This window comes from Cyrtonyx montezumae, unplaced genomic scaffold, assembly GCF_038088225.1.
Source record: "Cyrtonyx montezumae isolate F1298 unplaced genomic scaffold, pur_monq_1.0 scaffold_17, whole genome shotgun sequence".
NCBI classification, from domain to species: Eukaryota; Metazoa; Chordata; class Aves; order Galliformes; family Odontophoridae; genus Cyrtonyx; species Cyrtonyx montezumae.
The window spans coordinates 23,175,603-23,319,781 of record NW_027071903.1 but is presented as its reverse complement, the minus strand read 5'-3'; the positions used below and the strand labels follow the sequence as shown (position 1 = coordinate 23,319,781).

General features: G+C 39.8%; 2 protein-coding genes across 3 annotated transcripts; one reads left to right on the top strand and one right to left on the bottom strand.

The window, feature by feature from the left end:
• Window positions 1-55,664: 55,664 nt before the first annotated feature.
• ALDH1A2 (aldehyde dehydrogenase 1 family member A2) lies at window positions 55,665-108,034 on the bottom strand. Its single transcript, XM_065733803.1, has 13 exons — window positions 107,630-108,034; window positions 85,771-85,875; window positions 85,379-85,519; window positions 83,680-83,809; window positions 78,045-78,106; window positions 75,335-75,463; window positions 75,089-75,202; window positions 65,784-65,886; window positions 63,424-63,608; window positions 62,564-62,728; window positions 61,976-62,133; window positions 61,121-61,195; window positions 55,665-57,892 (listed from the first exon to the last, which is right to left on the bottom strand). Exons 1-13 carry the CDS (start codon window positions 107,744-107,746, stop codon window positions 57,820-57,822), a joined length of 1,557 nt encoding a protein of 518 aa, XP_065589875.1. The 5' UTR covers window positions 107,747-108,034; the 3' UTR covers window positions 55,665-57,819.
• Window positions 108,035-117,702: 9,668 nt separating this feature from the next.
• AQP9 (aquaporin 9) lies at window positions 117,703-142,816 on the top strand. Of its 2 annotated transcripts, none has more exons than XM_065733741.1 (6): window positions 117,703-118,001; window positions 130,837-130,963; window positions 134,518-134,655; window positions 136,257-136,375; window positions 138,062-138,279; window positions 141,774-142,816. In XM_065733741.1, the coding sequence occupies exons 1-6, from the start codon at window positions 117,900-117,902 to the stop codon at window positions 141,931-141,933; spliced, it is 864 nt and encodes a 287-aa protein (XP_065589813.1). In that variant the 5' UTR covers window positions 117,703-117,899; the 3' UTR covers window positions 141,934-142,816. The 2 variants fall into 2 exon arrangements, with proteins under 2 accessions (XP_065589813.1, XP_065589814.1); XM_065733742.1 differs by lacking the exon at window positions 117,703-118,001 and adding an exon at window positions 118,119-118,152.
• The last annotated feature ends 1,363 nt before the right edge of the window (window positions 142,817-144,179 follow it).

Below are 144,179 nucleotides of genomic sequence, written 5' to 3'. Positions count from 1 at the left end.
TCAGAAAAACAGTGCTGTTTAAAAGACAGCAATTAATGCAAATAAATGGATCTAAACTGGCTCTCAGGAAATTTGATCTGCTTTGTGGATTTCTAAATAACTGAAGAGCCAGACTCTCTAAGCATAGCAGGGTGCACTGAGATGAACTGGGTTTACTTGAGGAACTAGATCAGCTTATTGGGGGAATAAAACAGTGTGCTTTTCTGTGGTTTAGCTGATGGCAAAGTCCTATGGAGAAGCATTATAATTTCTGACCTCCTAAGATGTCTCTGTTCAGCACTTAAATGTCTGTTTCAGAAAATGTGTGGAAAATGCATGAGATTTTGATTTTGAGAATTTGTAAAGTATTAAGATAGTTTCACTGCAGTACATCAAATAGTAATGCTGCAGGGACAATTGTGCTTTCTAGAAGGCCACAAAGTTTAACAAATCCTTACCATTTTGGAAGTGAAGGCATTAGGTCAGCATCTGCCATCATCCTTCTGAAAGACTAAAAGAAGTGTGCAGAGCTAGAAGGTGCTCTACAGTGACAACTTTTATCATTTTCCATATTTCCACATACTTTGTTACCATTTATTTTTCATAACATTCATTTTTAACCAATTAACAGTATAAATAACGTGTCTATTCCACTTCATGCATTTAGAAACATAGAAACATTTACATCAACCAGGCATCTTAGCTTCCTAATAAGGAAAAATATTTCATGGTCTCAGTTCAATTGGTACTTAAAACTTAAAAAAAAAATACCTTTGCTGAAGCCTTTCCTTCTCTGAACACCCAGGAAAGGAAGGAGTCTTGACATCAGAACTATCTTTTCATTTTAAATGGACTTTATTAACTTTAAAGGAGCCAATAATAAGTTGACAAAATTGTCAGTGTGCTTGTAGTCTAATTGGAATGATGCTGTTTTCAAAGGAAAGTCTGTCATAAGTATTGCCCATTCATAAAATGGAATGCAGCATTGTATGGAAATAAATATGCTGTGTGGAAATCTCCACGGACACCAATTGGTGGTTTATATTTTCTGGTTAAGATGAGCTGTACCTTTGAAATCCTCTGAAAGCTGCTGTCGTGCTTCTATTTCAGAAGAAAAACAATTGTTCTGCTGGTGGGATCAAGTCCACGACAGCTTTTCTCCTTATATTTTCTCCTTTTGATGTGCATGTCACTATAGGTTCATATATGTAGGATTGTAAAGGCCCAGCAATGCCAAAACTCTTCTTCTTTCAGCCAGATGTTTCATTGTAGAAACATCTATTTCAATGAAAGTAACGTAGATTCAAACTTTTGAAAAGTGGATTACCATAAAATAAATATCCCAGAATAGCTACAATTGAAATTTAAGTTGTGACTGAAACAAAAAATGACACCAAAGGGGTTTGTAAATGGTGATTTGTGTGCTAATTGGCTAAAATTCTTTTTTTCATATGCTAACGTTTGTGCAGCTGTGTTTGTAATATATCCTAAAAAATTTTACATGCATTACTTAAGATATATTTCCTTGTGGTTTTGGGAGAGCTTCTCTTGAAAGAAGGGCTTTTGTTCAGGGAAGCTGCATGCTAATTACTCACAGGAAGGATGGTGATGTTTTTCTTAATGTTGTGTCTCCTAAAGTCTTGTAGAACTGCAGTCCCAAACTTTGCATGCTTTTTGACACAGTAATTGTTTTCCACGTGAAGCTTTTATTTTGTGTGACTTCTGTACTTGGGACAAATTCTAAGTTTTGAAAAAAAATGCTTTGTGTTCATACCAGTGTATGTTTCTTGAGATAATTATGTTCAGATCTTCCAAGTTACAGAAATATTGCTCTTTTACTTATGTGTTCCTGATCTATATAGAGTGCAGGTTAATGCTTTCCAACATTTCCACACTCTTCTCCTCTAGCATCATGACTTGTCTTCACAAATCCCAGATAGTCTGACCTCTGTGTGACTCTTGAAGTTTTTGGGATACGTCAAATAACATTTCCTTAATGAACGGTTTTATTAAAAAGTGTGTTTTTGTAAGTTCATCTAAATAAGAAGATAAATGCCTTACTGGATCCAATGAGCTCTGAGGCTCCAACAATTGCAGTGAGAGATGCTATTAAGGGAGTTTTATGAGCCTAGCCACTTTGTGGTGTTGTCTCCTCAGACTTCCCAGATCTGAGGTTGTTGTACTAGGGATATTAGAGTGTACAGACTACCAGTAAACTCAGAGTCACAACCATAGGGGTTGGAAGGGACATCTGGAGATTATCTAGTCCAACCTCTGCTAAAGCAGGTTCCCTAGAATAAATAGTCATAATCGTTGTATATGAATTTATGGATTTGTTGTCCATTAACTTGTCTAATGCCTCTCTGAACTTGCTGATGTATTCTGTCCTTGCCACCTTATGTAGCAGCAAGGTCCAGAAGTATACTGCCCACTGTGCTAAGTACTTCATCTGGTTTGTGTTACTTGTTCATTTAGTGCTTCCCGATAACCTGAAAATAGAAGGATTTCTGCAAGTAGAATTTCTGTGTTCATTCTTTCACATCTCCTACATTTTTATTCTGGGAATCCTCATTGTATTTCTCCGTGATTTTTCTCTCTGGACTGATGAATCCTAGTCTTTTTGGTTTCTGAATGTGTCTCGCTCCAGTTTACCATTAGGTTTTATTGTGCTCTGATCAAACAATGTGAGATTGGAGCATCAGCTTCTGGCGGTAGGAGACCAATTTCTGAGTTAGCGTTTCTGCTAGGTACTGTAAGACAGGACTACTTGTGATTCTTCTGGTTAAAAACCTTGTTATCCTGGTGGTAGATGGGTACATAAGAACTCAGTTCTGTGGTGATTTATCTGGGAGTGAGATTAGTGCTGTGCATCAGCTAAATTAACTTATCTCTGATTTGCTCATGTGGGCTGTGCGATCTGGTAGTTACAATCTGCTAAAGTACAGAGATTATTAATGGCAATATACTCAGTTTTGTTTCTGTTACTACCAAAACATCATTATTTATTTCAGTAGCTCTGTGGCGGTGCATTTCACAGGCAGTATGAAGAAATATTTCTTTCTCTTAATTATAACCTTAACTAAATGAAATTAATCTCTAAATGTGTGTATGCACCTCTTGGCCTTGTGTTCTAAAAAGAGGAGCAGGTCTTTTTTTTTTCTTCTTCTTCAAAAGATCTTTACTTGATTAAAAAGTTTTCATTGTTTAAGTTCTCCTAATCACATCACCCACATCAAAAATAAACAGTGTCTGATGAATAGAGGACAAGTTACAAGGCTAGGGTGGGGGTATTTGTCACCTACAGAGGAAAACAAAGATTTACTCTTGCTTTGTTCCTGTGTGCACTACGTTTCTTGTGGCCAAACTGAACTTCTGCTTTTAAACATGCAAGTCATGTAAATGCTTAATTTTACATTCATCTCATCACTTATGTTGAGTGCTTTTGTAAGACGTTCCTGAGTCAAAGTTTTGATCACACATGACTTCTTTTAAATCCTGAAGCACTTGGAACAATGATCCAGGCACAGCATCTTTGTGTTGGCCTCCTAATGCACTGGGGGCAGCATTTGAGAATGTTATTTTGCTTAAGAGATCTGAAAATAAATTAAATTAAAAGTTAAATGCTTTATATTGACAGGTATCTAGGTACATTTCAAATTAGGGTAAGCATCATCATTGTCCCTTTTATAGCTGGGGAAATGGAATAGTGTAGAGGTTGTGTCAGCAAAAATGTCAGATCCAGGGAAACGTAAGAATATCTTCTTAATTCATCTCACAATCCAGCCCAGACCCTTAGCTACAGGTTCAGACTATTTTGAAGCTGCTAAATGTACTCCAATATATTTTAATTATTTCCACTACATCAAATCAGATATAAGCACTGGAGGTACAGTCACATGTGTCTTGAAGACATAAGAAGGTGGTGTTCTCACAGTTGCTGTGGGTAAGACTCGAGCCTTCGGGTCCTGGAAGTTACGTATCACTGTTGTTTTCCTTGTTTCTGGTGTGGTCTGTTTCCCCAGAATTTGTATATGGACCTATAAAAGAAACATAACTGCTAATTAATATTTTGATTAGAGGAGGGTTTTTATCAGGTAGACAGACTCGCTGTTTCTTTGTGTGATGATATGGGATCACTTCTGTTTCTTCAATTGTAGAAAATGCTAACCATGCTTAGGGGCAAAAAAAATAGCTATTAATTTGATAGAAAAGTCTGCTTTTGTTGAATTAGAAAAAAAAGAAGGCTAGCAATGGAAATAAAAATATTCAGAAAGTTTGCTGGACCTATGTGTACTTGAATCATTCAGTTGAAAGGACTTGAAAGCCAGGCTGGTATTCCACTTGAGAGACAGTAGTGATAGAAAATGATTGCACTTCATTTAGGCATTTAGTCAAGTTACCCAAAGGCATAATATTTGTAACCCCCTGCTTAAATACCTGATGAAATTAATTTAATTGTAAGGAAGCTATTTCATATTGTTACAGCATCATATGTCTTCACTTTTGACAAGTACCAGCATTTAATCTTTTAATTGAAAATTACTTTGGGGATCCTGCCAGAAACTGCAAACTGAAAACACTGACCCCTATTACTGTGTCAAGTAATACAGTAGGTACAAAGTCAGATGTCCTTGACAGCCATACTCTGGGGCTGTGTGGGTGGGAAGTTCTCTGTTCTTCTCCAAGGGCAGATTATACTGTTTGAGGAGCTTTTCTTTATTTCTCTACGCAGGCGCTTTTAATAAAATAATCTTTCCCTCTCACAGGAGTGCTTTAGTTGCTACTTAAGGCAGAAGTGGTGTTTCAGTGGGTTAAAAGAAAGTTGTATCTTTTTTTAACGTTTGCATTATTGGAATACATGGATTTTATACAGTGAGAAAAATAAGTATTCTCTTACATCATTCAGAGGAACTGGAACCTTGATAAATGTTCTGAATGAGTGAAGCTCTCCAGTAGGGGTGTCTGTGCCCAGCAGTTGCTGAGAGGATGAGGAGTGCAGTTCCAGACCATGCCACAGAGACTGTGGAAGGGTTTTATTTAGCTCTGAGTGATTTCTAGTTAAAAGTCTCTTGGTGTTAGTATTTTCAGATGCATTTTCCAAACATGAACTTAAATTGATGAAGAGACCTGTCAGTGCTGGCGTTAAAGATGCGATTCCAGACTTTTGGAGTGTTTTGGCTGTTCTAAAAACCACATCTGTAAAAAGAAGAAGTGAAAGTTAAGAGTACATAAGACAGGGAGGTTTTACCTCACTAGTATAATTAATGGAGAAGTACCAGGGTTGTCCACTGCCAACTAAAGGTTTTTCAGCAGTGCCAACGAGAACTCATCACCTTGAGGAATGGGAAGACAGGCCCTGGGCCATATCTGAAGTAGGAATTTGAGGTCAGCTTGGGCAGCAGCGATCTGACAAAACAGATTTGCTGTTCTCTGGTGCTTTGGAGATGGTGACTGCAGTTGCTTCCTTGCAGGAGCTTCCTTTTAGAGGAAGAAGAAGGAACAAGGAATGAACAACAAATGAAAAGGATAGAGCATGTGATTGTGAAAAATTCCCCCCCTTATAAAACCAGCTGATGTTGAAGAAATGCTAGTTTTAGCTGGTTTGTTTGCAAGTTAGATCTTACAGCTTAGAGATATGCATTATTAAGAGCTCTCTTTCCAAGGGAATTCGATTTGTCAATAAACCAAATGGGAAGTAGAAGATATTGTGTAAAAACAGGGGGTTAATTTTTGCTTATAGGAATAGGAGGGAATACACAAAACTTGGTACAGTGTGTGCTGTTAATACCTCTGCCAAACTAACAATTTACTAACAATTTTGGTTTTGTGAAAGGTCAACACATGAATGTGTCTTGTAATGTTATACATAGCCTTTCCCTCAAAAAATTTCATGCACAAGGAAACTGACAAAACAGTTTATTTTGGAAAAATTAGTAAATCCAAATGATGGATACCATGTGTCAAAATAATACTTAGTGCACGTGCTTGCGTTTTCACATGGACAGTTTTGAAAATTGTTCTATGGAAACTAAATAGAGAACCAGTTCACCAGGGAGCAGGCTTTAAGTCTTTTTTTTTTTTTTGTACAGCCTGGAAGATGATGTGGTCTCTGTTACTGAACACAGCAACAAAATCAGTTCCATCTTTACTTTAACATATTGTTATTGTTCTCCAGAGGTGCCAGTGATCGAAAGGGCCAATTAGTGGAGTAAGGCAAAGGAGGATTAAGGCTGACATTTCAGAAGTAAAGATGTGAAAATAACTAAGTAGTCTTTAGGACTCTACACATCCCTTCAGTACTTTTTTTTTTAATTGGTTGAAGATAGTTCAATTATTGAGCCTGTGGATGCTGCCTCCAGGAGGAGATGATTTGGTGTTCATCCTGTGTATTCTAAAGGAAAGAAGTGATGGAGGATGTTGTAGCAAAAGTTCTCAGCATCTGAATTCTGAGAAGTATAGAACTGTTTAAACAAGTGTACAGTCTTTCTTTTATCTGCCTGATTTAAAACCTTTAATAAACCTCATATGAAACAGTTAATTACTTTTACCTTGGTCAAATGCAAATAGAGAATATCTTTGAAATACTGAGATCGTGCTGCCATGTTTGTTTACATTGCATTGATATGTTATGGACAGGCTTTTTTATTAATTTTTAATAGGCTAGATCCAAATATATAAGTAAGCTTTTCGTTGAACCTGTTCAGGGTGATACATAGCAAATCTTGAAGTGGAAGAATTACGTATGGTTCCTGAGCTACAGAATGCTGAACCAGTAAGGCTGTTACTTGGATATAGAAGGATATGAACTTATTTTGGCTACTTTCTTAGGTGTTTTGAATATAGTTAGTGGACGAACGTTAACAAGAATATATTATATATTACTGGAAGAGAGCTTGAAGTCTCTTTGGTAATCAAAATAAGGGAAAGGTATTATTCTGATTGTTTGCTCAGTGAGCTGGGGATGGGAGATCCACCTTTGAAAATATCATGTTAGTATCATTCTGGCAACAAAAAATCTCTTTTGTGGGGACTTAAATTTTCTCAAACACTTAAAAAAAAAATCTGGTAGAGTTTTTTTTTCAGTTATTAAAATTAAAACAGGCATACTTCTGTCAGTCTACACTGTTGCCATAAGAATGGTGTATTCCCTGCCATTTTGCTTCTTATAAACACTTCAAAAAAAAAAAAAAAATCCTGGGTCTGTAAAAATTAAAATAATAATAGTAATAAAACTGTTTTGTAATTTAGCTATAAGCAAGAGGAATATTTCAGTGGTCACAGTTCTGGAAATGGTTTAGCTTTTAAACGCTGACACCAAATAATAAGTAAAAGCTTGTGATTAATGTTTCCAGAAGGGACTATTAACATTATCCTACATCTGTTCATGATATAGACTCCAAATGAAAAACATTCACTTAAAAAAAATAATAATAATTAAGAAAACCCTGAAGAAGTATATTTTTAAGCAACAGTTCAGAGTGGAATTAACTCTAATGTGTGGACATCCATGGTAAGACTTAACCAATTAATTTTTCATCTGATCATTATTTAGTCAAATCTCCATGGTACTCCTGAGGTTGCTTAAATTTCATTGACAACGTTTCATTTGCTGAAAAATGTGGTCCTTTTAAAATTACACTGTATGGAAGAGTTTTTTTGCTTAGAGTAAAATTAACCATCGTATTCGATGAAAATAATTAATTGTAGACCAGACATAAAACTCTTTGAAGCATTATTCCTTAATTAGTTCTTGCTGATTTAAATATTTGAAATTGTATGGAGGGTTGCTTTTTATGGCTATGAAGAATTTGCAGGAGTCACAGCATGTTTTAGAAAACATTTAGGAGGACTGAATCAAAGTTTGTGGAACATATGGTAGCAACTCATTCGGAAAATAATTATTCTGAAAATAATTACCTGGTTAGGAATAGCTTGCCCATGTAAGGTAAGGCCCTGTTGAAATTGACATACCACCAGGATAGCTGTATTACTTTCAGTCTGTATGTCTTGATCTTCTGTTTTCTTTACTTCACGAATGTTTGTGTAATTCCATGTGTTCAGCAAAGCAGTGTGCTGAAAAGTCACCCTTTTTAATGTAAGATGGTGTTTTTGTTAGCATTCAACTAAAGATCTACTCTATTCCTAATACTTAATGAAATGTATGCATTGTCATTTCTAGTAGCTTTGTAGATGCCTGCTAAATAGTCATTTTCACTTCTTCTGAGTGCTATTTGCCATGAGCAAATGGCTTCCAGTTTTCTTGCTTCAGTTTGGGTAAGATATGGGTGAAAATGCACCAGTTACAGCCAGCAGTGCTTACTGGCCAGCTTTAGAATGTTTTGTTGATGTATCCTTTGGCTGATGCTGCTTCTTGATACCATACTTCAATTTCTTCAGAAATCTGTCATAGTTTGGTTGTGAGAATGAGACTGCAAAAGGAGGTGTGAATTGTGAGGCATGGAACACAGGACACCTGTTGCTGGGTGTCCTAGACAGATTTAATGGTTATATGTGGTAGAAATACTACAAGGTCATTGCAGGAGCTGAGTATCACCCATAAAAAAAAAAAAATTATCCTTGTTCTGCCTCTGTCATTCTTTTCAAAAGGTTGGTTAGCAAAACCCCCACTCAAGTTATCCTTGGCCTGTGGTGGCACGCATCAGGATAGTATGTACTTTTGTTAGAAGCTAAGCATAGTCCCTTTTAGAAGAAAGATTGCTTGGGTTGAAGGTTGTTCCATATGTGATGCTTTGCAGCACTGTTGTTCTAGCTTGTATGAGTAGGTCAAGATTTATTCTCGTTTTGGACAAGCAAAATCCAGACATTTCTGGATGCAAGGCTGTCCATCTCATGATGAGGAAATTACTTTTCATTGTGGTGACAATATTGCCATGATGAAATCTAAATGTTAAATCAGCCAATGATTTGTTTAACAAACTGCTCATGTAAGACACGCAGTTCTTTCTCTGTTTACAGGCCTACTTGTATATACTGTACAAATACAGTTCAATATGAAAAGATCAGTTTACTTATTCTCTGAAACAGGGTAATACGCTTAATGTCAATAAGAAAACAAAGTTTAAACACCAACTGAAATAAAGTATACTCCTTTGTTTTCACATAGTTTCTATCCTGTTATCAGACTAGAACAGAATGAAGACATTGCCATTTGGGGAAATATTTCTTCACATAGTAAAGCTTTGTAGTATTTTAATATGTTTACACAATAACATCTACACTCATTTGTTTTTTTTTATCAGTGAATAAACATCAATTATATTTGATCAGAGGAGGTGACATTCTAGTAATTTGCTTGTTCATGCCCGTGAAGCCAGAAGTGAAAGCTGTTTTCTGCATGTTCTGTTTAAAATGGTTGTGTTTGCAGTGAGTTTTTCAGCGCCTCATAGTGTGTTGCTCAGGAAGTTTGCATTCTGTTTTCATTGCCTCACTTACCTGTACTGTTTAGAAAAAATCTCAGGAGTTGTTTTTTTTTCTTTCCCTTATTTTTTTTTCTAAAACAAAGGAAATGAGTCAGAAGGATAGATTTTTAGGAAACATCTCTCTTATATAACTGCAACAGTGTTGCCTGTCATTTTCTGTTCAGTCATACAATCGTGTCTACTTGTTCCCACGTGTTTCTGCTCACCAGGGGCTTGTCTGCTGTGTCAGGTTGTAATATGTCGTGCTTTGTACAGTTTTTTTTGTCTTTCTTTGTTAAATGCATCTTTCCTGTCAACGTAAGTGGTTGGACATAACTGATGCCCTTCAGTTGTCTACTTATTCTGCTTTGATGTATTTTTCTGTGTTCATGGTCTCTGATGTGAGAAGTGTGACATTTACCTTACAGAAGTGGCCCTTTTCATCACTACTCACGTTGTCACATTAAACCTGTTTCTGAAAGCAGCGTGTCATTGAAATACAGGCAAAACAGTGTTCGTCATGTGCAACAGAAGTAACTGCCAAACTTCAGATGTGTGGTCGTGTCAGAATTCTTGGCCAGCAACACTGAAGCAGCTGTGTATGCAAGGCTTCTTAATACCCATGATTACTGAATGAAATTGGAAGGAGTGAGCTTGGGGATAGGATACTCTAGTGAGTATATATGACAAATTTTTTGGCTTGGTGGCTTTAACATCGATTCTAATGACTATCTCTCAACATGCTAAGGGCTTCATACATTCATTATAAACAGAACTTCATTAAAGCTTCTTTGTGGGAAAAGAGGAACGTTTCTGATGCGTCAATTGAATATTGCGATTTCCTACAAAATATTTAAGCTACCAAGGTGAAAACAGTGTTGATGCATTTTAAACAAAGATTGCATACATTATTTGAAGTTAAACTTCAGAAAGACTTAAGTAATGGATGCAGAAAAAAAAATCAGATTTTTTTCCCTCCCTCAAGTCAGCTTAAGTGAAGCTCAACAGATGTTTAAAAAAGCAGTAATAATTCATAGCTCTTTCTGCCAGTCTGGAGACAATGAAGACTTTTAAAGCCACAAGTGTAAGAAATTTTTTTTAATAGACAGAATTTGGAAATTAAGTTTGGGATGAAATGGAATCAAATGATTGATTAAAAAATGCATTTTTACATATAGATGCAACAGTGAAGTAGAGTTTCTGTGGTGATGGTGCACATCATAAAAATAAAGGAGGCAAGGTAAATGTAAGGAGACACTTCTGCCTATGATGACCTTGTGTGTATTAAAACAAATGCCATGTATCTTTTCAGAAATGTTGTATCCTACAAGAAATTGTCTGTCCCGTAAAGAAAGCTTGCTAACAGAAAAGTTGTTACCCTGCAACAAACTGATATTCTCTCTTGCTAGTAGGAAAGAAGAGGCATATTGTTGCCAGAGTGAGTGGTGAAGGCCCAGGATGGCTTTGTAAAGGATTGAATTTGGGTAGAAGCATTGGGTTTTGAACATAGCCTCACCTGCATCAGAACGGAATTAAAGATGAGTAATGTGCCTTTGCCTAGTAACTGTGGGCAGTAAAGGTTCATTTGTCATTTTCATGGGGTATGGATCGGTCAATCTAAATGATAGGTGTGGCTTTAACTGACAGATCTGACAACACCAGAGGATGTTGGAGAGCAAATTCTATGCAATGCAGACTAACTTCCTGATACATGTAAGGCTAGAGATATCATCATTATGCTCACAGTGTGATGCAAGAGAAATGACTCTTTTTATAAAAGATCTGTGGGATACAGCTACTCGTGTGATACACCCTATGCAGTGCAAATCTTTGAAGCATAGGTCCTACTCAATAAAAACTGGTATACAATTTTGCAGAGGAAGATATAAACTTGGATTTTTAGGTTGAGAAGTATTTCATGGTATGCATTTGATTCATATGGCTGGAGCAAAATTAGGAACAAATATGAAATGAATGCATGGGTAAGAAAGTTTTTAAAAGTGAAGCAGCTGGGCTGTAAAAGTGGCGAGTTCTTTGGTTTTTAGAAATTCTAAAAATGAGATTGAGAAAAACACTGGGAAATATGATTACATAGAAATGATCCTATAGAAGCCCTGAAAGAGATGTACTTGGGCAATCCAGTATGCCTTTTGAACTCTTCTTTTTTTCCAAGAACTTTCCTTGTATTTCACTGTCAGGATGGCCTTCATGGGTATAGTTACATTTTCTGTTGCTGTTGGTTGTTGCTGCTAGTGTTTGTAAAGTTCTGTAACTTCAAGGTGAAAGAACTGTCTTGTATTTGAAACCACTTGGTACATCTTAAAATCATAAACAGCACAGTGAAATCTGAATTTCTGCACACTTTATTTTGGAGAATCTATGTATACAACATTAGTGCATGAGAAGGAAAAAGATATCGTGGCATCTTCCAAGCAGGCTCTGAGCAAATATTCCGGAGAAAAGAAAAAATCTGCTTTCCACAGAGTGTCTGTTTTTCTCTCATATCTTATAGTAGTTTCTCTACATAATTCCTCTGAGTACTTGTACAGGTCCTTTGTTTCCATTGATACAATTCAACAACGGACTTTGGCTTTTCGTTCAGCAAGTTCAGTGTAAATCAGTGGAAACCTAGAACTGTGTTGGTGTTAGATGAATTTCTTCATGTTTACTTCAGAATAGTAAAAGTAAGTAGAGCCTGATGACTGATTTATACTTCTGTGATGTGGACTAATGGCCAATAAGGGTTAAGAGGATAGAACTCCCAAACTGTCCTTTACTTTTACCTTAGATAAATCTGAGCCCAGGCCTCCAGAGGTGAAAGGCTAGCACATTAACTAGGACCTTAAATGTATGCTTCAGCACACAAACCTGCAGTATCTTTTGAAATCTATGCAGGTTTCTCCTGCCTGCTGTGCGTAGTTTCAGAATATGCTGTCACCATTAAAGAAAAAAAACAAGTATGCTCTTTCATCTGTGCACCCCACAGCACTGATTGGGGGAATCAGTCCCCAGGCTCCCCTAAAATTTGTGATCTTTGGCTCCTGCTGTAAATTGATTCCGTGCTGTGCCTCCTGACATGTGAACTGGGTAAAATCCATTTTGAAGTCTTTTAAAACCTGGTATTAACCCTGCAGAATCCTCTTAAGTGCTGATGTCCTCTCATTATGTTATTTACTGGGAAGAACTTGCCTGTAAAACTCTTAACAGCATAGCACGCAAACTTGTTTAAATCTCTTTGTTAAAGATAGACCCGATATTCTGCTTTGAATTTCTCCTGAGAACTAATGTTGGGAAAAATGAGTTCAATTAGTCATGAGTGGGGTGAGTGCCTCACTACTGTGCAAATTGCTTTGGGACCATTTGGCCCATGTCTACTCACAGTCCTCCCCCCTCATAAATACGGATGTGTAAACTAGTCAATATTTTGTTTAAGCTTATCTTGGATATCTGAAACTTTTTTTTGTACTTCAGTAGCATGTAATAAAAATACATTTTTCAGATTTTCCCCCTTTAGTCTTTTACCTTGGAAATAGTAATGTCTTCTGTACACATTCTCTCCTTACATCCATTCCATGTGGCTTGGTTTGTCGCATCAAGTGTAAATGAATAACTGTTTGAAAACTGGGGATTTTTAAGTAGTCAGGGCAGTTTTAGGAAGAACGCGGATTTGGACAAAATAACACAAACAATAGAAATTCATTACATTTTAAGGCAGTACTGGCAGTAGAGTACTCTTGCACTACTGTAGAACATAAAATAACTTTTACCACAATAAAAGCAATTGAAAGTGGTGTTCCTACGTGCTGCTAGGTGCTGCTTGCTTTTGTATGAAGGGTTAATTGTGAAAAGGGCCTCACTGTTCTTTAAGCGCTTAAGTTATGTGTTTAAAGAGCAGAAATTCTCATCCCTTCAAGGAAGCCATGCTTGAACCAACAGACAGTAGAGTAAGATTTGGAGAACTTGCCAAAACAGTGTCTTCTCCATCTCCCCACTGCTATTAATGTAGATGTCTGGCATGTGGTTCAGTTGGTAGCAACTGATATGGCATAATACTGCTTGTTGTTGTATTCTAAGAGTGAGGTGAAACGATATTTCACTTTTCCTTTGAGAAAAAGGCTGGTAATACAGGGCTTGTCAGGACCCTTTCCTGTGTTTGATAGCTTTATCACAGCCCCGGCTCGAAAGGTTAAATGTTTTGGATTACACAGAATGTACATTATATGGAGGGCTTACTATAAATCAACAAGGCAGGTATGTTAAACACAGAAAAATATCTACAGCTGTTCTCTTACTCATCCTGCTTGTTATTTAACTCTGTCTCTACCCAAAGGAGTATTTTTAGTTGTACTGTAAACAGTTTCAAAACAAAGAAGCAACTACAACTGGCAAATGAGGAACCCAGCTGGTGCTGTGTTTAGGCTCCCAATGAATATACTCTAATCCTGACACCTGCAAGCTATTTAATCAGGATTTACAATTGAACATGAAGGATGAGAGGTCCAGAGGGCTGTGTTCTTTGTGTTTTGATTGCAAATGATGGAGAAAAACTTTGTTATCGGATGTTGTAGTTATTTGAAGTTTGGTGCCCTCTAACCCATGAGGGACCAAGAATCATTTATCACTTCACAGCAAAAGCAAAAAAAAAAAAAAAGCCACTATGGCTTACACACTAGCATTCGCCTTTAGCTTTTCCTGTAGTCCAGTGTAAACAAGCCTTGGATTTATGAACAATGAAAAACAATTTCCAGTAGGCACACGGAAAGGAGCGGTTAGGAGGAAGATGTGCATTATCAGTTTGGTGTCAAAATGAAAAGATCACTTTAAATTCCTCAACACCAATAATATATATAACAATAAAATGTACCTTAAAGATGTGCAGAAAGATTGTGAGGGAAGGTGAGTAAAAGTAGTAGGAAGAGTTTCAGGGTTTTTTTTATCATCTTCTGTTTTTGTTAAGAAAGACAACCTTCCATAGTAAAATTCTTGAATGTCAGTGTGGTGTTGCCAAGGGTGAGCAGCTCCCTCTGTAAAAGTCTTCGTTGCTCCTCCTTAATGTCCTATAGTTCCCCACATAACTTGCAGGGATTTAAAGTTTCACTGTACAGTCTGGGAACAAGCCCAGATGTGCCATTATGTTGCTGTGCTTGCTTATTTATTTACTGAAGGTTTCTAAGTACTCCTAGCTGAGTTCATGACAAATTAAGAGCTTTCTGGCAGTAGCATTGCTGTGTGTACATGTGGTGTGTATGTGGGGGGTACTGTGCTTTTCTCTTGCCGTGTTCTGCTGTCAACAACACAGTTATGAACAAGCAGGGTGTGGTGTAACTGACACCCTACAAAAGTGGTTAATCAGCTGTCTGAGGTTGTTAGGTAACAGTGGTGCTGCCTTTGGGTCTGATGGGATGATGTAATGCCTGTAAGTTATTTGCTGTGGGTTGAGGCTATTGTGTATAGCTCAGTATCCTGCAGAGACAGTTTGAATGGCTAGACTCAGAGAGTAACTCAGAATTTATTTGTAACTTAATTGTGCTGTCGTATTTTATTCTTAATTTAAAGGGAAGAAATATGTATTTTTTTTTTTTTAGGTTTCAAAGCAAACTGCTGCCCAGTAGGCAGCATTCTAGGCTTTAAGATTTTACTTCACAGTAATGACTGCACAGAAATTTATTCTATGATTAGCTCAGACTTTTAGTTATGGTGATAGAAACGCAAATGTTGGCAGAATGACAGAACTGTGCCTGCCTAGATCAGATCCTGCCTTCCCTTGCTGTGTAGGTGACATTGCTTCTGCAGTACTGATGATACAGGCTCTTCAGTACCTGCTGAACTGTTAAGCAAGTGTAGCACTGAAAAAATAATTATAATTGCTTGCTGCATGCTTCCTCAGCTTTCTTCGCTTCTTCAGGCTTTGTGGTTTCTTTATTCCCACATTTTTAAAAACAAGAGACTGCACCTTTAATCAGTATTCTTTCTCTCCACATCTTCCCTCTAGTCCAGGTGCTCAGACATCTGTGGCATTGACCAAAGCATTCTTGTGGTGAATGCCCTGATTAGAATAAATGCATCTCCCCTGAGGACAGCTTTGCGGTCTTGCACAAGGCTTGTCTTAGGGAACTGGCATCTGTGGCCAGCTCCATGCCAACTCAGTTCTCTCTGGAGAATCTCTGTTGCAGTTCCTCTGGTGCTCTTCGGTACCTATTACAGTTTGACATACCACTTGCTGATCTGTTATATCTACTTTCTTTGTGACAGACATTAAATGCACTATACTTTTCTGTTGGTCCCACAAATTAATTGCTCCCCCCAACTCTTGTTATATTAATGCAATACTGTCAAGAAACTTCTACAAATAACCTTTTTGTGCAGAGTTGCACATGTCATTGTTTGTGTGGACAAAGAAAACAATGCTTAGTACTGCCTAGGGAACCATCATGTGAAGATGTGATAAAGTCACACATTCTGTTCTGACTGTGGCTTTGCAGGGTGAACAGGTTACTGCCCAGGGGCTCTCTTCTGTTTCTTTTTTACTCTGCTTCCTACAGATCTGCCACAATAAATTCATGTACAAAATTATCTGAAAAAAAATATATTTGTAAAGTGTTTAAGGTAGCCTGGTCATTTTAATTGAACTAGATTGGTAAGCAATTAGGGGAACTGATTTCAGCAGTTCTGACAGGGCAGTGATCTTTGATATGCTGGGAAACAGCTGGGACCAGTAACCTCTTCGCTTGAATTGGCTGCAGCCAGAAGAAGACTGCTGACTTCTGTATCTCTTGGCAGTGAATTAGCAGCACTCAGGTTGACTTTTCACACCCTTGAACTCTCATCCTGTTCATCACATCTGTGCAATCAGATATAAAATGTCTCTCAAGGCCACTTCAGTAAAGAATTAGGGTTCTCAATCTGAAACATCAAAATGCATTTCCACAGTTGCATTGCCTCTCTGAAGGCTGAAAGCAGTGTTATTGTCTGGAGTTCTGGCTATGCAAGAAATGCCATTTGTGCCGATAAGATGCAGTAACAGCCTCTTCAGAACACAAAAACATTGAAATTACACAGAAAAAGATGAATGAAGAAATGGAATAAAGAATTAATCACATGGAAAACTTAGTTTGAATACTAGCAGTGCAGCGCATTATATGGATAAGAAGTCTAAATACCTTAACAATGCACAGCCTCTGCTGATAAGTGAAATTTTTCTTTCTTTGAAAGATTTGCCTTGGATACTTATGTGGTAAAATAGCAAATTTACTGACTTTTAGTTTCAGTGCATTCTCCTGAAATACGTTAGGGAGGCAGCAGATATCATCTCAATAGATGGACATACAAGCTTGTAATCTTGTCCATTTTTCCTGGCTCTACAGTTTCCTCTGCTAAAGGGTATCACTTCATTCTAGAAGTCTTTGTTCTCCATAGTTAACAGCTACATTACTGCTGGAGCATGAAAGGAGCATTACTACATCAACAGAATTGTAAGATCTTTTCCGGAGTTGCTAGAATATTCCAGTAGATATTAAACCTGAAAAAAGTGATTTGCAAATAATGTGTATTACCTCTTAGGCAAGAACATCTGAGCAAATGCAATTGCTTACAAAACAAAGCTTTTGGAAACTATCATAGTTCCCAGTGGTCTACCATGAGGGTGCTCAAATTTGAAGAAACAAGGACGTTATGCTGTTGCTACTGTAACACCCAGTAGTGAAGGGGAAGTCTTTGCTGTTTGATTTATTAAATGAGCTATGTATCAAATAAAGTGAATGCTGAGTTTATCATTTGTGTTCTGTGCTAATAGCTCTGATACTGATCTACCTTGGCATGTAGATATTCCTTCCCGGATTTTGTAGTGCATCCAATTTAAGAAAAACAAACAAGAACCTCCCACAAAATTGTTTTGATGCCAAGTTTCAGATTTAGCTTCATGGATAGATTCATCAGTTCAATGATTTAGCTGCTGTAAGAGATTGATAACTTAATGGTCAAGACAGGATCAAGCCTCTTTCTGTTTAACTAAGGGTTGTTAATTACTGCCTCTTTCAGCATATGAAAATGAACTTGGCTGTTTCTTTTGAACTGTGTCTTTAGAAGATCAGAGTGGGGAAGCATAGTGTTTATTCAAGAAGGCTGTGAATCTATGTACACAGCCAGATTATCACTTCGCAACATTGACAGATAGTTAACAAAACAAATGGCTTAGACAGTAATACATGAGTTGGGTTCTACAGTTTCTTCCCAACAACCAGACCTGTCCAATGACAGAGTTTTTCACTGTTGTGGAAGAAAAGCATCTGTCCTTCAGATTTTTTTTTTTTAATTCATAGTACTTATAGTCTAATATGGAATCAGAGAAATTTAATAAAGAATCAGAGAGATGCTCTACTTAACAGTTATCCACACTGACGTGTCTATCTGAACGGAATCCATTCTGTTTTCTATATATCTGAGAAAGACTTTGGAAGATCAGGTCTAAATTACTGATAGGAAAAGTAACCTTGCAATTATTTTCTTTTGCTACATCAGAAATTGTATCGTGAAGTTGCTCCTAGAGAAATCTCATGGCAGACAAAGCAGTGCTGCTGGGACAGTTTGAACACCTGAAGACTTGTGAGTAGCTTTTCTATAAAGGTTTTCTGTGTTTAAGTATTACTCAACAAATAGTTTCACAGTGTTGCTCAGGTCTCATATCTCACGACTGTTCTCAGTTGGCTTTACTTATTTTCTAATAGGAAGGGAGATGTTGTTGCAAGTTACTTTGGGCATAAAAATTTGCCAGGACATATTAAAGTTGCATGTGGGCAGCCAAGAAAGAAAAAGTTATATTTAAATTCTATACATATTTTGGAAGGTAGATTGCATAATGTGGAGGAAAGAGGTTGTTTGGCTCTTGTTAGTCTGTTCCAAAAGCTGACCGTCACAAACCAGGTAAAGATGGGTACCTGCTTAGTGGACTGCTCAAGTCAGGGCCGCTGGATATGATGATAGTTAAAACTGATAGTCATTGCCTTCACAAAGTGCTGCACTCTACACTGACAATCAAATAGACTTAGGCAGCACTTCTTTAGCTAGTAGGTATTGGGTTAAGGTTCAGTCTCCAGACAAATAGATTCATTAGTTACCTACATTATCTAAATCTTAAAGGATGAAAGAAGTAGTGTTTTGACTAGAAATTTTCCATCCTCAAATAGCTATATATAAAATGTAACTGCTGGGACAGATGTGTACATACCCCCCCCCTCGCTCATATGAACTGCACGTGTGTGTCTTCTCTTTGTAAAACAGTACCATCAGACAAAAGATTTCCCTCATTTTGTCATCCCTGCTTTTCCTTCTTTTCAAGAGAAAGTAGAAAGAAATATGAGTATGAAAACCAAATGTAGAATAATTTTAATATCCATTTGAAATGAATGGTTTTAAGCAAATGAAAAAATTTATTTTGACATCAAAATTGTTTTGGAATTTTCAAATCCATTTGAAGTATTTATGTTATTCAGTCAGTTCTTAAACTTATCTTTATATATGTCCTTTAAAACCTCTTGAAGTGACTAGAAAGAGTGTCAGGGAATTCTGTATTCTCTTACCATTTTACATCAGTTGAGATGAGTTATGATCAAGCCTTCAAGAAGGGATTATGGCTTTCTATGCTTCAGTACTTAAGTGATTCTTCCAAAATGTCTTTAATGGTACTGACTTTTCAAAAAATGTATAATTCATGAAGATTTGATCAGAACATCTTTAGTAGTGGAAGAGTTTCACTCTTGTTATTTCTTAGTATATTAGAAATGCTTGAAGATTATCCATACATTCCACTTAGAAGCCATGTAAATTGTATTCCTCTGATGATAGTTTTGATTAAAGGTTATTGTAGTTTAAAAGAACACTGGCAGATCCAAAGGGAGCATGCTTTCCAGACACTGATGCATGTAAAACCTTCCCGTAGCACAAAGGCCCTCAGACAGCCTCTGATTAATAACATGTGAATTCTTTGCAAACCAGTAGGTCTGAGTAGGATCATACAGAGTATTCAAAAGAAAAACAAAAGTTTCATAAAAAGCACTTAGTATATGTATGGATAGAATGTTTGCAGGTGCAGATACACAATGTTCAAAGACAGGATAGGTAAACACCGCTGTTTTGCCTGTAGCAGGTTGAGTACTGTATGCCACCTGCATTTTACATGGGTTTATTTTTCCTTTAAAATGTATGATAGTAGTGGATAACTTCTGCTACATGGAGAGCTAGTATTTTTATGGGCGAATGAGGAAAAATCTTAAGCAGGTTAATCTTTTCTACACTCCGTGAATACTGATCACGTATGAATATAAAACAGGAAAGAGAATCAATTGCACAACAGTGTGTTTCAGTAGTTATCTTCAATTAAAAGAATAGTACACTACCAGAAGATGACCTATTACATTTGGTTTTAACTTTTTTCTTATCACGATGATGTTTGTATGAAGTTTTCATATGTTGTTTGAGCACATTTTGGATGGTTGTTATGTAGTCCACTTTCTGAATTTTCGTTAAGACACCAGCTGTAATTAGATAAAGAAAAAATGTGGGCTGTATTCCAAAATTGCTCTTCCAGAGCACGTACCTTTTTAAGCATCTCTACACAAAACAACGTGCTGTGTTTTGATAGGATGCCTCTCAAATCAGCAGTCTCTGATCACTGGGTTGCAATATACTTACAAGTTTGAGATTATTTTTGACTTCTGTAAAGAATTACCTATTTGTTGAGCTATTAATACATGGAAAAAATGGGGCAAATAACCTAATTGTCAGTCATCTCAGTAGCATGAGAATTCAAACAAATGTTACATATGCTTGCAAGCAAATGGCCAGCTTCTGAACCATGTGTTTAGTTAGGGAACTTCTGCTTCTCTGGTGATATTCTTTCATGTCCTTGCTGAAGACATGACTGTGCCTGCATTTCTTCTAAAGATGTTAACTTAAAAGCAGCATGACACTGAAGAGAAGTTGTCAACCTTGAGATTACAACTATTCTTCATTGTTCCCATGACATTTAAAACAAAAGTAAATCACTTCTTTCATGAGAAGAATTGAAAGTGTTAGACCATATGGATAGGCATCACATACTTCGAGGCCTTGTTCACATGGTACCTGAGTTTGACAGAAATGTTGCTCAGTTGCATTTTAGCTTTGAAGAGAGCACACTGTGCTTTTAGTTTTACATTCTCTTATGAAACAAACACCAAGCTTTGAAAGAAGGGAGCCAACTTGTGGGAAAAGAATTGTGGAAGGACTGTAGAGATGGGTTTTGAAACACTTGGCTTTGATACTGACTGCAAGAAATGCTCCAGCCAGCAGGAGAGCTGTCACAACAGCTACTGTAATCCATTTTCTAGTGTGTCCTCCCTTGTCATTGTGGTCCCTTCAGAAAGGTAGGGGAAGTCCAGGATTTGGAATGTTATGCATAAGTAACAATTTATAGCTTCATTGCCCTGCTTCCCTGTCTGTCATGCAGTGTGTCATAGCCAATAGCATGAAATGAAAATTTCTGTTAGGCTTACAAAAGGCTGCCTAATGCCCTCACCTGCTATCAAGCTGATGGCCTGCTTTCTCACAGCTTCACTGCTTTTGTGCCAGATGTCTCTGATGGAAGTTGGTCTTGACGAGTTACCATGGACTGCAGTCATGCCTTGCTGTCATAGGGCAGATGTACTTCAGCTTTGTCAGTGTCGAAGATGTTACAAAAACATCTTGAAATCCGGCAGTGGCTGCATGAATACCTATGTGCCCTTTGATCTCAAACACTGCATCTAATAAATGGTACTAACAAACTGTTTCAAAGACTATGTAACTGGCAGAGTAGAGACCTTTCCACAGAGAAAAAAATTGCAGGTTTTGTGTTAAAAATGCTGAAAGTATTTGCTGAAGGATGTGAAATCCTGCACATCCCTATTCTTAAGGCTTCATCCTTCCAAACCTCTTGGGGTGCAGGTGACCAAAACTATAAATGTGGTGAAGACTGGGAAGCATGTCTGTGAAACTGGAAATTGTTGTCCGTGTGTGATATTCCAAATCCTGGACTTCCCCATTCCTTTCTGAAGAGACTTAAGGATAGAGTAAGAATTATGTATTTTTCTAAAAAGGACTCTTGAAAACTTATACAAACCCAGGAAATGACGAGCTGATTCTCATTTCTCCTTGTAGGTTTTGTATGTTTCTTGATGAATAGTTTATGGGTAGAGTATTATTAGTGTCAACTCTACAGGATAGCTGAAAAACAATGAACAATAAAGTGTAAGATATCCGTACTGTGTAGAAATTCTGTCATAAGGTTTTCTTTTTGGTGTTTATCTCAGAGAAGGAAATGCACTTGAAGGACAGTGCTGGGATGACGTGCTTAAGCTGCTGGCTATGCCATGCCAGAAAATTTGGCCCCACACCTCTATTCAGCATGTAGTCTGGAGGTGATGAGAAACTGCCAAGATCCCTGCTGAGGGGTAGAAGAGAGAAGCAACTTCTCCTTCACAGCTTTTATCTAAAAACAAGTTAATCAATATGCTAAACACTGATAGCAAAATACACGTAGGCTGGTGTTCTGAGAAGGTCTTGAAGGCACCATTTGTCTACAGCAATTGTCCACAGTAAACCTTTATCAGGGGAAAAATTATCTGAGGAAGGCTTGGAAAGAGTAAGAAGCTGGAAGTACATTTATATCTTTGCTTTAGGGATAGGGGATACAAAATTGTAATGACAGCAGAAAAGAATGTTCCCACTGACACTCCAAAGTGTCTGTACTTATTTCAGTAAAGTATTGAGTGAGGACAAGTAGACAAGAATAATGCAGTGCAAATATTACCACTTGCACTGAAATGAAGATTGAAATTGTTCTGCTTGGGAAGAACAATGTAATGAATCTACTCCTCAATACTACGGAATTGGTTTTTCACAATCACTTCTTGCTCTGAACGGTTTAGCAAACCCATGTTTTTATGGAGTCACTCTCACTTGGGGTAAAAGTGATAAAGAACACTTCGCCATGATTCTGTTTTCCTCAGGCTATAGCTTTGTTCCTAAACGAAGTGATTGAGCAGTTGGAAGTACAATTTTTTTACTAGCATGAGTAATTTCTGTTAGTTTGGAATGATTATTTATTTTTTCCACCATAATCTGATATCTTAACAATAAATTAGTGCACAGTCCTACCTTAATGTGTGTAACTAACAGGTAGATGACACGTTCTCAAGACTGTCCATCTAGGCAGCGCAGCTGATAATTCCTGATGTGTAACGATACTTTTTATTTTGTCCTGAGTTCTGTTCTGTTGATTATTACCAACCTATTTCCTTAAGTTCTTACTGAACGTTGAGTTGGTACGAGCTAGTGTTGAGGAACATTGGCTGATATGTCTATTTAGTGAGAGGAAGCTAATCCTGATTCTGTTGACTACTGTGTATTTTAAGGTTGATTTTAACTTTTCTGCATTTCTTTGCACGTAGCAGCACTGGATTTCTCCTGATATTTTGGCTGCTTAATCATTCAGTGCCATATTCTGAATGCTTTTTCAGCTCTTCATATTTGGTTTTTTTTGGTTTTTAATTTTGCTTAGTCTAAATTCTGTGATGTCGTTACTCTCTTTTTATCTTTCTCTTACAAAACAGCTATTTAATCCTCTCTTTTTGCTTTTTCTTTTTTAAAGGAAGGGATCTTCTCTTTTTATTCATGGCAGATGGGAGTCTTGAAGAGTCATTTCTAGTGTCTTGCAGAAAGTTTTTGGTTTGATTTCTATTTACAAGAGTTAACTTTGTCTTCCTCCTTTCATTTTTGATGGTGTATACCACTCTGTTCTTTCTCATGGTTTCAAATCCTTTGCTCAGTATGGAAGGATGTTTTGCTTGCAGGTAGCTATTCAGATTTATTTTCTACCTTTTTCAAGACTTAACCAGTAATGCCACTTTAGTCCTTGTTATGGCTGTCCATCATGCCTCTTTTCTGCAGGGGAATCTATGGGTATGTAAGGGTGACTTTCAACAGAGGTAAACAACAGTGGGATGAAGGTAGCTAAATGTGAAGGTATGTGACTGATCGTATGGAAAGTTGATTTCTGGGAACCCTTTTAATTGTTGGATCTGGTGTGTTCAGCTGAGTTTCATCTACTTAAAGCCATCCTAAATGTGTTAGTGATAGTGGTGACTTTTGAACTTAGCTTAGCAGCTGTGTTCATTAGGTTGAGACAACTTATTCATATTTACTTATATATACTTGTATATACAACTGTTTGCTGTCTATATTTGTATTTGTAAATGAGTTTATACATGGGAGTTACTAGTGAAAGAGAAGTTCAGTGACTGTCAGAAGTTCATACTTCAGGTCCCAGTAAGTGGGGCAAGAAATTGCCATTGCTGTTAGTTTCTGATCCTGAAATAATCATTGACTTTACAAAGTGGGTAGAAAATGACTTAATTTGCAGGACAAAGATCTGCATCCAGCTTTTTTTGTGTCCCAGCATTACAGAGCTACTTTTCACACAGAAACTTCAATTGTGACCTGATGTTTTTTTCAAGGTGGGAAGCTGATTTAAGTTACGTCCTGATAGCTCTGCATTTCCCTTCCTCCCTTTCCCCTTGGCAGCATGCTGCCTCCTCAGTTAGTCCTACTTGCATTTCTTATGGGCATGTGAAGCAGAAGCTGAAGGAAATGTCATGTGTGCGTGCCCATTGTTTACTAGTACTTCCCTGGGAGAAAGAAGTTCCTTCTACACGTTCCTGAGGCTCATTCCTTAGTAACAGTTTCCAGTTTTCTCCATAGTAGAGGCACTGAACAGGTGATGAGATGTGAGACAAAAATACTCTGCATGGATTGCTGTGCTGCAAATCAGTTTCAGACTTAATTGGGAGCTTTGTAGCATGGACTCAGCTCTGTACTTTCATGGCTTTGAAATGCATGGATGTGAACCTTAAAACTTTCATTTATATAGCAAATTATTTAAACATAAAGTCCTGATTGTTCTGCTGCTGCTTCCTTGCATTCATTTAAGATGCTCAAAGTAATTAGAAATCACAAAATTAAGTCTCTATAAATATTAAATATTTAAAAATAAAAAATAAAAACAAGACTGAAACAAGATATATCCTTATTAGAAATTTTAGACATTAGGGTGTATAATGGAAGTCAGCAGTTATCAACTCTACCTCAGCATTTCTGTGAGCTCACGATTTGCCTGCTGTCTATTGCATTTCCTAAGAAATAACTTAATTTGCCCTCTTGACTGCAGCAGTCTGATGAACGTAGACTGCATTTTCATTTATATGTTCGTGTTTCAAATACAGAATATGGAAGCAGCCAAACTTTGCAGTACATTTGTATCTCTGTGTCACAGTGTAGGAGAGGAATGTCCCTCCCCAGATGTGCATCTGGCTAGCCTGTTATGTATTTTAAGAACTCCTGAGTTCCCACCTATGGGGCACATGGCTTATTTACCCTTCCCGCACTGTTCCTTGGAACACCCACTGTGCTAATACATTTTCTTGACCAGGGCATTCACACACACTCAGATCTGGACAGCCTGGATGCTAACTGGGTGAGTCACTACAATAAGCGATCCTGCTGCGGTACCAACAGCTGCTAAGGAGTTAGGGATGTAATTTGAATAAAAGAATACACAGCCAAAGTGCATACAACCGTTGACTTTTTTTTACAGAAAGGGAAGACTTAAGGAAGAGAAAACCTTAGCAGTGTATCAGGAAAGCATTACAAGTTTCTTGAACTGTTGAATAGCTTCTCTAGAGAATCTGTAGATCTGTTTATTAAAGCTGTTTATTAAAGGTGGTTAAAGCTAGATTGCTAAACAGCTAGAAAGTTTGCTACTGGAGACAAACTTTTGGTGGCTGGCAGATAGATGCTGTGACCAAATAGATCTTGTTTCACTTTGTTCCTTGTCCACCAGCTTGTAAAAGGAGCAGTGTTTGTAATAGTTTGAATAGAAGCTAGGATTTTCCTTGTACCTCCAAGCATTTGTTCTTCACTTTCCTCTGTTGAACAAGATTGTCACGTGCAAATAGATGAAAAAAAAGTTAAGAACTCTCTGAAGATCTTAAAGTATATTCTTTGATTGGGCACCTTAAAATTGTTGTCCTTTTGTGCTAAAATTATTAGAACACTTATCAGAGAATAGAGGAATGCAGCTGAGGGGGTTTAGTTTGCCCTATTACTATGGATACACCATCTGTGTGTCATAGAACCACTTGAGTGGTGAATACTTGCTCTTAGCAAGGAAAGAATACTAAGAAACTCTGATTATAAGACCACCACAATCTAATCTGTCTCCTTTCCCTAAGTTTGTGGTTAAAATCTGTTGGCATACGGCCCACAACATATTGCCTCTCTTACAGCAGAGCTAAAGTATGCAGAAGTATTTCCTCTAACAATCAAAGCTTCAGTGCAAAAGTAGTGACCCAAATTAACTGTTTGGAAGAAAAAGGTTAAAGGTGTTTTAAAAAAGCATTCCTGACCAAATTGAAATAAATCAGCAAACTTCCCCCACACATCCTCTAAACCTGCAATCAGCAATAATTTCATAGAAATAAAACAAATGGATTGCCACATTCCTTCATGTCTATTACACTTCTGTCTTCATTGCAGAAATTACTCAGAAATGAAAAGTTGGAAAGAAACTTGGCTGTTGGTAATAGCTTTATCACTTGTACCTACAGCAAATGTACTCGCTGCAGAAGTCTCTAGGTTGTAATGTTTCTGGTTCTAATAAGTGTTCCGAAACTCTTCATATGAAAGCTCTAGCACTGTTTTTGTACACAATAGAAATGAATTAGGCCTTTGTAAAAGAATAGTGTATTAGATCTATAGTGCAGTTATGCCTAACAAATTTTAACTCCCCTCCAGGAAAGCAGCCTGTTCTTAAAGAGAAGCCCTGTAGCATGCTTGTAAACTGCATTTTACATAAGGTTAAAATACTTTCTGAAACTGAGGCTTACCTTTAAAATAGATTCTTATATATCCTGTTTAGCTGAAAGAGTCAGCGCAATTCATCTTTTAAGATGTACTCCAATGCTTTTATTTTAAATACAAGTAATGGCATTTATTAACTTGAGAGAGACACTGTGCAGAATTCTCCCTCTCATACTATGTACAAACTTCATTATACTGCTTAAAAGCACAGATAATGGAAAAGTTAGTATACTGTGCAACAGGTCAGCTTGGCATCTCTTCTGCTAAGAGAGCTTTGTGCTCTTGTTGGTGCCACTTTCCTGTAAATAATTTCACTTAGCAGCAGATGATTAGCATTGTCTTTTAGCTATCAGCACATAAATAATTGTTGAAAGACAGTGATAGGATAATATATTGACTCCTAGAAGAAGCAGAATGCAACAAAAAACATAGTGCTGGTTTTGTGACAGTTCCTCTATCCCCAAGCAGGTGCTGCACTGCAGATGGCAGCCAGTGCGGTCCTGCTTAGCAAGGCTAGGCCCCATTGTATCCCTGCTGCCACTGCTCAAACCTTTGTGGCCTTCATGCTGTGCCAACAGGAGGATGGTAGAGGTGGAATGGGACTCTGTTCCTGTCTTCCTAATTTTTGCAACTACTTGCAGTCCTCTTCCTGCTGAAGACTTAGAGGTAGGATAAGGTGGTGCTGGCAAGAGGACAGCTGCAATTTGTGGTCCGTGCCCCTCTGGAGGGGAGAGGAGTGGTCCAGCATCTAGGGGAAGGTTACGGAGAAAAGGCCCAAAGGAAAGGTCTGATCTTTCATTGAGGTGCCCTTGGCTGGAGAAGAAGCATTCTCAACAGAATAGAAACACTGACATATCTTTGATTCCCTCTGACCTTTTTCTATAAGGTTTAAAACGCATTGAGATTTTCTCAGTAGCATTCTTTCATGAAAATCATGGATGTGCCACATAGTACAAGTGTCAAGGGCACAATAGCATAAATATTAAAATATTCACTCTTCCTTAAAAACCCTATGGATGTTGCAGTAAGGAAATAATTTGCTATTAATGATTTGTCAACATTAGAATCTTTGTTCTCCTGAGACAAGCTTAGATCTCAATTAAATTTCAGTTTGGTATAAAGTAGTTACCTCTGTGAAAGGGTTTTTATTTCAGAAGATGTTCTAAGAAGTGCTAATTCACTTTTGACCAAACATATCCATAGTGTAAATTGCTTAAATAAAGTTACACAGAAAAATATTGCCATTTATATCAGCTATTCTTATAATATTGAGGAATGTGGTAATGTGGTGATCTGATACTGTGACCTTTACTCATTATTAATGCTACATGTCATGATGGGTCTCAGCTGTTATGCACAATTTAAATTGTTTCTCTAGATTCTTCTAAGTAAAAAACTAAAGAGTAAATTAGGGTGGCTTCTTCGTTCCCTCATCTCCCAGCCAGGAGTTAGAGCTTAAAACCCCAGCTGTTTATGTTCTGCAAAATGCATATCAGTCAGAAGAGAGCAGGGATTTGGCATTTCCATTTTATTAATGTACCTTTTATGGGAGGAACAGCAGCTGTAACTGAAAAAAGCCCATGTGAAAGATAAATGATAAGTAGAGGGATAGGTGGCAACAGTAAAGAGCCAGAGGTGGAACAATGGGAGGAAGTGCATATATCCAAACAGCATCCCTTTAGGCATTCTCCACTTTCACCAGTCTTTTTCTTAGTGTCTTTCTTATATTTCCTCAAGATTTCATTGGGTATTGTTGACATGGAGCCAACTAAGTTTTAAAAACTGTCCCTTGCCCCCAAACAATAAAAACAAAATTTGCCACAGGTGCAGTGACAAAAAGACATCATCCTTCTTAAAAGTTAGTAAGCTGTACCTGAAGCTTTGGCTATAAAGCAAAACAATAGCAAAAATCATTCAGGAATACAGGTGTGAAATGAGACAATACTTGAGCTCATAAAATTTCTGCCACATTCATATCCTTTAGGTGTTTTTTCTGTCTCTGTAGAAGGAGCAGACTCAGTATGTATATACCGTACTTGTAGATCATACCTTAGGCTGATAGTCAGTGCAGTAACAAGGTAAGAAATACTGTGATTTTCACTTGGCATGACTACTCAGGTAAAGCTGCATGGTCATCATTCTGAAGTTTCCTTCATATTATAAATGTTCACGACTTCACTGAGCTGAAACTCGCCCTTAAAAAATCAGTGTAGTAAGTGGTAAATTGTTCTTACTGCTGAGGTCCTATCTAGAGCTGGGAAAAAAAAAAAGGATCTACACTGGTCAGTAATAGCTTTAATAAAAAAAAAAGACTTGGAGAGTATTTGTGATAAATATTTTAAGTAAATATCTTGTATTGCAACAGAGTAATGATGAAAATAGTAATCTGGTAAATATGTTATGCCAAATGTATGGCTTTATTATGAAAAATACTCTTACCTGTCCTGCTCTACTAATGTCAACTCTGATTCCCAGCATTCTTGAATCAGACTCTTTCATGTTTTATAATGTAGCTGTTCATTGTTTAAAGATAAACCAAACCTGTATTGGAACTCTTTATATCTTTACCAAGCCTCTGATAGCCATTATTTTACGACTTTCATGTGCTCCTGCCCTCCATGTCTTAACAGGAAGACATACTGAAATGCACCTAAAGTTGCTAGCTGTAGCCTTTCACACAAAGAGAACTTAGGTATTTATGCTGCTGGAAACATCTTCTTGGCTAGAATTTCAATGTCTTTTCAGGTATTGTAGTTAGCTCTGGCTGATAGAATAATCTGAGATTTGGCCACTGTTAGTCTTTGTGATGCGTCAGTTGTGCTTATATTCTCGCTGATCAGTGCGTTCCTGTTGCTGTCTCACTTCTATGACAAAGTCACATGCTATTATGTATCAGTAAACTGAATCTTCAGTGTCCATTTTCTTCAGGGATGTGTGACACGCATCTAGACTGTATCAACTATACTACCTGCAAAAGAATGTGCAGAAAATGTTCTTGCCTTCTTTGGTGACTGATTCTTTGGGGAGGGTGAATTTTTTGAAGCTTCAAGCAGGTGGGAGTCTTCTACAAAACAGTCATTTCCTCTTCTCCCATCCATCCTTAGTAGTGCTTCACTTAGCTGCTGTCCATCCACCAATCTCAAAGTAGAGCAATTATTGGCTATTGGCTTTTCCCAGTTTGTTCCTTTTTGGATTGCTCCCTTTTTCTGTAACTCTGAACTTTTTTTCTTATTTGTCCTTCCTCTTAATCCATAACAGGACTTTAAAACAACAATAGTAACAAAACTACTCATACCTGCACTGGATTTCCTTTTGTGAAGCTGAATTCTTCTGGTGGTAGGGAAAGTAGGAAACTGGAATACTTTGACTTGTAACTTTTGATTATGACGTTTAGTTTACTCAGTATGATAAATTGATTTTTTTTTAATGGAAATACAGAATAAATCTGATTCCATTAAATACAATTCGTGCTTATGGCAATGGTAAATACACTGGAGAAGCTAAATGTGGTTGTCTTTCCAACTTGAAGGTATAAAAAAATTCACACTTGTTATTTTTCTCCACAGTATTTGCATGTCACTTAACTAGGTATTGTGTTGTCTAAATGTTAGTTTTTCTTACCGTAGACTATCATAAACCTTCTTATTAATACAGGGAATTAATATCAAAATCTAGGTATGTGGTGTCATTATCTTTTTCATCCAGATACCCTAGCCATATGGTTTTCTACTACTGCTGCTATCAGGAAAACCACCTTGTATGGTTATAGAGAAGATAAATAATGACTGCTACTAGATAAAGAAGAGTAGAAGAAATTTGCCCAACCATAAAGGTAGTATAGAAATTGTTACCATAGCAATCTCTTCAGATGAGCTAGAGAATGTTTAATTGCCAAGCCCATCATAGTTTGGTTTATAACTTGATTACTCAACTTAAAGAGGGGAAGTATCATGGGGCTCAAAAATCTTGTTCTCATCTGGGATCCAAATGTGAACAACTCAATTCAGCTTGATACGGTTAAGAATGCCAGAAATGTTTTTGTCTAGACTGCAAGCTCTCCAAGATAGGGACCAGGCTCCTTATTATTTGTCCATAAAGCACCTACTTTGGGTGTTATTGTTGAGCTTCTACTGCAAATAATAACTTGTAGATGATGAAAACTAATCCACCATAAGCCTGCATGTTGGTGACCAAACTATTACAATTTACTGGTAGGGTTTTGTCACTGTATTGGCATAACCTGCTAATTTACTGTCATGTTTTCTTTCCTCTGTTTCTGACATCTGTAGCCCTGCATTCATCAGTTCCACTCATAATGCCACAGTAGGGCTCTTTTCTTATCATCTAGGTAAACCAGGACATCCCCCAAACAGTTCCTACTTTCTTACTACCTCAAATTTCGCCTCACCTGTGTTATCTAGAGATCAAGTTCTGTCTTTATAGCTAGGTCACTAATAACACCATCGTCATATATACTCTGATCTTGCCTCCTACACTAGGCATGCACCTCACAATGCTGTCTCATTCCTTTTACACCCTCACTCTTTGCATTACGTCCACAGAAAGTATGCCAGTGGTGCTGCTGTGATTTTTCTACTCCCAATGCCAAGTGCACCTGGATTCTCTATAGCCAGTTGACTGTTTTTCAGTTATGTTCTGTTGGGATATGGATCATCCTGCACAGATAGATCCTGACTGGTTGTGAGTATTCTGGGAATATGTGCTACATAATGACAAGCACTGCTCAGCTCTTATGTAAAATGTCAGGAAGAGCCTGTCCTACGTGGCAGAAATCTTACTTGAAGACTTAATAGATTTACTTAGATGCAGTGCAGGTCTGAATAATTAATGGGAATCAGTCTGGTTGGTCCAGCTTGCTGACGGAGTCAAATCAGTCTCCCTAATCCACCACAATAGGACAGTAAAGAAAGTCTAATTCTCAAGTGTCAGTAAGATAATTAATTTAGACTCAAAATAGAGCAGCCATGATTATTTACGTGGTGGTATGAGGCAAAAATAATCTCTGCAGCTGATGCAGATTACACACAGTCCACAAAGTATGGGGAACTACAGCCTCCAGGGTTTCTGTACATGAGAGTGCTCAGTTGCTTTAAACTTTTTATCGGTGCCTTGAATTACCTGGCCTCTTTGGTTTTTTGTTGACGCAGTTTTGAGAGATAGTGTTTTGTTTTGCTGACTAGGTTTTCTAAAATCCCAGCCATTAAGGCATGTTACCAAATTTGAAACACTTTCCTACATTTTTATATCAGCTTTTTACAAAACTTTTATGTTTTCTGGACTCTTCTTTTGTTAGGTCAGTGAGTACGAAATTCACTGTAGCGCTGGGAGTGAGTCTCACCTGTGCTAAGAGTACATCTGCTCCGTACCAGTTTACTGCTTTCACCACCTGTATCCATGTTACAGAAGAACATCTGGATACTATTACAATTATAGAAGGTGCAGGTTTCATTCTCAGTGCAGGATTGGACTCTGATTTCACAATCTTCCTCGAAGAGTGAAGCTCAAGCAAATACATCCTGTCCCATGTATAATCAACATACATTTAACATCAATAAAACATAATGGATATTTATGTTAATTACATCATCATCATCAGGCGTAATTGAGATACTATTAATAACCATTGTTGCTAAAGAGGAACGCTGTGAATTCAGCCCTCATCATCTGGGAGAGCATTGTGGTCTTTGCGTTTTCTGTTCTCAAGAAGCAAATTTCTGGTGGATTTAACTCAGAGAGAGGAGAGGTGAAAGACATAAGGCTAACCAGTTCTTGCTGACTTGAGTTCTGTCACACAGCAGAAGCAGGCACTATTTATAATCCTTGAGAATCCTTCAATCCCCATCCAACAAACAGCAGAAAAATGTCAACCCTCCTTAATTTGCATATTAATTTGTGTATTTACATGTACAGAAAGGTATAAATCTATTCCACAACCAAGGCCAAATAAAGAAACAAATGTAGGAACAGCAAGATGTCTTTGTGGAAGGGATGGAGAAAGGAAAAGGCTCAAGTAATTTAACATATTCCAACTGGGAAGGAATATGAAGCTGTACCTGCTGCATATGCTTCCTGCCTCTTTTATGGCAGTGTTTTAGAAACTTGAGAGACTGTTACTCTGCCAGAATGGACAATGAAACACAAATGTAACCACAATGTGAAATTCTTCAGGCCTTTTAGCTCGTTTACATGTGTTTGCACCATTTTATCAGTCAGGCATTGCTGAGCAGGTGTGACCATTTCCTTCTGACATGCTTTCTCTCTATTTCCTCCTTTCAGAAGAAAATTAAAAAGTCTACTTCTGTCTGTGGTTACTAACATGCATAGAAGAGACACAAGTATTTCATGCCATACAAATGTTCTCAAGAGAAGATCAGTAAATGGAGCATATTCACGTGTAGGCAGAAGCTAGGTTTTATGTTACTTCTTGAAAGGGTGTATTTCTAAAGATGCTTATCACAATACCAGATGATAAAATCAGCAGTAACCTGACTGTCATGGTGTGTCACTGCAGGGAGAGCATGTTCTTTGCAAATAACATTTTCTGGATGAGAGAATCAGATCCTGAGCTTCCAGAGGTGTCTGTACTGATGCGGGAGAAATGTGTTATAGTTTAGTACTGATCTTGTCTTCATCCTTAGTTATTTTAATTACGGGTCTTAATATATGGAAGAAAATGGTAGTGCATATGTTTTGCTTTCAGAAACCTTCTGAACTGTGTCAGCTGTCTTCCTCCTCCTCCTCCTTCCAAGATTCTATGTATATCATCTGGACATCTGTCTTCTTTCCTTTTTTTATGTAATGAAAATGCTCTCACTGCTAAGATACTGTCTAAACCTTTGTCTTTTCCTCAGTTTTCTGTCTTGTAGACATCTTAACTTACTCCAGAATGTGGATTGTGTTGTGTTTGTATGGGATGCAAAGACTGTTTTCCAATCCTACCAATTAGGTCTACTTCAGTTCTATGTAACAAAATATGCTACACTTGCCTATGAACTCTACCTCAGATTGTGTTGGCTTTAGTCACACTGTTTTCTTCCTACTCAAGTTCAACTATAAGTTTTACTTAGAGCCTTCAATAAATATATTTTGGCTAATTTATTCAGCTAAGTCTCTCTCAAAAATAGTGACTAACTCAGTGTGCCTCCATGTCATCTGTCTTCCTTCTCTGCTCAGATGTTTTGATTACTTTCACTACCCACAAATTTGGCCATCTTGTTGACCTCTGAATGAATTCCTCCTTTCATCATGCATTAATTCTCCACTATACTAATATTTGCCAGTATTCAGATTTGCATTAGTCAAAATCCTATCTGTGGCTTGTTTTGTCTTCCCACCTTTCCCAGTGTAGTTTCTATGTGGCTTTCCATGCTTACATATTCTACCCAGTGCCGAGAAATGCCATCTAGATTCTGTGTTGTGCAAGAGAGTATTACTGCTTTGCCCATGTCCTTGAACAGCTCAGATGGTTCCCCACTGAACTTACAAGCTGCCTCAAAATGAAAGCATTACTCGATTTTAGAACTGTCTTGGGATCATTCCAACCACCTGCATGGACATCTTTCTCCATTTTTTTCCTCTGTTCTTCTAATACAGGCTTCTTGCCTGCTCTTACACTCTTAATTTTTTTTATTTTCCTCATTTCATTTCTCCAAATCATGGATTTCCATCCATTTTCAAAAGGACTTTCAGTACTGATGCAAATAGAGCCATACTTATTTACACTGTTTTCTTTCAATCTTTGTCTCAGATTTTCTCTTGTGGATTTACATTTCTGAAGCCTCAGTGTTTTCACAGTAACACCTATTGTTATGAAGCACCATCTGGGATATGACTCTAATGAAAAAGGAGATACAGTATAGCTTGGTTTTGTAGATATGCTGGTGAGAAACATTTGCTTAACCATATGGAAATTGCATTTCTCTTGAGTGCAAACCTAAATCTGAAACAGTAGAGATGTCAAGACATTCCCCAGCAAAATTCTTGAGAACTCTGACAGAATCTCTTAAAAAGTTTCTTTCTTTTCCTTTTGAATGGGGAAGCTCATTATCAAGTTAATGAGAAATGGCACTTTTAACAATGCTGTGCTGTAGCTTCACAATATTCCAAGTTAAGTCCTTACTAAAATAAAAGTCTTCAGAGAGTGCTAGTGTTGATGCTTTTGATAAGATCACCCTAGAAATTCAAGGTAATCATGTTCTAAATAGTCGATACTGTTTCTGAATGAGATTAAGTATATAAATAGTTTATGTAAGTGCTGCTGTTTTACATCAATAATTGTAAAATCCCATTCAGAGAAAGTTTGAATTAAAAAAAGAAATAACAACCCTTAATTGGGTTAGATATACAGAGTCATAACATGCTTTCACAGAGTTTTGGGATAGGAAGAGATTTGGATTTTGTTTGTAAATAGAGTTTAATTTTACTCACTGGAGGTAGAATTATGCAATTAAACATTTAGAAAAGCTTCTGGCACAGGGATATTGCAGCACTGTTAAAAAGAGAAAGGACATTTCACACCCAGAAGTTATCCATATGGCCACTGACCACATGTTTGGTAGAGATGTGAACAATATGTCATTGGTATTTACAATTCCAGGTAGTTTTCTTGTATGCCATAAAAAGTAAATAGTTAAGCAACAGTCTTTGCTGTGTAGATCTTTAATGGGTGTGGGAAATTCTCTTTATTTAGCCAGGAATGCCCATCATTTTCTGTCTTGGGAGATGTGTTGGCAACAGATGGGATCTCAAGAGCATTGTTTCACTGTTATTCTGATTGTTAAAATGCAGTTCAGTTCATTCTTTTTTTTTTTTTTTTAGTTTTCTTTTCTACAGGGGTGTGAGAGGGACTGTGGAAAATGGGGAAAAGTAAAGAAAGTTAAAGAGTAAGAGAGAAGATTAAAATTTGAAAGAAACAAAGGGATGAGAATCCCAAGAGGAGTGTTGAAAAATATGGGAAAACTGAGAGCAGTAAGTTTGGGTGGAGAACCCTGGCAAATATTCAGCATGTACAGGGTAAAGTAATGCCAAAAAGGGAAAAAATAAGAAAAATATATTGCCCTGTCTTCTGTGGTGCTTTTCCTTCTCCTTTACATTGTGAGATAGAGATTAGTAGACGTAGATTAGTAGAAAACATACAGTGTGACCACTACAGTGAAACTAAACAGAGTGGTACAAGAACTGGCACTGCCGTGTGCCATGGCAGAAAGTGGAGGCTGGCGTGGTCTTCCAGGTAGCTGGATTCAGGAGCTTAGCACAGATATGGTACAATGATTAAAATTTTGCTTAAAAGCCTTTGATTTCATTTGACTTTGGGAATTTTATTTAAGGATGTCCAGGGAGGATGTTTGGAGATTCTATTGTTATTCAGAATATGGCATGCTGCCCACATCTGTGTGAGGTTTTTCAGCAGGACCTTAGCACTTCCAAACAGATGTTTCAAAAAATGACTTTTCTGAAGTGCAATATGCATAAGTCTGAGTGTATTTTTGTTACAGATGTCAAGCAGATTGACACATTGAACAAGGAAGATAATGTTTTGAACCTAACTTGAGGGATAACTGAGAGCATTGGTATAAAAATTCCATCAACATTTTTGTTGTTGGTTTTTTTGTTGTTTCTTTTCCCATAAGCCTTGCAGTGAGAGCCCTTTCTCTCTTTTCTCTACAGAAAAAGTCAACAGCCAAAATATTAAACAAAATGGATAGAGGTAATTCAGGTGGCTTTACAATTTCAGAACTGTGTCAGTTGCACAGAAAATCATTGCTGTGACTTCTCAGTGTGGGACGTGATTTGAGGATGTGCCTAAATCCAATACCTGCCTTTGCTGTTGAATTTCTGTTTTTAAGACTCAAGATTACAGTTGTGTTGTTTTGTTTTTTGCAACCCCCAAACCATTTCTCTGATTTGATCCTCTGGCAGCTGTAGGATTTGAGTATGTGCTTCACCAGGAGTGTAATCTTGTTTCCCTTTTCAGCAAAGTGAGTTCTATAAGAGATGTATCATGTGACCAAATGATTACAATGAAAAATAAAATAAATCATATTGCTAAAATAAAAATCCAGTCTATCTCTTTGTCCAAAAGAGCAATCCACTCATCTTAGTCATTCCTAGCAGGTGTTCCTAAGCTGTTCTTAACAATGTCCAGTAAAGACGATCAGTATTTCAGGTGATCTAGTCCAGTATCATGTTCCACATCTACTTTTGTTAAGCCATATTTTGAATATAATCTGAAATAGCAGTTTCATTCTGATACTAAGAACAGAGTTGTTTCATTTTTCCAAAAGCTTGGAGAGTAATAGGAAGCTTTTTTGTGATCAAGGATATTTTGATTCATATGTGACTCCTTTCTGATCTTCTGCTCTATCTTTTTTATGTCCTGAGGTCGCCAGTGCTTAATGATTATGAATGAAGTTAAATATTTGGGACAGAACCTGATATCAGACCTTTTAAGTACCTCAGATTTGTTTGTTCATTCTCCTTAAAGGATTTTATGGTGACATGCCAGAGGGTGGTTAAGGATAAAGGACCACATCTCTTTTCTAAGTGCTTTAAGTAGGCTATGATCATCAAGGCCAGGCTGGACCAGGGTCCAGGCAACATGATTTGGCTGTGAATGTCCCTGGCCATTGTGGGGGAGTTGGACTAGATGACCTTTAAAGGTTTCTTCCGACTCTACAGATTCTATGATTTTATGATTAACCTATTCTGATTTGTCCTGTTTTCTCAGATGATTGTGGCTGGACATTAATGTTTCTTTGATCTTTATAGATCAGACCCCAGTAGTATTGAAGCAGGTGTTCAGAAATGTGTCTTTCTGAAGGAGACACACTGTCGAGGGATGTCACCTCACATGTTTCCATCACAGTTTCAGACAACTCTCCTCATTCCTTTTGTCAGGGGTTTGTAATATCTTGTTCCAGTTCCAGCTGGTCATCTTAAACCTTATAACAACTTCTGGTAACATGAAAACTTGCTATTTGGTTTAAGTTTTGAAGACAGGAGACAATCAATGCTTCAACAGCTATCGGTCATTGCTAACCAGTTAATAGGACCGCATGGGAAATCATGAAGAAAATGACTAATGAATTCTCTGCCATAATCACAAGTCTCTGCCTGAAACTTGAATGGTACTGTCTGGTAGCTGATCAGATCAGGGGTACTTCTCTGTGATTTTGGGCAAGATTTCTTTTTTGTAGGAAAAAGTAATTATTACATTTTCTTTTCTCTGCTATTTAGAGACATGAATTGGGCTTAAAGACATTTCAACATGACACTTGCATGTATAACCATCTCTTGAATATGATACCACTGTCCTGTTTGAGGCAGAGTGAACTAACCTCACGGCTGGTTACACTATGAATGTGTTGTGCCATATCCATCTACACTGCATCCATCCTGAAGCTTTGGGAGTGGCTGCTGTTACTGGACTAGCACTGGGGTGTTTCTGCAGGCTTAAGGTCTGAAGTCCGTAAGTTCTGGAAAACGTAGGTGGTGATAGGCAGTACTGCCTCCATGAACCTCATCCTTGTATGTATGTAGTCTGCAATTAGCATTTAGGAACATCTGTGCTCTGTCTTATATCAGCAGGTTGTAGCACTTCAGTCAAATGTTTGCAAACACTTTCAGATAACTGTTTGTTGAGTATTTTGTGGTGCTGCTGTTGTTGGGCACAATGATTGCTGCGTTGTGCAGACATGTGGATTCCCTTTACTAGGTAGTAGCTTACTTTACTGTTTGAAATTCAGCTGCACAGTAACTTTTTTCCATCTGTATTGGAACACAGTTAACAAAATATGCCTCCAGACATAAATCTGATTTTCATACATAGGTTTGGCTGGAAGACCTCTGATGAGTTAATGAAATATTGTATGCAGTTGAGGGTTTTCAAAGAATTTAAAGCGGAGATCGCCTCAGAGTTTAGGGAGCTCTTGAGTTCTATCTGGTGATCGAAGTTGCCCTCTCTGCGACAACTTGACAGTTCTGACAGCTCTTGAGACTGTATGAGCTTCAGTAGAGCTAGTGCAGAAACACAGTGTACGAAGGAAAAGAATTAGACAAGAGGAAGGTATTCTGTATTAGCTGAACATATCCCAATCTCACAGCCATCTGCATGTGATTGGTAAGTGGTAATCTCAAGTATGTTCATCGTGGTGAAACAGTGTGGTGGGATCAATCTAGCAAATGGTGAGCATGAGCTAACTTTTATCAGGGTATGCAGAGGAGTTTCATCACTGTGTATGGAAGAGCTTAGGGAATTCTTACATTTTGAAAGAGTAAACATAGTAGTATACACTGTACTCCCAGTTTCTCCCTATTCAAATCCTTGCTGGTATTAAACAAAATTGGAGCTCTCTTACTGACCTGCTGAGTGACTCAGAGCCGTTTCTATTTATCTCTGTTTTTCTTCAGCTTCTTGCTCATCTTATCCATTAGGCTTTAATTTTTTAAAACAGGAACTTTCTCTTCCTGCGCATATTTATCTTGTGCCTAACACAACGGCCTTAATCTTGGTCGAGGCCTCTTGGTGATACCAGAAGACAAATAACAATAGCAGGAGCAGTAGAAGCAATAACAAAGTAGGTGGTTTAACCTTTGATGTTTGTTTCCTGAGACATCTCCAGATAGTGGAATACAGTTACTCATCATTTATCTCTGTGGTGACTTTGGCTTGGCACACTGTCATACTACAGTGACATGTCACCAGCAGTCCGTGCACTGGCTGGCTCTTCCCGTCACTGATCATTTTTTATTCTGTGTAATTGCCTTTCATTTGCAGTTGTTATTTTAAAGGTGACCTCTAACCCTGCTCAGCGAATGAAAGAATGGATAGATTGAGGTCTAAAGATATTCTTCTTGTTATTTTTGCTACTCGGAGCAAGTGAATATTAGCAAGGGCTGGTACTGCTGCTCATCTGCACCTGCATGGAAAAAAACTTGAAAGCTGGGGTGTGGTGTTGGTGGGTGTATTTTTTTTTCCTGTTCTATCCCCCACCCTCCTCCAGCTGGTCCCTCATCCTGCTTCTCTCTTGTATTTCAGTTCCTCCTGCACTCATTTCTGTTGTATGGAATTTGAGGTTTCTCAATGCGCGTTCCCTGCCCCCAGCCTGCACATTCCCCATGGACCCAGCTTCCTCTCGCACATTCCACACTGGAGCGTACCACTCCAGAGGCAAAGTGGGCTCAGGGAAGAGTCCATCCGAGGCCTCTGCATCCCAGGCTTGCTCTGTCGTCCTCCTCACCGTGCGAGAGCACTTTCACTAGTGAAAATGTAAAGATAACAGTTCTCATGGCACTGTGAATTAGAAATTCCTGAAATATTTCCAACATCAGCCAGCAGAAAAGCGGGGTGATAGAAAACAAATGGTGACAGGAAGGCAACAGGGAAATAGGGAAGGGAAATCTTGGACTGTGGAGGCTAAGGCAAAAAAAATTAGAGACAGAAACAATAAAGCCAGGACACAGGGAAAGAAAAAAAAACACAAAACAATAACAAAACAGAATGAGACAAAAAGCTGAGAAAATGTAAGGGTAAATCAAAGAACGGACAAATGAACCATGTAGACTGTAAACTGAAATTAAGTGCATGGAACAAATATTCTGGTAGTGATCAAGGATAGAGAGCAGATGCTGAATATGAGTGAGAGCCAGAAACACAACAGGGATTAAAAAAATCTGTCAGAAGATTTGGGTAAAATTCTTGTTCAGTTCATATTTGGTTTGATTTCAGTAACCCATCCCTCGTTTTCATCTCAGCTTGTCCTCTAGGAATCTGTTTTATCCCATGGCAGATTATTTTATCAAGAGCTGTTGCTGGTGTTTGCTTCTTACTGCTTTTTAATCAGTAGTAACTGGGCCTGTCATCTGGGTAGGTCCAGGATGTAAATGTTGCGACCTTTGTGGGAGAGAGTTTCTTTTATCACTTAATGTGTTTATGTTTGAAATCTATGCTCAAACAGTCATCCGAACCTGCCTGCCTCACACAAGTATGAGCCGTTTCTGGGAAGTCTTGTGTTCCTGAGTCTCTCTCAGTCACTCCCTATACCCACCTGATGAGAGGGGAAATCCAAAGCAGAACAGATCAGCGTGCTGCTATATGTAACTCCTGTATTAGGGAAAGTCATTATACAGCAGTTCCACATGGCACAGTGAGCAGCAAAATGAAACAAAGAGGAGCTGAGCCAAATGAAGGTTTCTTCTTCACAAATTTAAAGATAGATAGCATATAAAACTTCATGTCTGAGCTGCTCCCAGTTACACACTGTCTCTCGATTGGCAGCAGCACCTTTACTGTGCTGTTTCAGTAGAAGCTGTCTTCCTTTGGTACTGTACTTTTCCATAAACGCTTGAGGGGAAAGTAATTTAGTCTAATAGAAGCCACCCCCATTTTGAAGCAGGCCTTGATGTAAATCCGGAAGTAGTTAAATGTAATGAAGCTCTCAGCTTCTGCGCTAGGATCAGAGCCATGTTATTCACTGCCGTACATACACGTACTTGTTGCTAATATGTCACTACTCTCTTTCTTCTGGTTATGGTCAATTGTGCTTTTAATTCCTTCTGGCTGGGTTGTGATGCAGTATCTATGACTGTTAGCAGCTTTACAGCAAGGGTCTGAAAACAGAGGGACATGTCAGCCCAGGATTGGGAAGTTCATGAGATTTTTGCTTATGAGCTAAGCGAGGCTTTTTGTGCTCTCTTTCTTTTATTGGTTTATGTAGCAGTGGACTGCCAGTTCCCAACTCTAAATGAAAGTCCCTAAGGCTACAATTCCAAAATTTCCTTCTGACAGCAAAATTTAAAAACAAGCTTGTATTTTAAAGGAACTAACATGCTGCTGACTCTCCCTTCTCTACCTGCCACTCTGTAATTTCATCATTTTTTTTTCTGGGTGTTCCTTGGTCCTTAGCTCAGCTTGGTATCAATGGGGCTCCTTCTTCTGTGTGGCTTTGTTAGCACTTAGAGGCAGGGAGTCTGGAGATTTCCTGAAATCATTGGGATTTGTGCCATTGGCTTAAGCAGGGGACAGGCTTTTTAACCTTGCGTTAACAAACTGGTAACAGTAATCAAACAAATCTCTCACTGTCCCTTTCAACTTCCCAAGATCCAAATATCAGATGTAATGTGTGACAGAATCCCAAAAAGAGGGTCATCAAAACAACCGAATCACACAGGAATGCTCTGGGATCCACCCGCCAGTGTAAATAACTCTGTGACCTCCGTTTCATTATTCTTCCTTTCTGATGTCAATAACTTCCCACCACAAAAGTGTACCGTGAAAGGGGATGCATTTGAGAAGCCTGCCTACCAGCATATTCAGAGGTGAAGTAAAAATGTAGCTTTCAGTAATATGTAGACAGGCATATGTGTGCATTTCTAAGCAGCAAGGCTGCATACAGATTTTCTTAAACCATCAATTTCAATTTTTAGAAAGTTCTATTAAAAACTGTATTGTAACATTGGGCTTTTACTACACAGAGGCTCAGGAAAGCAGCCTGAGCTATCTCCGCCCATTCCTTCACCTCACAGACTTTGACTGGAAGGGACTTCTTTCCTCACTGCAAACTTTATTAAGGCAAAAACACAACAGTGCTACAAACTCAAACCTCATTACTTTTCTAAATTGAGTGCATTGATTTGCTTCCCCTTACCAGGCTACTCTGTACACAGTACTAAGAGGTTTTCATGCAATTACCAGAAAAACATCATCCAGATATATTTTATCAAGCAACTTGACCAAAATCTCTCCAGTAAACTGAAGAGATGGTCTACCATTGTGTAATATGGTCAGAATTGGAAACATTTAATGAGTGACCAGTACTCCATCCTGGTGCCCAGGGCCAGACTGAGTTATTTTCTTCCGAAGTTAAAGGTGAAACATGCAAGTAGATCAGAGCTTGCTGCAGAGCCTTTCTTTTGGCAAGGCAGCCCTTCCAGCTCCTGCTGGTTTCCAGATGGAACAGCTGATGGGTGGCATGGTGACTCTATGCGGAGCTGAATTCACAGAACCTGGAAGCTACAGATATCATCCTGTATGCCTTTACCATGTGCCAGAACAGGCCCATCCCTTTACTCACCAATCTAGAGCAAAGCTGATCAAGTGGTATTTCTTGGCTGCTGGATAGCCAAGATCATGACCTTTACAGTAGCGTGCTCCTAGGGTCAATTTCAGGAAAAAAAAAAAAAAAAGCTGTAATTATTGCACTGTGTGCCACATGTTAGTCAGCTATCTCATTTACTTACTGCCTGCTTGAGACTGCAGTTCTTGTAATGCAGCACTGAGAAGTTGGCATAACTCTGCAGGGCCTACATATGGTTCTGTGATGTACGTTCCATACTATTTCTCACAGCACAATGCTTTTCTAATTGTTACATTTTATATTACATACAATATGTATGTATATGTTATATGTATTATAACACAGTACATATTATATTTACATTTTGGCATTTTTCTTTCTTTTTTTTTGGCACACTTTATATACTTTAAATATGCTGTAACACCCTCCCCCCCTCTTTTTTTTTTTTTTTTTTTGGAAGTGCATGAAAATATATAGAATTAATAAAGCAAGCATGAAGCAAGATCATTCTTTCTTTCTAGGTTTGGAATGATCCTTGCAAAACCCCACTTATTTCCCAGCAGACTTGTATATCTGTTGCATACATGCAGAATAATTGAATTTCAAGGAAAGCGCTATTACAGCTCTGTTACTTGACAGATCTTCTTATTGTTTCTTCCACCATATGTAGAGATGCCTTTCCAATTCAGTAGATCTTGAAAGATCATTCGGAGGAATAACATCAAAGCATACCTTGCATAGCAGTGGAGACCCTTGTCTTTGAGACATACTTGGCATCTTCTACGAAGTGACAGCTATGCTCTCCATAAGAACACACGTAATTGCTTTTCTGACCTCCTGTAAACTGCATGTCCCCTCTGACTGGCTCACTCTCCTCTCCCATGTTTATGGGAAGGTCCTGGCAGCAGCACCTGACAGCCACAGCCCCATCCCAGCACCGCACAGCACACTAAGTGTGCTCATGGCACCCGTGGGCTGTGCATGGCCTGGAAGCACCCTTCATCTTCCTTGTTTTCCCACACTGACACAGCAGAAGCTGTCGAAAACTGAGGGTTAAAGTAACCCTGGCAGAGCCATCGTGATCTGATCTGGCACACATGGCAGAGCTGAGATGGGCTGCTCAGACAGAGGCATAGGCACTGGGAGTTTTTGATGATGCAGGCAGTGTTGAGCTTAAAATTAATGCTGGTTGTATTAATCCCTTGTTCTCATGTTTGCACATTTTTCATTATGTAGGAAATTTCTTTAAGAACTTCTGTCAATTTTTAAGTGCAATATAATGATACAGAATCTATGGAGATATAGTTCCTTAAACTGTAAGTTCCCTTCAGATCCATCGTGTCACACATTCACAAAAAATGGGTGTATGCATCTGGGAACCTAACAGCGTATTCAGTCAAATCTTGGCTTACCTGAATAGATTTTAAGCAAAACACTGTATTATTTAAAAGAAATGCAAATTTTCATTAAGTTGCTTTGATGTATCTCACAAAATGTTAAGTTACAACATATGTTGCATTCCACAGCTATGTTGGTGTTTATGTAACAGTGGGTATGTTATTAGCTACAATCTACTAAATTAAGCATTACAGATTGCAGGTCCTGTTTAATCTGGTAAAATTAAGCTTACTCTGTATGTGTCGGTTGTTAAAAATGAATGCATTGTCATCATATTTCACAGTTACCAGGAACATCTATCTTTGCTTTTCCAAACTGGAAAGCAGAAATGAAATGCAACCCAAGTAAGGAAACATAAAAGCCAGACACCTTCTGCTCTCAAAGCAGCAACGCAATGCCCCTAAAAATACTCCTCCATATGAGCATTTATTTCTCAGTTTGGGAAGGAGTCATCTCCCTCACAGTGTTCCTGGAGGCCTCGGCACTTCTTGCTTGCTCATCTGCCCTGTGCATCCCTGCAGCAGCCCAGCTGGACCTGTGTGTTGCTCGTGTGTGTGGAGAGCACCATCCCTGCTTGGGAGCACCTCGTATGGGGTCACACCAGCACCCTGCTGGGAGCTCGGAGCAGGAGCTGTGGCTGGGAATCATGTTTGAGGGTGAAGCCCATCCTTAATAGTCTGAAAGGGCAGTTTGCTGCTCCTCAGAAGTATGACAGCCTCGAGGAGGCTCAAACCATGGTGGGGAAGGCCCCCTTGAAGCTGGGCTGGGTGGTGGTGGTGGTTTCCCTGAGGGCAGCAGTGCTGCTGAGGAGTGGGCACTGGAGACCCAGCAGGGCTGTGTGGGGTGGGCATGGAGTGGTTGAGGGCACGGGCAGCAAGCTGGAGTCCGCCCAGCCCAGCTCATCTTTTTTTCCAAAATGAGCACATGGGCTAAAGCCAGAGGACAGTATGTTGATATCGATGAGAGTATTATGAAGCAGGTATGTGTGTAAGAGTAACTGGAACTTGAGATAGGAGGGTTGTGGGGTTTTTACTTAAAAAGGTGCACACGCTGAAGCATCTTTCTGCAAGAGACCCCCAGGGGGCTCCTCTCTGCAGGGCCTGGAAGCTGCCCGGGCACGGGGGCTCGAGGCAGCAGGGCAGGCAGGCTGAGCAGGTGCTTGACACCTGATCACTCCTAGGGGCCGTGCGAGGCAGATGGGGACAGAAGTGCTGATCCGTTCCAGCATATTAAAAAAAAAAACAGCCGATCATGTATTCTCTGGCTGCGTATGTTTTCTGAAAGCAAGATAAATCATCTTGTATATGGGGCTGCTTTATTTTCTTAAAAGCGTGCACTGAGTGGTTAAGCTTCTTAATAGCAACTACACACAGCCTGACAGCTGGTATTTTAATGATGATACAAGCGTGTAAAGAAAAATAACAACAGATAATCTAATTCCCTTAATAAGTTACATTAAAATAGGGTAAGTACACGATGCAAGCATTGTAGTTGTTTTCCCTGTTTATAGCAATCTTACAGCTGTTGCTTTGCTGGGATTAATTTGTCTCCAGGGGATTTCAACACTATCCTCCCTAGTGCCTGTTGAGAGCCTGTAATGTCATGTAATCGGGACCATATTATTTTTGTCAAAATCTCTGGGAGTGATGTAAGAGGAAGAAGGAAACTAGCTAACTCCCAACCATTTGACCAAAGGTTAAATTAGTCTTGGCCTTCTCCCAGCTGGACCTGAAGCTTTTCTATCAGACATTTGTTCTGCCCTGCTAAAAAAATTGCCCTTTCTCCCCTTTTCTCATTATTTTTATTTCTTTATTTTTTACCTGTGTCACATGTTTTCTTTAATGCTGTGTTCTCATTCATTGAGGAGTACATCTCTGGGACAACAGATGTCACCTACTGGAGAATCTGATTTTTGGTTTTAACTCCTACAGATTCTATGAAGCAACACAAGCAAACAAATTCATCGTCATTGAAATTTCAGTAGGTCGTATTATCTTGTGCAAGAAGACTTGTTATTTTAATTGTTTATAGTGGCTACAGAATTTTTATCCAGTCTGGTGCAAGTTGCCACCAGTATGGCCCTTTGTACAGCACCAGGTGCCATCTGCCTGTTTTGCATGATCCTGCAGTCACTATGTCTTGGTGTTAGGAAAGGCACTGCAGACTATTTCAGACCACATTCAGTCTGAGAAGCTTCTACAAGTCAAAAATTACTAATATTTGTCATGTGTGTATTCTCGTGTGTACTTCTGCATGCAGTAATGTATCCTGGGATGGATTTATTTCACGTTTGTGTGTTCATATAAAAGGCAAGAGATTATAAGGTTTGTGTAGGCCTTTAGACTGTTAGAAAGTAACTTTGCTGTAATTGCAAAGGGCTGATATTGAAGTGCTTCATTCTACGAGCAAGTGATGTCTGAAAGGATTGCAAACAACGTTACTCTGGCTTTTTAAGAATTCTGATTGCCTATCATCATTTTTCAGTTTGGAGAATGGGTTGTGCTGCCCTGTGGCAGATTTCTAACCAGAGTCAGCTCAACTGAAGCAGTCTTGACAAGAAAACATTACTTGGTGTGTTGTACTGTGGAACAGGTTCAGAATGTGTATGAAATGGGAATAAACAGGAAAAGAGATGCATTTGGACATTTAAGCCTTGATGAGAGTTCAGTGATATTCAAGTCTTTGCAGAAGTTCAAGCTATTTCTTATTGTCTTTTTCTAAGTGCTTTTCTGCTTGTGCCAATTTATATATTTTAAAGACAGATTGACTTTAATTTATGTAATCTATTATTAAAAACCCCACTGCTGTGAAAAACTGCCATCACAGGCATAGTTTGACTGTTCAGAGAAGAGAACTATAATTGGAAAATGCTATTGATGTAAGTCAGAGTAGCCAGTGTTGGTACTAGGTGGTCACACAGTGATGGTCATATATAAAAACCTGATTGATAGGCTTTGAAGAATAGTTACAATACTAATCTTGTCAAATACTTCATAAATGTTATAGTAAAAAATATAGTAGCTACAAACTGCTTAGGGAGTGTGTTTTTCTTCTAGTTGAACAAATTTCTAAATGATAGATTTGGATGAGAATTAAAGCAGCTCTTGTAGAAACACTAAGAAAACAGTTGAGTCTTGTGCATTTGGAAATAATACTTGACTCTTTCACTGATATACTACCATATAATTTAAGCTTCTAAGTAGTACTAGTTGTGTACTTACTGAGATTCCTTAGGAGAATCTTTCAATCCTTGTAATCAAAGATGCATTACATTAATTAATTGCACTACATTAATTAGTGCTGTGCATTGGTGTGTTTTCTACTTCACGTACTCTTGTAGTTCATGTAGTTCAGAGATTCATTTTCTTTCCCCTTATCTGCTCGGTGGACTCGGGCCACCTCATGGGAGCTAAGGGTTCAGGAACAACCATGCAAACTGTTGTCTCTGGGAAGAAGTTGAGACTGACTGGGGGATGCTCCCTACTCTTGGGAAAAACATGGCTTGTGTCACTTGTTTGCAATATCTTGAACGCGTTATTGTAGTTGTGAATGCAGCCAAAATGTCTCTTGTACCTGGTACCTTCTAGGATAACAATTGCACTGCAAAAATTTCTTACCAGCAACTCATAATGAGAGCAAACCACTTCTGTGACTGTCTGCAGCTTGTTCAGTATTGGACAGCAAAATAATACTGAGACTGATGATAAAAGTGCAGGGAAAAACAGCATACAGGCTTGTGTAAATCATAATGGTAAATCATAATTAGATAATCAGTTTACGCAGTCAACTCAAAATGAGCTGATGTTCTCTCTACTTACATTTCTCTATACATGTTTTTCTGAAATTATACCTTTGTTTTATTTAAAAGCATGCATATTTTGTTTTCTTTTTGAATAGTTTTGACATTCTCAGAGCATTTTTGTGTCTGTGTTACAGCACAGTTGTATACTGATGATGCTGAGAATCCTCAGGACTCCACAACAAAACGAGTAAGATTGCTAATCACAGTTTCATCAGGGTAACCCTGCAATTTCAATACATAGTTATGTAACTTTTTGATTTAATCTCAGCAAGGATGTGATTTCCTGAGATTCCTAAGTTAGGAACTTGGTCCAGATGAATTGAAATGTCTGTGCTGAAGGTGTTGGCATTTGATCTGACAGGGGCCTCATCTTCCATTGCTGTCTCTAGGGAGCTGGTCCGTGTGTCAACAGATTGGATCGAGAACACAGTTTCTCTCAACCTATGGTTGTATCCTGAATGGCATTGCTGTTGCTGGCTTGACCTCTGTTAGAAATCTCACCCAGTGGTCCATCTCTAGACTCAACTTTTCAGTTTTCTGGAAAGATGACTGCAAATTGTAGTCATGTACTGCCAACCTAATACCTAGATACCCATGGTTTTCTGAGGTGCTGAACATTGTTGGCTCACAGTGGCAAAGCAAGGACAAGCAGTCCTCTGCAGCTCATCACGTTATAGAGGTAAGCAAAGACAGGAATGGAGAGAAGGGACAGTACAAGGGATTAAATGGTGTGCATCCAAACTAAAAGACTGCAGCCTGAATGTGTGCATGTGTGTGTAGGAATAAAAGAACAGATGCATTACTTACTGTTGTATTTAAATAAGGTACGAAGTTGCCACTTGGCTGCAGAGAAAACAGGAAACAAGACACCAAAACTGTAGTACACTGAGACAAGCACTGAAAAGCTCATTTGTCTGGTGAAAGTTGATGGCATTATTTGTGAAATGAGAGATCCTGCACTGAGTATAAATATGTGCAAATAAATGGTTGGTGTGACTATTTGTAACAAGAAAAATTAAACCCCTTACATAAGGTCTTAAAAGATCATTAGTTCCTAAGAATTTCAAGTGCATTTCCCAGCTCACGCTTGTCAAAAGTGAAAAATATTTCAATTCTGCTTCTACAGATCTTTAGGCAAACAGAATTCCTCTTGTGAGCATTTTGTCAGTTCTCTGTATGTGTTTGCACGTTATTTTTTTTCTTCATAAGAGTATATTTCCAGTGTTTTTATGCAAGCAACATAGCCAGTACCAAGCAGGACTGCTGAGCAGAGAATCAGGAGATCTGTTTGGTTGCAGCCTTTGCAGCTGATTCTCTTTGGGTTGGGTTACTGCATTTGTTTTTCTCATTGACTTTCTTGTCTGTGAAATGGTAATAGTAATTATTGTTACTTGGAAAACTTTCAAGGCCCAAACCAAGTCTGCAGTGAGTCTGCAGTGTTTTTTGAGGATGATGGGGCTGTGGTTTTGATTGACCAATTAATTGACCATTAAGTTTTGATGATCAATTAATATGGTTTTATATTTATTTATTAATTTTTGTGGCATGATGTGCATGGAGTATTGACAAAGATGATGCAAAAGAAAACAAATATTAGTATCTCTGCAGACCATTCCAGCTGAAATAACTACTTTAATAGAACTTCAGAAATGAATGCTTACCTTGCAACTCAGAATCTCTCAGTTCTGTAGCGTTGGGTTCTTAACACCCAAAACATAGTGAATTAATATTTAAGTAAATGTATTCCATAAGCAGTGTCCACATCTACACTTCTACAAAGAGAGGACAGTTTTCTTTCCAGGGCTGAATGTCTTGAGTATCCTTGACCTAAATGAACAACTGAACCAAATCCATGGGTTTGGATTCTGCCTGGACTCTGGAAATTTGGAATAAAACATGAGCTTTACGTAGCTGTTGTAGTAGGCGTGGCTGGGACTTGGGGATGTTTGCTAGCCCTCAGCAGTCCAATCTCCAAGAACGGAGTCAACAGTAGCTTGATTTCATATACACAGAGAAGTTTATCCATTTAGATTTCTAAAATCAATAGGACTTAGAGGGCACTTGCAGCAGATTGTAGAAGAGCTGTGTGGGAGATGTGATGAAGTGCACAACTTGAAGCAAGGCATGAGGCTGCATGAGGTGTGCTGGGGACTGTGGGGAAAAGAGCTGAAAGTCTATTCAAGCCACACATTTCCATTTCCCTTCTGCATCTGTTGTTTCATCCTGGCTTATCAATTATTCTCTCTGCTCATTTCAGCTCCTAACTTCCCTGTGACTGTAATGGGAGATAGTTTGTGACTCAAGCTCAAGTGTGCAAGAATGTCTTCCAGAACTTAGGTTATCCTTGTGGCAGGGAAAGACTTGATAGTGCATGGAAACCTAGCAAGTTTTTGTGATTGTTATTTAAAGATCGTAGAATCATATTTGAGCACTGAGTTCTGGCTGTATAGTGCATTTGCTGCTGCCTGCTTTTCTGATAAAAATTATTAGAAAATTACTTGCTATAAAAGACATGTTGGACTGGTCATTACCAGTTTGTTAGCGTATTTCTTTGCAGGTGAGACTAATTCTAAATTAGCGATTGCTGCCTACTGTAACTGAGTCCTGAAAGTCAGATATGTTCACTGCCTTGGATTCTCCAGTCTAGATTAACTGAGGAGCACAGTGTGATGAGAAGCTGCTGCCCAGTGTTGAGTGGCAAAGCTGAAAAATGCCAGCAGAGACTGTATGCAAAGTCAGGTGAAACATCCGGTGCTTTGCTCAGCTGGAGCCATTGAGGAGGCATCTCATGTACTCCAAGAGGAGTGAAAATGAGGAAGAAGTCCATTAGTGAGGAAGAAAAGTTAATTGTCCTGAAACTTTGTGTAAAAAGAAGACAAATTGGAAGAAGCCCATCGGTTTATTTTCTTTTGTCAGACAGAATGTGCTGGTGGTTCAACATCCTGCACTGCTCTGCACCGCAGTCCTTAACGCTGAACACAACTCACAACTAATGCACGAAGTCTACCTTTGGTCTTCTGAGCTTTGTGTACAAAATGCTGAGAGCGACTTTGTTAGGGCGACTTAAATGGCTCCCTTCAAAAAAAGAAAAGAAAGAAAAGAAAGAAAACACAGAGCAAGGCATGCTTTTCTTTTTTGGCCAGTAAGCCCAAAACTTTTAGAAACTTTCAGCAAAGTGCCACCACCCAAGCAGCTTCTGCAGTCCACAGTATGAATTTTGCATGGGAAAGAATGGGGGCCCCAAACGTTTGAAACTGTGTGCTAGAAGGCTGGTTGGTAATTAGTCTTCCCAGAGTGGACATTGTAAAAACAAATCATAGAGCCATTTGTTGCTGTTCTACCTAAGAACACAGTTAAAAGAGTCTCTATGCCAAAACCCTGAGAAAAAGCTCAGGATGTTCTTTGTGTTTTTAAAATAGAAGTCATCCAGCAACCCTGCATTTTAGCTGGGTACACCAGCCCTTCTGTAGTACAGAAGAAAGAAAGCAGGTTGAGATGCAGGATTTCTGCTGATTTTTGTTACTGTGTTTTATGTCTATTAGAATATGAAATTAAAACAATTGGCCTTAAGGTAAAGTTGCTCCTGATGCAAGAGGTGGGAGTGTATTTCTGGGTTGTTTGAAAGGCTTTGGGCAGCTTGCAATCTGCTGTCATTGGTTTCCTAGAAGAGCAATCTGAAATGGTGGCACCAGAGAGGTTCACGGAAGGGAATCTAATGGTAGTCGTGAAGAGGGTTGAATATACACCATTCCCTTAGAAAACTTTTGTAAAAATCCATTTTACCTGTAGCATTTCCTTGGCACTTTTTAGAATGGTTGATTTGGGTAAAGCCTGTCTGAACAGTTTCTCAGCAGTACAGCCTGGGGACAGAGTAACTCACTATCTAGCCCCATATGAGAGCTACCCCTGTGCAGTGAATGAACAGCAGAGAGTTCTGACCATCTGATGCAAGGGGAATGCTTTAGCCACCATCCCTAATCTGAATTTTGTGCCAGGGGAGGCTGCCCTGGGAAGAGATGGAGTCACCATCCCTGGAGGCTTTCAAGAAAGTGCAGTTGTGGCACTGAGTGACGTGGTTTAGATGAGCTGACAGTTGGACTACATTGTCTTACTCATCTCTTCTAGTTGCAATGATTCTGTGAAAGCGGGAAACAGCAGGAACTTCAGAGGAGATCCTGCTCTGTGTTCATTTTGTGGTCCCAAGAGAGTCTGAGAAGATCAGTGGACCATGAGCTGGAGCCCCTTTTGCCACGGAAGGCAGTGCAAACAAATGGATTTTTGCTCAGTGGTGGCAGTGAGCTGCTCGTGTCTTGCTAATGAGGGTGATGTAGGAAATAGGAATTCAGCCACGCAAAGACTGGGGAAAACCCCAAAATGAAAGAAATTATATTTGCACAAGTTAGAGCAATCTCATCATGAGGGAGAGAGTGGCAAAGCAAGGTCATTAGAAATGGTGAAATTGTGTGTGTTTGTGTGTATGTGCCTGAGTACTTGGACAAAAGCAAGCCGTGGATTGTTGAGAGGCCGGAGCAGCTAAGTTCTTGCTTTCTTACATAGATAAATTGCCAAAGGAAACATTATCCAAACAGTTCCACTTCAAAGGCAGAAGACAACCTTCGGGGAACTTGCGGTACTTTCAATCTGGCCAATCACGAAGTGTAAAATGTAAAATATACATGTTTAAGAAGTAGGACACATGCCGTTCAAGACAGGCCTTTCCCATGCTCTCAGACCAGTGCAGCTTCATTTGATGTGCAAATGCATGATGTGTGATCTGTGCTGGCAGTGTGCTGCCTGCCAGCAGCACAAACATTTCACAAGCACCCTTTTGGGTTCCTTCGGCGTGCTGTGTGCACGGCCTCCTTGGCAGCCCCTGCAGCTTGAGCTTTCCTTACAGTGCGTTGCTGTTGTGGTTGCACAACCCAGGTTTATTTAGCAGGTCTCATCAAGAGACACCAGGCAAATAAAAACATCTCTAAACTAGTAGGGAGTTGCAGGATTAGGTGATAGATACTGGGATTAAATGACAGTACAATGAATTGTTACAGTAATGCTGCGAGGAAGACATCAGTAACACAGAATTCATCAACCCTCATGCCAGATTGTAGCAGCAGATGTCCCGGCCTTCCCATGTGCTGGAAACTTCTGGGCATTCCATCTGGTGGAAGGGACCTCCATCATGTGTTTGTACATGTCACCTGGGATTGGGTGAAATAATGATTCCTGGAATGCTTCCTGGCACAGCCAGAAATGACGCGGCCTCTCGCTGTCCTGCAATGCATTCTATAAACCTGTGAGAAGTAACTGTGCAAATGCTCATGACAGAGAAGCTGTGGCTCATGAGTGCGGTCCTTTTCAGTAGTGGTTTGAGTGATTTTAATTTTGTTAATAACAGAAAAAGAAAGTCGTGCTCTTCACAGTGCAACTGGGCTCTGCAGTACCTGTGCTGGAGGTTGGCTTTTAGTACAGGTTCAGGATTTAAACCCAGCGGTCTGAACCGTTTAAGAGTTAACCTTTATAGGTTCATAGGTACATTAGGTTGGAAAGGACATACAAGATCATCTAGTCCAACCATCCTCCTAACACCATCCCTACCCATTGAACTACTAAATCAAATCCCTTAGCAAATCCCTTTCTAACAAGTGCGTGGCACGTCGGTGTGCTTTCCCCTTCTAATAGTAAACTAAGGGGATTTGGGACATCAGACAACAGCTGTAGTGACTTTACCCTCCTGTACCGAGAGGTGAATGGTCTTTGTGCCTCTATTCCCAAATGATATGTTCTCTGGGACAGGTTCTCAGTCCTGTGTGCGTGCACAGCTTGTTGGAGGTAACCACGAGCTGGTGCTCAGACTGCCCCAGCATCGCAGCTGTGGTGCACAGGCAGTGTATCCTGCTCTTCACCACTAAAATGGCTCAACAGGTACTGCAGCCAGATGGAATAATCTGCAGCTTGTGTCAACCTTGAATCCCAGTGTGTCAGGTCTGCTCCTCTGAGAAAACTTAGGCAGCACTTATTAAAACTGGTGTCCCAGCACTGTATGTTGTGCCATTTGGAAGAAGAAAGTGGGACTCCGTCACCTTATAGTAGCACGTCCTAGTTGCACTTCAGTCACATGGCGTTATATCGCCGCTCTCACGTCAGCCATATCCCTTCTTCCAAATGGCACACCTTGAAAATTACTGAAGTTTCCCACTCTGCTTCAGACGTCTCTGAGTTTTCTGGCAGAGCCACACAGAGTTCCCTATACGTGTGTGCTGTCAGTGGGTGCAGAAAACACCGTGAAGACAGAGAAGGAAAGTGTTTAACGAGGACGAGGAAGAAAGATGCACGTAATGCAGCTGTAGGGTAATGTGCTCAGGGAAGTCTGTTTGAATTGAATGGGAACGTGATGGCACTGAAGAGCCACGGAGGCTTTTCCTGCTTCCTGGTGGAGACAGCTCCGGTCGTACCGCGCTGTGAATATCAGTCATTGCCGTATAAAGACGTTAAGAGAAAAATTGCTTCCTGTGTTGAAAGACTTAGTGTGCAGTAAATGGAGGTGTATGGATGCAAATGTACAGTGGTTGTAAATGCAGCTCTCCAGAGCTCTCGCTGTGATCATGCTGAGAGAGAAATCGGTGCTCTGAATTCAGTGTTATTATGGGGTTTTTTTTTCTGTTTTTTTTTTTCAAGACAGATCTGAGGAATAGGAGAGCATTATAATGCACTGCCTCCATTATGTGCAGGGCAAGCTGCTCCACTCTGGCCTCTGTGGGGAGGGAGGGGATTGTTCTTCACAGTTGGGCACAAATAAAGGTGTTAGTGCTGTTCAGGTAGTATCGCATGCATTGCCTTGTCTGAAGACCACAGAACTATAGTTGCCTTTTTTCGGGTCCTTTTTCTCAGAAGCAGTGCACAAACTCTGACTTTGCTATACCATTATATACATTTATTGATACATTTATTCTCACTGGCTGGGGGCCAACATGATGTTAATTCACTATGGATTGAAGTTTGCTTATGGTATCAGTTGACGATACTCTGTGCTTTCAGCGGTTGCAGAACAACCTTCTGTCCTTCAGTTTTCTTTGAGAAAAGCATTCCGTTGCCTGTGCCTATGTGAGTGGTTGGGGTGGTGAAACGGGCTGCAGACAGGTCAGAGGGACAGAGGGGAGGGAATATGCAAAGTGCTGGCTGTCTGCACATGAACCCACGGCGGGGCTGCACGTGGCACTGGGTAGAAGTAGAAAGGAAGATCTGTTTAATATGTTCCTGATATCCCATACTTTCCCTTTTGCAAATGCAGTTTCACTCCTGTTGTTTTGTTACCTTTTATCCAATCTGTTTTAGTAATGTGACTTTATCTACAGCGATTGCCTGCAGAGTGTGGGTGAAACCAACTGTGTTATTCTGTGATGCTGAGGTATGGCCAAAGCCATACAGCGAAGCAGCCCAGCACAACTAACGGAGTAGTTACTTTATCTACATTGACACCACTTCAAATGACCAACAAAATATCTGTGAATTTAAGGGACTGTTCAAGGGGTAGCAGCGTAGTACCTGGCCCTGAGAATTTTCCTGGTGTCAAATTAACATTCAGTCTGTCCTCTTCCCCTCTGTTAGCATTCTGAAATGAAAGACAAGTAGAACGCCAGTCCCTAAAAAGATCTGGGTGTTAATGTAATCATCTCTGTGACTCATGTACTGGAGAAAGAAAAGACACTGTAATTGTTTTAAACATTATCCAAAACTCAAGCTGTGATGCAGCCGTTTGCAAGGGTGCCCCACTGGTTCTGATGATTTCAGACCTTCCCCAATAGCTAAACTTTATGACCATAACAGTGAGGATGAACTCTGGCCACGGCCTAGATCTGCAATTCACAAGTGTTTTTCATACAGCTGCAATAATATTCTAGAAAATGTAATTGGCCTTTTACTTCATTCACTTCTGCAAATGAAAATAAAGCTACTGTGAGAGCAGATCTTTTGCTAAGAAAATATTGTTTTAAATATTTTTATAGCTCTGTCAACAATAAAGGAGTCTCACAGTCTAAAGTCTTTCTCTAAGCCTTTTTAATGGAAAAAACTTCATAGAAAATATCCTTTTACTTTTTTAATAACATATAACTATATACATGATTAAAAACTGTTAACAAAAGCTGCAGGGACTGGAAAAATGTTTTGTTGGATCCATGCAGATGGTACATTTAAAAAAGGAATTCACAAATCCATGTACATCAAACGGAGCTGCAGTGACAAGGTTGAAAAAAAAAAAAGGCAACTCTATTATTTACCTGAATGTACAGGGAGTAAAGCACAGACGTACAAATCACACAAAAAGAATACAAAAGAGTACACAGTGTAAATGCTGTTACCACAGGAAATCTTTTTTCAAAGTAAATAGGTAAAAGGAAATAAAATCTCCTTTGCCGCATTTTATATTGCAGTTTAAAGATAACTAATTTCATACTTGCTGTACTTTGTTTTTCTTAACTCTGACATACACTACAGTACAAGTATATGACATTTGCATTTAACAACTCAGGAATATTTTGATTCATTTCCATGTCTGTGGATGTACTGTCATTTCTGAATAATATCATGTATATATATTGCTTTAAAAACACATACACAGATTGACATGAGTTAGAAATACAAAATATTGAGGGCTACAACACTACAAAGTGCTGGATACCCTTGTCCTGGTCCAGCAGTATATTTAAGGACACACACAACGTCAAATCTAAAGGGAAGTGTTCAGAGAATGAAGAAAAGTAATGTGCAGAAATGACGACGTGCTGAATCAGGGCTGGAGTTTTCAGCAGTTGTAGTACAGACTCTGCAGCTAGGAAAACTCTTACACCCGAGGCCATAATTTTGTCCTTAAACCCCACAGAACGTATCTATAGATTATTTACTGCACTTTTAAAATACACTGTCTTAATTCTAAGTTAAAACATAAAGCAACACCATTAAAAAAAGAAGTCTGGGGAGTTCTGCAGCTGGAAGGAAGGAGGAGATAACGTTAGTTTAACTGCGAGTTTGAAGATTCAATAGGCAGCAGAAAATTGCGTGACAGGTTTGAAACATCTCACGTCTAGAACAACTTGCTCATATTTTCATCTTGGGCTGAACAAAAGCCAGATGTCTTTGCAACGTCCAATAGCAGGCAGTAAGCTCACCCAAGGCTCAGGCATGCTGGGGATTGCAAGCTGTGATTTCATAAGAAAATAACACTGAACTGATTTCTTTTCTGGGTTCTTCCTGTGGCAATGAATACTGAACAATTCTCAGCGTAATCACAAGCACTTCACTAGCAGACAAATAAGTGGAGACTGTGTGTGCAAATACTTGTTCAGAAAAGGAGAAAAAAGCTGAAAACAACAGTGACAACATCAGCAACACCACAACTAGGCAGGCAATGAAAGCTGAAACGCTCTGTGCAGCCTTGGGATCTGTTCCTGTTCTCCTCAGTGCCCTCCCACCCTGTCTGGCCATGCTCTTTTGTCAAGAAGGTAAAACCTTTTGAGTCCCCGTAGGTGATGGAGGATTTCTGCTTGTAGCAAGCCCTAAAATAATTATTAAAATAAGGTCTGAAAAACAAAATGCTTAAATCTCACTGCTAAGTATTTGTATTTTGTTGTCCACAGAACGAAGTAGTTCCCTCCCCAGTTTAACCTCATTATGTAAACATGCTGATTGGAAAGTTGCCTATCTAGAAATTGTTGTCTGGCTACAATTCAGTCTTCTATTTCTTAACATCCATGGCACTTGATTACTATGCACTCCTGGCATTTCAGGTAAATCTGCCTTGTAAAGCCCTGTATGAAACAAGAACATTAGAAGAAGGCAGGTCTATTTGAGAAGGCAACTCAAGAGCAGTGACTTTCTTTATTTGAAGAAGAGGAAAATGTGTGTGCGCATGCATTTGCGTTCAACGATTTGATAGCTAGAACTGCTACTGAACTGATGCCCAACAGCAACTTCATCTTGTTAAGATTTGATTTATAAAGATGTAACAATTCTCAAGAGAGTCTTATGAAAACATGCAGAGTTGGTTTGCATTAGTTACTCAATTATGTGCCCAGTATATATGCTGCAACTTATTTTCTTAAATACATATTGTGTAACGCTTTTATTCCTGAGTGCTGGTCTCCATAAAGAATAGAGAGGGTGGCATCACGTGCTCTTCTGCACTATGAGGTCTTTCATCACTTTAGGAATTCTTTTGAGGGATCTTTATTGTCACTGTTTTAACTTCAGAATATTCTCTCAATCCACTTTCACCCCTAAAAAAAAAATAGCATCAGCTTAGACCTGAAATTAATTCCTTATTGAGCAAAAACTTGTTAAGTGCTTCCTCACTGAAGATGTATCCTACATTTCTAGGTTTCCTTTGTACACTGATGCTGTACAGCTTGCCTTTCACAGAAAGCTTTTATCAGAAAACCTGAATATGAATTTACATGTCAGGTCACAAGAGCAATTGATAGCTCCAGCATTGGTAAGGAGATAGAGAATGACATGAAACCTAGAAACATTCACTGTCCCTTGGTGGAACCGTTAGGAGTGAATTTATGTCCTCTGTGCTTTCCAGATCCTGAAGATGTTCAACCACCAAGACCGCTGGCCAGTAAAATTACTGCTTATAATTGCAGCCAAGAAAGAGAAGATCCAAACTGAACCCTATGGGCAATGAACTGCTCACAACTGTGGATAAAGGTAAATGTGATTCCTAAACTCTGTTGTTGTTTTTTTTTTTTTTCCCTGACACAATGTCTAGCAGCAGAAATCAACATTTGTACTTACTGTGAAAGAACATTTGGCCTGCTCAGATTTCCACTAATTAACTAGAAAACTTGTTTTTGCCCTGGCCACATCACTTTACATACAATGCTATATACTGTCAGAAAGAAGCTAGCCACATTCTGGGTCCCAGCCATCTGACATGTGACTGTGGGATATGTGTTCTGCTCTGTGTGAGTGATGATTAATGAGTGTTTCTCAACGCTGTGTAGGATTTTCTTGTAGCCAGCTCTGGCCTGCCTCATCTCTTAGACAGCTCTGCTCAGGTCCAGAGTGGTAGTGGTGTGGTTTCTTGGGCATTAGACCTGCCTGCTCTGAAGTATGGATACTTGCATTTTTGCTATTCACGTGTTAAGAGATGGAGAACTGTGTTCTGGTCAGGTGAGCAGTTCTAGTACGTCTGCTGAATGCCGTGTGCACAAAGCAAACAGTATCTCTACCTCAAAGCATGTACAGGCCAAGTCCATGAATGGAGGATGTCTTCTATGTGAACCTAGATGAGGATTCTTTTGAACAAGCACATGAGAGTCATTTACTTATTTAGAGGGGTTACACCACTCGTGTAGTGATAAGGAGCTTTTAAGGAGTGTAAATGTAAAGAAATCCCTCATTGGGACTTTTTGAGAATAGAAGAATATTGTTAAGTAGCCTGAAAGTAAACAGAAATCAGTTGCATTTTGTACGTGCATGCAGGTTGTCTGCTGCTGTGAGACATGATGAGACATGAGATGTGTACATGTTGTGAGAGTGTAAAACCGAAGCACACCTCAACTTTCTGAGTTCATTTTTTTTCCCATGTGTGATAAAATTCTGTTAATTCAAATGCAGAAACAAAATAGTCCCACATAACATAGGGTTAGCACACACATCACAGTGCCACAACTGTAATCTGGCTGTAATACTGTATTAGCAATATTGATGCACACATACGAACATTTTCTTGCCCAAGAGTCGTTCTCTAACTGTTAACATTATTTATGCTATAAAATGTGTAGTTCAAAGAGAGATCTAAGAGACCTTGGTGTTTTAATAGGAAGTATGCAGATACAAGTTGGGGGCTGTGAAACAGAAGGTGGTATCTGACCAAAGATGCTGTGCAGTGAGCAGAATGATTACTCATCATACAGTGTAACAAGCAGACTCTATAATGCTCTGCCTGAGTTTCTCTGCTGTTCCTGGTTGAGAATCTACTGGAAATCAGTCTCTCCTGCAAGACTTAAAGAATGAATTTAGAGAGGGATTTTTTCAGTCCAGGGGACCCCATGCACTGAGAAAATGTGTGTAGCCACTAGAGATTTCCATGGTGCTTACAGGCAGGGGGGACCTCAGGTTTATTAGTGCCTGCAGTGATTATAGGGGTGATGGAGAGGGTGGAGCACGGGATTCGCTCACAAAATCCAAACACCAAAGGTATTTGTAGGTTTTCTGAAAATAGGTTTTCAGAAATCTTGGTGTGAGAGAGATGACTGCCATTATAAATATTTACTATTCATGCTTAGTAGTATCAAAGCTATGGATGGGAATCAACTGCAGAACTGCTGTTAATTTTTTCATGGGAGCTGGGGTGCTGTCTGCTTTCCTCCTCACTCTCTTCTGGAAAACTCCACAGTGCTAAGATGTGAATATTTTGCTTGCACAGTTAACCTCCCTGAAGTCAGTGGGGTCACTCTTGGGTGTCAGGTTACTCATGTGCTCTTTTGAGCTTAGTAGTTTTAGAATATTTTCACAATGATAAGAGTTAGATGAGCTGACATATTTATGCCAGTGTGAGATCACCTCATAACTCATGAATGTGGAGAATAGTACAAATGTGTTATTCAAAGTACTCCCTAATGAGGGAAAATATTTCAGACTATATAAGAGCTTATTTTATAGATCGAGCTGTATACTTCAACAAATCTAAAGTTTTAAAGAGTTTGACCTTTAGTTTTACTGCTGAGCTTGCCATTAGCTATAAGCTATTTTGAAATCTTAGGTGAGACATATCTGGTGTACATGCCTCCTGCAAAGAAATTAATTGAATCCTTTGTATGAGTAACCCATCTGGGGCTGATGCAATTGCTGAACTTCTCTGTGATTGTAATGAGAACTTGAAACTGGTAACATTTTAAATTAGGTACACAGACAATATTTGGTGCTTATTTCTAAATGGAATAAGCAGAGATGTGCAAGCTTTGTAATCGAAGATGAGTCTTTTTAAGGGAGGTAAACACATTTGTCTATCCTTCTCTAGGTCCAATTTAATTTAATATTGCTTATAAATTCGAAAAAGACAGATCACTTTTTAATTAAATGCCAGCACACCGATATTAGTAAAGGGAAAATATAGCAAAAGAAGCAAAAAATGGCAAAACAACCCTGTGAAACAAGTGCACAGAACCATGTACAGAGAATCTTTATGGAAAAATACTGATTAATGTGGCTAAGGAAAACTTGGAAAACTCAGGATACAGTTGGAAAAAATACCAAAACATTTCCAGTATCTTTCAGAATAAGAAGAGACTCACAGTAACTTGTGTTGCTGTGTCACAATAAACACAAAAATCAATAGCTAAAAATCACTTGCAACTGGTAGTGGTTATGAATCATTTTTTACTATACCTTGATCCTCCAGTGGGAATATTTTCTGATCTTAACTAACAAGGACAGATTCACTGTTTATTAAGTTGGAGAACTGAAAACAGTTCAGAAGACAGTAGTGTAATACTTACATCTCTCTACCGTTGCCAGACATTTTGAATCCTCCAAAAGGACTTTGGGCATTTAAGGCATTGTAGCAATTTATCCTGTAACAGGAAAGGCATTAAGTTCAATTGCAGTGTCAGAGGCACATTTGGACAACTCTGGAGATACTGAATCTGGTGAAGCTAAGGATACTGTGCAGCTATTAGTAATAACAAACTTGTATCTTGCTGAAAAGAAATGATAGACTTACCCCACAAAAGCAACATTTGACTCCCTGCTCATAAAGAGAGCGGGGTTTAGTTTCTGAGGGCTAGAGGAGGGCAGGGAACACCTGGACACAGCTTCACTAATGAACTGTTTGTTAATCTGCTGACAATCTTCAGTGCAAGTTTATAACACAAAGCTATTAGATTTGAATTCATCCTTTTTCCTCCTGATTTTTCTTGCATCAAATTGCAAGCTATTAAGCTTGAAGAACAGCATTTTGTGCACCTAAAGATGCAAGATAAATAGGTGTCCCCTTGGTTCCTTACTGCAGAAAATACATGATGCCTTAAGCCTTCAGCAGGAACCTCACAGGATTCTTCTGCTGCACAGAAAGGACCATTTGTAGTCCTGCTTTGTTCTCAGCAGCTCTGGTCAGCAGCATAAGGGACAACCATGCCAACAGAATGCAAGGCACTTCCACTTAATAGCATTGACTGCTATGAGCCAAGAGACAACATCCCCCAGCAGCTGTTCTGTATCTTGCGTAGCGATTCACCACTAGGATGGGCTAGATAAACACTTTTCAGACAAAGGGTGCAAAACTGAGGGAACATGATGATAATGCGTCGAATTCTTTATCTCCAAGAGCAGGAGTGTGATAACTTGTGCCTTACCAGACTGTCCCAGCCTGCATTGCTGAAGAGACTGTCAGGGCCTTGTTTATGTCATTTGTAAAGACAGCAGCTACCAGCCCAAAATCAGAATTGTTGGCTCTCTCTATAACTTCATCCACGGTTTTAAATCTCAGTATTTCTTGAACAGGCCCAAAAATCTGCAAAAAAGATTCATCATTAATTTGTAAAACTGCTCAGTCGAAGGCTTTTTATTCCCGTTCTGTTCTGCTTTTAAAATGGCCTGTCCTTTCCTGTTTTACTTTCTGTGAAATTTCACAGCAACGTTTGTTACTGATAAAACCTGTCTGTAAAGCTACGTGAATTTCCCAAAACAGTCTTCACAGTGAAACACAGCGATTTCTCCCTTTATCTTGTCAAAGTCTGAGACTATACAGCAAATGACAAAAATTGAGCTTCTTTATCTACACTGATGCTGTCAGTTGATCTGTGCATCAGTTCTGAAATGATTTTACTCTTTGTTGTTGTATAATAGTAATTTTCAGTCTAAAGCTTTTGTCTTAAGTTAGAAAAGGAAACAAAATAATGTTTAGGACGTTTTAAAATGATCGTGCCCTCGTATGTGAATACCTCCTCCTTGGCAATCCGCATGTCATCTGTTACGTTGGAAAACACCGTAGGTTCAATGAAGAAGCCCTTCCTTCCCAGCCCTTTACCCCCACATTCAAGCTTTGCTCCTTCAGTAATGCCGCTCTGAATCAGTTCCAAGATCTTGTTGTACTGTTTTTTATCAATCTGAAAAAGAGAAGAAGCTGTTTGACTTGCACTTGACAATCAACCCCAAATTAGTTTTTTAGGCAAGCAATATCCCAGAGAGTAGACTCATGCATATTTTCCCTGCCAGCTTGAGATGCCCAAGATCTACAGATAGCTGCTGACTGCAACGCAGGGCTGTCTTCTTAAGGATGTGTCTCTGTGTGTATGTGGCTTAACCCACATTCTTGCTAAGGAATCTGGTTTGTACACACAAACAAAGCAAGGCATTATTTTTTTTTTGCTTCAAATTAACTTCTTAAAATTGGATAAGCCTACCTTGTTATTAGTGGCAGTACATTTTCTACAGATGTATGTCTAATTCTGACCATCCTTTGTTTATAATTCCCACCTCTGTAGCAGTCTACAAGCGCAGTCACTGTTGTAGATAATTCCTGATAATACATGCCTGCACAGAGACTTTTGCAAACTTCTCTCTTATAAATGGTAGCACTTTACAGTTTGCAAACACATCTTGGCGGCTGAAGACCAGAACCTGCTGTTAAAATTGGGAGGAAAGCTTACTAATGTTTAGGAAGAGAGTTTTCACTAAACATCTCCAGCCTGGGATTGCAAGGGAATATGCGGAATATGCAGTGAATGAACTCTGCCCTGTTAAGAGTTAAATGCTTTCCAGGCACCTTCTGGATTGTAGAGCTGAAGCACTGTTCCTTTACCTGTGGCCCTTGCTCCGTAGTTGGGTCGAAAGGACTCCCCACTACTCTCCTCTTTGCACGTTCTACACTTCTTCTAACAAACTCTTCATAGATTGATTCTTCCACATAAATCCGTGAGCCTGCGGTGCAGCACTGACCTTGATTGAAGAAGACCCCCTGGTGAGCCTGCTCCACAGCATAGTCCACTGCAAGAACAAGATAACATACACTGTTCTTAAACATCATAGACACATCTAATTTTGTATGTATAGTGCACAGTGTCACATCTGCAAGACAGAGACATCAGATTCTGTGATCCTCTTGGCCTATACAAGTGACCACATGAGGCTTTAAAACTATCAGTCAATTATGGAACAATCAACCCATGATTTCTGTTCCACCTCCTTTGGATGTAGAAACAACACATCCAGATTTAAGCAGGAGAGGAAAATCCGGGCGTGTTTACACATTCAGGGATAAATTCTCCCACTGGGTTTAACAGCTGACTAGAAAAGAATTTGGGCTGTGTGATACTGAATTTATCCTTGAAAAGTGATGACTTAGAGCGCTGCAATACTTCTGTTATCAACTGTAGCACTTCAGAGAACACTGTTTAAGGTATAGTCTTTTGTGGAATAAACAAAGCAACAATGTTTTACTCTCAGTAAATTTCAACAGAGGTGTCTTATTCTGCCTTCAGCAGGAGGAAAAAAATTATGTTGGGTGTTCCCTGGACTAAATTCAAGTTTTCCCAGGCAGCTCCATGGAAACTGAAAACAATAGTGGACAGAGCTGATTAACTGATACATCTCATAGCCAAGCCTGGCACAATGAAGGGCTCAAATATCCATTCTTCTCTGATTTTTGTGGATTTAAAAAAAAAAATTTTTAATGTGCACTAAACTTTCAACAGTTTTGTCATGCTTATTGCTGAATTTTGGCACAGTTTTCCTCAAACAGAACAGCTCCTTTGCAATGGTGAGCAATTGTCTGCTGTTCTTAAATAATCAGAGCTTTGAAGTTTGAGTTTCAGGTCAAGTGCTGGTGGTTGTAATTATGGGAAGGCCAGAGAGCTTCAGGATGATATATTGTGGAACCGACAGTCCCAAGGAAGACTTTGCTCGTCTCTGTGCCCTGTTAATCCCATGTGGGCTGCAACTTCTTACCAGGTCTTCAACCTTATTTGGCGGATACAGCAGGTCACAGATAAACTACAGCTGTGTGGCAGCTAGGAGCATTTTATCCCTCCCCAGGGAAAAACAGAACACAGACCTGCTCCCAGCATATAATGCTCTGCTGGAAGTCTTCAGATGATCCAATCTGAGTAAGTAGGTTAGGGACATTTGAGACATGGCTAACTGGGGTAAAGGCTCAAACATGTGCACCTGGCTCCAGCTGACAGGAGCCTCTTTGGCCTACCAATTAGACTGTAACTGCAATTTAGCTGCCCCAGCATGGGAAACCTTTCCCATGTAGGAAAGACTTCGACAACTGAGTGCGGTCAAGCTTTCTCTATCCTTTCAGACACTGTTAATTTCTGAAAATGAATGTGGGATTCTAACCAGCTCTTGTAATATATGCTATGCAGAACCATTCTACTCACTTTTTCTACTTAAAGACCAAATCTTAAATGTCTGTTTCTTTGAGTTGCAAAGTTCTTAGAAAATGTAGTAAGTACAGTGTGTCTGCATGAAGCCTGAAAGGACAGCTCGAAGCAAGGTCTTGTTCATCTTAATGGGGTGATAACTTCAATACCTCCTGCTAATATCTCCTAAATATCAACACTGTTAACTATTTCATTGCTGATCATTTCAGCAGAACTTCCAGTCTGTGTTTTTATCCTGTCCTAAACTGCTGTCCTGTACCTCCTCAGGTGCCAAAAAACCCAGCTGCAGATCATCCAGTTGCCAAAATCTTTAGCTCCCTGCTGACACTGGCGATGAGGATATTTCAATACACAATTCTTCAATTGTGAAAACATGTAAAATGGAAGTCTCCATCTACAGCTAATATTTAAATAGCTTAAAAAGGAATCCTGTACTGATCAGCTACTCAAATTAATTCAAAGCCCTCCCTTTGTATAATGGCCTTGAATTTACCACAGACCATCTTACTGCAGAGTTTAAAACAGCAGATACGTATGGGACCGTGATTGTGATTAATACTGTATCTCTGTGCTTGGTTCTCACTGTTTTTCTGTTTTGTTCTTTGCAAATCTGTATAAAAACATCATATCCCTGGTCCTTTCTATCATACTGAACAGTGCAGCTAGTTACAGTTGTATTGGTCCATTTCACTTTGGCTAAAAGATAAGCCTTAAGATGAAGAAATAGAAGGAAGCCACTGAAACACTTAAGAAAAATGTGGAAGTGCTGACTTACAATCAGCATCTGCAAAAATGATGTTTGGGCTTTTCCCACCCAGCTCCAATGTAACTCTCTTCAAGTTACTCCTTCCAGCTGCTTCTTGGATCAGCTTCCCAACCTGAAAGGAAACGGAGACAAGTTTTACAGGCTATGTAGTCATACAGTTCACTTTTAACAGCCAATGCTGGACACCACTGGAACAGAGCCTTAAATATTCCAGCAAGTTCTTCAGTCTAAACAGATTTTCATCATCAGTGGGCACCATTCCAGTTTCCTTGGAATTGGAGAGAGGACAGGGCAAAGCACAAGGTGTGTGTACCCTTCATCCTTTCCTACCTATGCTAAAATGGCTTGGATTTGATTTTAGGGTGCTTTAGGAGAGCTGAGTTAAATATCTGAAACTGACATAGCTGGAGTTATTTCCATCAAAACTACTGCCATGTTTATACAGTTTTACATCTATTGCCAAGAGGATTGCTAACCCAATTTTTAGTTTAATGCAGAACAAAATAGATCTGATAACAAAATATGTATTAAGCCTTTATTAAGCATATTACTATTTATCAGTAATAACTGCTATCACGCTTCTTTATGGAGTCCAGGTGATAGCTATCCAAAGTGATGATTGCTATTAGAATTTATTTCACTCTTATTACTTGTAAAGTGCTAGCCAAACTGTTTGTAGGAGAGTATTCGTTCTCCAAATTCAGTTTTCAGCACCAAAAGTTTTAAATAATTCAATGGTGAAATCATGATCGAGAACGTGTCAGATTTGGAGGAAATCATCAGCCTTTTCTGAAGGATTAGCAGCATACCAAGCAGGGCAAGAAGTTAGAAATGCACCATCCCAGATCTGACCCTCAGCTGCACCACAGATAATCTTAATACGGGTTGAGGAGGTCAAAAGCACCTTCAAATATTTTGGTAGATTGTGGGGTCAGCTGGAGCAGAATGCAGCCCTGTGAGAAAACTGGAGCAGCATCAAGTTGCAGATCTCACTAAGGAACATAAGGATCGATTAAATGGAGTAGCAGGCTGACAGCTACACGTTTGATGTGTTCTGTGTACCCAGGACAGAGGGCAGTGCAGCTGGGAAGGCAGCAGTGCTCCCTGGAAATTCTCTTTTCCCTGGATTAATGAATCAAAAATAGCTCAGATTCTGTAGTCACACTGTAACTGTGCCTCTCCTGGAGCTAATAAAACATCACAGGTTATCACCCAGTAAGGCACAGGATTAAGTGTCTCTTTACAATATAGAAGCTTGAGAACCATCTCAATTGATTTCTCTTAACTGTGACATGTTTTAAGGTGACATGGAGAGTCAGATGCGGTGTGAGTCTGCAGTGGGACATCCTTCTCCACCCAGAACTTCCTTCTCTAATTGGATTTCTCAATTTTCCTTTTCTATGGCCAGGTGAGTGGGATTCACCGCAGTAAGGGATTAATGGTTGGGAAGCTAAACCTCCTAGAGAACTGAAGTCTGTCTCCTGGAGAAAGGTTAGTCAGCACTATAGGAATTAGAAGGCAAATGGAACAGAAACCAGGGTGTCCATGGAAAACAAATGAAAAACACAAAGAACAATCAAACACCCAACTAACCAAACAAAAAGACACACACAAAGCAAAAACACCCCAGCATAGAGAAGTTGTCAGCCATTTCATGTACCTTTGTGATTAACTGTTTATCTGGTGATACCACAATGGTGTGTAACTGAGGGTTTAAAAAAATACAGAGAAATGAATGCTAATTTCTTTATCCCTATATGGATGGAGTATTGACGTTATCATGAAATTCCTTGCATATCCCCTTAATTGGAGCTGATATTATTGCTGTGTTTGACTGACAGCCAGAAGTGAACATGGAAAAGAAGGATGCTTTATGCCCTCCACCCCCACTACACATATCCAGCACATCATCTGCAAATTCCAGTCTCTCAAACTCTGCTGAAAATGTACACTGGAAACCGGTGAGTGCTGTGTTTATAGGCAGTGCCAGCTAATGCCATTCACACCCTCGCTGCCTTGAACCTCCCTCTCTCAAATAACAACAGTCACCTATTTCCCCTCAAAAATCCACCAAGAGCAGAGCAGACCAAAGCAATCAGAGCTACGTGTCCAGCCCAACATCCCTTCTCCCCCTTCCAGTGCACCTCTCACATGTTAAAAGTGTTCTGTCCATGTAAATACGGACTTTGAAAGAACTACTCACTAAAAAGTGATTGGTAAATGAACAAGTCTGAATATCACAAGTGGCAAATAGAGACAACAGTGCTAATCTGAAAAAGTGTTGTTCACAGCATCATTAATAGAGGGAGGTTATTGTCGAGTATCCAAATAGAAACTCAACAGCCTCACTATGTCCTTCTCATCAGAAATCAGCACAGACATCAGGTCCATAGGGCTCACGCTGCTCAGCACTTTCGTCCACTGTGCTTCCATTGTCCCCTATATACACAGGTTGGAAAAAGCCTTAGGGAGGGCACCAGAGCTGTGATTATTTAGTGACAAAGACTGCCTTTTGTAACTGACCTCTGTAAAGAGAAAGACAGCATGAAAGGGATAAGTGATAGTGTTCCAATCCGTATGGTCTTTCAATACATGCTTCCTGTGGTGTCTCTCAGCTCTATCTGTGAGATCCCAATAGGCAGCACAGCCTTGCAAAGGAACACTGGAAGAGAGGACTCTCCCACAGATAATAGAGCTGTGTGGTTATCCAGCAGGAATGTTGGCAGAGAAAACTGCGACTCCCCATCTTTGTTTTGAATAGGCTTCAAGATTGATATCAGGAGTATCCCTGGATAGCTTGTGAAGTACCATAACCTTGAAAGCTGTGTGGAGGGTGAGGCAGATGTAATTTGGCCCATCTCAAAGAAAACAATTTGTTACTCAGAACAACAACAACAAGGAAGATGATTAAAGAAACACTGTGGAGCATCCCTGTGCAAAACAACTTCTTGAAGAACAGTTTCTGGACTGCAAACTGCATGACATTAGGTACTGAGAGTGTACTGTGACACACAGCATTTGGTTGTTGATTACTTCTGTGCTCAGTGTCTCCTTCAAAAGGATGCTCATGCAGTAATCTGAAATACTTCTCTGCAGAAATTCAAAGATGTCTGTTGATTTCATGTTTTCTTCATTTTCTGTTTCCAGACAGAAGACAGCATCTAATGGTGTAAGTGCTCTTGTCTGTAAAAGCATTGGAAATTTCACAAGTCAAAAGCAAACCTCCAAAGTTTGTGATTGCTTCCTCTACAGTTTTGTCAGATGCTCTGGCTTCTCCTCTGCTCTGAGTCTCCTCTGGTCACGTGTAAAGCTGTTAGAGAGCACCTGAATCACAGGGAACAGCAGAGTCCATCTGAACAGCGGATAATTTTATGCATGAGTGTGAAGGTAAGAATGCACAGGAATCTGTGTAAACTAAAATGTTCCATTAACAGTGAAAACTACAGAAGAAATCTATGCCTCATCAGTTACTTCAACATTTCAAGTAACTGAGTTACTGATCTTTGCTATCATAGCTTTCCTGGGATGCTGGGAGCACATCTAAGCGTTGCAACTTAAGAGAGATAAGGGGAGTCCTAGGGAGATGGTATGATGAGATGGTTCCTTCTGTTTTCTGGACTTGTTTTCTCTCTTGAGCTATTGAGGCACAAATGATCTTTTTTTTTTTTTTAGCAAAACTTTTAAATCCTTGGTTCTGCTTAATCTCTGATTTTTATTATTATATATATTTTTTGAATCCAGATGCTATGCCAAATTTTCCTGAGAAACATTTCAGGAACAAGATATTTGGGATACATCCCCAGATTCAGCAAAGATGAATGTATTTTGAAATACTGACGTGAAGAAGAGCAGCTTTATTTGACTGTGCAATGCCCTGAGTGAGCAGCAGCCCTAAAATAGCACAATGAATAGTGCCGCACAAGTGAAAAGGGAATCCCACATAGAAATCTCCAGAGAGAATCCTAAGCTATAAATGGTTTATTTGTTCCTTGGATAAATACTGGTCCCATGGAAGTCTGTGGCTAAACTCATGTTGACTTTGAGAGGGCTTATACATCACCCCATTTGTTTCAGTTTTAAGAAGCAGTTCTTGTAGGCAGCAGTCGTCCAAGTTCCCTAAGTTCTACCAAAATCACAAGGAAGGAAAAAGGAAAGGACTTCTTTCCATGCAGGAAGCTCAACCTTTCCAAGATACAAATGGTTAAGCTGTTATTATTAAGCCATCTTTCAAGTTCTTTGTATTTCGAACAAGGCGTGTCTGTGGTTCTGTAAGCTCACAATCTTCTCAGAACAGGACAAATCACCTTTAGGATTCTTGTTGTTAAAAGCAGAAAATTCCAGGATGTAATTCTTCATGATGTCCAGAACCAGCATGAGCTTGTATGATCCAGAAGAGCTTACACAACTAGTACAGTAGGTAGACATTCTGTCTACATCGTGCACTGTGACATTCATCTCATTTCGGAAATGAAAGGAGATTCCTGCTGAGTAAATTAGAATCAATGGTAATACAGCTGTTAGCTACAAACATTTGTTTGGCATGAATCAATCTCAACTCTCCTGTAGTTTGCTTTGATGGTCTCTCTTGTATCTTGTTGACTAATGAGATCATTCTTTGTTAATCTAAGTGCATAAAGAAAACATTCTGCCAAGCAAAATGCAGGCTCTTTTTTTTTTTTTTTTTAATGTTCTTCACAGACCTTTTGTTTACACAGGCATCCAGAACAATTTATTGGATATTTGTTTGGGTTAATTTAAAGAAGTGCTTGAACGAAGACCTAAATCCTATCTTTAATCTGCCTGCCTTTTAATGGGTGGTATTTGAACAAAGTGGAAACCAGCCGCTTGAGATAAATTTCTAGTTGGCCAGGGCTTCAAATGTTTTGTGTGCTATCTGTGATTCTCATCTTGAGAGCATTTAACTACTGGAGAGAGTTGCAAGCATCTCTGATTTGGAGGTAACACATTTGTTTCTGAACAGAAATTATTAGAACTCGTTAAGCTTTTGCAAAAAAAAAAAAAAAAAATTAATCCAGACAGTCCCATATATACTTTTTTTTTTTAGCTGCATAGCTTCTCAAACTTGATAATAATCTCTAATCTTAGGCCTTATACAGATTATAGCTAACTATTCCATGTGCTTCAGGAATTTATAGGTACCCAGTTTCTGTTTAAATGGAGCACACACTGGCATGGCCAGACATCTTACAACAGTCAAAATAACTGCATTTGCTGAGATCCTCTATTCACAGTCCTGAGTGGAAATAAAGGCATGTGAAGAGTAAACCAGAATCTGAAAATGTCTTTTCCCTGCCACTTGCTGGTCTTTTACCTTTTGCTGCTTAGCAAAATTTATTTCATGCAATAAGAAGGTAGCAGAAAAATGAACATCTCTGCATTTGTTGATATGTGTAAAAACCTTCCTCTCATCTGCAGTTGTCTGGAAGTAAGTTCTGCTGCTCATTTAACTCTAAGGGAAGAGACCTGTGTAACTTCTGTACTTCGGAGCCCTGCAGCCCAAGAGCAGACACACAGGTAAACCAGACATCCAGGGACTAAATCTGTTCTGAAGCTCAGAAAATGAAAGGACTTAAGTAAATTGTTGCTACTAACTCCTGCAAAGGAATTACATTTTAAAAAGAACTTTAAGGGAGATAGAGAAATACACAAGTTGAAGCAGAGAGAGTCAGAGCAAAATGGATGGGCACATACAGTGAATAACAGGAACAGTGCAGGAGATGGCTGAGCTTTGCAGAAGCACCCCTAAGGTCCTGGCAGGCAAGAATTTCACCCTACAGCTAAGGACTGGAAAGATTGAGGAGATGTACAGTAAGAGGCAATGGGATGCTAAATTGGAAATGATGTTCCAAGGTAAGGTAAGAAAGGAATGAGAGCCAGAGTTGACATTGTCTGATTGGCTGAACAAAGATTGTTTTTGGCAGTTCAATTTTCATGGGATTGTGGAAGATGAGGAAAAAAACGTATCAGTGATTCCTGAGAGGAGATTGCCATAATTAAGGAGTCTCATGGATCAGCTCTGGTTCACTGTAACATCACCGTAAAAATAAACGCTTCTGTTAAAAAGCTGCTGAAGAGTATGAATCAAAGCAAGCAGAGAGGCCAAGAAATCTGCTGAAATTTAAGGAGACACAATATTTTTAGGCTTACTTTCTTACTCAGTATGATTTTTTTCTTTCAGTGCAACAGATGTTGAAGCGAAATCCATAGCTGACCGTGTTGGGTGCCTGCAGAACCCTTCCTAATGAGCTGTGGAAGGAAGTTTTGAGAGCAGTGCACTGTAGGGCTGGGAGAGGAAGTGATCCATGGGAGGATCTAAGGTAAGAAAGACATGGAAGACTGCTGTTCTGATCTGCATAAGCTAATCCATAAAAGGGAGTGCCAGGAGGAAAGAAAGAAGTGGACTCAAGCAGTGATGGTACCATGGGAAAATAGGTCTTTTCAGATAACTGTTTTTCAAGTAGTATTTGGAGAAGAGTGAATGAAAAGTAAATAGTGGTACTTAATTTTGAAAGTACTGAAGAATCTGAGAAAATAAAGACAGGGAGCTCCATCCAAACATAACTTTTCTTTTCCTAGTCAGTTATGTTTCTCCCTAGATTTACTGATCTCCTTAGAAGCAGTTTCCACCACTGTTGGAAACACACACTCTAAATGCACACAGTTTCTTTCACACTGTGCAACGTTTCGCTCCTTCCTACAATAACACGACGGCAAATCTTGAAGAGGTTGCAAGGACGGCCACTGGTAGTTATTAAATACAACTGTCCACATACACTTTCAGGCTCAGGAAGTATTTAAATTACTGATTACCAAAGGTTATGAGGGAAAAGCATCACTCTACACATGCTTTGTTCTTCTGTAAGCAGTCCAAGATAAGGTACTAGGCTGGACAGATCTTCAGTGTGGCTGTGTCAGGCTTTATTGAGATAAGGTCACGAACTTGGCCTTCTTGCTGTTATTTCTTTTGCATGTGGGCTGGAATCAATACATCTTGTAAATCATTAGCATTAATATTATTTGTAGGAAGAGCAGCCTTTAAAAAAGCTCTCTAAGACCTGATGTTTTTTACAGGCCAACAGTGAGTTTTCAATAGTCACAAATACATACTTGAAAGGTAAACCATTTATGTATTTATTTAGTTATTTATTTATTTTTGAAAGAACTCTTTGGTAAACTTGAGAAAAAATAGCTGCTGCAGACATCTAAACCTGAAGATCTTCACTATTGTACTGATAGATTTTTCTGTGAACCCTCACATGCTGAAAGTATTAACTGCCTTAACTAGCACCCAGACAAAAGGGGGAGACAGAAGTTTGTATCGTTCTGTTTACGTATCTGATGGCTATCAGAAGTCCTCGTCACTGGAAAGTACTACTGACACGCTTCAGGAAAGAGCAGAGAGACAAAATACTTGCGTTATTATTTCATTAGAAATTGAAAAGTACCTTGAGAAGTCACACGCTCTGCAGTTCAGCTCATATCACAGCCTTGTTTTTAAACTGTACAATGTTGACTTGCTGTTACAAAAATTCAGTGTTACAGGAAATCAGAAACAATATGGTATAGTTTACACTAACTCTGCATTAAAATGTTCCATCTGTTCTTGCTTTTGGTTCTTAGAGAATGTCTTTTTCATCTCTGTAATGCTTTTCACTTCCTATTAGTAAGGCTTTTAAAGGTAGGCACTGAGTTAGTATAAAACCCACAGCTTTTGAGTTTAAACGCCTATTAAAACTAAAGCTGTCTGGAACTACAATAAAAATTTATTTTGGCTACAAAAGACAACTTTGAAACCTAACCCATCTGTATTTTTCCTCCTCCAAACACAGCAACATCCTGTATCATAGAATATTTAACTTAAACAGAGACCGCATATCTTTATGAAAACAATTGTTTCAACTTAATTTATGGGGGGTAATCAGCTCATATTAAGGTTTTCAGGTCTCCAGGATGCTAATATAAATTGGTTACAGGAGATGTAATAACTAGAGTAATTCCTCCAAATTATCTGAAATGTGCTGTTGCTGTTGACTCAGTATATAACCTGCCCATGTTGTAATGTAAAATTGCCATAAAAATTCATGTACAGTGGCATACAGTAATTGCAAGTTAATTGTGTGTGCAAATTAGGCATACTGGCCAAGTTACATTTTACTGATAGTCTGCACTCATGTGCATTGACTTCCAAACAATTACAGGATAATTCCACCAAAGTTATTTATTTGTAGGAGTTGATCTAGTCTTTGCAAGCCCTGGGCACAGCAGGGAGGCACACACGTACCTGGTAAGGCTGCTGGATCAGTCAGTTTATTGACTGGAGAACAAACTCGACTCACTGTGAAGTGCAGCATCCCTGGGATGCATACAGCCTGCAACTGCCATGAGTGGGAGTCAAACATATCAAAGAGAGACTGTGGATCCCTGGGGTTGAGCTCCCCCCATAGAATAGTTTGACAGATTTTGCATTGAAAAGGGCCTGTTTTTAGCACCCTCTAAATATAACCAGCCCTGAAACTCCCACAGAGATTCCTTTCTGTCTGCCTTCAGAGGATGAGATAAGGCTCCCTCTCCTGTGACTTCAGTCTGGAGTACCTCTATCATCCCCCCCAACCCTGATAACAGCTGGCTTTCCACATATTTGAGAGCAAGGCATGATCTGAGTTGAGGGATTCGTTTCTCTTTCTGTAGATTACAACCTTCATCCTAACCTTTGTAACATCTGCATCTTAGAATCAGTACAAGACATTTTGGGATCCAGGAGGCAGTTGGCCTCCCTTCATCTTCGGGCCAGCTTTTTTTTCCATCATTTTGGACACAGACACCTTGGACGATTTCCTTTTCACCCCGCAATCTTTCCTTTTTAGACCTTCTCTTCCTCAGTATATTTGAATGCAGCATCAAAGCTGAAGTGTATTTGCCCATTTGCCCTCTTCCTCTCCCCTTTTCCCCACTTATGCCAAGATACACAAATTGTGGATGCTAAAGCAGATTTTATGTATGTTGTGATACACACTGGATGTTCTGCTTACTTACATGTGATTCACATCCTCATAAGCCCACAGGAAATCCCAGCAATATTTTTCTAGCCGTATCTCCTGTGCTGAGGTGCTGGGCACAGCAGGGGCTGGAGGAAAAGAGCCATTTCTGCTTTGGATATACTGCAGTATATAAGCTTAGCTGAGAAGGACCGATCAGTATTATTAAAATATATCTCTTTTACTCAGTGACTGTGAGAAATGCAATGCAAGGACTTCATTCACATGTTATGGCAGTGCACCTGGGAACGCTCTTACCTCAGTGGATCCAGTAAACGCAATTTTATCAATGCCAACATGAGATGCTATTGCTGCACCAACAATTGGACCAAATCCTGGCAAAATATTGACAACTCCTGGTGGAAAGCCAGCCTACCAAAATAGGAACAGATGAAGGGAAGCGTGATTTATGAAGCCTGACAGAGCATGTTAAACCAGGCATGTGCCAGTGGTTCCTTCTCCATAAGGAGGGACAGAGACATTATTCCTGTCAATTATTCTTACCTCCTTGATGAGGGCTCCCATATAGAGAGCACTGAGTGGTGTTTGTTCTGCTGGTTTAATAACTACTGTATTGCCACAGCACAGAGCTGGAGCAATCTTCCATGCAAACATCAGCAGGGGGAAGTTCCACTGTAGGAAAAAATAGAAGTTGATGGAAAAATATTGCAGTGGTGTTTTGTTTTCAAGATGTCAAGCTGCTACCTCACTTATTTCTCAGGCCTATCCTCAACATAAATCTTTCCCAGCACAAAGCAGGGATTTTTTTAATTACTGCCATTAAGAAAGTGACAACAGTGACCTTCTGGTTCTTTCTCTTCAGTTCAAAGAAATACAAGTCCCACACACAGTCTTCACAGAAGAATCTTCTGTTTTCTGTTCACTTTTTTGTAACACTGCCTTTTATTTCATTTACTTTTTTGCAGCTGGCATTTTTAATTCCCCAGAACAAATAGTTCCTGCTTCCATTTCTTATGTATATCGTAAGACATAAGATGTATACTCAAATTATGCAATCACTAAATGAAGGAACTGCAATAGAATATAAATGTCAGGTTAGGTTGAAGTATTTCACTCGTATCTTTTCTTAAAAACTATTCTGCAGTTTCAGTGAAAGGCATGAAAAGGGCAGAAAAAAGTTGAGAAAAACTGCTGAAATAAAAAATCAGTGTCGTCATTGACTTCAGCTTCATTTAACTGCAGCATAAGATGTAGTGAATTGTATTAATTTGGGGCATAAACAAATGGTGAGTAAAGGTAAGAGTAAAAAGTATTTCACTTTCTACATCAAGGCCTGATCCTAGCAGGTCAAGTGGACAGTCCCAGTGATTTCAGTGGAAATGCCAGAGTAGTAAGGTAACTGCATTTTCAGAATCACTCTTAGAGAGGCATATAATAATCTCCTATGGAAAGAAAATAGAAAGTATCAGTCAGCCACTGGCCAGAACATGTTAGTGCCTGATGCATATCAGCTGCCACTCTCATGGACATTTCTCTAGCCCCTGGCTAGCTTGAAAAAATACACAACTGTCTTCCCATCACTGAACACCCAATTTTTTACTCCCTCAGTTGTTTATAAACTCCGGAGACAAAGTGATGTTTTAATTCCATCTCCAGTATATAAACCTAGGAGGGGAGCTATTGGGCCAACAGCGTGCTGACAGCCTGCACTTGTAATGCTATTGCACAGAGAGCTCTCTGACAGGCTTTATAGGGAAGTACGCAGCCCTGTTTACGCTAAAAAACTGCCAAAGAGAATATGTTTTGATGTAAGCGTGGATTTGAAGGAGGATGAGGAGTGTAGTGCTAGACTTGCTGTTTAATTTTAATTTTGTAATAACATATTTGCTAGCGTAATGGCTGAATGCACACAGCAGCCCTGGGGCTGTACTGTGACTGGTAGCTGTGCAGGAAATATGCAACAGATTAGCAGTAGTGTTAGAGTAGATGTGCATGACAGCCATCTTGAGGTTCTGTAGGAGAAACGGGTGAAAATGAACAAGTGTGGTAGATGGCTGAGTACCTTGGACAAAGAGTTTTACAGATCTAAACTAAATAAATCCTGCTCGGCCAAGTTTCTTCAGCAGGCCTGTCAGTTACGATCGGGGAGACAGTCCTAAGAGGTGTCAGGCAACTGTGGGGTTAGATGTTGAGCCTGCTGTTTTGCAAATGCTGGACTGAACAGTGGGCACAGAGGTAGGTGTGAAATCATTTATAAAGGATGACTTGTAAGTCAGGGTGGGATAATGTGGAGATGTTTGCAGGATAGGTGTAGCCACAGAGTGCTAAACACAACAGCCATCCCCTGAATACATGAAATGACAATAAGTTTAGATAGAAAGATGGCTTAACACTGTTACAGTAATCTCTTCTGGCTGCTCCTCTTTTAACGGAAATGCTGTGTGTTGCTGTTCTCTGCTTTTGTGGTTATGAACAAAATGAAAAACATCAACACAGCTTTCAGAGAATGTCTTGATTAGCTCCCCAATGCTTTGTCAGGGGAAAAAGCTTCCGTGCAGTATTTTAATAGCCATATACAAGCCCTCCACTGAAATTTCTGCCAAAGCCAGTTAACTAGCTCTGAAAACGTTAACTTTTCAGTGTAACTCCCACGTCCTGCTCAGCAAGAGTATGTTAAGGATGTCTATCGGAGTGTAGGGGCAGTATGAGACTTGATAAAAAGCTGTGTTTCTCTCTCATAACAAATAAAGTAAACATTTAGTGTCTCTTATTAGCTGCACAATGTTAATTGCAATGATATGTCTCCTGGAGTTTCTTCTCCTCCAGCCTTCTAAAAGAAATACCAGGAAAGAATAGAATTAAAATGCATCACATTCTCCCAGGAACTGAGGAGCCTCTTAAATCACAGTAAAAACTAAATAAATAAAAAGACTGCCACAGCAAAGCATCAATTTTCCATAAGTTGTGTGAACATCCATAACCGCTGCCAGCTTATTAACACTGTGTTTTGCTTTGCTTGTTTTAATCATGAGAATTCTATGACTTGAGAACTTAACTCCTAATAACAGAGCCTAAACCCTATTAGCATGTTCAAATAAGCATTTGCAGGGAGGCTGTTAAAGATATGTCAACAATATGAGCTCAGCTTTTTTCGTAATGGAAAACACACATAGCTGAGGACCATGTTTTATGTGTCTTTAAAGAGAGCTGGTTCAAATGAAAATAAATAGAAGGCTCTAGTAGAGATACTCACAGGGATGATCTGTCCACACACTCCGATGGGTTCATGTCTTGTAAACGTAAAATAATCTCCATCTGAAACAGATGAGCATGGTTACTCTCAAGTGCAGTTTGACTTGGCAGAACAAAAAAAAAATAAGAGGGAAAAAAGCTCTAAGGATCAGCCTTTGATGGCAGTAAAAGAAATAAGAACTCATGGAAATGTTTTTTCATGAGCCAGCATGGGAAACCTAGGTTCAGGAGCAATCTAATTGTTCTTTCTGTAGAACAAAGGAAGCAGGCATCCCATCAGAAAGTAACCAGCTTTGTAGAGCACAAAGAAGGGCAGCAGCAAGGAAGACAGTTACTGGTCTCTGCTGATTTCAGGCTGAGCCAAGTGAAGAGTCACAATGGCAGTTACCTGAACGGACTGACTAGAACACAGCAGAACAAAGGTATAGATGCAAGCAGATGTGGGAAAAATAAGGTAGCATACTTCTAATTCACCTTCCATTGAAGACAAGGGAAGTTTAAAGTAGTGGAGTGAAATACCAATATGTGTAGATTCAGATCTTCACAGACCACAGGTCTATGGCTGATGTGTCTGAGCGTAATTCACTGCGGAACTCAACTAAGGGGACTACAGCGCTCACTGCATAGCTGTGCTGACAGCTGACTTGTAGAACAAGACCTGCATCAGATGTGGCCTCACGCTAAACATGCAGTCGATTTAAGATTGCAGGGAGAAGCTGAATGCAGCTGGAAAACAACAACAGAGAATCAGAAGTTTTCACAAACCTTTTGGTCAAGAAGTGGTGAAGAAATGAAGGGACAAAGTAGCTGGAAAATCGGAAATTCTGAACTTTTCTCACTGGACTTTGACAGAGAGACTAATACCAAAGATGCCCAAAAAGCAGGCTGCAGACTCAGAAAGAGCAGTTGCGGGTGGTACGAGGTTTGAGGGAAATATTTAACTTTCTGATCTGGTAGTTGTTTTTAAGGTCCTGATGAACAAAAATGGCAAAAACAATACATGGGGTAAGATGTATCATTAGTTAAAGTGAGTGCTGTTATGCTATATCTGCAGTCCTTAAATAAAGAAAGCACTGCTGAGCTCAGGTCAGCTTGAGTCATGTCGTGAAATAAACATATCTGTGATTTGGGGTCAGGCCTGTGGTCTGTGCAAACCTTTCACGTGGCCTGGCTTGCTTATAGCAGCAGGTCTCTGTGCTGGCTCATTTTGCACAGCTGGTATAAGTGACTGCCATGGGGGCTGATGGAGCTCATGTTCTTTGACAAAGCTGCATGGTGGTTGCTGCTTCAGCCCTTACTGAGGCTAAATATACTGTGGTAAGATGCATCTCTCTTTCCCATTGATAAAGAACTGGAAAATTATCTCCTGTGTCTCAGGACTAACCATCAACCTAGTTACTGTGCTTGGCCTGCACCCAACCAAAGTCGAGCTTAGTCTGCTTTTGTGCCTGAACTGGTTCTTGTAGCTGTAGGAACTAGCTCAAGATCAAAGCACCTCTGAATTTAGATTTTTCAGTGAGGCTACAACTGAAGGAAGGGTAAAGGCATAGGCTTTAAACAGGAGAGCTACAAAGATGATGAGGTACATGGAGCATCTCCTGATGAGAAAAGGCTGAGAGACCTGGGACTGTTCAGCCCAGAGAAAAATGAAAGGGAGTCTTACCAATACTTATAAATATCTAATGGGTGGGAGTCAAGTGGATGGGGCCAGGGGGTTGGATCAGATGATCTGCAGAGGTCCCTCTTCCTACCCCTACAATTCTGCGATAGGATGAATGTGCACCTGGGCCAGCAGGGCTTGGCCATCCAGAAAAAAAATCTTTTCAATTAAGTATTGTCGAACAGTAAGAAAGTTACCTGGTATCAAATCACAGGAGAGTGTTTACCAGGACAGAAAATGATGAGAGGGAGAAAAGGAATAGGAGGAGCAGCGATTGCAGTGCTTTCACACCTGCTGATACTGTGCAGGCACATGTGCCTTCACATGGCATGAGAGTACCCAGGTGAAGACCTAACATCACAATGGAGAGTACATCTTGGGAAACTGCTGCACTGCTCTCTGCTTTCATCTGATGACAATGAATGGATTAATCCATAAAGTTTCTTGGGTTTATGTAAAGACTTCAATTTGGATTTGTTTAGAAATAGCTTATGTTCACATTTGCCACTGCACCATTTTGATCTCCACTTTGAGTCTTAAAAACATCCCTGTGGAGATGAAAATAGTTGTTTCACAAATTGACACAATCAGTATGATTTGCTAAGTTATCTTTTACAGATGCTAGCAGTGGTACACATGCCATAAGAAGACTCCTCAAACTAGACAGAAGTGAGAGTCAAAATAATATACAGGCAAAATCGTCTAAGTATTCAAGAGACACATGAAAGAGTCTGCTAAAATACCAGCTTGTACGTGGTATTACTGTGAGAGGTGGATGGTGACAACATAACAGTAACACAGCTATGTTAGCACCGTATTGACTTCAGATTGTCACTCCATAATCATTGCCACATGTCTGTGTGCTTCCCAGCAGAAAGTTACAGATAAACTGAGGCTGGTTACCAAGTCAGGCAAACCATACTTCTGCCAAATGTGGGCAGAACTTTCTTTTCTGAGAGCAATAGCTGCCATGCATAGCTGCTCGTCCTGCTCTCCTCCACCAGACTGTAGACACTCTTTTTGATACCACCTTCCAAAGTTCATCCATAGACTTAATAATAATAAGACAAGATTTTTGAGATTTCTAACAATATCTTTGTGAGCATACGTTGAGTTCAAGTTACTCAGACGCTTCTGGACAAGCCCAAGACAGACACCTAAGAGCTGCCTTGCCCAGTAATGTAAAATAAGCTGTTACCACAGAAAAGAACTCAAGTTCGATGAAGTGAATCACTTTTTCTGAATAGTGAGCCTGGAAAGCTCCCTGTGCTCAGAAATGAAATGGGAGACTTTTACAACTCTCTTGAGTTTTAAGATTAGTGAATACAACTCATGCTAATGACAGTCTGTGGTGCTATTGCTGATCCCTGTTACTCTTAGCCTTCTAGTAGCTGGCAGCCAGAAGGACATTATCTAAGAGGGCTCTGACAGACTGATTCCACATCCAATCCAAGCATTCATTCTAAAAGTTCGGGTGGTTTTTTTTCCCCCATTATTTTAATATTCTCAGCTGATGTGAATTTAGCCCTCACTGATAGTAACAGAGCCAGATCAATTTGCAGCAGCTTAGCACCTGGCCCAAAGATTTTTATTTCTTAATTAGAAAGTAAGCTCCACTTATCCAGGGCACTCACTTTGGGGCAGCAGTAGATCCCACAGGTGAGTTTGCTCACATTTCCATCAGGATTCTCCATCACAGGTATTTTATTTGCCTAACAATCATAATGTAGCCACAGCCCACATACAGTAGCACACAGCACACACACACGAGGAGATCAGTTGATTCCTTAAGCTATATCATACTATATATTGTATTCAAAGCTATATTTTCACTTGCATTCAGTTTATTAGTTTGACAGCCTCATTCTGTTTTAATTTAAATCATCAAGCCTTAACAAATGGGAGTAAGCAAAGGTCACTCTGAAGATTTTAGCAGTTTGGGGACCAAAAGGATTGTGACTGTAAGAAACACTTGTGTTTTCTACTTATTTATCACTTACTGTTGCTATTTCAGAGGAAAAGAAATCCTCAACAGAAACAGATGAAAGATGGGGAAGTTTTGGATTTATTAACACAATACATAGGAACAGGTTTAGTTACGTTGTTGTTATTTTCTTGTTCAGTTTCCTGTGATGAGCTGATAGTAGGTGAATGTGAAGAGCACCACTGTTTAACACTGGCCTTGCTCTAAACTAGCTTAATTAGAATGGCAAATCTGGAATTAGTGGCACTCAGAGGAGTTTTTAAATCAAGAGGAAGAATTAACCACTACCCTGAAAATCTGTGTATGTATCAGAAATCATAATTTATGTTGCTCATTACCAAGAACTGTGTCAGCACTAAAGTTGGCATTTCAGAAGGTCTGCTGAAAATGTGGTCTCCTCTCTCCCTGTTATTCAGCCCATCAAAACTGAGAAATTTAGGGGTTTCATCTGTTTCACCATTTGAGGTCAAGAGTAAGCACAGAATATTTCTTCTCCTTCAGCTAGCAATGCCTTTTGGTGATGACAGACCTAAATCTGTGCTCCTGCAGGGCTAAAAAGTGAGGAGGCATTCCCTGTCCAGGAAGAAAGGGATTAGCAAGCAGGAAATTTGTGGAGTATATGAGTTTATGGTGTGCTCTGCACTTCTGCATGTTTCAATACAAAAAGCAAGCAGCAAAAACAGGATTTATGAAGCTCATCTCAAATGGCTGTGGACATCTTCAAGAGTCCTTACAGGAGCACTGACACTAGAAATATTCATACTGTCATTTCTTTGGTGAAAGTACACCAATGATGATAAACATCAGTCAGTACACACAGTCATTTTAAATGAGCTGAAACACCACGATGATTAATGCTGCAATAAACTGCACACTGTTTGCCTCAGTTCTGTAATCTTGTGGTTTTCTGTTCAGAGGCAAACTACTGTACTGCAGATATCATGTTACATTATGTAGTTTTATGGAAATAAATGGGTGGTGTAAAGGTGTCTACAACAATGACATCCGTTTGCTTGTGAGCGGGTGTTCCTTGTCTCCTTCAGTAATGTGCAATAAACATGCACGTGCAATGAACAGTGTGCACCACGAAACTGAAAAGAATCCATAGAATGCATATTGGTTTACCTTACTGCTTTTCTAAAGGTGTATTTTATGTAGGCAAAAGATAAATAACTTATCTTAATGACTGCACCTGCATAAAATTGTTCTGTGCTATCATGGGCCATTTTGCATAATTGTAGCAGTTGGCACAGCTAGACCAGACTGCAAATGCATTTCTTTGCATCAGAAAATTCAGCCTGTATTTGTTGAACAGCTGGGAGTGAGGAGCAGAGGAAGAGACTTGTTGAGCAGAAGTAACACTGAGGATTTTTTCTTATCTTTTTACAAAAAAAAAACCAAACCAAACCAGAATAAATTTCCTAGCAGTCAAGAAGATTACGCTCATACATAAAACATAAAAGTCATCCTACTGCATGGTGTGAGGAAATATGTATATAACAAAATATGCATGTACAGCTCTCTACAGTAAACTTGCAAAGCCTTCTCAAAGTATAAATGAATTTGGATGCAGTGCTTATCTCAAGGAAAATGATCTGCATAGGAGGTAATAAGAAATGTATCAACTAGACAGATAGGTGAGCACACTGCTTCTTACAAAGGCAGCTAACAACATGTTTTCATGTCAGGGTTACAAAGAATGAATTTTTGTGTTACAGTATTTCAATGTAGAGGATACTAAGCCATCTCCTTCTCAGACTGACATATGCTAAAGAAACAAAACATAATTTTGCATGTGCATGTAGGACAGAACAATAGCATGTAGTCTACTCCAGCTCCCACTGACTTTTTAAACATCTGTTCCAGCAATGAACCAATGTTAACTCAGACAGGAAAAGCAAGTTCTTTTCTGCCTTTCGTGAAGCTGTGATCTGTTAATGCATCTGGCCATCAGAGGGTTTAGGTGCACAACAATACCATCATCTCCCTTACCTACAGGTATGGTCATTCCATGGATTTTGTCCGCCCAACCAGCGTAATACCTCAGGGTTTTTATGACTCCTTGGAGATCTACGTAGAAGGCTTGCAGGAATGGTTTGCCACTGTTCAGTGATTCCATGGTCTAGAGGACAAGAAGAAGTTGATACATAAACACAGCAGCATTGTTAGACTATTGTCTTCAGTATTCACTGTCCAACAGCTCTTCAGTCACAACAGAAAGATTTTATTGAAGACCAACCAGTCTCTCTAGCATGATCTTAATCCAGACCGTTCAGGACAACGATACGATTCCCTGTTGTACTTCTTTTTCACGACTGTGAACAAAAAGGCTTTTTCTTTAAAAACAACAGGAGGTTCCTTCTGGAGCATTCTGGGATTACTGTGGTTTTTAAGCATGTGTCTCTCTCTGTATCTTTCTGTCCTGTGTGTCTGTGTATCCACATGAATGTGCATGACTGCATTTTGGACCTAATAGCCGTTGTGTTTGGTCCAGATGTATAAATGCTAAACTGTTTTAATCAGGAGCCAAGATAAAAATGCCTGTCAAACTAGGTTCTGTTATGTTAATGATAACAGCTGAGAAGGGGCTCCTTGTAACCCTGTATAAATGATCTGAATCCATAAAGAGAAGAATGGACATATCCTTCTGTATAATTGATGTGAATATAAAAATTTCTCTGTATGGCTGCCAGGACTCCTGCTGAGGTCTGAGATATCTATAATGTACAGCCAGTTTATTTATTACCATCAAATAAACAAACTCTCCTCTAGGGAAGCTCATAAATTAACAGCCTAATGTCCTTACTTTTAAGTTAATATTCCTATTTTTAAAACTATCTTATAAGCTATCCTCTTAGGGTTTCCTAAGATCATTTAGCAAAAAGAATCCAATAAATTGTCCTAAGATCTGGCGTGGCTTAACTGATTCAATAGCTGTCTAAAAGAAATCATTAAGAATGGGCAAAGTACGCCCATGTGTAACACACCAACCATCAAATGAATTTCTATAGAGAAGAATAGAGGCCTAATTCTGCACTGACTTACATCCCTACAAGCAATTAATGGCATTGCCTGTGGTGCAGTTCAGCAAAGAACTTGGCTCTGGAAATACAAATCAAATGACAGGCAGAGTAAAGTTGATTTGCTGTGCACTTCCTTCTCCCTGCGGCGATTTTACAGTATACACTGGTGGTAAGATGATTTAAATGTTGACAAAGCTGGAATTAAGATGTTGAGCAGCTTAGTTCAAAGTACTTGACATGCGGAAAATGACATTAACAATGCCACCGTTTACACGGCTTCACGTGTGAGCTGAACAGTGCAGTACTCAGAATTTGTTACCAGTTCAGGGACAGTAAGGATTTCTGCTATTTCACTAATATCTGCACAATCACTTTACTCTGTCTTCTATTTTTTATTTTAGGAAAGCCACAAGTGTATGTATTGGGTGTATAGACACGTGTGTACCCACAAATACACATTCATTTCTCTCAGGTTTTACTTAAAGCTCAGTTGGAAGACTGCTACAGGCTCTTATGAGCTTTCAATCAGCTCCTGAGTCAGTAATCTCAAACATCAAGCTAACTCTAGTTTTTGAATATTATTTATGTTAACATATTTATGAATTCGTTTAATTTCAAAATGTAAAATGAACAGGTGATTTGACTGCTGATTTTCATGTGCTACTTACAGCAAGAACTGCCCTGTCTCGTTCAACCAAGTCTGCTAGTTTATCCAAAAGTTGGCCTCTTTCTGATGCATCCATTCTCCTCCAGACTGAACCTAGAGAAAAAGCAAGGCGAGCTGCTCTCACTGCTTTGTCCGTATCAACCTATCAAGAACGAAGAAATAACAAATAAAGGTAAATGATATTATTAGGAATAAGAAATTTCTTGCGCAGTAATCTCTGAAGTCACATAACGGTTTTTGGTACTGGGACTAATAACTGTCCAACAGTGGTATTCTGGATCTGTTGCTTTATTTGTGCATACATACGTACATTTTAAAATGTAGGAATATATCAATGTAAGTATGTACAATTGATGTATTTACTCATATGTACCAGTTCATGGGATGCATTACCTTGTCAGCTTCCTGGATCTCACAGATCTGCTCTCCTGTTGCTGGATTGTACACTGGGAATACCCTCCCGCTTTCAGAATTTTGCCACTCATTATTGATAAAAATCTAGAAAAGGAAGAAGAATCATCAGTACCTCAGCATAATCAGTAAAGTATACAACAGCAAACTGCGGGAAAGGACGTAGAGATTCTGCTACAAAAAAGCTGGAGTGTCTTTACACCTATGAAAATCACAGTTTTCAAGAGTTCAAGCTCAGCCGGAGCCACTGGTTTTCTGTACTCTGTGGCAGTGTCACTGCAGAAGCAACATTCAACTCTAAAAGACTTTGGGCTGATGTTGAAATTTCATACAAGCACTGTAACAAATAAACAAAAGAAATAAGCGTTGGTATTAGAGAAGAAGCCTTGAAACTGCTGGAGCCAAGAGGAGGGTTTGGAGTAATCATTCAATACTATCTGAGTAAGTAAACATTTGGTCATTGATACAATCCAGTCAAGGCTGAATAATCTCAAACATCACAGTTCTGCAATACACAGTGAGATAATTATGGCTACGGTGATGGTTTGCAGCACGGAATTAACATGTATCTGCTTGGAACAACAGAAATTGTCAAATTCTCTCTGTGTTGACATTTAATTGTCATGAGCAAACCAAATTTGAATTTTAATGGTGCTGACAACAGCTGTCCTGGGAGAGGTAATGAATTCATTCAGATTTTTACTGGTAGCTCAGATACACACACTAAGTCTTCTACTGAATCATTTTCAGTAGATGCAATTATTAATTAGCAAATATGAAATAAGTCCCTCTAGGAAAACGCAAACGGCACTGACATTGCTTCTGCTTCAGAGCTGACTCTTGTCTGTCTGACTCAGGACATGGCTGAAGGAGCCTCGAAAAGCCCTTAGAGATAGAACTGTGCAGTGAAATCAATGATGACGTGCTTCTGTTTTTATGGATGTATTTCTATTGTGCTTCCTTATCTATGCCTCTCGTTTCAGCCATTTTTGCTGTATGCCCTTCAATCCATTTCAGAGTCCACCTTCTCCTCAGTCCACCCTCCAGCCCCCTAACACACTTTCTCAAAGGCCATTTCACCCAGGACCTGCTGCACTGTTTCGCATCAGTTGCTAACTTCATAGTCCGTGTTCACCTTGAACCTGTTCACGTCTCTGAACGGTAAGCTCCTCAGACCATAGGCACTGCCTTCCTGCTCAGTGATTACAGTGCTTTTCAAAGTGAGCTGTCAGTCTCTGCTGAGACATTTTGGAGCTAACCCAACCAAAATAAGGTAACAAAAGAAATGCTGGCACCACCTGTGATGACTAACACCAGAAGTCCAAAATCCTCCAGTGTATCACGATTACTTTTCAGACTGTGTGTAAGCAACACAAAGAAACTTGGATCTATGACCTACATGGAAGAAGGACTGTTATTAGGCATACTTCCCACCCTGCTCACTGGCATTAAGTTTGCATCGGGGGTGGGGGAGTGCACTGGGGAGGGAGGGAAAGGGAGAGGAGTTGTGGCTTGAGGAGCAGATGGCCAAAGATGCAAAGATGTTTGCTTAAGGTTACAGAACATACATAAACACTTCGGTTCCTTATGTGATCTCTGCCTTGAAAGAATAAAACAGGCTGAGCAAAACAACTTAAGTGGATGCAACTGCAGTTTAGTACTTTTCCCTTATTGAAGTGGTCTGTTCTTTTTTAAAGAGATTTAGAAAATGTTAACTGCAGTTAACTGAGTGTTCTGCTGAGAGGAACACCTATCATCAGTTCTGCCTGTACACAGAACACGTTTATGTTCTTAAAATAGGTTTTACCACAGAAATAAGAAAGAGTGCCCTGGAATTGTGAGTTTTGCAATGCAAGTTGACTGGAACTACAAGGTGTTTTTTTTTTTTGAATGCTCCGTTTATTCCACAGATTCAGAAGAAGAATAATTATAGCAAATATTTCAGATAAGACACAGGAGTGATCTATCTGGTATAAAGTTAGAGCTGAAGGCAAGAGAAATTGCTACTGTTAATGGTTAATGTTAGTTTCTTCCTGTTCCACTTTCTATAAACAAGGTATTGCCTATACAAGCTCATTACTGTAAACTGAGCACATTTAAATTGGCAGTAAAATCAGAGTATTTACTCTAGTGCACATATAAAGTACCTAGTCCCGTGTTTTGGAACGGTTTCAAGTCTTGAAATCCAGCAGCTGGCGGCTTTACAAGCAAAACCTTACACTGAAATAATTCATTTTTGAAAGTTTTAGGTGTTCTGTGTCAGGTAGTACCATTCAATAGATATTCCTACCACTAAGACTTGGATTCTTCTGCAATAAATTTGCATTCACAGGGGCTTTTATAACTCTTCCAGCAGTACTGACACCAGTGGCTGTTGATTAAACATACATATCCTGTACATTTAATCTGACTTTCATTATGGCCGCTTCGTAAAAATGCCATGAAATGGACAAGCGATGACACACTGCAAGAACAAGGAATCCCTGCAAAGCCTCAAATTGGTTTTTTTTTTACCCTCCCTTATTTATAGCGCCCATGGTAAAGGCTCACTCTAAATCAGATAGAATATTTGACAGCACATGTTCCTATCTATGGATTATATATAACCCACCCTAAACACCAGATGAAAAAGGGATAACCCTAGAAAAAAGAAGGGCTTGCTTCCATGTAAATCATGCTGCAAATTGGACAACACCCAGTGAGTTCATTGTTCAGCCTCAATTGCGACGGCTATTCGCATTTACTATTCCCCTGGAATCAATGTTAATTAAGGCTGGCTGGGGCTATAAATCAGCCTTTGGTTTTTACAACTTAATTCAGCATTAAGCATATATATGTAAATAAAAGGTAACTGATTAACCACTTGAGTTTTCCAGGAGTTACTGAGGTAATCTGTTTTTGTTTGAGTCCTAGTGTTACCTTTTGTGGTTTGCAGTAGGGAGAAGCACACGGTGTGAGCAGGGGAATACTCGGGCCGCATACCTGCACAGTGTGTGCCTGCAGTGACTCCTTCTCATGAGACCCTAAGGGCCACTCGATAATTTCTGTTCTTTTCCAAGTGCAAGATGAAGAGGGCACGGCACCACGCTCCTGGTACTCCCACCAACCTTACACTCTAAGATAGATAATGGTCCCACCACGTAGTTGGCAGTTTCAGACTGTGCCCGTGGTTCACTGCGTACAGTAGATTTCCTGGAGAGATGTGTTTGACTAAAGACAAAGTTCTGGGCCGTCGTACAGGGCAGGTGACTGCTCAGAGCCTTTGAGATAACATACAAAACCACATACAAAGGAAAAGAACACTTAAAATAATCACGTAACATTCCCAATTAATGTGAACCTCTGCTGACATGTAGCTGGAAGGAGGCGATGCACGGCGCTTTGGACGAGACCTGCTCTCACGGCGCGCTGCGCACTGAGCTCAGTAGCACTGCTGCACACTCATCAGTTTTGAAATCAAGCCAAGAGTAAATGTTTTTAGCATAAAGCAAAGCAAGTTAGGCTTTGCAAATAAACAACTACAGTACCGTGTGTAAGCAGCCATCTGTCCCAGCTGGCTTACGGTTAGCAACTTCATTACCAAACCACACAGGTAATTCCTGACTAAAATACAGCGGACGTGCATTTGCAGAGAAACAGACACCTACCACATGAGGCTGGGCAATATACTCTGCTACGCAGTAGTAGCAAAACTTAAGAGCAAAACTTCATCACTATTCACCACTAAGCAAGTAGAAAACAAGCATCTTTCGGTCGTCTGTGTAAGAGTACAATGAATTCAAATTCAGCACAATAGCTGAATGAGATTTGGTTTTCTGGCACTATCAGTTCCCTCTTACGGTCACCCTGGAGCTAGTTCTGGATTTGGAAAGGGGGACCAATTTTTAAATGCACTGGGGATTCCTGCCTGCTCACGGCCTCTCTTTTTGTATCATCTTCTCTAAAAACATACAGGAAAAAAAGTAATTTGGGATCAGTTAAGTCAGAAGAGCAATCAACGCAGGTGGCAACAATGTAACTTTTCATTTCCTTTCTTGAAAACATTCTCAAATGATGTGTGACTGAAATGATGACCTGCATTCTTAATTCACTACTGCTCAGGGATGATGTCAGCAGACATACTCTTCAGGCTCCCAGCTGTATAAGTAAGACATAAGCGGACAGACAGTGGCCCAGCTTCCAGCTCTTTAGAGGTGGAATGATTTTCCCATGGATTTAATAAACAATGTTTTTTACTGTTGCAGCTTCAGAAATGTTTTTTTGGTACAGGAAGAGGATTTTAACATCCAAATAATAATGGCTTCCCACAGGAGATATGGTTCTGGATGAATGGAGGAATGAATGGGAATTTCCTAACTCCACTGATTTAGTGGCTGGTTATAGTTTCATTCCATCAAAGATCTTTTTTTCATATGTGGCATTCTCCTTAGAGAGCCTCTGATGTTAAATCTGTGAAGATGGGAGGGAGGGGGGGGGGCATGAGATGCCAAAGTACTTAATAAAAAAATCACAGCTGTTCCACCCTCAACATCTTCTCGAAGCTGGAGGCATTAAGATGCACATAATGGCTTTGTGTGTGTGCGTGATGCAGAGGGGGACACAACCATTTTAGAAGCATGCAAAAAATCCAGCAGCATCATTTCCCTTGGTAAATACTCCATAACATCACAGATATCGGGCACCTGTGCCTCAGTCTGGTCAGGAAATTTCATATCCTTTCCCATCACAGCAATTTCATTTCCTCTCCTTTGGAAGCATTTCAGGAGTCCTAACGATTAGTACAACTGTAACGGAATGAAGTAGGAGGGATTGCCAATCAAAGGTGCAGGTTGTTTGTTTTCTCAGGCTTTGTTTTCCTTCACTTTTATGGCTGTCTCAATACAACAAATCTCTCACTTTCTAGCAGAGCATTTTGTGGGGCACTCTTGGGATTGACTGGAAACCAGCAGCTGGCTTCAGAATCAGCGAAAACCTGCTTTTATAAACAGCATAAGGAAAGCAAAAGCCAGCCCCAGCAGATTCTCTGACGGCTGGTCAGCAACTGAGCAGCAGCACTGCTGTTTTTCAGAGAGGGACTGTTCAGGAGTGCTGTGCTTTTTGCTGGGCAGCTCACAAACCCTGAGCAACAGGCACACACTCCTGCACGCTCCCAGTGCTGAATGCTGCCTCCCAGGGCAGGCAGCACTGCAGCCTTTTGCTCAGCAGTGCCAGTGACTGCACCACTTCCAGACAATCCAGCTCCATAAATCAAGGCAGTCCGTCTGGCTTGAGTGTCCAACCACAAATGGTTATCATGGTGTTCATCAGAATTACCACAGAGCAACATTACTCCTGCAGAAGCGACCCAGATTTTGGTTTTTGTAATGAGATGCTGTTCAGACGTGGGGGAACGACCATTATCACAGTGAACTAGACATAAATAAAAAGTGATCTTTGCACTAAATTTAATTCCCGCGAGCAATCTGCTGTGGATGTAACTGGTTCTCAGCTATTAAATGTTCAATCCTATCTCCATTAATCAATGGCAAAACTCCAACTAGTTGCAGTGGGAGCTGGACTGAGCCCAGGTGATAGAAAAATAAAGTGATGGCAACAGTGTGCAGAGAGACAATTATGCTTGGAGACCAAGCTATTTCACTGTTGACCAGATGCCCACTCCCCACCCTGTGAAGGCCAAATGAGAGCAGGACATCTTTTATTTTCCTTCTTTGGCTGTTTCTTTGCTGACATTCTGGTTGGCCCTGGCTCTTCCCTCTCCCATCCTCACCTGTTTTCCTAAAAATAAAGATTAAAAATAATAATAATAAATTGAAAAAGAGCTCTTTTCTCAAGCTGCGTGCATTTTGTTTTGTTTGCTCTAGCCCCTGAGCAGGAGCACCATGCTATAGCCTCTAGATGTGGTCTGCTCTCTAGATGAGGTCCTGGGATGGGCCCACTCATCAGCCCTGTAGTTCAGGTCCTCCCTGAGCCACTCACAGCTGGCATATAATTTGAGAAGGGCATGCTAGGAAATGGGCTTGGGTGGGAGGAGAATCCTCGGGGAAGCACAGGTTCCTGCACAGCAAATGGAGCCAGAGAAAGGCTGCTGTTGAAAGTGAAATGTAACATGGTTTTTCTCCCCCGTCTCCCAGGTCCCTCAGACCAAATGTTTGCCCTGCCTATCTCCCCGTGTTAATTAGTCTTCTGTCTTTCTGGGAGTTGAGTCTGTTCTTTTGCAAATGGCAGCACATCATACGGGGAAAGCTGTCGTGTTTATTTTCTAAGCTGTAGGGGGCACCCGTTTGAAAAAAATCCCTGCTTATCTAAACGTTTCTGTTTGTATGATTTTGAATTAGGAAGTTTGAGTAATTAGTTGAGGGGATTAAATATGTCTTTACAACACGCAGTAGCATGCTCACTTTGCTTTTTTTTTTTTTCCCTTCCCCACAGGTATGTCCTGCACAAAATCCAGCCTGCCAGACACCCGTGGTACCTTTTCCTATTTTGGTTTCTCACTGTGCCACATGCTGATGCAGCATCCATTATTTCAATTCAGTCTCATTAAAGGGATTACTTTGCATCTGGTTGTTCAAGAAAATTAATCTAAAAAGAAGAAAGTTCAGATTGTATTTTTCGTTGAACTACAGCCACCACAAACATTTCATTCATTTGGCTGTCCCCTTAAACCTGGGGGAAAAAAAAATCCTCTACTTACAGCACATAAAGACTATAAAGAGTTTTCTACTTTTCAAAGCAACTTCAAAGTAATTTCTTTTTTTTCTGTTGTTGTTGTTATTGAAGAATTTCTGTGCTGGTAGTGACAAAGTATACAAGCAATGACACTTTTCCTCACAAAGAACTTCGTGTATCCCTATGGAACAAGGCTCCAATATTTGCTCATCCTTTCACTTTTTGCTGTAAAAGAATATTACTGTCATGCTCTGCACTGCATTCAAACATTATTTTATGAAGATGGGATGCCCCAAAAATCAGGTATTCCACTGATAACAAAGCAAAAACAATCACTGATTGACTTGGGTAAGGATGGCAGTGGTTTTTATGGAGTGTGATCCTCGATGGCATTTACCTCAACTTAAAAACTAAATAATGAAACATTTCTAAAAAATCCATTAAATCAGGAGAGGAGGGGAAGGTGTCTCTGTTTACAGAATCAATTATTGAGCTGTCAGGGGACTTAATGAAGTTGTGGCTATTAAGAACCTGATCCTGGAAACTTCTACAAGTGCTCATTTAAGATAGTGCAAATGAAGAGGGGTTTGTTCAATATTACATCAGTCTGTAGTTTCCCTGTGTTTTACATCAGCAGTGCTTTGCTGCTCTTGTGCACCCGTTTTGCACAACAGGGCAATCTTTATTTGTACACAGGAGATCTGCTGTATTCTGTTAAATGGAAGAGCATATAATTTATAGGTAACTGCCGTTTTAAATGCTCATCACCAAAGAACACTTACAGATCAGCTACACTGTGTAAATTCTGGGAGGAGAATATATTTAAGACACAATAGGCAGTATAACAAAATACACTAGGCAAACATATTCTGACTTAAAAGCTCCATTTGAGAAAAATACCTTACACATGAGAAATTGCTGGAATGTCAACTTCATTTGCAGTGGCCCCTTATGGCCTGATCACCCTCCCTGGCACGATAAATCACTGGCAAGATCCTTACCTTAACACGTTTGATCTCAGCTCAGCAAGACTTGGTTTTGATGTGAAGAACTCCAGATCTGTTAGGTCAGAGACAAATAGCAGAGCCACTGACCTGCAAAGTGCTAACTCTGTATTAGACCCAAGTGAGCAGCAATAAGCTCCTGAAAAGTTTGCCTTTGCTTCTACTTTTTATTTTGAATTATTTTCAAAACCTGCAGTCAGAATGCTCTGCTAAATGATGCCAGGGACAGTTCCTTCCGTGTCATTGTGCATAAACAAAACCCAAAGCAGTCAAACAAACAAATGAGCAGGCAGTATGAGAAGCATTATTTGTATGCACTTGGAATTATCTGCACATCAGGGCTACGTGAAATCAAACTCAGTATTTCCCATTTTCTTATTTGGTTTACATAAATGATTTGCACTGGTCCTTTTCTACCTGGACTGTGCGTACTAAGAGCTATCACAAATAATTGTATTCACCATTACGTTCATCAAGGTGACTGCAAGTGCCTGTCTGTGCATGTCTTTACACATAATTTCAAATAATTCCTAAAAAAAAGTTTGTGCTCAAGTCTGAATGTTCACAAAGAGCACACAGCACTCAGTTTGCAGCCTCGGTTTGAAGCTATTCCTTATTATCCTGGTTAAACAGTCACTTATCTCTAGGACAGTAAGCAGGAGTGTTAGTCTACCAGAAAATTGGATGTTCTTAATGGGCTTTTGGGGGAGAATAGCTTTGCATCATCAGCATTAAGTTAAATCACATTAAGTACCTACTTACAACACAGGGATTACCACTTATGACATCTTTGGTGAAAGCCTTTAAAACAAATTGTGTTTGTTAGAAGAAGCTGTGAGATAACAATTCCCAGAAGTCTGATTTATAAACCTTTTTGCTCTTCAAGAAGATGCAAAGGAACACTACACCTCTTCTCTTATTCAATAGTGCAATGGAATCTCTCAGGCTGTAAATTCTTTTCAGAAAAGGAGCTTGGAAAATCTTGATTTATTTACTAGAGGATATTCCTCTGGAGAGAAGAAACCTTTAGCTAGATTCCCTGGCCTCAGTTCAGTTTTGATTTCTCTTTTGGTTCTTTCTGCTGGTTGGCCACTGACTGTACTCACAGAGAACTGGAACGAGCCATTATACTTTTTTATTATGCTGAAGGCTGATTGGGGAGAACTGGGCTTAAGCTGTCAGAGCATCCTGCTGTGCTTGGATACCTGACAAATTTACACCCAGAAGTACACTGTGGTGCTAAGACTAAAACTGGATGTGTTCTTACAAGAGCTGATTAGAGCTGATTACAGTCCCAAGCAAATAAACCACTTCAGGGTGTACCAAAACACTGCCAACATTTAACATTTTTATGTATGATTGACAAGTTATTCCATAAAGAAACAGAGGCCTGCATGAAAAATGATCTCTTCTATTTACTTTTAAATAGAAGCAGACCAGTAACTCTTGAGCACGTAAATTAAAAACATGACCCTCACCTTACGCCAAACATGAAGTTTTAAAAATGTGGACTAAGGCAAAACCAAAACCTAACTACACTGAGATTTCCTTAAATGAGCGAAGTACATTCTAAGTCTTGTCAATAAAAAGTCTTAAAAAAAACATATACATAGTTCTGAAATTTCTTTTTTTTTCCCCATTCCCTTTAAAATTTGTGTTTCTTTTCCCCTTTCTAACCAATTCCCTTTTTCTCTGCTGGAGCTCCATGTAACGATACCAGAACGTGGGCAAACCTCATTAGTCTCCCTGCTGTTTACAAGACAGGATTTATGCTCAGTGTAGTGAACACAATGACACATGATCACTAAATGGCTAAAACCACCATCAAGACTTAAACCTGAGAAATTTGTCACCCAGACACTGCAAATTCTGCTGGCATGTATAGGTACGAAGAACAGTTTTAATTACTGTCACCCAACAGCCAGCCCTCGTAAGGAGTACGCACCAATAACTGGCCATTTGTTAAAGGTTAATTTCATGCAACCTCTGGCAGTTATCTGGTATAAGATATGTCACCAATTTAATCCATTAAGTAATAACTAAATTCTCATGGGACCTAGCTGAAGTCAAATGTTGTTATTCCAGGTTCACTGCTCTTAGTCTCCCCGAAGACCATTTAGGCAAACAGCTGGAAGAGCTGACTACAAAGGTTCCCAGTCACAGGGAATCGCTCCAGGAAAGCAGGTAGAGACTTCTAACCAGGAAATAAGTTATCAAGGATTTGTCCTAATGCTCCCTCGAGGAGAGAAATGAAATGAGAGCAAGAGCATGAACACATTTGTGTTTCAGCTAGAAGAATCCAAACATTAGAAGCAGCTGTCCCAGCTGGTGGGAGGAAGAGCTGTGCTCATGAGTTGCTGGGCACGTCCTGCACTTGCTCCTGGTTGTAATCTAAATAGCAGGGCCTTCCTTCTCTCTGTGCTGAAGTGCTTTACTAAGACAAAACATGTGAGAAGTGAACAGAAACAATAACCAGAGGCAACAACCTGCTCTTCCAGTGTTGTTGCCACATTACACCAATGGAAATCCTCCTCCCAGCAGGGAAGTACTAAGGGAACAATGCCACAAGCTTCATCTGCAGTCCAAATGCACAACTTCCAGCAATGAGGGCACTGCTGCCAGATAGCACTCAAGGGAATAACTGATGGAGCTGCTGCTCCAGGTGACACCACTGGAGAGCAGAGCACGTGAAAGAGGGGTCATTTTATCCATAGCGCATGTAAATACATAGGTGACTGCACGAACAACTGCACAATTAATACCATATATAAAAGTGCACACACAGCCAGTATGTAAACACTGACTCTGTACTTCCATTTCTTAGGAATCATACATAAAGAATAAGAGGCTTTTTTGTTTGTTTTTGCTGGAGTGGGGGGGGGGACACACTGAACATTTAGTCATACATCCTTCTTGCAAAAAAATTAACAAGAGTATGAAATATTAATTAGTTCATATTAAAACTATCCTGAGAGGGTGCAAGTGTAGAGTCTTGCAGCTGGGGAGGAATAACCACATGCATCACTGCAGCTTAGGAGACAACCTCTTGGAGGAGCTCTGTGGAGGAGGAGCTGAGGGTCCTCATAGACAACAGGCTGGCCACGAGGCAGCAGTGCACGCTTGTGGCCACAAAGGCCAATGGTATCCTAGGACAGAACTGGGGTGATCTTCCCCCTCTACTCTGCCCTGGTGAGGCCACATTTGGAATACTGTCTTCTAGGAGATCTCTGACTTTTTTTGAACTGGAGAACCCAGGAGTACAGAGGAGGGACACAAAGATGATAAAGGTCCTGGGGCATCTCCCATGAGGAAAGGCAGAGTAACCTGGGTCTGTTAGACCTGAAGAAAGAAGATGAAGGGGATGTGATTAATGCTTATAAATATCTAAAGGAAGGTGGGAGGCAAATGGACGAGGTCAGGCTGTTCTTGGTGGCACACAGTGATAGGACAAGGAGTAATAGCCTAAAACCTGAATGCAGAAAGCTCCATACAAACGTGGAAGAACTGGCACAGGCTGCCTGGAGAGGTGGTAGAGTCTCCTTCTCTGGATATATTCAAGACCCATCTGAACATTCACCTGTATGACCTATTGTAGAATACCTGTTTTTGCAGTGGGTTGGACTTGCTGTCTCTTGAGGTCCCTTCCAACCCCTGAAATTCTGTGATCCTGTGCTAAATACACAGGGCCTCATCATTCAGGAGACTGCACAGGTTAAGAGCTCTGTTTGGACAGAAAAGGACTGGTGGAAACGTACGCTCCACTGGACACGGTTTCATCTCTAACTCTTGGGGGTGCCCAATCTGTTACACCCATTTGGCTGAGGCCAGGGAAAAGACACCAAACTGAAAGCTAGCTCCTTTGAGCTGAGGGACTTCTACAGTAATAGAAGTAGAAACAGTAGCTGCAACCTGCTGTGGGAACCTGCTTTAGCAGGCAGTTGGACCTGATCATCCCCAGAGGTCCCTTCCAACCCCTACGGTTCTGTGATTCTTGGATCAAAAGCAGAGCCTAGAAGCAAGAGACACAGGTGAGAGAGAGAAAAAAGGTATTTCCTTGGCAACAAAGCTGACTCAGTAGTGTCTGATCCGGGTATTTTCAAAGTAGAATTACTTATACTCAGTTTGGATCATCTACCTTCAAAGTAGAATAATTTGTGTTCACTCTGAGTATCAGTCAGTTACACAAGAAAGACATTCAGACGTTGTGGTATTTCTCCTTCAACTGAAGAAATCTTAATCAGTGTAAAATCCCAACTGTGCTGTAACACAGCAATGTCTGTGTTTCATGCTAAGCCGACAAGTTCTCTCAAATTCACCACAAAAGACATCGGACTCAGAGAATCTCAGAATGGCTTGGGCTGGCAGGGAAGACCATCCAGTCCCAACCCACTGCTGTGGGCTGGCTGCCACCCACCAGCCCAGGGCCCCATCCAACCTGGTCTTGTGCACCTCCAGGGATGGGGCATCCACTCTGGGCAGCCCGTGCTCATCGCCCTCTGAGTAAATAACTAACCTAAATCTCTTCTCTTTTAGTTTAAAATACTCTTTAAAACTCTGGCTGGTTTAACAAGGGATCCTGCCTCTGACACTGACCTCCTGTCTCAGATAGTCATGGTTACACTCCTACAAATTTAAACTCCCCCATCTGTGAAAAAGCCTTCTCACTGTAAAACTAGTGAGACTGAATCAATTAATGCTTTCTAAAAGCGTTGATGGCAAGAGATGTATATTAACATTTGCAGTTGCATGATGCTAGCTAAATATGTCTTCACTAACAAAGAGATTTAAAAAAGGGCTGGACCACCAAGGATAGGCTATCAGCACAGCCAGCACATTTAGTGTTAATTTTGTATCACAATTTCAGAGGACAAGTGAAAAAGCAGAGCTTGATTCTCACCTCTTAGGACAACAGCAACCCACAGACATCACAAAAGACAGAAGAAGCCATTAAGTAGCTGTGGTAAAGAAAGCGTGGTAAAGATAAAAAGAGGAAGACCAACAAAACATCACACTGATGGAAAACGGGTGAAAGCTTAGCCAGATGTCCTGGAAAAAAAATGGTGCTTGTCTCTAAGCGTCTGTGCAGGCCATTCTGGTACAAGACTGCTGCAACCATATGTCACAAACAGAGAAACTGGAGAAAATAAAATAAACCTCTTGATGGGAAAAGGCAGGTGGTAATTTCTTGATAGTTTCTTAACTACTCAAAAATAAACTCAAACAATTTCTGTTACAACTGAACAGACGCATAAGGAAATGTAAAATGTGTATGCTGTGGCGTACTGCTAAGGTTTGAAAACAACCAGTGGAATGAGGACAATGCTTTTATTATGCCTGGATGCAAGGAACATTTTAAATAAACTCCAGATAAGTTTTGAGTAACTAAATGAAATGGTTCTTAAAAAAATAACATTATGCATCCAACTGTCAGTTACATAAATGCCTCCTCATATCACTTTGACAGGGTAAAGAAGTATTAAAGCTGATTTAAATCAATTTCTATTTTAAGGACTTTTAACGCTGGCAGAATGGTAAAGGAGAACGAGGTGCAATGTCATGGGAAGTGCGTCAGTGATTGGGCTGAAAAGATGATCACAATTTTCTTCTAGGTCATCTTATAATTAGGAAATAAAACACAAGTGTCAATAAAGGAGCATAAGAAACCTAAGTGTGAAAACGGATGAGCTGGCCTGTATCACAGAGAGGAAAAAAATAGCATTTTTTTAACATAAGGGGATGAGAATTATTAGAGGCATACTATGACTTCTAGCTATAAACTATGTGAAGAGTACAAGAGATGCTGTGGGGAGGGCCAAGCACCTCTGTGCACAAGGATTTCCACAGACAGCCTATGGTAGAGAAACATTTGGGAGCCAGAGGCATAATGTACCTCCACGGACGTAGAGGCAGTGTAGGACACAAAGCGTAATAGCAGGTGCAAATACTGACTTCTGGATACAAGCAATTGAAGACTGAAGTGGGAAAAAAACCTAGAAGGATACAGAAGATGAATGCAATAGTAACTACATGTTAGATCAGTGAGAGCTGCATTGAAATGGTGTCTAAAGAACATGCAGTTCTCTATATCCTAATAAACAACATCTGACATTCCTGTCAAGGGCTAAAAATTGTGTCTGAACCCCTGAGAAATGGTTACCACATAAATAATCTTGGCTTTACTGCAGGAGAAAAGCACATGAAGAAGTTCTACTCTCTGGGGTACTAAACTTAAAGAAAGGGAGTTATTTTTCAAAGAAGGAAGTAACTTCGAATCTCCCTGCTTGAAGCTAGGAAATCAAAGTCCATAGAATCAGCATGGAGGCTTAAGAATGTAAAGGAGTCAAAGATTTGAATTCCCAAGACCAAAAATGGGAAGCAGGAGCAGGAAAATAAGGTGGCTAAGCAGAAAAATACCAGAGGAAATGCAAAGGAAAGGAAGGTCAAAGGAAAGGAAGAAAGTGCTAACTCTGAAAGGCTACAACACAAAATGAACATTAAAAACCTACTAAATATTCGGAAGAATATACCAAGAAGTCAACACAAATGTAAAAAAACAAGAGAAGTTTAATTAAGAAACTAAATACAGGTTGTGGAAGAGCCACCAGATTCACAAAACAATGTGGCTGTAAAAGGTACCAAAAAAGAATACTAGCCATATTTCCTGGAAATGGCTGCTCATTTGGGATGACTTAACGTGGCACTATCAAAGTGGATACGTCCTGCCAGAACATGATGCATGTTGTGTGGCCAAGGGAAGACAAACAGAACTCGAGTTTGTATATAAATGACAGACAGAATGCTTGTTCTTGGGGATGTGTCTTCAGCAAAAATCTAACTCCAGCAGTACACTAAAGAGCATTTCAAGACCATGCTTCAAAGTGCGTCAGTCCCAAGTATACTGCAAATAGCTGAAATTCAGTTCCTGTGAGAAATCCCAAATGCAAATGTATCTCAACCCTTCCAAGTTAGAACGCTGACGCATCAGAAATTATGTAAAAGCCACTACCAGGGTGATAGTGATGAAGATGGTGATGCATTTTGTTTGGTGGTGTTTTTCCCACTGAAACTTGACTGAACAGTGCCACAGCCCAGAACTGCAAGGACACTCTAAGCAGAGAGATTATATTTCAGGTGAAACGCAGACCTGACACTCTGACCAGCTCTACTCACCTCAGGTCAAATTTAAGACTTGCTGACCTATTCACAAGAGGATACATGACAGTCCAGTAACACCTGCATTTACCTGAAATAAATGTAAATAATTTTGCTTTGGAAATAAATTAGTTCTACTTTACAGTGCAGCCTTTGTGCAAATGTGTTTAAATTTCCACAGGGGAAAAGCACTTTCTGATAACCAGAGTCAAAACGAAGGGGTTTTGTCTAATTACCATTAGATGACCCAAGCACAATATGTGGACGTTGTCTCCCTAGCACTCTGTTCCCACCACACACTGCAGCGCATTCCTCCATGCACCCCCCCATGCCTCTGCAACTTTCCAAATGGATTTGTGTAACTCACTTTAAATTGGGGCACACTGAACATCCATGTGATATTAGCAAAGTATATCCTTTCTGTAAGCACACCACCTGCTGTTGGCCTCTGCACAGCTGTCCCACTGGCTCCTCTTCAGGTTCTGAATACAATTCAAGGTCTCAATTACCCATGAATCCCTCCCAGATTAAGGTCTATATACTTGAGTGGTCAGCACTGTCCCTGTGTTTTAACCTCCAGATGAGGTCAATTGAGATTGAACTGACCTTAAACATTTTCATGTGGGTCACAGAATTTGGTTCTCTGTCCTGAAATATTTTCCCACTTCCTTCCAACAAAGCTGGAATGTATTATGTTTCAAGTCATAAGGTAAAAATCTAATTCACCAGGCTATACAAGAAATGGACTGACTTCAAGTAAACAAGAACAAAGGCCTTTCTTCTTTTGTCATTTGGAGACTATTTCACCAATCCCACTGCAGTGACTCTTCGATATGTAGTTTCACAAGTCATATTTAAATGTTAAAATACTCCTTATTTAAAGCTTACATACACTGTGTAACTTGAAATTGATTTTTCACATTCACATCACAAAGGCAGATCGCTATCAAAAGTAACGAAATATCCATCAGTAGAAATATGACTTCAGACAAATTCTGAAACACTGAACCCGTGTTTTGGGGGGAAAAAACCCAAACATGTAGGCATATGGAGTCCAATCAGGAATTCATCTGTTCATCTGAATAACTAAAGTCATGAATGACTCGGTGCTTAGATGGCAATCATTTAAACTTCATCTTTCTCCTCATATATACACATAGTAGAAAGTCTTCATGCAGCTATTCATGTTATTTGTGGCCGAGCAGGGATGCCAGCACACACACACGTCTGAGGACTCCTCAACAGAACCCACAAAAAGTCCTGCAAGAACTGGCAACTTCTGAACATTTCTTTAAAAAAACTTTAGACATTTATGCTTACATTTACATTACTTTCTTAACATGCTTTCTATGTATAAGGGCATTTTTGAGTTTATTTCTTTCAGCTGAACTGAGGCTGATGCTTTGGTTACTTGTTTCTATTCTAAAAACAAAAACCCCAACAACATAAAAAGTGTTTTTTAGAAATTCAGAGAATGAAAATATTTGCAAAAAATAAATAAATAAATAAACAACAGTATGATAGCATTCAGAACTGTAAAAGAAATGAGATTTTATGTAGGCTCTGACTCGGAATTTATGACACAGACCAATGAACTCATCTTTTGTCATTTACCTCTGTAAACTCATAAGATTTCTTGGAAGATAGTTAGTCAAATGAAGAGCAGAGATGAATCAGTGGATATAATTCATTTAGGCTTTAAAAAGGCTTTTGATGATAAAGTCCTTAGCAAGAGGCTATTAAGGAAAGTTAGTAACCATATGGTGAAAGATAAAGTTCTGCCACGGATTAAAAAGCGGTTAAGAGATAAGATAAAGACTGGAAATAAATGGATAATTCTCCCTGGAAAGAGGTTAATAGCAAGGTGCCCCTTCATTACTGTGACTAGCAATCAATATCACGGTTCACCTGCTTCAGCAGATCATTAATAGTAAGGTAACATACCTTGTGGATAAGAATACTCAGACTAAGCCAAGTACCAAGGAAAGCATAATTAGAACTGAAATTAAAAGCTGTTTGTACAAGTCAGGGATGGATGAAATCTGCCAGAGGTAACAAGTGTGGGGCAAAGCCTGATGGAAGGGATGGTTCAAATTACTTTTAGATGGTGATTTGCCCCAGTGAGTTGTAATGCCCGTGGACAGTTTATTGAAGGCAACTGTTAATGTGTTTAGCAAAGAAGGGGAGAGAAATAGACATGGCACTTGGAAGAACAAAGAAGTTTATGGTAATGAGTATCTTTAAAGTGGCAGAGCCCATTGATGTCTGCCGGGAACAACCTGGCATTAACAAGGAGGTAGGCTAGCTGAGCCGAGATGATCAAAAATTCTAGACTGCTGCAATGGTTTTAAGCAGAAAATGTCACGATACGTCACAACAGAAATTGAATTGTGGACTCATGGTTTGTACTACCAACCTCAATGTGTGTGCACCCACTAGTAGAGGGTCTAAACCACAGATTCAAATGAGTAATGCAAAATGTGGCACATACCCTAAAATATCACGTATACAGAAAGATATGCACAATATTAGCACAGGTGCTGAAATGCTCCACAAGGCGAAAGCAGTGATGCTCCATTTGACTACTGCTCATGCAACCATCTCTCTAATTTTCCATACCTCTCCTCTTGTAACCAGTAGTCACTGAGCTCACCAAAAAGGCTGGCTATTCCTTTATGTATCAGTAACTGAAACCAACTTGAAAAATAAGGCATTAAAATAATGAGCTTATTCATGGACATGTGGGAAAAGCATGCATTCACCACTTACTTGAATTTTGCCAAAACTTGCCTCCAGTGCAAAAAATCTCGAAGACTGAATATTTTTTTAAATAAAAGAGATGCCTTACTTCCTATTTTAATGCCAGACTGGAATTTTATCTGAATAATGCATGTAGAAAAATTTGGTGAAAAAAATGTGTTATATTGTTCTGAAACACTCTCTCTGGGCAATGCCAAGAAAGCACAATGGGAACCAGAATAAAGAAGCTTAGTAATAAAACATGTCAAACCATAAAGCCTATTATATGAGAATTTGAAATTTATCCATTAGTTCTTGTCTACTAAGAAACAGTCAGCCCACACTTAATACAACCTACTGGCTGCAGTTAGTTTCAGCAGTGGATAGGTTGACAGCCTGGTTAGTTTACCTGATCTGTTTAGAAATTGACCTGTTTTTATCCAGTGATGCAAGAATAGGGGCACATCCTTTTACACAGGTCAAAAAAGATGACCATCAATCAATTCACAGCCTACTATTACTAACGAAACAGTTCTGTACATCTTCACTGCCACGGCGCTGCATACCCTGTTACACCACCTCTTACAGAAAGTTCCCAAAGAGCACCATTTTTCTGTTTTCCCTTGTGCTAAATTCTTCATCTCCCTCTCAGACCTAAAGCAATAGGCAAACCAGACACAAAATGTCCAGCTGGATTAGTGTTCTCAGTATGATGCAATCTGAGAATGCCAGTTCACCAAGTTAGATGAAGCAGTGACAGAGCTCAAGAGAAAGCCAGGGCTCTCACTTTCATCTACCAGCTGCTGTCTTTTAAAGTCAACATGACTTACTGAAACCACCACGAAAATACTTTGTGAAGCAGATCTGATTGTGCCATAACACAGGAAGGAAGGATAGCCACATGAAACACCTTCTGTCGATCAAACAGACTCAATCCATTGGGGTGCTTCCATGTCTACCATCACGTACTTGAGAAATGTACCACCCCCTGGAGACTCATGGAGACTTACGGAGTTTCATAAGGATGTGAAAGAGGAAGGCATCTTGGTCTTCCTCAGATGTCGTAAGGTTCTTGAAGTTACCAGCTCCAAAATGTGCTTGCTATACACAACGTGCTAATACCATGTCCTTATTGGACAACAGACTAAGGTTATCTCACACACCTGGTACTTCTGGAGCACTCCACTCCAGGAGTTTTTGGCATCAATTTGACACTAGCTGGAGTATAACATACTGGCAGAGAGAGGGCTAGATTCCCCTGCAAACCCTCCTACCCCTATGTTCCCTTATGCATGGAGCACAGCTCTGCCACCACACTCCTGACAGATCTGTGGGAGCTGGGTGTGCCACAGGGCTGTGCAATAACCTAATTCCATGCAATACTGGAAGATCCCCTGTCCTGTAAAAGCTATTCCTCCACAAATGTTAACTAAGAAGTAAAGAATTAAAGAGGCATCACAATGAGGAGAGACAGAATCTCACATGTTAACAGCCTTATAATTTGCTAAAAAACCTCTCAAGTTTAGCACCGATCTCCACATCTGTGCACAATGTGGCTTCTCCTGTCCTATTCACCAATTCTTATGCACATCTAAAACACATTATTTTTCCCAGAGACTGTGACAAGGTATCAAAAAGGTGGGAGAAGTATTTCTGATGGCTCTTTCTTCAAAGAAGCAAACAGAAGCCACAACAGAGTGCTGCTCATATCACACACAAACACACATCAGGTAATTTCCTGCACTAATGGAATACATTCCCAGTGACCAGTGAAGATGACACGGCCTTGGTGCTTGCTCTACATCAGGTGTGACAGATTGGAAGGACTTCACACAGCTCTCTGCTCATTTCAGAAAGCTCAGAGGAATACTACACAAGTCCCATTAATTCTGCTTAACAATCAGACACGTGGAAACTGCAAATACATGGGCAGTACTTATTTTATCTGTGCTCTTGAAACAAGTTTTCCTGGTATTTCTAAGGATACTGTAATATCTTAAAGATTAACAAAGGGCAAATTTATTTAATTTAATATGCTGCATCCTAACAAAACTGCCCTAATAATGTTCTGATTCTAGAATTCTAGAAGTGGAATTGAATGGAGAAAACATTTTTAAATCACTTCATTTAGTTTACACGTTTGCAGGTGCCTTAAAGAATTAACACTCAAATGGTTCAGATTTTACATTCAGACACAGATGTAACGAAGAGTTCAAGAATTCTGGGTCCTGGATGTGTACTTAAAATTCTCAGCTAAAAAGCAGGAGAGGCTGCTAGGAATGCTTATGGACGCCTGCTTTTAAAAGGCTTGAGGTATTTGTTTTGCCTTCTTTCCGGTAAAGTTCTTTATTCTACAGTTATTTATTGTTTATGGAAGTTGTTGGGCATTTAAGACATGAAGTGACCACTCCCCCACACAAAAGAATCAAGTTACAATCCATTATTTCATTTTTGATTGTTTTTCTTTGTAATAGGTGGGAAAGGGGATCCTGGATAAAAGCTCTGCCCAAGACAAAACTCCAAACTGAAGACTCCAATTATCTATAAATCACTTATATTTCCTGCAGAGAAAAAGGAGGGAGGAAAGAGACAGAAAAACAGAGACAGAGGATACACCAAGTGAAACATTCAGTGCTTGTCCCAAACCCCATTTCTCTCAGAAGCAGTCAGGAGTTACCTGATATCTCAAAACCCAGTCCAGAAGGAATGGGTGGCTGCTGGTTTTGGTTTAATATTGAACAGAAATAATTTCCTTTTACTCGTTACAGTAGCGTAAAATGTGTAGCACCTTACACATTTCTGGAGATGGCAGCACAATAAACTTGAATTAAAGGCTCCTATCCAGCTTAAATCCCCCAAAAGTGGATTGTTAATGACTGTTCTACTTTCAAACGATTTTTTGGAAGCAATTCACTAGTTTTAAAATAGAGAAGTGCAAGTACACGTCCTGTGCCATCTGACAGTGATACCATTAGCAAATACTAACTGTGGAACACTTCTGATGCCTGTTTTACACTGAAACCAGCAATAAGCAAAAATCACGCCAAGCAAAGTATCACCACTCCAGACTGTAACACCACACAACATCAAGTAACGACATTCCTCATTTAATTAAACGATTTTCAAATAAATTATATGCAAGAACATGCATCTTTAAATCTGCAGTTCTCATTAAAATGCAGTGAAATTCAAAATAGTTGAGTTTCCTCTGAAACATTCTTCTAGAACATGAAATAGCTGTAACAAATTAGAGAACAAATTAGTTTTGGCACACACTTAAGAAAGTGGAAAGATGAAAAGCTTTTCAAGTGATGATATGGAAGAAAAAACATTACACATTGGCCAAACTGATTTTCCTATCAGTTTTAAAGCTCCCGAAGTTGTATTTCCAGTAGATAAAAATGTTATCACCTTTTCCCACCACTGAAGTGCTTTATTTTCCTATTAAGTTACTCAGTAATTAAAACAAAGTCTGACACATTGTAATCCGTTCATACAATACATTTGAGACTTCTCCAACAGGAACAGAAGCATTCTTTGGTTGAAGGTACCAAAGGTGTGAGATTCAAGACGTAAAGACAAACTTGAAAAACGTAAAATCACATTTACAAATAAATTATTGTTCTTAAAGCTCATTTTAATCTACAAAACAGTTTTGTCCCATAGGTACAGCAGATTTCTCTACCTACCAACACAGCAGGATGAACACCGTTTGTCTTTACAGAAATTAGTCTCAAAGTAGGAAAAAATACATCTTTTTGTAATATTGTTCAAGAGTGTACCCAGATACCATGGAAGTTAGCAAAGAGACCTGTTCAGTGCCATAACAACCTGGCGGTGTTAAAAGTCCCTTGGGAACTGTAAAAGAGTCCCTTGGGCACACAGTGTAATTCAAGAACAAAAATATTTTTATTTTCTGATTGAGAAATATGAGTATGTATAGTAACTTCCTCTGAATTACATCAAAAGCAATTGTAGCGTCAGGGAACTCCTGGCTCTGCTCTGTGAATAAACTCCAACAGCTTTGTAAAATATCTCCACTTAGAGAGAAGTGGCAGAGCCAGTCCCAGCAGATCCCATTTGCTTTTCTATTACCCTGTGGTTTTTCAGATGATTAGAGGACTAAAAATCTATTTCCCTTATTACAGGCTTAAAGCAGCCTTTTAATAGTTTCGTTTTCTTTGCTTTTTTTTTTTCTCCCTTATCTCTGTGCTGAAGTCGGTTAGGGCAGATTCCAAGCAAGACTTTCCCCGCCAGAAGAAAGGAACACAACTTACCTTCGTGTGTTTGATCTCAAGGTTGAGAGTGGGAGAAGGCAGCAGATGCAGAGATGCCATCAGAGCGGCAGGATCTGCCTTCACCTCCCCTGGCATCTCAATTTTACTGGAAGTCATAGTCTCGGGGGGGATACGGAGCAGCCGAGCCCCCCGCTCTGCCCCGACGCGCTGCGCTTTGGGCTGTTCCCCCCCTCCCCCCCGCCTACAAAGCCCAGCGCTGAAGATGTTGCTCTCCTCCTCTGTATATAGGCAGGTGTCACGCCGGGGCTCTTCTTATTGGACATGGGGGCAGAGGCAGGGGGGCAGGTCCATCCTACCTAGGCCGACAGCGGCACAGCCCCACTCACAGCGCGACGCAGCCTCCGCCGGCTCCCCGGCGCTGCGCACGGCCGGAGGGCACGGAGCGGGCGGGCCCGGCACCGGGCAACCCGGCGGGAGGGCACCGAGCCCGCCGTGCTCCCGCTCGCCCCGGCATCCCGCGGGGAGCGCTGGCCGCGACAGCGCCGTGTGGAGCCGTGCTGTCTCGGGTGGGCCTGACGGAGCGCGAGCTCCCGGGACACCGTGCCCCGCAACCGGAGACTGAGCCCAGCGCTGTCTGCCCTTGAGCCGCCCCCCACGGGACCCGGGGAGGGCGCGGCGGTAGGGGGGGGCCGGCGAGGCGCGGGGCAGCGCTCCCGTCCCCGCTCCCTCCGCCCGTTCCGTTCCCCGCAGTGCTCTCTCGGACGCGCGGCACCCGACGGCCGCACGGCGAGAGCCCGTCCGGGCCGCCCCGCTTGCGCGTCCGCACCGACGCCGGAGCGTCCCGCGGCGGCGGCTCCGAGGGACGCGGCGCCCCCTGCCGGCCGCCCGCCGCGCCGTGCCCGGCCGCCTGCCGCCCCCTGCCGGCCTCGCGCCGCCCGCCGCCCTTCGCTACGGCAGGGGGCTCCCGCCGCCCGCGCCTCGCGCCGCCGCCATGCCGCGCCGAGCTGCCGCTTCCCGGCGTGACATGGCCGCTGCGGTGCCCGCCCGGCCCCGGCTGCGCTCCCCGTCCTGCCTGCCCGCGCCCCGTGACCGGAAGGCGGCGCGGCGGGCCGGCGCGCCCCGCGTGGGCTTTCACGCCGGCGACACGTGCCGTGCCCCGACGGTGCCGCGGCCGTCACGAGGCTCCGGCCTCTGCGCTCCGTGCCGTGCCCGCCGCGTGCGGTTCCTGGGCCCGAAGCGCGTGGAGCCCCGGCCAGCCCTCAGTACTGTGAAACCCATCAGACGCCGTGTTTTGAAGGCATAAGGAGGAGGGCCAGCAAAGTGTGCAGCTGTGCCAAAGCTGGCAAAAGTAAAGCAGCAGCATGCCACGAGAATGTTCCGTTGACCTACTCATGAATAAACTACGGGATCTGGCCACCCTCCTGTTTTGTTACACTACCCATTTAATGCATTAGATGCTGCTCCTTGCGCTGGCTGCAGGGCACGCAGTGTGTGAAGGAGCACAGGCACAGGCTGCATGCGTGCAGATGGGCGCAGGATGCAGAGTGCCTTCAGAGCACCTCGGCCTATCACACCAACATGTACCTCACACAGCCTCACCACACACAGCTCTGTAAATCTCCAGTCCCGTAATGGAGGAGACTGCAGATTTTGCTTTCTCCTATTTTTCATATTTCGTTACCACCCCCACCAAAGACAGAGGAAATGGATCCAAAGTATGTGTTGTAAAGTGACATGCCAAGCTGTCAAATGGTGACACTTGGGATAAGTGAGACTTTTAAGCGTCAGAAATTCAGTTTTTAATGGCATGCTGGCAATGTAGACCTAACACTTCATCACAAGGATGACACGTTCTAAAAGCCGTTTTAAAATAAATCACAGTGGGGAAATGCTCCTTCAGGAAGAGACCGTGTTTAAGCAGGTTTGAGGAATGAGGGAACCATGCAGTGGTTTCATTCTTAAATTGAGTCAATGAAGTTTTCAGGAGGTTTTGGAGAGAAGGGACTGTAATGCACTGGGAGTGCCATTCAAACCCACACAGCCAGGAGCTGTTTCAGCTCCTGATTGTCACAACACTCCCGTGACTTCAGTTACTTCTCAGCTCCCTCAGTCAACATCCACTCCTCATCATACAAAATGTAGTTTATCTTATGTCTAAAAGCAGTTCAGTTTGCAGATCACCTCGCAGCTGGCTCATGTGCCCCCCAACCCCACTGACACTCCCCAGGTGGTGAATGGCTCAGCACTTACCACACTGTGGCTCCTGGGCTGCAGCCAGCAGAACATGGCACACACTTGCTTTAGAGCATCCCAACAGCAGGTGACCAGCCAGGGTTCTCCTCCACCTGCAAAGACAGTGATGAAAGCCTTACTGCCAAGACCACAGGTGAGTTCCCATCAGTACCACAGCTTTGCACAGCTGCGTGTGGAGCAAGGCCTGTGCTGCAGAGCTGGGGATACTGGTGAACCTAGCTTGATGAGCTGGTTTGGCAGTTCAGCATCACACTGACTACTTTATGATAGCAAGCACAGCTTCAAATAATGCAAAATGAGTTAACATTTAATATTTAATGCCATTTCTTTGTAGGAGGGATTACTACCACTATTGCCTTGGACATTGGGACAATAGCTCAGTAATAACAAATGAGTGCAGAAGTAAACCTAATTAGTGGAAGAAAAATGTGAGTCCAAGAGAAAAAACAGAAACAGTAGCCCAGGTTCCACCCAAGCCCTCCAAATCCCAAACACACAGGTATGGCAGGGAAAGCACTTATTCTGATTGCAGGCCTGTACTTTCTGGTTGTTGCTTTTTTGTTGTTGCTGTTGGTGGTGGCTTTTTGGCAATATAAACCGAGTCACAATAAGTCAAATTGGTTTACTTTTTCTCACATTAATGTGTTTTAATTAAACTCCTATTTCAACAGGAGCTTCAAATCAGAAGACAAATATTTTGTTTCAGGTTGTCGTGACAAAGATACTACAGTCTTCGCTTGAAGAAAAGATTGTTACAAAAACAAAGAACCAGGTGACATTGTTCTTTGCTTCTGTTCAGTTCTTGCTGTAAGAATTTATGCTAAAATATACAAAGATAAAAATCGTTCCTGAAGTGGTTTATTTTTATATTCTGATGAATCTGAATGTAGCATTTTAAGAAATACCTTTGTTTCACAAGTTTTGCTTTCTCCACACAGCCCCTTCAGCTGGTGTTATTTGTACACAAGGACATAGAAGTTGCTTATACAAATGTCATCTGATGGAAACACAACATTTTGTAATTGGAGTACAGAGCTCCAGTGTTGAAAACAATACAGAGGTAATTAAGGCATTCTAAGGTTGCTTGTACTTTTCTGTCATTGTTCTACCATCTCCTACAACTCCCTGCTTAAAGGAAGTTATGAAGCTAGAGGCTCGGGCAAGTGCATTTGTGTCCCAGGAACCTCTGCTGGGCAGAGTAGCTGTACTGAGGCATGTGCTGATACACCACTGTGGGCAGTGGCTTCAGTAACCCCAGCATCACAGAGTTCCTCTTTCTGCTTCAAATCCTTACACCAATGAAGATTCCTTATGCTCCTCAGTGAGCTCCAGACTCTGAATGCTGACACATACACAAAGGAACCAAATCACATCATTATTCTGTCAGGCACTTCCAGTGATTCATCTCAAGATCAACTTCAAAACCCACCCAGCAGTAATTCTGATCTGACCCCTAAGTTCTTTTTTATACATAGTTCTCCCAGCTGTCCCTCCAGCATTTAGCAGTGCTATCTCTGGCTCCTCATAGAAATTCAGTATTGATTGTGAAAGACCATTTCAGTGCCTTCTGCAGCAGTAAATGTCCACCCCCCCCATTTCTTACCCACTTTAGAAATGACTTTTGAAGGAAAAATATGGACCCCAAGGAAAATTCCACCAAGTTATTTTTCAGCTCAGATTTGCACTTAGGAAATCTGAACTTCATGTTCTGGTTTGTACAGTAAAAGCTTCAGCCTCAGGTGTCCTATTTTAATTGCCTGCTATTTTCATTATAGACCACGATGGCAGCAAACGCTCTTCAGGAGATACTTGTATTTTAATTTATCTTCAAATATAAATCACACATTATAGCACCTTTTTCCTCTAGGTTAATTGAATCAATTCTCTTAAATGTCTCTAAGCCTGATCATTTGAGAGAGGTTCACTGTTTGAGATCTTTCAAGAGTTATGGCCCTTGAACTGCACATGGAATGGTACCAGTCCCTGCTCTAGATGAAGATATTTTTTACGTATAAGCTAAAAACTGTTAAACACGTAAGTAATATTATCTGTAAAGCAATCTTCACACTGCTGTGATCATCCTGTGATGGTACTATGCCAGAAATTTTGTAAATATCCCAATAAATTCATTGTCTTAGCATTATAAGTCTTGTTTATAATTGACTGAGTATGGATGTATTTTACATTATGAAGAAAAAATAAAAAATCTCCTTTTCCTTATTTCTATATTATTACATTATTTCTACATTTAATGCTAAAAAAGAAAGTGAATACTGATATTAAGAACAGTTATTTTTTATTACTGAAAACCCAGGATTGACCAGTGAAGAAAACTTGATTTAACATAATTTTTACTAAAAATAAGACAAACTGATTAGTCTCTTTTCCTGTCCATTTTATGCCCATAGAACTAAACTGCTGCTATGGTAAGCTCAATCCTACATTTAAGCTTGGATTTAAGAAAGCCAAACATAGTTCACTTACAGCAATGGCAATAAAATAGAACATGCTTGGGAAGACAGAGAATGTTTGGGTTATTTTAGAAGTCAGTTTTAGAAACTAATGCTGTGGTTTAAGGCCACAGTTTAATGTAGTATGTTCTGCTTGTATGGCTGGTTTTGTTGGTGACAGCAATCCTGAGGTGCACCTCCTCAAGTCTGACAACTTCCTAAGACTGTCCAACTCAAAGCTTCTCAGAGGTTGGTCACCACCTTTCACGCAGCACTCACAGCCATGGGATGGCTGGGTTCAGTCTCTGCAAAATGGCATCTATCTGTTCCCTGAGTGTGCACAGTGCAGAGGGTCAGTGCCTCAGGACAGTGCTGTGAAGAACACATGCCAGTAACTAGGAAGATATAGGCAACGTGCTCTTGGGTTGTATGGACTCTATTCTGCATTTAAATATATAATATACTCTTCTACTGTGAATTTATTTTCAATTTACCTGTTTGAATTTATTATTTGTAAAACGTATCAAGCTTCAAATGGATTGACCTTCTGCTAATGTACATCACCTAATGAATGGATGCAATTAACTAATTAATATTGGACTATTGCACTTTCCAGGTCGCATTTATCATCACTAAATGTGTGATCTAGTTTGCAAGTTTAAATTTTTTATTATTACCCTTTAAACTAAAGAAATAAGTCTTATATTTAATTACCTGAACTTACATATTCAATTAATAGCTTCATTACCTTAATGAATATGGATACAGCACAGAAGTAGTAAAAGATTGCTTCCTGGGTGTACTATGCACATCCCATGAAGAGCATGCTCTGAACCTCAGAACAGATTTTTTCTATTGAAAAATTATGGTGGAGTTCCAAAGGAATTAGGCCCAACAGCCCAACATTCCTATCCTGTTCCTATCCTAAAACAATTTTATAATCTGCATTGTTAGCATATCATCTGTAAAAAGGAATTTTGCCTTTATGTGTCTAATCAGTCATTACCTTTGATTTAATTATTATTACTTTATTAATTAGGTAGGTTCAGATCAGGTTTTCACAACCCTGCAGCAGGACTGGTAGCCATAGTCACAGAATGTCTGTTGCCATAAGAAGCATGTGCCCTGTAGAAAGATAAAAGGCTTTGATAATGTACATCATTCTGGTTAAGAAAACACAGTGTTTAGATCACTGCAAAGCCCACAGAATGTACTTCGAGCTTTTCTTCCTGCTGCATGGCTATATTTACCAAGACATCTTTTGTTCATAATAGCAAATCTGAGTTTAAAACTTCGATCTTGATTTTGAGGACTTTTTACAAAGAAATGGGACATGGAAAAAAATATTTTAAAAAGAACATGCTGTCAGTCATCTTCCTTTGCATGCACTTGTGTACGTTAACTGTTCCAAAAAATGGAACATGAAGAAAAAAGAACAGGGAATTGGTTGCAACAAAGCATTTTCCCGTACAGAATGAATTCATTCTCTAAAAGCAAAGTTAGAAAGTTAGACCTGCCCATACTGTCACCCACTAGAGAAGTTTATAGTAGAACAATACCCAGCACATTTAGAAGGAAGCATAGAGTAGTGCTGCAGATAATGCTGGTGAATGTAAGCATCTGTACAGCATTTCCCTACACTTTCACATTTTGTCAGCACTGACAGGTCCCTCCCAGAGCCCTTCAGTGTGGAATGTGATCTTCCCCACTGTGCCAGCAAGACCCTACAGTGCAGTGCTGCATTTCACAGCTACTGCAGAGATTCAGCCAACTTAGAAACTCTCTGCACCTGTTATACACAGACCTGTCCATACAATGACTTTTAAAACATATTATCATCGACTGCATAGCAATATATGTAATATGTATACATGTAATTTATCAGTAATGCACTGAGGCCTGATGGTGCTCCCAGCCAAACTAAAACAAAGAGAAATATTGGGTTCTGCTTTAGAAAAAGTGCAATTAATTCTCACTGAGACCACTGTCAGCAACAGTGGACTTCAATAAGCTTTGAATGAGGCCTGAAACTGGCAGAAACTTTGAAACACACATGTGGTGTCTTTTTGATCTCATATTCATGATCTGGACTGAGATGTTTTATCAGGACACTGAGATCACAGAAATGGGATAAAGTACAGAGAAGTTCTAAAAAGCTCACCTCGTGTGCACTGCCCCTCCCTCCAAGGTGGGCTCAGCTAGACCAGAGCTGCACACTACAGATACTTGCTTCTCACCAAGACTACAGCAGAGACAGAAGATGATCAGAAAGCACAAGAACTAAATAAACATGCTGTTTTCTGGTTTTTTTTTCTTTTTTTTCTTTTGTGCACTGAAAACCATCAGAATGCTGAATTGCAGCACATTCAGATCTTCCTCACCTTATTTTTTTTTTAAGTTTCCCAGCAGCAAGATCAATAAATAAAACAGAATGTCCTTTAAGTATCACGCAGCAGTTTCTATAGGAAAATATAAATATAAATTCAGCAAAGGCATTTGTGCAGGAACATGAAAAACATAGCAGATGTACGCATTCAGACTTTGTCCAACTCAACTACAATCAGCAGATTTAGACTTAAAAATAATTTGACCCATATTATTACAATTCAAAAACTATATGTGTTATATTTATAGCCTTGGTCTCTCCAGCTGTGTTGGCTTAGGTTTTATTACATCAGTAATAACAATTTATGTGATACTCTGAATAACGTACTATTAAAAATTCAGTACAGTATAGACTGTTACCCATGGGACTTAAACTGTGGGAGCTAAGTGTATTACTCTGTGCTTTGCTATTTCTGTAGGAGTGAAGATTACTCATAATAATGGTTAGGTTATACATAGTGTTTGAATTCCTGCTCTGCTTGAGTCCAGGTGAGGAGAAGAAACAGTTCTGTTGAGATTGCCTTGGGGTGTGGGTTCCAAGGGTTTCAGTCTTGTGACGTAAGGTCACACATTCAGTCACGAGCAGTAACATCAACATGCCTTTTGACATCTTTTAGAAATGCCAATACGTTTGTGAGGTGCAACCTCCCTTAGCAGAATCATTTGGTGCTTTCACAGACTATTAGCTTTATCTATGTCTATTGATACAATTTTTCACTACAGTTCCTCTGATTTTCCTGGATTCTAAGTCGGACTGACATTTTTGTTGGTGCTGTGATCACCCTTGGAATCCTCTTTTGAGACAGTAGTGGATCAGCAGTACATTTCCTATGTTCCATCTTGCTGGTATCAAGGCTGGATTCAGGCATGAAGCAATCCACTGGCAGTAGTGCTTGAGTCTCTGAGGGGAATTCTGCACAGCCCCAGCACAATTAGTTACTGTTTAACTTATCTCTTAATGCCTGTCCTACTGAGAATTCATTTTAGGACAGTTCCCTAGATTCAGCACACCTATGTTTTGGTTGCTTAGCAAGGCAAAAAAATTCTTTCAGCTCTTCAAGTTAGGAATTAGCTATCTTGAATGCTTCTTCTACATTTCCATCCTCCATAGCTTTACATACTTTTATGCAGGATTTGCCTGGTGAAGGGATTGGAAAAGATTGCTGTTATTACCTCTACATTCTTTTCAAAGTGCTCCTTAAAATATTTGTCAAAGTACTGAAGAAAATCTGAAGAAAGGAAATGTAAATGGTACATCCTTGTGTCAGGAACCTGACTCTCCCACCCCGTAAAGACAAAAAATTATGCTGTAGGGAAGGCAGCAAGATCTGGGCACACGATTAGGGGTTTCTGTGTCTCTCACTGACATGTTATTTTGGTATAATTAGATGAAAGAATAGAATTAATACTTTCACACCTGTTACAAGACTAAACTAAGAAGTAGCTTCATACTGCATTGAGAGGGAGACTTGCATCTGCTCAGGAGAAGGAACTCTTATGGACAGGCAACTACAGATTGCTTTCATAAATGTATTTATTTCTCATTTTCCTGGAAGTGAGGAGGTGGATTATCTCATTCCTCCAATAATGAATGGCCTCCTCAAGATCCTCCCTCTGCTCTACTATACCCATAACTCTGAAAGACATCACACAGTCATAGTAAGCATATACTTTAATATGCTGTGATAATTAAGGTTCTGAATACCATCTTTTATTTGCAGTGATACAGTGCAAAGATGTTCAAACTGCAGTACATAAGCTGTTTTCAGTGGCTTTCCAGAGGCAATGCCAGCTGTCTCTGTGTGAGTGCAGACCTGTACTGCCAGCATTTTCTGAGTCTGCTAACGGTGAAATGGTATTTGAATGCAGATTTAGAGATAGCAAAAGGACACGCAAAAATGCTTAGGGATTAAAATTGGATAGTGGGTACAAAGCGAGTGGTTAAGGGGTGAATGTGCATCAAGTCCAACCTTGAGAGAAGGAAGAGCATCACTGGAATTGTAGAACTGGCCCATTTGCCCAGTCCCATGAGTGTTGTTCTGTTCACAGCAGACAGTAGTACTGACAGATCTGAGCATATTAGCCACCAAGGCAAAAAAAAAGGAAGAAGACTAATACAAACCAAGGCAACAAACATCAAAAACAGATGCCAGAATAACTGGGATAAGCTCTTAGTATGACATCAAATGATGAAAAATATTTGTAAATCAACCAGAAGCCAGTCAAATCAGTATGCTGTTTGATAAAATCACCCAAGATGCTTAAGAGGTTAAGACTGTAATACTTTTCCCTATGAAGCCCAGGTCTTTGAAATATTCAGCAACTTCAGCTCTTAAGATAATGGCCAATAATGTGATAATGCTTCATATTATAGCACCTATGCACTTTTAAACCACATATATTGGGAACATAGAGTCATTCTCAGTGCCTCACTTGCCTATTCTGCATTATAGAGAGCCACTGGACCGGAGCAGATTTCATTAAGTGTTCCTAATTTATTCTGCCTTGTTGCTCTTTTGTAAACAGGGCATGTCACTAGACAGCAAAGCATTTAGTCCAAAAAGAATATCGTGTGTGACTCTTCAAACTCAAGATATGACCAAGGTAAGACTCCTCATTAGCCACTGAAATCCCTCAGAACTACGAGACAGGAGCTGTTGTTTACTGAATAGAGCATAGCATCTTCACAAGCATTTATTTTCCTTTACAACTTCCCTTTGAAAAGGTTTCAGACAGACAATAGTTGTATGGCTTAAATCCCAAACTAGGTCAGAGCGAAATTTCCAACCATATTTTGGTTCCTTACTTTTTGGTTTCTCTTTTTATCTTTCCTTTTGATCGGGGCAACAGGAACAACATTTTATCCATTTTTACTAGGAAAAAGAGAAGTAACATAGCCAGAAAGGTAATGATTAATCCATTTTCTAAGAAAAAAAAAAAGAAAAGTTCTGCTTGTAAACCTACTGGTATTATCTCACCAGTATAAATAGAAACATGCTTAGAGAGGGCACAGGATGGAAAACTCATGATGAATTGTTAGGGCATGTTGTGTTGGTTCTGTCAATGCCTGCAGTCAGATGATTTCACTGGCTGTACAGGATGAAATCTCATATTTCAATGTATAAGTAAAAGTGTCAAAGTTCAGCTGAAGCAGGGACGATTACAGAGCAAATTTTGTGTGTATTTGTAGCCAGGGCACCAGAGCAACAGAAGAAGCCAAAATGAGCCGGAAGAACAAAATGAGTTTAAAAGAGAAATTTGCCTTGAAGAACAGCTTGGTTAAAGAAGCCCTTTCAGAATTCCTGGGAACTTTTATATTGATAGTAAGTGTCAGCTGCTTTCTTCCTTCCTACTAATTTAATGTTGGACAGTGCTTGTAAGGGGACACGTATGCTTTTTTCTTGTACTATACCAGTAGCGTGGTTACTGCCTGACAAACACTGCACAGCCTTGAATGAATTGCTCCTGTTTATGGTAAGTTTGTATTTCCTTTCTTCACCTGATATAATTATCACTGGCTGTTAAACACTCATAGCTTTATGTATTACAACTGTCTGATACTTGATTTTTATAGGAGCAGAATTTGAGTGAACAAACGTGTTCTAAAAAACATCCAGACATAGTGAATGTTCGCAATACTTCCTTGCCTTTTTAACTCAGCATTTTATTCTACTTTCACTTCTATGTACAATTTCCATTTGCTTTAACAAACCGAACAGGCTGCACATTTGGAAGAGAATTTTAGCTGTTATTTTCCTGTGCTACACAGAGATTTATCCGTGTGACTTGTACTGAGCTTATCAAGTTGTGCTGCTGAATCTTCAGAGATTTCATAAATTCACTATTTTTATTTTGTTTTTAATTGTGTTACGTAAACTACATATTTGCTTGGTTATGTAGTGCTGTTGCAGTGTTAGGCAAATAGCAAAGCTTCACATTTTCACATCCCTAATTTTTTTTTTTTAAGCTTCATTTCTTGCTCAAGTTTTTGTTCATTTTGCACGGGGACACAGAGCTGTCTGGTGATTCACCAGGGTAGTGAGCAGTCTCAGCAGCAGAGCTGGAAGTCAGGCAGATAAAATATTAATGCCAAGCACTTTCTCACTCCCTTTAGTCTGAACAAGGCAGTCCTGTTTATTGCTAAGTATTTCAACATAGGGAAAATACAAAAATTTAAAAATAAGGCATAGGTTTGCCACTGTGTGTTTTATAACTGTAACTGTATTAGCTAAATTTCAAGTAAGCCATCTAAAAAATTCCAGTAGCTCATAAAACACATGAAAATAATGGTTTTTAGTACACTTCAGCCAATTCAAGTGCACAGGCACTAAAGAAACATTATCCTCAAATTTAATACCCTCCATAAGACATTACAGTAAGGAGCTCATTTAGAAGTGAGGAGCACAAAGCACTTTACAAACATTAATGAATTAAGTGTCACAACACCCTGGTAAGGAAGGGAAATGTCATTATCTTCATTTTATATGTTAGCAAACGTGATTAGAGCAGACTGCACAGGAAGCCTGTTGCAGAACTCTGAATATAACCGAGATCACCTGACTTCCAGTCCTCTGACCATTAATACAATTAAGCAAGTGAAGAAAATGCATTAAAGTGCAGATTAGATTGCAAATGCTATTACTTAACGTCCTGCTGTACAAGACTAGAAGGAAATGGAAACCCAGAGTCCATCTTCTATGATATTCATTGTGTGAATACAGTAGAGAATGAAGCTTGAAAACTGTTGATAATCTCGGTGAATTTTTCAATTCTGTTTTACTCTTTCTAGTTTGAACAATAGCTTAAAGTAGAAAAGAGCCTCACATGGACTTGACTACAACTTTCCAAGTGCTCAGATACCTCGATTTATTTTTAGACTATGCTAGTTAGCAGAAGTACAAAGTTTATTGGGAAGAAATGGACTTTTCTGCTGCTATTTATTGCTATTAGGCTCTGTCAGCTAGTAAGCAATTTCTCTTTAAAATCAGACAAATATTTAACTTTTTAACTTAAATTAGAGCTAATGAAAGGAGTGGCCTGTTAAGTCAGGAGGCAGAAATACTTGAAGTTCAGCTAACATGGACACAAAATAAGCAATAGCTTTCTTTCCCTATCCTATTACTATGCTTTAATCCTGTTTCAAAGTGAAAACAAGATGATTGCTCAAGGTCTACAGCACAGTTGGTTTGGATCTGTCCTGAAAGCCATTTTGTGCCTCTGCCCTGTGTCCTACAGCCAGTGGGGAGCACCTGCACCAGGGTGCAGGGCAGGGAGGAGCTCTTCCATTACTCATAGGTTCTGTCTAGAACTGTTAGGTACCTAAACCTATGATCAGCCCAGCACCTCTGGAAGTCAGCTGGGTGAAATTCCATCTCCCAAATCATCTATTTCTCTTTCTTCTGGAGAACACCACAGATCACGTGCTATTAAGAGCTTAAGTTGCTTTCTTGGGTAACTCTCCAGTCTTGCAATATTATTTACCAAACTAAATAATGAAAAGTCTGTAGGATTAATTGTAGGACTTCTTGTAAGTGAAATCACTCATCAGGCAAAAACCAAGCCTTCCCCTGGAGGCACGAAGGGCTCCACCTGCCTGAACTGAACAGATTTGAGGCATGCCTTGAATAAGTCTATACCTATACCATTTGGATAACATCTCCTGGTCACCTCTGCTTAATACGCCATGGTTTGCCTTGCAGCGTGGTCTCTGAGTATGGAAAGTGAATTCTTGTCAGATGAAACTGAAGTGGAAGGTGAGGTCCAAAAGCCCAGAAGATGTGCTGGTTTTTAATGGATGCTAAGTCCACTGGATCAGACTAGGGATGCTCCTAAGCAGTGCCTGTACAGATGCTCGTAGTCTCATTTTCCAAAGTGATTTGCTTCTGTTGCACAGCATACCTTGGTAATACAGTATAGCTGCTGCCAGCCCCTCTCTCCTTACCAAAGCAGCTGATTTCAAGCTTTCTGAAGGTTCAGTGAGCAAACTGAACTGCAAGAATCTGGAAGTTGCTTTCTTTTCAGGGGTATCCAAGCAGCTGCAGTTATTGCCTGGCTGGGTAATCTCATTGGTGATTAGGCTACTTTACTCTTCGACCTATTCTTCCGGGGGAACAGTATTTCTTTCAGTATCAGGCTGTGAATTATTCCCCTAGGTGCAGCACAGCTTCTCCAGTTACATTCTCGGTCAAGAATTAAGGCAGCAAAAATCTTATATTTTTCACTTCATAACCAAATGCAAATTGCATGTGGTTTTGGTTACACTGAGCTTTTAGTTACTGTCTTGAACTATATCATACTCACTTTAAGATGCTCCATCAAGCTGAGAAAATGTTGTGCTTAACCTCATACATGGTTTCTATTAAAAAGGCAATAAGCAAAAAATAAAAAACACCACTTATAGTGATGTAGTTTTCATGCAACTAAATTATGCTTGCAGGACAGGCAAGGAGGAATGTGCATTAGGCTGGGGGTTTATGTTTACATATCAGTAGTAAGCTACTGCCCATGCCTTGCATTTGCCTTGGTATGTTACACGGTAAATGCCCAACCTGCAAAGTTGTATTGTAATTTAATTTGAAAGCAATATTTGAAACCCACCTATAAAGTTTTTGACAAATATTTGAATAGGAAGACACTTGCTTTCTATGAAGTACATACTAAGTAATGTAGTTTTTATATAGCGTGTTTGAAATTAACCACAGGGACTGGTCCCTCCATCCCACCCCTGTGCAACAGACCCCTAAGGTGGGAGAATGCCAGCCCTTTCATACTGTGGTGTGCTAAGAAGCCAAGCATACACACATTTCCCAGCCTCTGACAAAGCCTCTGCCTTCTGTAGCTGGGGGTGCTCCTGAGGCCTCCCTTGACAAAGAGCTACCTGGGGATGTTTTCATTTTCCAATGTGTCTCCTGATTCAGTTCATTTCCTCCTGAGGCTCCTGTAGGTTACTGTGGTAGAGCACAGCTGGACATCAATCAGCACAAAAGTTAAGAAGCCACGGCGGATCAGATAGATGTTTTATGTGACTTTTCAGTGGGTCTGCCTGAAATTCACCAATCCAACTGCTTCTCTGCTTTTAATCATGTTCTGCTCCATAGTTTCCCCTTGGGACTTAGCTACATTGCTCTCAAACAAAATGAGATTTATTCTGGTTTATGCCATTGATTATATCTGAATTGTAACATTTCCAAAAAAGAGAAGCCAAATGGGCCATGTGGCTTCTTTTACTAGCTACTGCTGACCAGTAATAGTTTCTATTTCATTTTCACTCTGAAGAGCATCTTACTAAACACAGTTTCCCAGAAAGGAGCTGCACTGGACCAGTATCTCCTCAGTCTGCAGGCTTCCATTTAGCACGTAAAGACAAGTAAGCAGCATATGTGCAGACCTATCCCATCTATTGCTTCTATAATAGTCAATTAAGTGAATATGACTGTGTGATCAAATTAAGACATCATCCTGAGTTGTTACTGCTATGCTCAGTGAAAAACAGAATGAATGTTCTCACACTTCTCAGTGTGCATGGCCTCACCTGAAGTAAACAGGCACACAGAATGCTGCTAGCAGTGAGGTTTCCTTTCTTATCCCAAAGCCCAGTCTCCAGGTGGAGGCAGAGCCTGTTGCAAAGCTCCCACTGAAGCCAATGTCTGTGTGCACAGAGGCTGTAGTGCATCAGCATGCGCACGAACTGAGTGCATGACACCCCACTGCAAGCAGTCCAAATCATGAGAAGAAAGGCTATCTTTTGCTCATCTAAATCTCGTTTGTCTTGTTTTCACATTCTGACCACTTAATTACGTAAGTTACCATTTCTGCTTTGTTGGGAAGTTTAGTCTTGCCTGAAAAATCTCTTAAGTAAGACATTTCATGGATTTGCTCAGTCCAGAAGATTAAAAGTTAAGCAACCATTCCACATCTTTGTGGACCTAGATTCCAGTACACATTCATGACAGTACTGCACAGTAATACACATCCATTCTTCCAAGCATGCATCAGAATACTCATGTTACGTGAAGGCAGATGCAGCTATGTAGCTTTTCATTGTTTGGTCCTTATATTTGTATTTTATATAAAATTACTACTTGTAAATGTTATGCAAACAAGATATACTTTTTGTTCTTTTTTTTTTTTTTTTGATGAAAAAGACTTTTTCTTTGTATAGAATGAAATTTCTTACAGCAAGTTTTGTTTAGTGTGTAAAATAACTTAGCAGTAGTCTGTAACAGCTACTTTCAGATTAGCACTGGCTTTCCAGGAGTACAGAATTTTATATAATTACCTGTTAGGCAAAGAACTTAAGTTTGTCAAAAGTGGACAAAGTAGGTTATTAAAACATATTTATAATTACTATTGTAATCTGTCACTCAACCAGTTTTTATATATTTTATAGATATTATTTATAATTTTTATGTATGACATAATAAGTGATAACCATGGTTATACTCTGAGAACCTGATCTTATGACATAGAGTTCCACACATTAGGTTTTAGAGCAGCAATACAATGGTAAAACCACTAAAGAAGAGTCCCTTCTGTTTTGAAGAACTTAAATTTCTTCATGTATTTTGAAGAACTTAAATTTTAATACAAACTCTTTCACTCACTTGCAACTGAATTAAGTCAGTATTGCAAGCAGTAGGCTAAGTGGTAACAAAGATCCTCAGCTTGTCTCAATGTAAACACGTGTAAAGCTCTTGTACGGTGCTAGCAGTTCTATAATTTTAGTATCAGATAACTTTTTTTTTCCTACTTATATCTCCCTAAAGTCATTCTTTAATTCAGCTAAATAGAAGTGTGAAGGATCTGAAAGTAAGGTTACCCAACTATTCTTTTACCCTGAAACGTTCATTTCAGCAAACAATTCTAAGTCACAGGAAATCTTTTGTTTTCAATACAAACTGACATGTGAAAATTGTGGTTGTTTTTTCTATAACATGATGTTTTAGACTTTCAGGTGACTCAGATGTTCTATATTACAAGAAAACTTTAGATGAGAGTCATCTTCATCTTTGCTATATCAGTCCCAGCACGTAAGTCAGCTTGTGTTCAACCAAGAGGTTCCAATAAGCTGATCTTAATTTTCCAAGACCTTTTTCTGTACATGTATCTTGTCCCAGACAGTGTGCCTCTGTAGACCTGAAGTAGGCACTCTCCCTTGCATTCCTTCAAGGATTCAATTGAGAGTGCAAAACATGAGTTTAGGTTTTACTGACACAAATTTAGAGGCAGTTCTTTCAGAGCTTTGGCCAAATTAAAATAGTAATTAAAGCAATAACTGTCATGAACAGATGAATAAAAGAAGAAGGGACAATAAATGCTGTTCACGCCAAAAAGTGTACTTATACATTTTTGATCTCAGCACCTGAGATCAATGAACTACTCTGGCTAAAAATGCATTCTAGTAAGCTGTCCAGTCCGTGGTTTGGTTTAAAGGCAGAACTTGACTCAGCTCCTTCTAATCCAGCATAGAAGATTTTCTGATCACCCCAGCATCAGCTCAGATGTAGATTTGTCTTCCTCAACAGAAAAGAGCTTAGAAAGAAAACACAGCAAATCTCTAATTACTTGTGAACAAGCTGCTCCATCGTGAGGGCACAGCAAAGCTCCAGCTGCCCCATTTCTGCACCCGAAGGAAAGAATCAAAAGAATGATTATGGACCCTTACATTCTTAAGAGATGATTAAAAAGTTCCTTTTGCAGAAACTGCAGTGTGTACTCACCAAGGACCATTACAGAGACTAAACATATTTCATCTTAATTTAGAGAAGTTTTAATTGTCTGAGCTGGTGTAGGAAGAAAAGCAGAAAAGCACATCTTGGCTCAAGAATAAAAGAGCAACCTGGGAGGACAGCAGCACCGGAATGTGTTCTACCTTGACAAGCTACTTCTTCCCTTGCCCATTCTTCTCTTCCTGGCCCCTTTGTAAGGGGACAGGTGTCACCCCTGGAAGTCTGCATCTAAGTATGAAATATTTCATTTCCTTCCTCTCCTGAATTTGTAAGACTTAGTGAGAAAATAAAACCACTCTTCTCTGAAGAAATTGACTCAAGCCAGTTACCCCATATAACTTAAAAAAGAAAACCATTTTAGCATTTCAGAATGAAGAGTACAATATTAATCATAATAAAATACGAGAGAATGCAGACCCCTGCATTCTAATTGATTTTAAGCTTTTAGTTGTCTCTTATTGCATGTGAAAAAGCAGTAATAAAAATTTAAAAGCATCAGTTTATATAGCACAGCATAGTCTGTGTTCTATTTTCACAGTATTTTTTCCCTAAGAGCAATTTAAACCAAATCTGTTTTAAAAGCTTTATGTACACATTTCATGCAAAGCCTTATTAAATTTACATCCATGTCTCCATGTAGTAATGTTTTCTATCATTAAAAAAAAGTTTCAAACTGGCAATTATTTTAGGACTTATATCTATACTATTTAATTAACTAAATGATAAGATTTTTTACAAACCTTTATTTAATTAGATAGTAAGTCTCAAAAAATAAACGGAAATCCCTTTGAACCCAAGAGGATATTGGTTGTGTCCCCAGAGACCATCAGGAGAACGGATATATTGTTTTTTTTATTACTCCAAATTGGTTATATTGTAATCTACAGAAATCTTGGTGTTCCCACCAAAATATGTAATTAATAATAAAATAAGAGCCATGTGCTGTCGAAGTATTTTAAAATTACTTGACTATTAAGCTGTATTTTATCTCACCTTTAATGTTTTAAGTACTATATGATTTAACAGATGATGACAAATATTACACAAGAAATTAGATGAAGATCACTCTTTCCTGGAAGAACAGGAGTTTCCACTGACTTGGATTCCTGCAGAGCTCACACTCTGAATTTTAGCAGATCTACTGTGTTTCTGCTTTTGCTACTGTTGGCGTCACTGTCCCTGTTGAAAAAATGCTTGAGAGCTCAGTCTGAATCCAGGCCCTACATAATATACAAACATAGAGAAAGCATGATTTTGTACATAAAGATTTTCTAATCCATTATAAATCACATTACGCAAACAGATGAATTCTTAAGTGGAACTGATTTCTGAAGAAAGAGATTGAAAACGAACCTGCGTTCTAGAATACAGTCAAAATTAGAGACCTTTAGGAGGACATCATCCATTTAGCAATCGCACTTGCAGCTGAAAATTGTATTTACCACTTTTATACACAACACCCAAATTGACCACGTATAGAAATATTAACAAATGCCAGGGGAAAACTGCATAAGGATGCAGAAAACCACAAACAGTCCTTTAATGTTCTCATGGCAGAGAGATCACTACCTTTCATGAAGGACAAGCACAACCACTTCTCTAGGTTCCCTCCCATGTCCCTGCTGCAAGGGCCTGGGCATGCAGTGCTTTCTGGCTGCATGGAGAAGCCAGAGAGGTTTCCTTTAGAAATGAAATGCGAGGGCTTGCTTTCACATCCTCACATGTCCCCACATTATCACTCTGCTTCCACAGGCTCAGAACAGGTGATAGCGATAGCAGAAAGATGCTCACAGCAAGCACATAGCTTTAGCACAACACACTCATGGCACCTGAGTGCCTACCCCTTTCACAGCACTGTGCAGGAGCACAGCACATGTGGTAGGATCCAGACTGATCCCACACTTATCTAGTCTGGAAAAGGGGAGCAGCCAAGCTGCCAACTAGCAGGAAATGCCTGACTGGGGAACATAGGTGGGATGGGAAAGGGCAGAGTTACTGCCTTCCCTGAGCGAAGGCATCCTTACAGAGCACCGTGAAGTGGTGGAGGGATCCTTGGAGTTTCATCGTAATCAGCTGTAGCTATTAAAGTATGACTCTTTATTGAAATATGACCAAAACAGAAATTCTGAAATTGTTTTCAAGTTTTTCCTCTACTGAAAGCGCACCGCTTATAATTAAAATATGATATATATATTTTTAAATTTTAAATACTGACTCTGGATTCCCTGTATCACACTGAATTCTTGTATTCTAATAAAGCATCCTCAGCTGTGGTGCTGTCAAGGCCGTGATCCGCCTGCACAGACATCTGTGGTATCCCACTGAAGGAGTGTGACTCCCTCCAGCTTGGCAGCTGGTAAAGTACAAGATATAACACACACATCATTGTTCTCCACAGTGATAAAAAGCAGGAGCCTTGGCTGCCTCTTTGCTGATACAGTAAGAGTACATGGATGAATACATGCTACCATTAGATCAGTTAATAAGTAGGGATCTCTTTAATACAAGTATTGTGCTTTAAGATGTTTAAGGCTTTACAAACAACATAGAAAATTTCCTAAAGTTCTATGTATGTATATTGCAGGGAAAGCTGTTTACACTGAAAAGTGCCATTACATACATAGCAAAAATCCTGCAGATAGCACAGATGGAGGCATAGCGATCTTCACTCTGATGAGTGGGATAAAGTTCTCCAAGCTGCCAGAGCATAACAGGACATTATACTCACAAGAGGCCAGTTGTTTCCCTTTCCTAACATTAGCCTCCTTACCCAAGACAAAGATCTAATGTCCATGAAGCAACTTTTTTTTGGCAGAGAGTGTGCAGACAGCTATTTCACACCCAGACAAGTTTATGACAGTAATCTCACTGCATTGTGAAAATAAAAAATAATAATAATAATAATCAGAACTGAAACTACTTCAATAAATTTAAGATCAGGAGATAACACAACTGGGAAGATGAAAACCTGGTAACGTAAGGTAAGGCAAAATAAAGATACCAGGCTGCATCCTATTCTAAATTAAACTCAGAATATTTACTAGTAACTCGATGATCTAGTAGGTCTTAACTCAGCCAAGCAGAAATTCACAGGCTATTAAATTGCTGCTCATGTAATTACACGATTAGGAGATAACTTCCAGTTATGTCAGCCTAGTTGCAAAGAGGTATGATTTTTTTTCTCTCCTCCTTATAATGACAGCAGATAAAGTATTGCTGTGCCTTGGTTCAAATTTGCAGGCTCAGTTCTCAGTTTTCTCATCCCCAAATGGGCACATGCTGACTGTGCCTCCCATAGTGCTCATTCATCATACCTGAGCAGGCAGTCATTTACCAACATACATTGAGCATGAAACCAGTGCAGCTGTGTTCAGGACAGCTTGTATGCCTTCTTGGTTGCAGATCCATTTTCTGAGACTGGTTAGCACAAAAATAGAGCATGTGCAGTTGCATATTTCCCTACAGTGGGTTTTTTGTTGTTGTTGTTTTGTATTTTATTTTGAAGTGCAGAGCAGTATTTGTTACACAAGAAGACTATGCAGCTGTTTCTGTGTGATTCTCCTCAGTTGTGGCAATCAGGGAAGGGAAACCACAGCCATCCTGTCGTTTCCTTCCCTCTTCACATGCATTTGTAGTTGATAAACACAGACATGGTTACTGTCTCTTATCCTCTTCTATACCCATCTTTCCTACTCCTCTTTTTTCATAGTCGTTAACAGCAAGAGATAATATTTTCATCAGAATGGCCTTCTGAATTTGCTATATTTTGTCTGTGCCATTTTACTGCACAAGTACATACTTTTAGATCTAACTAGGTGTCTGAGGGCAGTGTGCCCCAGCTCAGGGAGGGCCCCAGGACAGCCGACTGACCCTCGTCCACAGTCAGCCATACCTTCCACTGAATCTTATCTGATGCAGTTTCTGGAATACTCCCTTTGAGAAGTATGGAAAATGAAAGAGCACACTAATTCCACTTCCACTCCCCTTGTACTCTAATCTCAAACTTTCTAAAATTCAGCATACCCGTATTCAGCATTTCCATAGCACATTAGCATTTCCATATTCATTCAACTATATTTATATATATAATGTGTAGAATTGTTTCATATGAAGTTTTAAAAAAGCATGCAGTTTCAACTGTGAACAACTGAAATGTTTGGTTTTTATACCTGCATATGCATTTGTGCTTAACATTTGAATTGTGAAGTACATGATTCTAATAGAAATGAGAGAATGCATAACGTAGTCATGTGTAATCCACTGCACAGCAGTTGACTGCAGCTTAGAATGTCTTGTAACTTTCAATTATGCAGTCCAATAAGCTACTATCTAATACCACCCTACCCTCACATATCCTGACAGCTGTAATACTTTGGCACCACTCAGTGCTTTGTTTGCGTGCATGATTATAACCTCAAGGCACGAACTGCACCTGGGTATATGACACAATCTTGGGGCACTTTTATAACAAACTCTGTCTGCATTGCAAAAGCTGGTTAAGAGAGTAATTCTACTGAGAGCTTTTTCTATCACGTTTTGGAATTAGTTAAAACCCCTGGGGAAATAATGGAAACAAAAGTATGAGTTTTCCTGTTTAAATTACATCTATTTTAGCAGGACTTGCCTGTTACACCTCATTCACTAAATCTTTTTGGTACAGTCAGGAGAGATTTTTCCCATTTCATTATTTCTCATTACAAGTTTCTGAATGAAACTGCCTCGTGGTTGAAAGCAAGATTCTCTCCAAGAATTTAATTTCAGGTGCCCTTGCAACACAGTCATGGGTAGCATGCAGTAATGGCAAAACACTGAGTGAAGCAAGAAGATTAACCAAGCAACTGCATTGGTTAAGATGCAATACTTTTTTAACAAGAAAAAAAATCAGATTACCATGCACCACAAAAGGAGGAATATAAATACCAAATTAAACATTGAAGTAATTAAGGTTGCTTAAGATAAATGTAGTCACATCCCAGAAATGTTATTAGTTTGGTTATTACGTGCACAGAAGCAAACAATTTCAGACTGCAAATATTATGTGGTGTCCTCCATTGACTGTTGGGTATTTATTCAGCAAATCACATAGCCATATATTAAAAAAAAAGATTTTTTCAAGAGACAAACTCATTTCTGACAGACATGGACCAGCTACTTTAACTAAAAGCCTTTTGTACCTTTGCAAATCTTTCCTACTGACTTGAATAGGAATTGGAACACATGCTTAAAGCTAAGCACAGTCTTTAAAGAAAACTGAATAAAGATTTTTTAGGCATACATTTAAATATTTTGCTGAACTTCATTCTGAGAAGAACCAGTGTAAAATGTACGTTAGTTTTAATCTGTTGAGAACGCTCCAGTGTGGACTAGTCAGGTATCCCCTCTTGAGCTAGTTCAAGTGGCAGAGCCAGTGAAATGCCCTGAAGCTTCTTCACTGCCATGTGTGCTATAAGAGCATCAAGTTTGCCAAAGCCAGACCTTCATCTGTGCTTTACAGCCACAGCTCCTCTCCTTTTCCCTAGAACATATCCAGCACTCAGCGTTTGCAACATCATAGTAAGGCGAAGAATTATACCTCAGGACTATTAGTAACCTTATTTTTAGGTCTGTGTGAACTATGATGCCACAAGTATTATTTGCCTAATTTCATAGGTATTTGCCCTAACATGTCTTTTCTTTGACTTAGTCCATTTTCATCTTTCTTGCCCTAATTCTTGATTCTTCTTATAGAATCACAAAGGTTGGAAATGATCTCCAAGATCATCTAGCCCAGCCATCCACCTACAACCAATATTTCTCCACTAAACCACATCCCTTAGTATGACTTTTAAATGTTTCTTGAATGGTTCAGTTGTATTACCTGTTCCAGATTTCTTCTGGATATTTGTTCATTTTAAATAAATGATAATAAGTTCTAGCAGTTCATATTTTGACAGAGCAATATCTGACATCAAGGCAGTATAATAGTAACACATACTCTAAACTTCAGAGAGTTGTCTTATTCCAATGAGTTTCAGTATTAAACATTAAAAGTTTTTGAACTATTTTTCATGACTTCCTTTTTCATAGCTTACAACTACAATCTAAAATTGGAAACATACCACAGAAATGATTCCTTCTGCTATTCAGAGGCTTGTAGTAGAGGCTGAGAAATCTTGTTGAGGCTCCAAATTCAGAGTTGTGTAACACCATTACTCTCTCTAGAGAGAGAGGCTCTTATTAGCAGACATTCTTCCTGGTCACAAAAGAGGAAAATAAAGAACAAGTATTAGTTGTAGCAAAGACAACATGCATACATGCCACTAATTGCAAATTCTAGTATTTTTTTCAATACTTAAAACAATATTTTCATCTATTCCTGGACATCAGCTAACTAACCAAATAATATTTGACAGAGATGCCTAAGATATCACATTTCTCTCTTAAAATACAGGCACTTGGATGTGGGTGTGTGGGACAGGCTGTCCTGAGCCGAGGAGTCCACGGTGGGCCCATGACAGTATCAGTTGGATTTGCAATGGCAGTCACTATAGCAGTGTATGTGTCTGGTGGGGTTTCTGGTAAGTAGCCTCTATCCTCCAATACAGCATTTATTGCTACAATTCTAAGGTTACCTTATTAAATTATTTGCATTTCTTGGTATAAACAATGATGCATCTAGCAGTAACAACCACTACTACGGTAGAATCTGCAGAATTTTGCTAGTAATTATTATATATTTATTTCCTTCTGTTATGCTGTTTAACATTTACAACAAATTCTGACCTGCACTACAGTGTGTAATGCTTGGTAAACCCCTGACTTAGGATAATTAGTGCATGCAAGCCAGAAATCTCGGTGCTGCTTCAAAAATTCTGTCAGTAGAGTTAATCCCAGACAGCACAGGTACTGTATATAAGGAAATAACCAGGAAAAGATTACGGAATCCAGCATTCACCATTTTAGATGGCCAGCAGCTGGCTAGAAGGGGTGGAATGACCCACTAACAAGGATAAGCAGCAGGGTTCGCTTCAGAGACAGCAGTTCATCTCTCCACGTCCATGTTTGCAGTAGCAAGTCTTCTTCTTGCCCCAAATTTTGAAAGAAACTTACTTTGTTTGTTCTCAGAAAAAAACCAACAACAAACTACCAACATATACAACAGATTACAGAAAGCAGAAACTGCAAAATGATTCTGTACTTGAGATACATTCTGTGATACACTGGCAGTATTCGGTCATTCTCTTTGTGCTTGAACATTCCTTATCTAATATAAACTGGTTAGGAATCTTTTTTTTTTTTTTTTTCCTGTAGATGTGCTACATTTTTGTGTATGCCACATTTTATAGTGATAGGAATCTCCACCATTCAGTCTGGACAAATTAATACCAGGGACAGTAGTATGAACACTTTAAGATTTCCTCCCCTGTAAAACAGAAACTGATGGGTTATAATAATACACAGTTTTGTGCATTACAGTATGCAATACTCCATTTATACTATATTTTTATATTATGTAATTTATATTATCCTCTTATAGCAAATGAATTCCTTGTACTGCATTTCTTATGAAGGAGTTTCTTAACAAGCTTGAAGAGGGCAGATACCTCTAAGCATAAGTAGGTCACTACAAATAGCTACAGCCAAAATTACTACAGCAATTTCTCTTTTCTTTACAAGAATTACAATTTTTTTTTTACAAAGACAGCATGTTTGAGGAGGTTTCTAAGTTCATACTAGAAAACACTGGAGCTAGTGCAAAACATGCTGTCTTGTTATGTCACTGAAACTTAATAAGAACAATGCAAATACCATGCATTGTTAATTCAGCAGTATGTTCCTATTATTAAGCTGCAGCTCTTGGTTTTATTCCTAGGCAGGTAAAACCTTCTAATGCAGTATTATGACAATAACCTATAAGGACACTAACCTTTCCTATATTTGTATCGCCGAGAGGTATTAATCTCTATTATACAGAACATCAGTGCTCAATTCCAGCAGGTCAGAGCAGGTGCAGAGGTTTCAGTATTGTGCTTCCTGAGGTCTTTCTCATGACAAAGGATCTGCATGCAGTGCATTTTCTCTGTGAAAGAACAGGAACAGATATTTCAATAGGCTGCGACAATCCAACATCTGATTACTGGCAGACATTTTAGAATATCAGTTCCCCTATATTCTTGTTGGCAAATTCTATGGATTTTCAACCATGAAGCCTTATGCTTAAGTATTGCTAAAATATTTTGCCTCAACTTTTCATGCACTTCTGACTGCACAGGAATATAACATATATAACCTAGGAGAACTGCCCTTCATTCTCTGTCTCATTTTCCTCCATGTTGAGATAATTTCTCACCAAACTTAACATTTGAGACAAACCCATGATTGTGATCACTGTAACTGAAAAAAATGGGGAATCATTTCCAAAGCAGATAATTTTTATTTATTTATTTTTTAATCAGGAAAGTGCCAGTGACACAGGAACCGAGACCCCCATGTCAACATGAGAGCCTTCAGCTAGACTTTCCCTTCCCAAATTTAATGTTAATCAGACATCTCTAATACTAATATGACTTGTCCTTAGCATCATAATCACCCTGTATTATATACAGGTGGAGAGCAGTATCATGTGGTGAAAGAAAGGAAAATGATGCATTCCAGCCAGAGTAAAAGAACAAAAGACATGACAACAATTTATCAAAATTCACATGAAGGGCTGCAAAATAAGGTGCTGTCTGTCTATTTGTTCTGCACTGAAGAATCTGAAGCACAGGGAGGAATTCAAATTTAATTCAAGACTGATGCTACTAGGTCAGAGTTTTGGAAATGATACAAAGAAGGTTTTATCCAGCTTGTTATCTGTGTTTGTCAGTTCTTCATGTATCAAAGGTGCCTGGATTTCATAAGATAATGACTCAGTGACCTGAAGTGCAAGCAAACACAGAAACTGTACATAGAGGCCTTTTCTCCATCACTATCCCATGACAGACAAAGGTCACTCTCTTAGTTATTTTATTAAAGAGAAAGGTCTTTTTTTTTTCTGGTAAAAGGATGAGCTGAAAAAAACTTTGCCTTCAAGGTAAGCACTGAATCTGCTATGTCCTCACAATTCTTGGGTTTTTACTTTATTTTTCCTTTGGAATTCATCTATGTATTTATTTGTCAAGAAAGCTTCATTTCTTAAGTATCAATGATATATTTGTGAAAAATGATTTCCAAAGGCATGCAACAATTTTTTTTCAACGTTGATAAAAATACCGAGGAAATTGACTAGCATGTAGCATAATAATAAATGCATTTTAGAAATTAAAACTACCACAAAGACTCCCAGTATTGCTGAAGTCTTGTGTGAGTTCAGGCATAGCTACTCCTAAAAAATGAAGGAAGGAAATTCCACAGGAATTTGGTACAGCTTCCTTACCAGTCCCCTTATTGTGAACTTCCCTGCAAGGTAAAAGATGTTGCTGAGAATCTGTGATGAAGGACTGCATGCTGCTGTCCCCAGTCCCAACAAAGCATAGCAAACCAGCAGCCAGCCTGAAGCCAGGCAGCCCTAATGGTATGCTCATGAGCTCCTAGGTAACCCCAAATTGAAGAGAGGGACATAAACGTGCCTTAAATCCATTTCCCTTGAGCATAGTGAAGATGCAGCTCAAAATCCAGTATACAATCAAGACAGTGATAGTCCTTCACTCAATACACGCTTGCTAAATTGAATGTTTTGTAGCCCCAGACCTCCCTTAAAAATGAATAAAAAGATCCTGAGGTGCAAGAATACCCGCAGAATAACACACCCTCCCATCACAAACAAAAGGGCAGATGCAGGATTTTCTAGAAACATTACCTGTGGACTCACAGCTCACATACAGCAGTACAGCATTCTGAGACACAGTGTGGCCTGTGAACATCAATAGGGAGGCTCTTGGTGGAGCTTGGTGGACACTGGCTCACTCCCCTCCCCATAATTTCATCCAATTTGCTTCAGTTTAATTGAAAGCAGCATTTAGTTGCAGAATAACCTCTAGGAAACTACGTATGTTGTCTGATGCTCAAAAGCACCCATCATTTTTCCAAATCCTTCACATAATCCCATGTATCTGAGTCATTCATATGGCTTATTTTGTGATTTATTTTTCAGGTGGTCACATAAACCCTGCCGTTTCATTAGCCATGTGTGTGGCTGGAAGATTAAAATGGGCCAAGTTACCAATTTACATATTAGCACAACTCCTGGGAGCATTTGTTGGAGCAGCAGCTGTCTTCGGGATTTATCACGGTGAGTACACCTTATACGTGGTCATGGGACAAAACAGAGGTCAAGCAGTCTCTGAGGGCCCAGTTTTTCAATAAACACCAGGCAGGCTGAGGACTTTTAACACAGAACTAATGGCAGGACTGAGGCTGTGCCCATAAAGAAGAAAGGGAGAAGCACAGGGAGTTTGAAAGAAAAAAGGGCTCAATTGTTCCAGGTATCTCACAACTTTTCTGAAACACTAATACTCCAGGAAATGTTCTGAAATTTAGAAAAATTATTCATGGGAAATCAGATACTCTGAGATCATGTCTTTCTCAGTAAGGATTTTAAATTACTTAATAGTCAGGATATAAGGCTATTCATCTTACAAGCAAATTAGAAACATTAAAAGACCTGATCCAAGTGCCTGCAGGCAAGAATTGCCAATGTCATTCATCGAGGTCATAGGATATGAGATCAAGTCACTCCTGACCAAATTGCAGACCACCCTAGGCAGAACTCTCCAAGGTAAAGTGATAAAGGGGTGATATCAAGGGCATAGGATCACTCCTGTCCTTGAGGCACGTTTCTATTTCACAGTGTGCCATCTTGGTAAATCTCTGAGTTTATATACACAGGTATCCCGGCCTTGATGAATCCACTCAGATCAATTCCTTCAAACACCTACTCCAAAATTCCACTTCTGCTTCTTCAGAGCCTCTCCTATGTGCATTATGTCTCCAGAGTGCTGGGTATAGGCAAAAAAATAAATAAAATAAAGGAAATGCTTACTGTAAATAAGTTAGGTGCTTGGTACCCATAGCAATCAGAGCAGTCAGGAGCAGAACAAAACACTTTAGGTTAGGAATGGTGGTGACTATTTTGGCCTTGGTGGATTTTTTGTGTTCTATTTTTTTAATTTTTTTTTTATTTTTTAAGGCTAGTGTAAAGAGTTTGGGAACTTCAGGGCTTGTGAAAAAGATTCTGAATCAGAAGTCATATTATACTATTGAAAATACACTCTAAATGTTCTAACGAATACACATGGATTTACAATATGCATAAATCCATGTATACATAAAAAAACACATGTACTAAGAACTCAAGTTTTGTGCATAGCCTCTTTCTCTCCACCTTGAACAACAAGCACAGGAGTTGTATGTTAAGCTCATGTGGACTGAAAACTTCAAACTCCTTTAGAAGAGGAGGGCCCTCAGGAGAGCATTCCCAGAGCAAGTCATCGCACAACGGTCAAACAGATCAGTGATAATTCCTGGTGGCTGGGAACTGAGAGATTTCCTCACAGTACAGCCAAGATGCTATGCATTTCTCAAGGCATCATGCCAAATATAGCACCTCTTACAGAATAACACAAATCAGAAAATGCTCTCCTGCACTGATTTCAAAGCAGTGTGCAGAGGGGAAAAGTCTCATTTGAAAGCTGGGATGCATAAAATGCAATGCGAGGGAAGGGACAGGAGGGCGTGAATTAGCACCGACACTTCAAATCCATTAACTATGCTCCCAGATAAAATAATTTTCAGTTGACAATGTGAAGCACACATGCTTATCATATGTACTGTAGTCCTAGAAAACCCACTATTGTGGATAAGCGCAACCACAGTCATGGCTGTTTTCTATAGATGCCTTTATGGAGTATAGCAATGGAACACTTGAAGTCACAGGACCTTATGCAACAGCACATATCTTTGCAACATATCCAGCTCCGTATCTATCCCTCATAAATGGATTTGCAGATCAGGTAAGTGCACATGATGTTTTGATTCTACAAATTAAATGTACTGAAAAGTCTAAAACCAGAGAATAAAAAGATTTTTAACAGGTTTGATGATTCTCATCATTTTAGTATACATCACTGCGTACAATAGCAATGAGAATCCAATCTTGTTTGTGGGGGTTACATTTTAGTCATATTTTACAAGCATGATAATTTCAAGCTGTTCTTTCCATATGTATCACATTAATTGTTGTACACTACTTATCTTTAATGTGATATATGTAAGAGGTTTTCCCCAGCATAAATCAGTGTTTCTCCATAAACTTCAGATGCACTGTGTCCACCTGCATCAAAATCAAGCTCATTAAGCATTAAGAAATGCTTGAACAGTCAAACATCTTGAGCAACTGAGCTTTCTGCTACCACAATCCTTCTCTGCAACCTTCTCTCTGCAAGTAGATTTATTTGTTATTTTTCAAAGGACTGAGAGAACATAAAAAATTCTCCACTCCTCTTGCAGTCCGTATCCTTTAATCCTACTTAGCTAGAAGTGAAAAATGAAACTTCGTATCTCCCAACTACTCCTATCAATTTACCTGCCTTCTTCAGGCACATAGAAAACAAATACTGTGACAAGTGAGTTAGGCAAGACTGGCGTCTGCTAGAATGCAGGAATTCCTTATGTAAAAGGCATGATGGCTGCAAAACTTGGCTTAAAACACACATACACACACACACACACACACATATATATATATAAACCCCAACACACACAAAAAAAACGTCATTTAAGTTTGTGACAACTTCTGAACTTTGTTTTGGATCATTCAACAGATTTTTCTTCCATAAGATCTTTTTACTAACTGATACTCTTAAAGAAAATCAAACCAGATAAAATAGAAATTTCAAGAAAGCCCAAACTTGCAGCTTCTTTAAAATCAATGTAAAAACTGAATGCTTTGATTTTGCTGAAAGTTTGGCTTTGTTTTGTTTTTGCTCTGAAGTCAATTATTAGCAAAATAAGCATTTACATAGCGTTTACGTGTAGCAGAGGAGCACTTCCATGAGAAAATCATTCCAAGATTTTTTTCACCAGCTCAATTAGTATATGCAATGCTGAGGTCACATTACATTTATACACAGAGTTATACTGTTATATATGCAATCTTCATTCAGATATGTTTTAAGTGCTCATTTTCATGTTGTAGACTTCACTTTTTTCCTTATGTTGTACAATAAAAAAGGCGAATATTGAGTCCAATAAATTACTAGACTCAGCTACTAAACACTAAAACACTTTGGTATCAATTTAAGTGATTGTATTGGCATGGTTACAAAGTTTAAAAAAATAATTAAAATGAATAAATGGAACTGCTAAATTGACTGGGAAAAAAATGGAAGCAAAGCATGAGACCTCAGGCAGGAAATACCTTTTAAATCCTCTTTTCTTTCCACACCATCTTGTTGCAGATTGTTTGCTAAGTCCTCCGCACATTTCTTGCCCTTTCTTTTCAGCACAGATATCTAAACTTCTCATTACTGTGAACTAGAGACGCACCGGGATCCAAATTTTACTGCTCTGTATAGTGGGATAAATCTAAATACCAGCTTTAAGCCACCACAAGCCACAGTGCTGTTGATGCCTCTCTTTTCATTATTAGAAGAAACCTGCACATATTTATTCAATATTCTTTTCTTTTCATTGGCCAGGTGATGTCAACAGCTGTTCTTCTTCTGGTTATATTTGCTATTTTTGACACCAGAAATAACAGCGTACCAAAGGGTCTGGAGCCAGTTGTAGTAGGACTTCTTGTGATCGTTCTTACTTGCTCCTTGGGAATGAACAGTGGCTGTGCCATGAATCCGGCCAGAGACCTTGGTCCCAGGCTGTTCACAGCCATTGGAGGATGGGGAATGGAAGTATTCACGTAAGTAAGCCTGCATATGAAGTGAAATGCTTTTGGCTAGAATTGCTTCCTAGGAAACAAAGATCCTGATCCAACATGGTACCAAGTCATACTTTATATACATTCAGGTAATTCTTTGCATACCAGAAGCTACTCATGCACTTTGTCAGACATGCTCTAGGTACCGGGCTTTAAAAAGTATTTCCTGCTCCTAGGGCAAATCAAACACACATTATCTCTAATATCAATCATTGTTCCAAGCAGGCCCTTCCCAAAATACTGGGGATTCCAAGAGGTCACTGAAAATATAAAATAAATGCTTTACTTCTGTTGGGCTGCAGCTTTCAGCGAAAAAGGGAAATCATGAGAGATTTAGGTGGGAATATATATTGGGTGTTGTGAAAAACAGACGTACCAGATTGAATTAGTCTGTTATTACTACTGAGTTATTGCCGAAATATACAACAATCTAAAAGCCTGACTTCCTGCCTGGGAGCAAAGGAGGGAATGGAAGAAAGCTCCCTTCATTTTCCCACATTTAAGAGCACACTCTCAAATCCCTTTGCATGTATGGATGCACGCACACACTTTTGGCTGGCCAAATGCACAGCTAATTAGTTGTGCATCAAATCCACAGTTTACACACACCTTGTGTAAAAGCCACCCTGGGATATCTAAGTGAAAGTACTCTGTCATCAGGGTTTGGATCTTCTGGTTTATTTTTGTGTTGTTCTGCTTTGTTTTGTTTTTCCCCCAGTTATTTACAACTATAAATCCTCTGAAGGACTACAGATTGCTACGGAACTCCTGAACATGGGTTTCATTTCAGCTACTTCAGAAAGTACACACAATCTGTATTATCAGCATAACTTCAGTCTACACATATCGCGTGTCTTGGTAGAGGAGAACAGTAACAAAGGACTCACCTCCCTAATGCCTCTTATAGTTACTTACTATAACATTAATTACAGTATTACATGTTAGGATCTTTAAAATATTTATGAAGTTTGCTATCACGGAGCAGAGAAGTCTGGAAGCCTGATGGTACCGTGCTGTGGGCACAGAATACCCATGAGCTCCCATCCTATCTGAAAATAGCATCACACAACCGAACAACTAGTGGCATTTTAAAACTAAAACTCTCTATCAGCACCAACACGAGCTATTAGATTTTATATAGAGAAGGGAAATGCATCCCCACTGTAAAGACCATACTAGAAAATTTAAAAATGGGGACATAAAAAGATATGAGGCCACAGGTCAGGCCCACAGCAGTCTCTTGTGAAGCAGCATCTTCTTCCCTGCCTTCACTTCTAACACTGCTGCTGCTGTAACCAAGTTCGTGGGGGTGACCCATCAGGAACACGACGCAGGATTACAGCAGGAACGCAGGCAGGACCGAGGAGGGATTGGGCTTCGTTAGGTGCCCGGGAGCTCCTCAGGGGCCAGCGCAGCGGAGCCTTGCCCTGCAGCACGGCACGGCACGGCACGGCACGGCACGGCACGGCAGGTGCCGGCCCCGCAGCAGCGCGGGAACGCTGACACCTCGCGGCCGCCGCAGCCGCTGCTGCCGCCGTGCAGTGCGCGGTGTGCGTCCCGCAGCCCCGCACCGCGCTCAGGGCCGTAGCGAGCCGGGCTCCCCGCGGCCCGGCCCGGCTCAGTGCACGCCGCCCCAGGGCTCCGCCGGCAGGGCACGGCCAGGATAAAGCGCCCGGTGTCGAAGCCGGAGCTGGACGTGCTCCCGCAGCTGCGCTGGGTTACAAAGGAGCTCAGCTTACTGCTGTGAAGCTGTCTGTGCTTGTCGCAAAGAGGGTCACGAGAAGTTGTAACTCTGCCGTGCCCTGATCGCGTTTCAGCCTTGGCATCACCCTGCAAAGGCTTTGCACGCACCCTGAGCAGAGGATTGAGGAACAGCTGCTGCAGCGCGGGCCAGCTGCGGGTCAGGCAGGAGCCAGCAGGGCACCTCAGGCCGTAGGACAAGCCCAGGGAGAAAGCTGCCAGGAAACGCCTGCCTGACATGCCCACACGCACACAGGACTGCACGCAGCTCCCTGATGCAGGCCGTGTTGTGTTGGCTAACTCAGAGAGATCTTAGTTCAAGCTTGTTCCAGAAATCCAGGGACTCAACAAACGTGCATGACTGAATACCAATCCCATCTGTAAACTCAGCAAAACAATCAGTTACTCTATATCCTTGGGGCAAAATGGAAGTAATTCCAAAGGCAAACATGCACACACGTGGCATTTTTTGAGCAAGGAATAAATAGTGTCATCAACAGGGCACGAGGAGATTAGCACCCTTCTGTTCTTGTGACTCAAACACACGTTCACTTCTGCATAAATCTATACAGCTGGGTGCTGAATAATTGTCTGTAGAGCTTAAAGATGCCCCTGGCAGCCTTCTGCAGAGTTCCTCTCGCAGATGAACTTGTCTCTGTTTTTTACCGAGGGAAAAGTGTTGCTTATCCATTTTCAGAGTGTATGAAATTGAGAGGGCTGGGTATATGAAGGCACATATACTGAAACATGAAAACATGCAATTCAATCAAAACACCCTCACACGCCAGTACGGTTCAGAAAGTCTGTGCCCCAAAACCAGTACTCAGCAAGTTACTGTCTGAACGTGAACCACGGGGAAAGGGAGAGCAGTTATGCAAGACACTTGGGGATAGAAGAAAGAGGTTGTTATTTATTGGCTTTGTAACTTCAATAGACTTCCTTAAAAAGTGCTCCTAAATCTGTGCATTTAAAATGAAATCTTAGCAGTTGTGCAAAGTGATCGTAAGCATTTAATTGAAGCCACTGGTATTCTGCAGGACTTTTTAACTCAACACAGCAGTTTTAAGGAACATCAGTTTTTAGCTGTTTCTAACTTGAGGATGCTGGTTTACCTCTTACTGAAAGATCGCACATTTTAAACACAGTAAGAAGACACTGCATCATGAAATTTAAATCTTGACCATTCTAGTCAAGTATAATCCACTTCACAGTCTGTATTTTATTACACTCCTCAAGAAAAATATGTTCAGACCAAGTATAATCTATTATGCTTGTCAAGAGGAACACCATACATACTGTTGCAGATCTGAACACGCAGATCTCCTCACAATTTCTGCAATATACGTTTGCATTAATCTCTCCTGAAAAACCATTTATGAGCATCTGGCAACAGCATCATTCAAGATCACTGTGCAATAAATAAGTCCCAGTTCATTTCACTGAAAGTCAATGAAGCCCATTTTCCACCAGCAAGAAATTATCTCCTGCCCCCAAAACAGATATGCAGTAAAGAGTCCTTCTTTTCTAGGATATAAATGTGGTACTTAGACCAATGTGCCTGGTGATTATTATTTATTATTTCAAACGCAGTATGAGCAGCACAAACAGTCATCCGTTTAAAGCCATATGAAACAAAATGGAAATGTCTGCAGCACAGTGAGTGCCATACCACTGTATTTCTTCACTACCATCAACTAGAGTAACAAATAACAATAATTCTTGCTTATTTCTTACAGGGCTGGAAATAATTGGTGGTGGGTCCCTATTGTTGCACCTATGCTGGGAGGAGTACTTGGAGCTCTTACCTATATCATTTTTATTGAAATTCATCACTCAGACATTCAGCATGCAGAAGAAAATGATGTATATGATAAACATGAACTGACAAACATGTAGTAAGAAATTAAGAATTTTCTCTTTTTTTCTGTATAGTTTTTAATGCAAATGATTGTTTGGACCATTGTGTAAAACTCCTATGTCTCAATTAGAAATTCATGCTTCAAAGCAGAAAAAATCCATGTAGAAAACAAGTCAAAACTGACATCTGTCCTTAAAACACAGGGCTGACCACATTCAAATTTGGGAATTAAACCACTGGAGGGAGGCATGAAGTGTTCTTTTCATACAGTTTTCAGAACAAGTTATCTCCTACATGAAACTGTAGGGAGATGACACGCTGTCTTGTTAATTCAACACAGATGATCTTAATCACGCTGCCTAATTAACTGAAAATAGATGAGATTGTTATGACACTGCTTGCAAAGGTAGTTAATTGGTTCAGTGCTCAATCAATATCTGAGAGCATATCTCACTTCTTATAGCCATTAAGAATGGCTTGTCCAGAAAGAAAAAAAACACAAGACCTGAGATCACCTAAACACCAAGTGAAGTAAGTTTAAATAATTTACTAAACGTTTATGCAGCTACTGGGTGAACAGTGAAGAATCAGCTCATCAGTGAAGCATCTTAATAATCCAGAACACGAACACAAAAGTTGAAAAACTGTTATGAAATCAATACCAAATAGACAAAGCTGTACTTCTGCACAGGTTCTTTGTGGCAATAACATCCAGTTATTTTTAAACTATTTACTTGACCTTTATGTTACTCAGTATTGAAAACTTAACCTAGAATAATAATCTGAACCTCTCCTGCTGTGCTTTCTGGATAAATTTCATTCCTGTGGAGATGGGCCAGCAATAGAGACTTAGACTACACAGGGGCTAGCATGAGGCCTATGTCTGTCTAAGCTTTAAAAAGGTCTTCTGCTGCTGATCCCCATGGGGGATTTCACCTGCTTACTGGGAGTAATTTTTAATTTGGTGGCAGTAATCACAATTAGAAACCAGTCTCAGATCTGCTCCTAGATCTGAATTCCCTGTGGAAGGTCAGCTCCACATCAGAATTTTGAAGCACAGGTTCTGTGGCTAAACAGATACTGCTTCCTAAATACTTAGCTGATTCTATGTCAGGATTACGGTCAAGATTAACTCTGAAAAACAAAGTTATTTCTGCTTAATCATTGCAAAATTAATGTATCCAATACATTCTAACTTCTTTTCTATTAACACGCTTATATATGTATATCTATATTAACACAAGGTTGGTGGTGGTCATGGATAGATAGACATTCAATTCAGTATTCAGGGCAAAACTCCAGGGTACCCATTCAAAGCATTCACTGTAGGGCCCTATTCCCTTTGGATTTCTACGTGTCTGCTCGGTAGGTTCTACACTATTTTCTCATTTCATTCCTGAAGGAAGGAACCTCTCACGTTATCAGTAACAGCCTGCACGCTTCAGTGTGGTATCCACAGAAGGAATCTGGAAAAACACCATGATCAGAATCAGCATTTGGGCAGGCCAGGCCTGTGTCACTGTATGTCTCTACGCTCTCTGATACGCCACACCAAATTAACGATAGCAGAGATACAGAATAACAGGTCTAGAAAAACTTTACTTGCTGTAACCCTTAAGCCACATGACGTTGTATACTTGAGAGAGTATAATTCTAAATTTAATTACTTTTGTGGAAGAAAACATACAGAACTGTATCCAATTCAGGTTGCCCGTGGTCCATACGAACCCAATGGAAAACGCTAATTTCTCTGCCATGCATCAAAACACTGATGATTATTTGAAAAGCCACAATAACAAAAGGGGAAGTTTCAGAGAATCAGTCCTCTATCTATCTGAAACAAGGCAAAAATACAGGAGAATGAAGGGCACAATGTGGAAATTATTCTTAATACAGAACTTGCATTGGTGGTAGAGACACGTTCACCTGTCCTGTGCACAGTGCACTACATAAAGCTGGATGCTGTGAAGAAGCAATTCAGATCTGTTCCAATACAAACGGAACCACCATTACCTCCTCCTTGCAGTAGGCACTCTTTTGCTTCTTGGTGGTTTCTGACAGCAGCAGTCTAGGTGACTGCTGGCCATCTATGTATGACCAGAGTGTGCAAAGGTAGGAACAGCCTGAGGGCTGCCCTCAGATCTAAAAGATGCTCTTCTACTAATGCCAACACCTTACATCAATGCCAACATCTGTGCAAGAAAATAAAAAGAGACAAATGGATAATTACCCAGAATAAAGTGCCTACGCTGGTTTTTATCCAAAATGGTAGAATCAAGTTTTA

What these genes read in the sequence shown, in the direction of transcription:
- ALDH1A2 (XM_065733803.1), bottom strand. Translation starts at nt 107,746, where the DNA reads ATGACTTCCAGTAAAATTGAGATGCCAGGGGAGGTGAAGGCAGATCCT. An exon ending in TGTGTGGACAGATCATCCCT is followed by an intron (nt 75,464 to 78,044) that starts GTGAGTATCTCT and finishes TTTTTCCTACAG; the next exon opens with TGGAACTTCCCCCTGCTGAT. An exon ending in CATTTTTGCAGATGCTGATT is followed by an intron (nt 63,609 to 65,783) that starts GTAAGTCAGCAC and finishes TTGTTCTTGCAG; the next exon opens with TGGACTATGCTGTGGAGCAG.
- AQP9 (XM_065733741.1), top strand. Translation starts at nt 117,900, where the DNA reads ATGAGCCGGAAGAACAAAATGAGTTTAAAAGAGAAATTTGCCTTGAAG. An exon ending in TGGGAACTTTTATATTGATA is followed by an intron (nt 118,002 to 130,836) that starts GTAAGTGTCAGC and finishes CTTAAAATACAG; the next exon opens with GCACTTGGATGTGGGTGTGT. An exon ending in TAAATGGATTTGCAGATCAG is followed by an intron (nt 136,376 to 138,061) that starts GTAAGTGCACAT and finishes TTCATTGGCCAG; the next exon opens with GTGATGTCAACAGCTGTTCT.